Here is a 144,179-nt window from a genome sequence, read left to right as displayed (position 1 = left end):
GACAGATATAACAGACCAACCATTTGAACTTGCCAGAATCATAGAAAAATCCTATGAAGAACTAGGAAGAGATAGTTTGGGTAGGAAACCGATAAAACCCCAACTAACTGAAAATCCTGAAAAAACATTTATTAAAAATAATCTAAACACTCCAAAAAAGAGTTGGGATGGTAATAAGCAATCCACTCCCAAGGAAACACGATTCCAGTCCAGATGAAGGTCTCCTCAATGGAGAGAAAGATCTCCTGGCTGCGGAGGCAAGTCTCCCCAAAGGAAACCCTCTGAGAAAACAACCTTAGAGATAGGGATAAATTGAGAAAACCTGATAGATATCAAGATATTGATGCACATCCCTCTCGATCTTTTCAGACTTCCTCACAGAAATCGGAAAGAAGAGGACGGTCAGAACACAAAGAAGAGCACGTAAAGTCCAAAGACCAGGAACCTGCTCATCAAAGTAAAAAATTACATTATCCAAAGAAGAAGGTAGCCAGTATTAAAATTAAACATGCCGAGGATTCTGAGGACACAACTGAAAAATGGAGAGTGGGCCCAGACAATGCTAGACAGCGCAGCAGAAGTGACCATAGCTCGCAAGATCCTGATGAATCTTCTGGAGACAGTGGACACGAATGAATACATTCAGGTGGAAACTACAGACACGCGAGTTAGCGTGCCCCATAAACTATATGAAGTAACATTACGTATAGAGGGAGATAAAACTAGGAAAATAAAAGGTCTCTTTTGGGAGAATCTATCTAAAGGCTATGACATCCTGTTAGCTGAAAAAGACTGGCCACCAGAGTTTGTCAGGGAGTGCCCTCATGGCGAAGAAAGGATTATGCCTGCCTTCTCAAATCATATTCCAATTCATAAAAAATTCACATTCGCAAGAAAATGGGCAGTGGCCCAAGCCCCTGCATTATACAAAAATCATGTAGGATGGGATGAGGACTCTCCTCCCCACAAAATCCAGTTAAAAAATCAACCCACTGCACAAAGGCAGTGCCCAGTTAAACAAGAAGCTAAAAAGCAAGTCAGGGATATCTTAGATCAACTTGAATATCAAGGGGTGATTGAAACATGCACCTCAGAAATGAACAATCCTTTGTTTCCTGTCTCCAAGCCAGATGATTCATATTGTCTAGTTTTGGACTACAGACATTTAAACTCCTGCTGCAAAACTTTTGCAGTACAAAACTCACGCAGTGCAGCACTAATGAACAACATTGTGCGCAAAAAATATAAAATGACATTAGATATCTCTAATGGATTCTTCTGTCAAAACATAGCACCTGAAAGCAGGTATTTGACCGCTTTCTCAATAATGGGGTCTCAAAAACAATTTTGTCGACTCCCACTGGGATTCAAGAATAGCCCAGGATTATTCTCAGCAAGGGTAACAGAGTTACTACAAATATATGATGATGAGGCATTATCCTATGTCGATGACATCTATCTTACAGACGATGACCGGGAGACTCACTTAAAAAGAGTGAACACCATAATACTTGTGTTTGCATTAGAGGGTTACAAATTCAACTTTAAAAAAGGCAAGAATTGCCCATCTAACAGTCCTATTGTTAGGATATGAATTATCAAGTGAAGGCAAAAGCCTGGCATACAACTTCCTAGAGAAGTGTGCAGTACTCCAAGCACCAAAAACGCTGAAAAATTAACAATCAATACTAGGCTTCCTGAATTTCGGTAGAACATACATTCTAAATTATGCAGTGAGGGTTAAACCTCTCTATGAATTAATAAAACCTGATTTCAAACCAAATAATTGGACTCAGAAACACACAGAAATTTTAAGATCATTACAAACAGACATGTTAGCTAAAACAAAATTGTAAACTCGCGAAAAAGTACGCAACCTTGTAATCCGAGTCATTCCAGGAAGATGAGGATTCACGTACCTGACCTCTAATGAAGGGGAAACGGTACCAATAGCTTACAAATCACACTTGTACACACAAGCTGAAATGAAATTCAGTTCAACTGAATTTTTTTTTACTGCGGTTCAAACTGCTGTAGCAAAAGAAAGAGCCCTAGCCCAAGGCAAAAGAATATCTGTTTTTACAGCAGAATCAGCCCTTGAGGCATTAACAAGTCCACGCAATCTGAACGCAGTGGCATTAGAACCAAAATGGATACAATGGGAAAATTCTCTTGCTGCAGAAGACGTGAAATACTATTTTGACCCGAAAATGAAAAAACTAAACGATCTAGAATACGAACAAGAATATCCTCTGCCAATCGAAATTCTACCTCTCGAACAATATACCTGTGTAATCTATATGGACAGATTTGCACACCATTACGATGTAGAGAAAAAATCCTACAATGCAGCATGCGCAATTGTTAAAGGTCGCTGGCGCTCTGGTAAATTCGGACTGATGATTACCAAAACTGAATGTCAGATCTTTAAAGATGTCGCTTGAAAATGCAGATCGCGAATTCCCCACACTGATAGTGTGCGATTCGCATTTTGTGTCAAGTCATACAATAGTGACATGCAGACATGGAGCAAAAACGGTTACAAAGATGACACAGGTGCCACAATAATGCATAAAACGCTTTGGGAACAAGTAGTTCTTTTGCAGAAAGAACTACAAAAGACTCACGTGATACATACACTGAGTCATCAACGTGATGGCGTTCACGTTGCAGGGAATTCATTGGCTAACAGAGCCACAGCGGCAGCGGTTCAACCGGCTTCCGTAGCCTCAAAAAAGCGTTCTAAAAAACACATAGATGGAGAAACCATGCTGGCGGTAAAAGCGTTGTTAAAAGGCAATTATGCAGCATTACCTCTCAACTATCCACTCAGTAATACATACATAATTGATGCAAACTCCGTTCCTTTTGCTCAAATCCCTGGAGTGGGGGAGAGAGTAATTTCAAACACGAACCTGAGAATCTTCTTGATACAAGAAGCACACATGGGATTGGGTGTAAGGCACCAAGAGATCTTGAAATCTCTAATAGAATTACAATCAGAATACTGGTGGCCGTGGATGAGCTTGCAAATTTACAAATTTGCAATGGATTGTTCAGACAGAGATCGCAGTTGTGAACCGGACCAGACTATTGCCAGGACACCTTTATTAGAAAGCATCAGGCGATCTATACGCAGAAATCCAGCCGGAGAAATGCGTCCCCATAATTATTAGGACTAGATTCACTTAAAAATGTGGCCCCAGAGCTCGGCTGACGCCAGAACTGTTATAAAAGATTTGCGAGTCTTTATCGGCACATACGCAATTGGCATGCTACATTCTGACCAGGGTCCTGCGTTTAGCTCTCGAGCTTACAAAGAGGCCATGACCAGCATGGGCATTGCATTGCGGTACTCTTCTCCCTTCCATCCTGAGGGGAATGCGGTAGTGGAAAGAAAAAACTGTGACATAAAGCAATCTATAACAGCGAGGGCTTTAGGTTCGGGTGACGGGTGGGTCAAACATCTAATAAGTGTCCAACGTAGTCTTAATAACATGACAAGAAATTGTCTAGGAGGTATCAGTTCGTATGAACTTTTGTTTGGTACTAGAATGATTATCCAGGATTTGGATCGTCAAACTTCAGTGGTAGAAGAAAAAACTTTTGATATCAAAGATCATTTGGCTGTTTTACAGGACTTGAATGAAACAAGAAAGAGTCTAAGTAGCATAAAGTTTAAGCCAACAACCACCAAAAAACCACCTGTCCCAGCAAGACCTGTCTGGATTCCAAAGATTGGTGATCTGGTCAGAGAAAAATTCGCGGTGAAGAAGGAATTTGGGGCTTCTTACAGAAAAGCAGTACCTGTCTTAGCTGTCAGTGGAACAAGATCAGTAGTACTACCCCCACTTGCTGGTAAAAAGGAAAACAGAATTGTTTCCATCGACCTGGTGAAATCACAAACATGTGGCCGATAATAAATAGCAGGCCCAGTGGACTCCCAAGAAATAGCAGAAGACCAAACTTTGCTACAATCCAAGAGGTTCAAACTATGAGACTAATCACATTTGATAAACCTGCAGTAAATAACAAGCATTTACAATGCAATGGTCTCGGCAATATTATAGGTAGAGCTATTGGCATTGCTCATTATTATTTTTTTTTGTATCCCTATATAAATGGCATTGTCATTTATATTGGCAATAGCTTAATTGCTTGCATATGCGAGACCTATTGCATTAGCAGAGAGAGAGTGAGGTAGTGAAGTAGAGAGAGAGTGAGGTAGTGAGAGAGAGAGTGAGGTAGATAGAGAGTGAGGTAGTGAGAGACCGAGAGAGTGAGGTAGTGAAAGAGTGAGGTAGTGAGGGAGAGGGATTTTCTGAGGTAGTGAGATAGAAACAGAGAGTGAGGTTGTGATGTAGTGAGATAGAGAGTGAGGTAGTGAAAGAGAGTGAAAGTGAGTTAGTGAGATAGAAAGAGAGAGAGTGAGGTAGTGAGATAGAGCAAGACTGAGGTAGTGAGTTAGAGAGAGAGAGTGAAGTTGTGAGGTAGAGAGTGATAGTGTGCTTTGCAAAAAATGTCTTAAAAGAAATCCACCATCATTCGCACGCAAAAGGAGCAGAAAAAGATTTTTTTGTTAATAAAAAAAATGGTAGTCACAAATAGAAATCCACAGACTGCTCAGCGAGTAGAATAGCTTTTTTGTGCAAAGCTTCTCTTTTTATAGCTTTTTTCCTCGCTGTGCTGCTGGTTTCCTTGGGCGTCGTCTGACTGCTCCGCCTGACGGAATTGTCAGGTTATCTTTTATTCACGGGAAGATGAAGGGGAGAAAGCACACCGGGCTGTTTAAATCAAGCCAGGCAGGGGGTCAGGCCTGCCTTTCTCACAGGCAGCGGGAATGCCAGAAATTAGAGACATCAAAAACATGCAACAGAAGGAATGAGAAAGTAAAAGAGGGAAAACAGTGAAAATGGAGAAAAAAGAACGTGCACGAGCGAGATATTAAGGCACAAGTGTATGGGGATGAATAAAAAAAGCATGAGGTTGAATCGATACTATGTAGTCTGCCTTCTTCGTATTCGGCCCCTCTGATATTCGTAGCTCTTGCCGTGGCCTTCTGAGTCAAACTTAGAGCTCTGACACTGATTGTTTTACAAATCGGGCACTGAGATGCAGCAAAACATCAACATGGGGAGACACCTTCTTTGAGAGACCAAGACACGGGAGATACAAACACGGAGAAACAAATAACACAGGGAGACGCTGACATGGGAATACACTGACAAGACAGGGAACGCTCTGGGGAACCTCAGAAAAGACCCAGTACAACACTAGCAGACATAGTGAGACTCAAAACAGCACTGGGGATACTTCGAGAGGACATGGGGGCGTCATGAGATGAAAGCACTGGAGAGAAACACAAGATGTCACCAAGTACCAGATTACGTGCAGGTGTAGCGGTATTTCTGGGTGAAATACACACAACCCGATCACGATAGGCCTTGAGCTTCTACATCCAGATGTTCCAGGTGAGGGGACACCGGACATATTTTACTGGTTTGAAAATCCCTCTTGTAAAATGATGTGGATTTGGATGCACGCGGAGCCAGGCCTGGATGCCGGGTCCCGTCTGACCCCTTCCTATAGCTTGACGAGGGAGCATGGAATGCCCCCCTGCCCGCCCACCACTGCCTGCTGTGCCCGTGGACATCGTCCGCATCGCCCACCCTGCACTACATTCACGGCTCCCAGTTACCACCTGTAACAAGCGAGTGGTAAACGTGAGCAGTAATACTCATGGGATTAGGGATTGCCTGACACAATTTCACCTGGAAAATCATGGTCCTCACTTTTAATTCCCAATCCACGGGGATTCACTTGTAATTAGTGCCGTGTTACAGCACAGCGCTGGTGAGGTGTTACCACACAGTACCGGTGTTTACAGGAAACTAGTTTGTACTCTAGGGTCATTTTCATCCTCATGTTATCAGGTCAAATGTAGACATGGACACTGGGAAACTAAAGGGACCAGGGATACTGGAAGACTGGGACGAGGCAAACACAGACCAAGGGAGATATATACGAAGGAACACATGGGGGACACCGAGCATGCAGTGAGACACGGGCTTGGGAGGACACTGAAGAGACGTGGAATACAGAGGAGACTAAGACATGGGGTGCCATGGACTCTAGGAGAGACTGCAAATCAAAAGTCCGTCCCGAGCACACTGTGTGCTCGGGGCAGACTTTTGTTTTCTTTTGTTACCCTCTTGAAGAGATCGCACAGGTAACCAATAGTTCTTCCCCTAAGAGCACTGAAAATAATAAGGATAATTTAGTTACTTTTACCCAGAATTAGAGTAGAGCGCCTCGTAGTATACCTGGTTACCTAGAGTTAGACTTTGTTTAGGCGAGACTGCAAGGCTGGGGAGACGCGGCCACTGGGAGACATGCACTAGAAGACACTCACACTGGGATACAGGGAAAGGCACTGGAAGAGCTCACAAAAACCATACGCCACAGCCCAAAAGCACAGCTTAACCGAATATAAAGTCATTGTAACTGTATTTATATAGCGCTTACTACCCCGACGAGGCGCTGAAATGTAGGAGTACGCCGTGACAGCATAGCATAACATAGCACTGCACAATAAGCTGTCAGAGAAGCCCATAGCCTTAGGCGACTCTCAAAACATCTAAATACCTGTAGCAAGCAATAGCATATCTCCGTTCTTCCAGCCTGCTGCTAGCCAGCATCCCCCGAATTAAAAAGTCTAGATCTGGGGGTAAGGCTCTCTCTAGCCTTGGACCTGCCCTCTGGAACAACATGCACCTCCACCTGGGAAACATTGAAACTAAACCTCTGTTCCGGAAAAAAACTGAAAAGTTGGCTCTATCCTTGCCCGTAACCCTTCTTCTCACTGCTACCCTTCAGCTTTTAGCGCCAGGACACTCCTTGGAGTAATAGAGCGCTCTATAAATACCCCACATAGACATATAACATAACACAGAATGTCATAGATGCAAAATGTAGTATGACAATTCACGACGAACCTAATAGAGGTGATGCAAAAATATCATAGCTCAGCATAAAATCGACATAAGTGACATGCTGCTTTCTTTAATCTCCTGTTAAAAAGGTTGCCAGCGCCTCGTATCCTCGTAAGGATGGCAGAGGCGCTGTAAGTTGATCTCCATGCTAGATATTACAAAGTCATTGAAAAGTGAGCACATTATCCTTCCAGCAAAAGGTAGAATAGAGCCATCAGAAAGATGATGCGGGGTCAGTTCCTTCACAGCCACCTTGGAAACCCTCCTGCGATCTCACGTGTTTCCAGAAACAGCCAAGGTATTAAAACATTGATGTGAGGTATTGTTTTACTACAGCTCAGACCCGGGGGTATCTTCACACCCGGAGTCCCCCGGGGGTACAGCGGTGTAAGTGAGAGCCTTTGGGGCACGTTCCTGTTGTGGACGGGTAGTATTTAAACAAAAAAACAAGGGCAGAAGAGAAGGACATCTTTAGGTATAAAGCACATCGCCCTCATAGCTCAGTATTGTAGAGTCACGCGCATATGAATGTCATGCACATACTGGTCAGTAGAATATTTTCAGCCAACGAAAATTAAAGTTAATGAATTTTGGCAACCCGAATATGACAATGAAATAATCATTAATACAATACTTTAAACACATCACAATACAATACATTTACCAAGTTCAAGTCCTTTCCTCTGTTTTTAATTTGAATTCTGGAGTCTGTCACACATGGAATACTTCTATGCACTGTCTTGATTTGGCTTTTAAAGACAGTTACAGAGGCATAGATCTGGGCTGGCATCAGGCTTACCTGGTTAGCGCCTTGTTTGGGGGCCGGTGGGCGCCTCTCGCGCTGCTCGCCTTCCCTGCTGCTATTTCCCCCTCATGCTGCGGCCAGCGACAGCTCCATTCCCTCCCCAGACTCGGTGGTGGACGAAAGCCCGCACTGCTGGTGCTTCCGACCGCTGCCTCTAGGGGAGGGACGGGGCTGAGGCACGTGTAAGTGAGGCGTTGGGCTGTGAGAGGGAGCGGGAGAGCGAGAGACAGGCAGAGAGCGACAGGAGCACGGAAAGAAGGCAGTAAGACCGGTCAGGAAGGGAACAGATCTGTGAGGCAGAGGGGGCTAGGAGGTGAGACGTAGACTGAGACCCGGAGAAAGAAAAGGAACGGGGGCTCTGGAAAAAGTGGGAAAGTGGCCGAGGAGGAGGCTCTGAGTATCTTGGATACAAGAGGCACACTGCAGTCTTCTGGCAGGCGGCGGGGATGCAAGGGCCAGACGCGATCGGGCAACAATGGCGGCCTCAAGCTTCCAAACTTTTTCGGATTAGGGGACGTGTTTTGCTGTCCTGAGTGACGGATGACGTAACGAGCTAAAGAACAGCAAAACTTACGTCCCCAAGTCCGAAAAAGACGGGGCTAAATTGGAGGGACGGCTCTCTCCTCCAATGGCTGGCTTCCGTTTAGGAAGCCAGCCAATGGAGGAGAGACGAGGAGGGAGGCGGATTTAAGCTGCCACACTAAGTAACAATAAATCTCCGGACTTCCGGTCTTGGCCTACGGCCAGGCCTACAGTCCCTTGACCTAAAAAGGACTATGCAACAAAGCCATGGAACTTGTGCCTCTTGAAACCCAAATTGCTACAATTCATGATGATACACCAATCTACAACGATGTAGCCTCAGACTATACAAATGTAACAAAAGAAAATGCAAAGATCAATGGAAATCCGGAAGCAATCCCACCAATTGACAGAACTGCATCTGGCTACTTTATCAACTTTGATGACTTTTCCGATGATCCAAGTGAACATGGAGACAAGCCAGCAACAAAAACTTTCAAAGAAAAAATAACCAAGCTTTTTCACCAACTAAAAGAAACATATCTGATTTCACCATGGATTGAATTTTGGACTGTGTTAGGTGTACTTTTCCTCCTTCTTTGGCTCATAATGGTTTTATGCTTGGGTAAATTCTTTGATGGAAAATATAGTACAATGGACACATCGAGAAAAGAGAACTATCATCAGTGAACATCACAGCCAATCCAATACCCGGAGGTATAGCATGGGACAGAACTGACTATGAAATCTATGGTCCGATTGAGCTCTTGAAGTATCCACACCAGTTTAAAGTTTCCTTAAGTGACTTTGTGATACCAAGTTCTTTCTCTGATGATTGGGATTTTGAAAATAATAATAATATGATGTCAGATTTAGTAATGTCAGCTAAATTCACAGAAAATGATTATTTGCAGGGTTCATCAAATTATGAAGCATTATACTGTTACAATCACTATGGTCATCACTATTTGCATAAATCTGCTCAACCTAGAAATGTTTTTACTTATAATCAATGGGAACATTGTCCAACTCCACCGAAAGGAAGTTCAAAGACATTTTATGAGAAATGTCCATACTTCTCAGGGTTTAACAACAGTGATTCAGAAACGTTTTATTTTAAAATGTTAAATAAGACAGGAATGAAACAATGTTGACAAATACTAAATTGATTTATTCTGAAAAATTTTATGACAAAATGTCAACATTTGGTTTTGAATTTTGGAAAAACAACATTGAAACAAAAACCATCTGGGGAACAAAAGACTGGCAGGTACAAGGTCTAGAATCATTATTTAGAGCCTGCATAATCCCAGAACAAATAATATTCCTGAATGATACCATTCAACAAACTACTTGTCTTGGTTTAGCTAAGATAAAAGACTTAAATAAACCGTCTATTCCGAAGCCCATACCTGATAGCAATAGTACTATGGATGTGGAAACAGGCGTATCCCATATTTTTCACCAAAACAGAACAAATCCTGATTGGAAAAAATGGTTGATCTGGCCCACAGACACAAATAAATGTCAAGATAGATTCCTGAACAAAAGACAGGGGTTCAAACTGACCAGGCCAGACCCAAGATATTCCCAGAGACAACATCCAGGGATAGTTACAACATACAGTGTAGGGAAATTATGCCTTTTTTGACGCAAACAGCGTCAAAAACTTTTCATAGCGGACGGTATATACGCTGCATACAACGAAGCTTGGAAAGTAATGCAAATTGAAACAGCAGAAAAATTACGAGAAATTGATCATATAAATTTGGAAAAATCACTTTCTGTATTGGACAATGGGTTAACGACTCTGTCCTCCAGAATATATTCACTGGACAGCATTGTATCATCTGCCTTTGATATAATAGAGCAAGACTTGCTAATGTTACAACATGGTCAGTCCCAATTGCGTTCTATTGTACAGCTAGGCTGGACGTTGCAAAACCTACATTCAGGCTACGTGCCATGGCGCCTAATCAACATAACGTCATTATTTTCTATCTTTAACCTTACTGATAAACAAATCAGTTTTGCACAAAAAGGAGCAGACTATACGATTCTGAGCATTGAAAAACTTGAGAGATTACCATTGTCAATGTCAGAGAGACCTGTCATTGAATGGATAATACACGGAACAATTACAATTCCAATAACAACTTTCCAGTTTAAATATTGCCAAGAGTATATACCAGCAGGCCAGTATGAAAGGTTGGGTAAAGGATACATTAAATCAACCTGGGATTTACCTTACACACATAAATGTTATAGTGAAGGGAAAAAGGAGGTGTTCCTTAGTGGTAATAATTGTAAAAATTCACTAAGCGGTACATTTCTGTGTCAAGGTATTAACTTGCATGGAGCCTGCGAAGGGTCTTCAAATAACCTTTCATGTCACCTGCAAGGCACTCCTGCAACTCAAATAGAGCCATTCTTCAGACAGCTATCCAATGGCAGCTACATTCTAATAAATGACCACAGCTGTTGTGGAATGGTGCCAGGAGAATGCTATCTCGTAACTGTTACTTCCAGGGTCATTTGCTGTATGCAAGTATTGTATCCAAACAGCAATCCAGATTTGGAGGCGGCAATATGGCCTTATGTGAATATCTCTTCTATTCGAATTGATACTTTAAGCAGAATGAAGTCTATTCTTTTACAGACTACTGTGCCTTTGACCTCGTCCAAAGAAACGTATGATCTGCAAGTTGCAAGGACAGCGGCAGAGATACATACCCATTTATCGACAAATTGCCCGTGCATTTCGTAGAAATGTTAAGTCAAATTTTAAACATGTCTGATACCAGTGGCATCGCACATGTATTTAAGACAATTGTTTCGGGACTGTTAACACCATTTGAAACAGTTCTGGGCATCTTCCCGAATTTTGTCCATTCTGTCTTTGGCGGCCTACCTTTAATTTTGGGACTCGTAGCAGGAATTTCATTTTTGTTCCTTCTGCTCCGATATGGCAAGCCAAGCCACAGACAAGACTCCAGCAACGATGGAAGAGACGATCCTAGCAATACGCTACAGAGACAAAATCACTAAGGTCCTCGGATTAGCACGGCTAAGAGATCTGAGTACAACTTGGTTTCTTTCATTCAGGCCAATCTGGCAGGATTGCATCTTACCTGTGCTTCGATGTCTGCTATGCAGAGAAGAATGTGTGTTGGATGTCTGTCTTACACTACCATCAGCAGTACCAATGGATATCGATACTTTGCTTTGTCCAGTAACGACTCATGCAACGTGTTGTCCCCAGCGGCTGCCTATTCTGATGACGGCATTCGTTGAGACTTCACCATTACGAGTAGGTGGCGGTGAAGTACGTGAGGAAAGCAGCACCAAACAGGTGCAACCTTCTGTGAGCATTACTGATCCACACATCGATGATAGCAATCATGCTTACAACTGCACAGTTACAGCATTTTCAAACTTGGTCGAACTTTCACCTGCTGTTATAGACCATTTTTTGCAAGCCTGTCTGATATAATGTTCTCCCTGAACAACGAGAATAATTATATAAAAAAAACTGAAAGCGAAATTATTTTTCTTTCACATCAAAAATATTTACAATTTTTTCCGGCACATGGTACTCTGCTTAAAGTAGAACTATTCTTAGAGAACAGAGCTTCTATTTTTAGAGCATTAGAGACAATATTTTACCTCAGCCTCTAGCACATGTACAGTATCGTATAAATATGTGATGAAATGGTCTCGACCTTCTTTTCTGTATACAGAGCCATTTCATGTGTAATTTTCGCAATTCATTCAGCTGATATATATATGCAATGAACTGAATGATAATCCTGCATGAAAAAAACGTACAGTACCAATACTCATTTTCGTGTATAAACCATACACCATTTCAAAAGCAATTTATGTATTTTGGGGTGGGTTGGAAAACACACATGCATCCTATATTTAATATTGCTTATTATTTTTTTAGGTCTCGCGTAAGTAACCGCGCTTAAGCGCGGTCTCGCAGAGACCTATAGTCAGCGACACAGCTTTCCAGGGAACAGGAGCTGGCCACGTGCATTTCCTCTGCCAGAAGGCGATTTGTGCGTGCCACGCGCACGTGAACGTGCTCGCTGTGGCCAGCTCCTGTCTACTGGAAAGCCGTAACACACAGCCACACCTCCCCCTGCATGCATGCGCACACACAGAGACACACACACGAGCGCACCTACACACACGCACGCACACACATATACAGAGACCCCCGCCGCACACATACACACACACACGCGTACACACACACAAGCGCACCACCCTCCCCCCTACAACTAAGCCCCACTTACCGCCACTCCGGACTTTCTTTGGATCGCCGAAAAAAAAACACGTTGAAGTCATTGGCAAACAACAGGGCTAATTTGTCTGATGGGGCAGCCTCAGTCACCGGTCTGCTCTTGGTCTTAGTGCAGAAGGCGGCTTCCTCTCCTTTCCTGCCCCACTGAAAGATGCACTCTCAGCGCTGCCATCTTAGCTTCATTTTCTTTTCCTGCTCGCCCTGTCTATCTCCTTTCGCACACACATACACGGCAGAGCTGGGCATGCTAGGAAAAAGGCTTCAACACTGCACAGTAGTTGGCCCCGGAGAAAGCTCACCGAGCTTCCTGCACTGCAACAGGAAATGCAGCTACGGTCAATTGCGGCTATCAATCAACGTGTACAGTTCACGTCTGTTTCGAGACTTGAACGCTGTCAGTGAACCTCGCTCTCAACAAAGCGTTATTACCAGCGCCTTTGGCAAAAAAACATAGCGTCGCTATACATCTCGGTATTTTAGTTCTGGCTTTATAGAGCGTGGCAACACTAACTGCAGAATGATTTCCCACATGTCCGGTTTCTTTTTGAGATTGTCAGGTGTATCATCCACTGCTATAACAACATCTTGTTTTTATATAATGTTCGTGATTTTGTAAATAACGGGTGTTACTATTACCCAATTACCAGTTCTGTGGGATGGAAAACAACGTTGGACATCTTTGGATTCGAACGGGATTATAACAAGGTAGACTTCTAGCTCTATCGCCGCCCAACCACTAGCAGCACTACAGACAGCTTTGCAATACAAAGACTTCCAAATGCAACCTGCTGCTTCTAGAATGCGCGCATAGAAGCAATTAGTTCTGCAGCGTTAGCTGTACAAAACTATGGTAGTGTTAGCAATGTTGTAATTTGTATTTGCTTAGCTGAATATTTCTCAACGATGATAACAATTCTTACAGGGAGAGAGGCAGGTGATGTGGCATGGAATGTATCTAGAGATGCCATTGAAGGGCTAAGTAAACAACATTCAGATGAACCAAATATATTTGAAAGGCACAGTTGTTTCAAGCGTAAACAGTTCACAGAGTAAAGCAGTGGAAGAATATTTATCAGTGCTAAGAGTTCTGACTACAACCTGTGGTTTTGGTACGAATGTTGACACGTCCATAATCAATTCGTCTTTAATTGTTACTCAAGAAAGATTCAAGATTACTTAGTTGTAGGCACCCAACATTTTTGAAAGTCACTGATCTAACTAGCCAAAACCATAGAGAGATCAATGGTCTTCTCTAAAGCTTTAAATCTTGGAGACTCCATCAGTACAGTATGCACATCTGATTGCGAACAAGTAGGTAAGACACTGTCTTATGTTAATGCATGTGGAAAAGAAAACAGCATCACTGCTAAGGGGCCCACGTATGTCTGTTTTAGAAATGGATCCAAGTCTCACCTTAGCAACGATGTGTTTAGCTGCAGGAAAACGTTGCCTACTATGCAAAAAAACCTGGTTATTTTTAAATCGTACGTAAAAGCAGTAGGCCGCTGTGCTCTCTACCATTCCTATGTGACTCTTAGAGTATATCCAGTAATATCCCTTCCCTATGTATATAGAGATAACTCTAATTACTAGTATATGCAGTAGACCGCTGTGCTCTCTACCATTCCTATGTGACTCTTAGAGTATATCCATTTGTATCCCTTCCCTATGTATATAGAGATAACTCTAATCACTAGTATATGCAGTAGACCGTTGTGCTCTCTACCATTCCTATGTGACTCTTAGAGTATATCCATTTGTATCCCTTCCCTATGTATATAGAGATAACTCTAATCACTAGTATATGCAGTAGACCGCTGTGCTCTCTACCATTCCTATGTGACTCTTAGAGTAGATCCAGTCATATCCCTTCCCCATGTATATAGAGATAACTCTAATCACTAGTATATGCAGTAGACCGTTGTGCTCTCTACCATTCCTATGTGACTTTTAGAGTATATCCATTTGTATCCCTTCCCTATGTATATAGAGATAACTCTAATCAATAGTATATGCAGTAGACCTTTGTACTATCTACCATTCCTATGTGACACTTAGAGTATATCCATTTGTATCTCCTTGTGTGACTTTACATCTTGTACATTTGCAATTTTTTTCTGTTTGTATCCTTTATGTAACGCATGTAATCCTAAGTCCTTATGTTCTTCAACTGGTCCTTATGTAAAGCGCTCTGCCACATTTGGGTAAAGTTCGCGCTATATAAAATCGCATAAATAAAAAATACGCGGGGCTCTCCCTCGGGCATGGGAGCCCAGCGTCACCAGCACTGCTTCTCTGGCCATTCCGAAGACGGAAGTCCCGCCCCACGGCAGGTTTCGGTTTCGTCCTTCGTCCTGAGTGCTTATGAAGTCCAGTTCATAACTTCTTCCAAATATCACATTGAAAAGCGGTCGGTCGGTGGGTGTCTGTCTGTTATCTTGATTAGTTGTCAAAATCCTACCCGACACTGCAAGATTCCATTTGTACAGATTTTTTCGGTGTTTGCTGATGATGGTAAACAAAGTGCGTTTTCTCTTGATTTCAAGTACACATCTTACTAACTTATGATTATTGACAACAAGGCAGCTTTCAGCAGACTTCGTCATTTAAATTAGAAAAGCTGTTTTGTTGCAATAGGTTCTGTCCGATTTGGGCTGTGGCATCACCTTGAATTTTATTAATATAGATCCAAGAGTTGTATCCATTGTTAAGTCTGAAATTGTAGCGTTGAGGACTTGGTACCCACTGTGTGAAGATTTCAGTGAAAATGTCTGTGGTATTAATATTTGCTTAAAATACAATTGGTATGGAACAGGTCCACGTGTCATCTTAATATATCCTGAGAGGTCGGTGCCTCAGAATCCTGGTACGGATGGGTGAGCGCCATGTCAGACTCAGGCAAGATCTTTACTAGCCCCTGAAGAACCTAAGGCTCTTGAGAAATGGTCACTTTTTTGACAGTACACGGGTCTGTGTTTTTTAAATGCCAGTGGGCTGGGTCCGTGTCAACGCACATGTGTGAATAATAACAGCTGTGAGCCCGTGCGTGAGGTGCATCATCAAAGCTGTGTGAATAATAACAGCTGTGAGCCCCGTGCTGAAGTGCATCATCAGAGCTGTGTGAATAATAACAGCTGTGAGCCCGTGCGTGAGGTGCATCATCAAAGCTGTGTGAATAATAACTGCGTCAGCCCGGTGCGTGAGGTGCATCATCAGAGCTGTGTGAATAATAACAGCTGTGAGCCCATGCATGAGGTGCATCATCAGAGCTGTGTGCATAATAACAGCTGTGAGCCCCGTGCCTGAGGTGCATCTTCAGAGCTGTGTGAATAATAACTGTGTCAGCCCCGTGCCTGAGGTGCATCATCAGAGCTGTGTGAATAATAACAGCTGTGAGCCCGTGCCTGAGGTGCATCATCAGAGCTGTGTGAATAATAACTGTGTCAGCCCCGTGCCTGAGGTGCATCATCAGAGCTGTGTGAATAATAACAGCTGTGAGCCCGTGCGTGAGGTGCATCATCAGAGCTGTGTGAATAATAACAGCTGTGAGCCCCGTGCCTGAGGTGCATCATCAGAGCTGTGTGAATAATAACTGCGCCAGCCCCGTGCGTGAGGTGCATCATCAGAGCTGTGTGAATAATAACTGCGGAATCGCACTTTTTTAAACCACTGCGCCGATTTGATTTTACAAAATTGCACGTAGTGAATGCTAATTGTGGAAATTGATTATGTAAATACCTTGTAAACAGAAAGAACTATTAGGGTCCCCTGTAGCCCCGGTCCTCCGCAAGCGCTAGGCTTGATTGTGGGGAGGGTGCAGGGAGGTACCTTCTTCCGGCTTCCTGGCTGGGGCAGGCACCGATTGGGCAAACTGAGTTTGAGAGGCGGAGCTGAACAAAAGCCCGGCCTCTTCAAAAGCCCATCAACACTCTGAGTCTTCCTAATGACAAACTGATGAATGAAGGTAACGCTGTTATACCGGCACATACTGCAATCGCTGAACTAGAGCTGCGTGACTGATTGATAGTCACTCTGCACGCTAATCTCTTAAAATCTACCTCATTTGACAACACAGAACGTCGAACGCATGTTCGAGCGGATCGCAATTTTTTAAACCACTGCGCCGATTTGATTTTACAAAATTGCACGTAGTGAATGCTAATTGTGGAAATTGATTGTGTAAATACCTTGTAAACAGAAAGAACTATTAGGGTCCCCTGTAGCCCCGGTCCTCCGCAAGCGCTAGGCTTGATTGTGGGGAGGGTGCAGGGAGGTACCTTCTTCCGGCTTCCTGGCTGGGGCAGGCACCGATTGGGCAAACTGAGTTTGAGAGGCGGAGCTGAACAAAAGCCCGGCCTCTTCAAAACCCAGGCACACTGTATGACGCGCAGCGAAGACGCGCAGCAGCCGCGCCAAAGCTGCGCCAAAGACTAGCCTAAGACATGCCCGTCTGGGCCCGTCCGGGACAGGACAGGGCATGGTGCACAGAATGCTCCACAGACAAGCTTCCAGGTATGAGCTCTTCGCAACTCACAGCCTTGCGTCCCGCCCCACACCACGATTGTATTGTACTTTCTCCTCTGGGCGCCTCACACTGCCCAAATTGTAATGTCCAACTTACTAATATCCAACCTTATCCGGACACTGAGAGCCATACCCATCCTCGATTCAAACGTTCCAAACACTTGAGAGGTGACTACTCTTTTTTCTCGGTAAACTGCAGATCCCTGCCCCAGTACAAACTGGATATTTTCACCCTTCTAGCAGAAGAAGCACCTAGTGCTCTTTTCCTCACAGAAACTTGGCTACATGACAGCTCCGGTCCGGATGTAGCAACAGCTCTCCCAGCCAACTATGCCATAGCAAGGAATGACCGACAAGGCCAAGTGGGCAGGGGTATTGCGATCATATATTGCAAAGATTTTATTTGCAACATGCTCCCAGTGAACATCCCAGACTGTGAAGCTGCCTCCTTTCAAATTACTCTGAACCCAAACTTTACGCTCTCCGGCCTCCTAATATACAGACCTCCTGGGAACGCTACTACCTGGACAGCCTGCCTAGCAAACTACATCTCGCCATTTCTATTAGACTACAAAAACTTTACTCTCCTAGGGGACCTAAATTTGCATCTTGAGGACCCTTCTAACCTGGCCTGTTGCAGTCTAATAGATGATCTAAATGCCTTAAATCTATCACTTCTCAACTCCGGTCCCACGCACAAGGCAGGACATTTACTAGACCCCATAATTTCAAATCTCCCAGAATTAAAATGGACTCTAACCAGTCCTATATGCTGGTTAGATCATTACCTTATCAGCTTTCGCCTACTCAGTACTCCCCCCCCCCCCAGTAATACTACTCGGCTTTCAAACCCCATGAGAAACTGGAAACTACTAGACATCAATAAACTGAACCAAGCGCTAACTACTAGTACACCCCACCAGGATTAAAACGTGGAAAATTTCGCTGTAGCCACAAACCAGTGGCTGGCATCCGCAGTCAATCAATGCCTCCCCTTACTAAAGGCAAATAAAATTTTCCACCACCCCCCAGCTCCATGGTTTAACGAACTTCTCAAGATAGAAAAATCCAATTGTAAAGCACTTGAAAGAAAATGGCGCAAAGATTACAACCCGGAAAAAAAGATCACATACAATAAGGCGAGAAATGCATATCACTCCTCTTGAACCAAAGCACGTGCCCTATACGTGGCAAACTCCATCAACAATGCCTCAAACAAAGCTAAGACTCTATTTAACACAGTAAAGGACCTAGCTGGGGCCCAAACAACTGCTACTGCCCACCCCCTAACTAAAAAACAATGTCAGGACCTTGCGACATTTTTTAATGATAAAATTGAGAATATAATCATTAATATCGCGACCAGGCCCCTTAGCAATTGCTTACACCAGGACCTTCCTATGGCCTCAGACAAAGTAAACACCCTGGAAAACTGGCCCCTGGTAACTAGGGACTCCCTACAAACCTCCCTAAAATCCATCACATCAGGTTCTCCTTGCGACCCTCTCCCTGTGAGTGTTTTAAAACAGCTCGAACCTACCCCCCGGACTGTCATAACAGACATGCTTAATGCTTCCCTTCAAACCTCCACGTCCCATCAAGCTGGAAGCATGCAGTGGTGACCCCACTACTGAAGAAACCGTCATCCGACCCCACAGTTCTCTCTAATTACCGACCTATCTCTCTGCTCCCTGCCTTTTCCAAACTCATGGAAAGGCACATACACTCCGCCCTCACCTCTTTCTCAGAAGACAACAATCTCCTTCACCCCTCACAGTCAGGCTTCAGAGCAGGTTACTCCACAGAAACTGCTCTACTGGGTGTGACAGAAAAAATTCGACAACTCCTGGACACAGGTCAAACGGTCGCACTCATTATTTTAGATCTGAGTGCGGCGTTTGACACCATATCACACAAAATTCTTTTGGCTACCCTAGAGAAAAATGGCATTCGCAATGACGCCTTACAATGGATCAAGTCCTTTCTTTCCGAAAGAACCTTCCAGATCAAATCCAATATCTCAAGCTCAGACATCTTCCCCGCTCCACATGGAGTTCCACAAGGTTCCATTCTGAGCCCACTGTTTTTCAATTTGTACCTCAGACCACTGGCAGACCTGGCCGATAGCGTAGGCCTGACTTTAATGACCTACGCCGACGACTCCCAAATTATTTTTTCCCTTTCCGAGTCAAACCCGTTAGCCCCCTCCCTACTGAAATACGGACTCCAAGAGATTTTCAACAGGATGACCACCAACCAGTTGAAGCTAAATGGGGATAAAACGGAGTTTCTTCTACTGGGTAGAAACAAGGAACTGTGGAACCCCTCCCACTGGCCGCCTGAGCTGGGTAACATTCCCCCGCCAGCTACTCAGGTGAGAAACCTAGGGGTTATTTTAGACAATACCCTTTCTATGAAACAGCAGGCAAATAAAGTCGCGGGACTCTGTTTCACCATAATAAAATGGTTAAAAAAATCATTTGGATGCTGCCCCTTGACACGCAAAAAACCGTAGTCAACGCATTAGTAACTTCGCGTATTGACTACGGAAATGTTCTCTACTTTGGTTCCAACTTAGCAGTGATCAAGCGACTCCAAATGATTCAAAACTCTGCTGCAAGACTCTTGTGTAGGATTCAAAAGTCCGAAAGCGTATCAAAACACCTGAACGAATTACACTGGCTCAGGGTTGAACATCGGATCAGCTTTAAAACACTGAGCTACATGTTTAAGATTAAAAACAAAACGGCTCCCTCCTACCTACAATCCTTAGCCTTTCCCTACCTGCCAACAAGAAGCCTTCGCTCTCAAACGGCCTCGAACTTCGCCGTCCCTAGATTCAAACTACAAAGAACTGGAGGGAAATCCTTTTCTGTCAGAGGACCAATTTTATGAAATTCACTCCCCCTTCATATCCGGAAGGAGGACAGCTACACTAAATTCCGAAAATACGTAAAAACCTGGCTGTTTCAGAAACAATTGTGCTAAACTACCTACTCAGCATTTTCCTTTAATCATCTGAATGTCATAGGCGCCAGGAAACCCTTGTTGGGTAGCTGAGCACCATACAAATATATAAAAATAAATAAATAAATAAACTGCGTCAGCCCCGTGCCTGAGGTGCATCATCAGAGCTGTGTGAATAATACCAGCTGTGAGCCCGTGCCTGAGGTGCATCATCAGAGCTGTGTGAATAATAACAGCTGTGAGCCCTGTGCCTGAGGTGCATTATCAGAGCTGTGTGAATAATACCTGCGTCAGCCCCGTGCCTGAGGTGCATCATCAGAGCTGTGTGAATAATAACAGCTGTGAGCCCCTTGCCTGAGGTGCATCATGAGAGCTGTGTGAATAATAACTGCGTCAGCCCCGTGCGTGAGGTGCATCATCAGAGTTGTGTGAATAATAACAGCTGTGAGCCCGTACCTTACTTGCATCATCAGAGCTGTGTGAATAATAACTGCGTCAGCCCCGTGCATGAGGTGCGTCATCAGAGCTGTGTGAATAATAACAGCTGTGAGCCCGTGCCTGAGGTGCATCATCAGAGCTGTGTGAATAATAACTGCGTCAGCCCAGTGCGTGAGGTGCATCATCAGAGTTGTGTGAATAATAACAGCTGTGAGCCCGTGCCTGAGGTGCATCTTCAGAGCTGTGTGAATAATACCTGCGTCAGCCCCGTGCCTGAGGTGCATCATCAGAGCTGTGTGAATAATACCAGCTGTGAGCCCGTGCCTGAGGTGCATCATCAGAGCTGTGTGAATAATAACAGCTGTGAGCCCCGTGCCTGAGGTGCATCATCAGAGCTGTGTGAATAATAACTGTGTCAGCCCTGTGCCTGAGGTGCATCATCAGAGCTGTGTGAATAATAACAGCTGTGAGCCCCTTGCCTGAGGTGCATCATCAGAGCTGTGTGAATAATAACCGTGTCAGCCCCGTGCCTGAGGTGCATCATCAGAGCTGTGTGAATAATAACAGCTGTGAGCCCGTGCCTGAGGTGCATCATCAGAGCTGTGTGAATAATACCTGCGTCAGCCCCGTGTGTGAGGTGCATCATCAGAGCTGTGTGAATAATAACAGCTGTGAACCCGTGCCTGAGGTGCATCATGAGAGCTGTGTGAATAATAACTGCGTCAGCCCCGTGCGTGAGGTGCATCATCAGAGTTGTGTGAATAATAACAGCTGTGAGCCCGTACCTTACTTGCATCATCAGAGCTGTGTGAATAATAACTGCGTCAGCCCCGTGCATGAGGTGCGTCATCAGAGCTGTGTGAATAATAACAGCTGTGAGCCCGTGCCTGAGGTGCATCATCAGAGCTGTGTGAATAATAACTGCGTCAGCCCAGTGCGTGAGGTGCATCATCAGAGTTGTGTGAATAATAACAGCTGTGAGCCCGTGCCTGAGGTGCATCTTCAGAGCTGTGTGAATAATAACTGCATCAGCCCCGTGCCTGAGGTGCATCATCAGAGCTGTGTGAATAATAACAGCTGTGAGCCCGTGCCTGAGGTGCATCATCAGAGCTGTGTGAATAATAACTGTGTCAGCCCCGTGCGTGAGGTGCATCATCAGAGCTGTGTGAATAACAACTGTGAGCCCGTACGTGAGGTGCATCATCAGAGCTGTGTGAATAATAACAGCTGTGAGCCCGTGCCTAAGGTGCATCATCAGAGCTGTGTGAATAATAACTGTGTCAGCCCCATGCGTGAGTTGCATCATCCACATTGCTCAAATTCCTGCACTCTCTACCACACTGCTTTCAAGAACAGCATACTCTTGCACACACTCTCACTGCTCACCAATTCAAAGTTTTCTAAACATTTTATGCAACGCATTGTCATACACAATGCCAATAACTCAAACTTTAATGCTGCGAGACCTATTGCATTGTAAATGCTTGTAGTAATGATTGACATTAATACGTGGAGTGGATGTTGTATTTCTATCTAGGACCCTAATTCGATATTCCCGATTCATGCCCTTATGTGGTTATAACAAATAATATGCTTATAAAGGCATAGGAATCATATCCATATTTAGTTAGCCCATGCAGTCCAAAACACGGCAAGGCTACTCCCATAGACTCCTAGAAAGCACAACGCGTTCTTTAAACAAACCAAGCCTCCAGCAGCCCGGGAATTCCCCCGACTTTTGTTTTGATTTGCACAAGAACTCCTGGAGTCCAGAAAGAACTGTTAGTTCTAAGTGACGTCTTATGTCTAACCTAACGTCAAACCCGGCACCTTTCAGGTATAAATATACCAACGTTGCCTTAAGAAAACACACGGTGGTTGGGAGCAGAGCGGCTTTCTACTTGCCCGGGAGCCCAGCTGTTGCTAGAGCCAAAGGAAAACGCCCCTCCCTTTGACGCACTGAGAGAGACGCTGTCTTTTTCTCCAGCCGACAAAATCCAGCTCCGGTGTTCCCAAGTCACCCTCGCAGGTTGCTGGGAGATCGAGTCCTGAGAAGCGAGATACAAGACCTCCTTCATTCTATAACCAAGGTACGGAGCTGATTAAACCCTTAGAGAGAATTCTTAATTCCGATTCTTGGCAAAAACCTAACTTGACTTAAAACTGCAACATACATACTCCTCCCCACGTATTAGGCTTAGGTCAGGTACACCGGGGTAGGCGTATCTTAGAAGCACCAGTTGAGTTTGTTAGTCAATGTTTTTATGTATGTATATATTTTATCCATTTTAAAGTATCATATGGCTAAGAAATCATATCAATGCTTTTACAGTATTATTTCATAATACTACTTTTACTGTACGCACTTTACTTCATAATAAGTATTACAATTGCAATTGTGGCAATTCATTTCTCTTGCATGAGAAAGAAGACTGCTCAATAAAATAACACCTTTTATTGAAAAGGCCGTCTCTCTATTTCTCTGCACTCTGGTGAAATTAAGCATGCAGGATTGACTGAGTGAAACAGTTGTCTATTGTTTTCACACGACTCTAGAGATATACTCATTATTCTGAGAGAGCAAAGTGTCATGTTTATGCGGTTGTCAGAAACTAATCCCTTCTTGTCTAAATCAGGAAGGTTACCCCTTTCCTGAACATTCGAGAAAGTTTCTAGTGACCTCTGAGCTAGCTGGCAAAAACTAATTACGTCTATCATAGTCAGTAGAGACCTAGATGACCTCAGTCCTACGTCTACACTGCTGCTTATGTTATTCCAATGCGCAGAGCCTATTGGGAATATAGGAACTACACTACAGGAAGACACTTGCAAGATCTAACACACAAACTTATCGGGGCAATCGACTTAGCTATTAATGAAAATCTTCCCCTATCCATAATCATCTTCGACGCAGCCAAAGCGTTTGATAGGGTTAATTGGGCATATTTAAATGAAGTCTTAGAAAAATGTAATCTGGGTGAAAATTTCCAGGGGATGGTCAAAAGGATTTACAGCTCTCCCAGGGCCAAAATTGTAATCAATGGAAAACTTACAGAAAATATACAAATAAAGAGAGGAACAAGACAGGGGTGCTCCCTTTCCCCCCTACTTTTCAATTTATATATCGAACCTGTGGCAGATAGACTTAGAAATCATCCCTCTATATCTCCTTTCTCATACCAAGGTTGGCACAAAAAGGTCGATTTGTATGTAGACGACCTTATGATCTTTACTAGGGACCTGAATGGATCCATCAGTGCAATAGAAGACACACTGCGCAATTTTGGGAAAATTTCCAGCTACCAAATTAATCAGTCTAAAACAGAAATCGTGAGCTGGAATGAGCAGTCCCTATAACAAGGAGAAAATTAGATATTCAGGTATTGATCTTGTCAAAGACCTAGACAAAGTGGCACAAATAAATATCCACAGAATTGAAGGGGAAGTAAGAAAGTTGCTAAAGGTATGGGGGGGCCTACCGCTGACGCTTCTTGGAAAGTCTAATATAGTTAAAATGTGAATCATCCCCAAATTTACTTTTGCCTTCAGCGCCATTCCGCTAGAATTTAAGAGAGATACAATGAAGAAAATCCAGGGGGAACTTGCAAGTTTTATCTGGTCTTCGAAAGGACCTAGAATCGCGTGGAGCAAACTAAGAAGGAGAAAAGAGCAGGTGGGGGGATTGCCAGTCCTGATCTCCTAGAGTATTACAGAGCCTTCCAACTTAAATTCAGTAGGCCACTTTTGAACACGCTTGATAATTACCCGCAATATCTCCAAGCAATGACCAGAGGAACCAGTCACTTCCTTTATAAATTCGGTCATCCGAAATACTTCAAAAAAGTGAAGCTAAAGACTCTAAAAACCGCTGCAAAATTATGGTACCACACAAGGAACACTCTGGATATACCATATTTCAGCGAGCTAGCCCCAATATGGGAGTCACCAGGTACGCCAGACTGCCTTAAAGACAGTCTTGCACTCCCCTTGAAAACAGCTGGGATAGAGGAGTGGGGTCAATTAATGTCGCAGAACAAAATAACAGATTGGGAGCAATTATCATTAACAACAAATGCATCTTTAGCAAAATTCAAATTTTACCAACTTTCAAGCTGGGCAAAATCACTGAAAGAAAACAAAAAGGGAAATCTAACTCGAGAGACTGAGATGAGGAAGAAGGAACCCTTTCATAAAGAAATGTCCCACTGGTACTGGGCCCTCATATCAGCAGGGGAGGAGGACTTCCAGATTCCGGAGAGAACCTGGGGGCAAGAACTGCCGACGTTGGATATAAAAAAAAACTGGCAAGTATCTATGGATAAATGTTGGACTATTGTAACACCTGCTGCCCTAAAAAGGGATCATTTATTCACGACTCACAGAGCCTACTGGACGACGAAGAGCCTTTCCAAGTTCAACAGGGCTAAAGTGAAGAACTGCCCAAAATGCGGACAGGAAAAAGCAAATGATCTACACATGTTTCGGCAGTGCCCTCAGCTCGATAGTTTCTGAAACGAAGTTGGTAAGACATTAAACAAGGCACTAGGAAGACACCTGACTGTAAGTATTGATCTAGTTATTTTCGGGGTAGTGGGTCTTAATTTCTCTGAAAAACTATCAAGAAAGCAAGAGAATCTGCTCTTCTTATTGATTTTATTGGTACGAAGAGATATCTGTATTAAGTGGGTAAGCCCGGTCCCACCTCTACATGGAGAGTGGCTTGCCTCGATATTAAGAATATATAATCTGGAGAGGAAAAGGGTACCTAGTAAAAAGTATAATTTTGGGGAGATATGGGAAGACTATCAAGCTAGCTAACACTCTCAAGCCTTTTGAATACTATAATCTACTGGTAATGGTTTGCTCTCTAATTCAATGTCCAATGATTATGCGATGGCAATAATAGACCAGGCGAAAGCCTGTTTGAGTAGCCAGGATGGCTAGCTCAACCCCCTCGGTGAAAGTTATTGAAATAGTAATGGAAATAAGGGGATTCCATCTGCTCTTAACCCATAGGGAAACTGCCCAGACAAAGTACGTGAAATAGGGGCAGTGAAGGACCAGGACAAAGAGAGTAGGGGCCCAACAACTCCTTACTAACACTATTGTACAATGAGGATATATATATATTTTTTAAAAAGATAGCATAACAATATTATAACAAACTGTTGCAGATTCCCAGGAAAAAGTAGAAGGGTTGATTTGGTAAATGAAGATGCAGGGTAGCCAGTCGTAAGGTTATAATAGGATCGGGTTTATTCACAAGGTAAGAGTCTTAGGATACATGTAGTAGATGATAATAAGGAATCCCCACTGGGAGCAGCATCCTTGCTGCTCAGCCCACACACTCCACTGACCTTCTCTCAATCAGGCACACCTCAGCATTCTAATTACATCTCAGTCATTCCAGCTGAGCAGCAGGGGGCAAAACACTAAGAGGAGAATGCCTGGCATTGATGAAGATACCACAGATGATATTATTATTATTATTGAAAACTTGTATATCGTGACAGCTACCCACACAAGGTTTCCCGGCACTAGGAGATGAATGTCAGCTACCCACACAGGGTTTCCCGGTTCTTGGAGATGAATATGTGCATTGCAGGCCTGTTGACTCAAAACATCCAGGTTTTCAACTACTTTCAAAAAGTGGTCAGAGGGGTGCAGCTTTGCAAAGATAACAGAAGATCGTTCCACAACTTAGGGCCCGGTTAGGCAAAAGACTAGCCTCCCATATGTGACTGCTTGACTCGAGGGGCTGAGCATTAGACAAGATCACCGGAGCATAGGGTGCAAGCTGGCTGATAAGGTCTCACCATTTCAAGGAGATAGCAGAGGCCAGCTTCAGATCTAGCTCTGTGCACAAAGCACTGGACTTTAAAATGGATCCTTTTTTCCACCTTGAGCCAGTTCAACTCCAGCTGAAGCGAAGAGACTGTTGCACTTTTTGGGAGTCTAGAAAACTGCCTAGCCACTGAGTTTTGAACCACCTGCATCCTTCTCATGGAGGCTTTGCTCATCCTCAAATAGAGGACATTGCCATAATCCAATCTAGAGAGGATGAGTGCCTGAATAATTGTCTTTTGGGCTGAGAATGGAAAAATCCAAAGACTTTTCAGCAGGCATCTCAGGACGGCGAAGCAGGTAGCTGCCACCGTCGCTACCTAGGGCTTCATGGACAACTTTTGATCTAGCCTGAAGCACAAGTTCTTCACCTTATGGGCCAGAACAGAAAGAGCGCCCAGATGTTCAGGCCAGTGTTGAGGGCTGTATAGGGACAGATTGTTTCTGAGCACCAATACCTCTGTTTTATCACAGTTACGTTTCAGTGAGTTGTGCTCATCCATGAGGTGACCTCAGTCAAACAGTAGTTCAAATCCTCCAAGTTATGGGCCTGCACAGATGAAAAAGAGAAGATAATTTGTGTGTCATCCACAAATGAAAACAAAGTCAGGCCAAAGCTTTCCATCTACCCAGCCAAGGGGCGAACATCGATGTTAAATAAGACTGGACTTAGGGGTGAGCCTTGGGGAACCCCTGAATTAAGGAGGAGACATGAGGAGGAGGCATTTGCTGAGGAGACCTGAAAAGATTTGTCGCTCAGGAATGATGCCATCCAAGATAGGGCCAAATCCTGTATACCTAGTTGGGCCAGTCACTCCAGTAGCGTGGCATGCAACACAGTATCGAACGCAGTGCTGAGGGTATGTAAAATCAGCGCTGCAGCCTTGCAATCATCCAGGAGCCGTCTGAGATGCGGCCAGTACTGAAGCCTGACAGTGAGGTTTGGAGCAGTTTATGGATCTCCAAAAAGCGGCAAGTTACCTAGCGACATGCATTTCAAGGAATTTGGACATAATGGGAAGCATGGTGATTGGTCTATAATTGGACCAATTAGACAGTTCAAAATTGGGTTTCTTCATGAGGGGGAGAACTATGGCATGTTTCCACGGCTGAGGAATAAACCCTGCCTGTAAGGAGAAATTGAGGAACCCCACCATCAGCCTCAAAATGTCAGGATCCAGATTATTAAGCATTGCAGGTGGAAGGGGATCTAAGGGGGAATCTGATCGTATGGATTGAACTAATTATTTGGTTAGCGGGAGGTCTATCGTACCCCAAGTGTTAAGCTACTGAGTAGCTGAGATATCAGACAAAGAAGAAAAGGTTATGGCTGGGAGGATGGAAACCCCCGTAGTAGGGTGGGACGCGTTGATGCTGCACAGAGGTACAGCCAGCCCACCTTCATTTGATGTTTAATGTCCTGCACCTTTTTTTATAAAGAAGTCGGCCAGTTTTTCGCACTGGTCCTGGGACACACTTGGATGGGGTGAAGCAGTCTTAGGGTTGGTGAGTTCCTGCACTACCCTAAAAAGCATTTTGGGACAGTTTTGGCAGAAGTGATTTGATTAGAATAGAAGGTGTCTCATGCAGTTCTGCAGAGCCTGTGGTTGGTTTTCAGTGACTGCTTATATTTAAATGTAGAAGCTTCCTCACACATAGCCCTCCAGACTCTCTCTAGAGCCTTACATCTGTTTTTCCCAGCATAAAGTGCCTCCATAAACCAGGGACCAGGAGCATATGTCCTGACTGAGCAGGTAGGCTTCTGAGGCAGAATATGATCCCAGGAGACCTGCAGCTTCGTCTCAACCCTAGGCTGATCAACCTCTACCACTTGAGCTAGGTTGGGCATTGCATTCCTCAGTTGGTGGTTAGGAGCTGAGGTATCCAGCCTTGACCAGGCCCTGATCTTGCTCTGTAATCTGCACTTCTCACTACATGGAACAAGGGTATAACATGATGATCTGACCACAATAAAGGCACCGTCGGATCAGTAGTAAGAGTTTGTAGAATTGAACAGACTGGATTCAAAAGATAGCCTTCTTTATGAGTTGGAGTTAAGTTAATAAGGTTCAGGTTCAGGGCTTTGTGGTCCGCAATCAAAGTCTGACCTAGGCTGCAGTGACTAGCCTCTAAATGGAGGTTCAAGTGTCCTAAAAGAGGGAAATTAGCAGACTTGAGAATAAGAGGGGCTAGTAGATCTGGAAATAAGGAACACCAGTTTCCAGCATTCCCCGGAGGGCGGTACATTAGGGCACCAGAAATAGTGAGTTTAGGGGTAAGTTATTGTGCAAATGAGAAGGTTTCCCAAGCTGATATGGATATTTCCTGAAGTTGACACTTATAGATGTTTTTAAACCCGATGGCAATCCCCCCTCCCAGTTTATTAGGTCTGTCCCTCGTCAGTATAGGGTAGTCTTGAGGCAGGGCCGCTAACACATGGAGCCAAGTCTCGATAAGAAACATGCAGGGCTCAAGTCGGGGTACTACGCAGGTGGAAGGCGTCCCCCACTTATTTTACCGGGAGCTCGATAACTGGAGCAAATGAAGCCACACATTCACTCTTTGGCCTCTCTGGGGCGAGATCGGAGCTCATTCAGAACGCTGCTCACACGCTGGCTTCTCTGATGCAATCACATCTAAGGGGTGAGCGAGGGGAGGCAATGAGTCTGATGGTGCAAGCCACCTTTCATGACGTCACTTCCTGTTTTGATGTCAGCGTCCCCCCACTTCTCTTTTTAGGACTTGTACCCTGGAAACATGGCATCCGTGGCATGATCTGTAACAAAATCAATAAAGTGTTGCTGATGGCTGGGTAGTGATTGGACGTTAAGGCTATAAATGCTAAACTGTAATTGGACCCCGACCTGGATGAGGGAGCCTCACTGCTCCTAGACCTGTCTACCAGGGGAACAGCATCTTTAGTAACAAACATCTGATTGTCCTGAGAATGAAGAGAGAAGTTGCAAGGGTGCATGTTTGGACACTCCTAGAGGGATCTTGTGAGGTTCTTAAAGATTCTGAACAAATAGCCTGGAGTGCTCTCAGATAATCTAAAGAGAAGATCCTTAAGTCTAACCCTGAATGGTCAGGGTCCCTGACTCCAAGACCAGTTCGGGCGCAGATGGGCTTGTCTTCGGCACGCCGGCAGTACACTCACTTTGCTTCCGTGCTACGGCCATGATATTGTTACAATCCTAAACCACATTTTTTTAAAAAAATCGCCCAACTCAGTTGAGCTACTCCACGATAACCCCCATGCATTGCACAAAGCTTCACACGTCAGTGATTACATCACCTTTGACATCATTGATGACATCCCTGATAGCACAAATGAACGTTCTTTTACTCCTGTGGTTGCTGACAGTGCATGTACAGCTGTGTTACTGTAAGAATATACTGCCAGCCATATAAAGGTGCTATCAATAAAATTAAAAAAACTCAGAGCAAACCGAACTGCCAAAAACGGGTTGAATTGAGACAAATGAGCGTAGCCATGTTTAGACATACTGCTTTTCTCAAGCTTCAAAGGTGTATTGATATATTAAGTGTCCCATGCAAATGGGAAAACGATTCTCTGACAGCCATCCAGAATTGAGACTACACCTCTCCAGTAGCAATGTACTTTCACATGGAATACCAACAATTCTGAAACTAAGACTCTATGCTCTCAACTATGTGAAATCACACCATTAAGGAGGAGAGTGCTCTAAAAAACTGAACAATAGCAGTAGACCTTTTTCATTGAACTCTGACAAATGCTCCATTTTGGATGAATCTCAATGAGGAATTATATGTATTTTTAGATTAAGAGCACTTCATACATACCCGTATTTCCAATAGTCATTTTCATGAACGTACCTCTTGGGCCATGATTATTATTTGCCTGTTCTTCTATTTAGGGTTATAGTTTGTAGGTTAAATATGGCTGCAGAGGAGGCAGGACAGGCAGCTGACAGCTATAATCTTCCTTCCCAAGGGGACTAAACAATGCTGTGCAACGCCTTGTTTAAACCATAGAAGAAGGAAACAATAAGCACTGGCAAATCCACTAGGTCTCTTTTTTTCCAAAAATGCAAAGACAGAAGCCAATTAGTTTCTATTTGTTTAGGACAAGTGTTTGGTAATATTTTTCATCTGTCCTAGAAGGAAAATAATGTGATAAAGTACCCTCTTGGGCTACAGCAATATCAGAGCTGGGAGTAAGGCCCTTTTTTGAACAGGCTGTACTTTCAGAGTTAAGATTTAACCTCAAAGAAGAGTGTTATAAATAGGAATATAACAAAGGGGGGGATCAGGGACGCTTGAAGGTCCTTCATAAGAGCCCCATACTACATGACATGAGGGAAAGAGGTATGCAGTTCCTGTTGAGGAGGAGGGAAAGGAAGGGGAAAGGAGGCTGGGTCAGTCAACACCCGCACACTTAGGTGGAGACTGGGTGTCTCCCAATTTGGGAAATGGGACCCTCACACTCCCATTTGGGTGTCATGCTTCATCATAGGGCTTGCTCCTCGTCAGGTCGGTGCTGCAATGCCTGACAGGCACCTTATGAGGGTCTCTTTGTTGGAGATCGTCTTCCCAAAGCCGTTTGGTGAAGTGCGGGTGTCGTGCCTTGTAGTGTAGATGTGGGTGCAATGTGTGGAAGATAAAATGAGGCGCAGTGGTACTCCAAACTGAATTTCATCTGCAAGCTCACTGGTCTCAATGAAAAACATCTAAGGTGTCACCGCTGATATAATGGTCAGAGGTGGCTAACTATGAGTGGTCGACATGTTTCTCGCCTAGTGTGTAGAAAATCATGTGGTGATTCTTCAGGACCAAAATTTCTACACTATCTACACAGTGGTTGGTTACTGTAGGTGAACCAAGCCCTCTGAAAGCTAACAATGAGGTACCTTTGATGTACAAAATGGACCGATCCGAACTGGTGTACTGTCAGGCTCCATCGAGAAAAAAAAGCAAAAGAAATAATTAATTAAACTTACCTACCTTTCTTCGCCGCGCGGCGTCCTCCTCCCTTCGGCATCTTCTGTAAGCCCAAGAGCAGGACACTACACTACCCAATCCTGGCACTGCTTTCACAGCATGAAAGCAGTGCCAGGATTAGATAGAGTGGCCTCTCTCAACGCTCCTAAAAGCAATGGAGGCGTGCACTCTCTATAATCCAGCTGTCTGAGATAGCTGGGTTAGAGAACTTTAAAACGTGCATGTCTGGCTGGCCGGCCCAAGACGAATTTTAAATTGCATAGCTCTCTGCAGCTGCCACTCAGCAGCGTTGGCCCCGCCCCATCCTGACACCTAGTTCAGGACAGGTTGCTGAAAAATAAAACGGTAATAAATAAACTTTATTACCATTTTATTGTTCAGCACTGGGGCTTGTGTGGCTACACTCCTCCACTCAAGTGGAGAAGCCTCCTTGATTCCAAGTTGCACAGTAGTGGTGGCACAGTGAAATCACATGCTCATTTTCAGTTAATGCTAGGTAAATCTGCCCCAGTACCAAGCAATTACAAGTTAAACCCCATAAAATGGGGAATTACTGTCTTGGACTTGTTTTTCTTAATTCGTGAAACAATACGGAATTCTCAGTTCTGTGTGGCTTAAAGCACACATTTACCACTTGCTCTGGCCATGTGATAAATGTATACAGGTACCTCTGAGTGAGGCAGGGGGTAAAGGGTAGGGGTGGGGTGTGGCAGAATGGAAGGGGAAGCATTTTCTAGCAGGGGGAACTATGAATGCTGCCCTCCCCAGATTCCCCCCCCTCCCCTCAGAAAGAATGCAGAATGAGGCCTGGCTGCGTCTGCAACCAAAGTCTTATGCATCTTACTGTGCAAAATTACAGCACTGTAAAATCGGTTCTGGTACTCCCATACCCAGAAAAAACAGGGGTGGAAAATTCTCACTCTGCCTGGCGTGTAATGTGGGTTTTGGTGGGTGTAAAGCATGGATAATGCATTATTTCATCTGTGGATAATGTCAGCTTCATTTATAGATCAGAAGCCATGGTCTTGAACACAAAGCAAAAACGACACCTAACCAAGTCACTTTTCATAGGAGTTCAACCAAATTACAAAAACATATAGCTTCAAAATCTGAGGGCAACACCTGATGCCATTCTCAGCTGGAAGCTCCACTTTGAAGAGGTGTCTTTTATAAAGCAGACGGCATGGCAAAAAGTATCCTTCTTTTCACAGCTGTGATGAGGAATCCCAACCATAGCAACTTAAACCACATTTTACAGGTTAAAGTAGGATGCAATATGCTACAGAGGTTAGATATGGGGGCTGATGCACTGTCACCGCTCCAACCATAAGATTCAAACACCATTTCTGGAAGAATTTCCTAAACCTCCAGCAATCTACCACTGCCTGGTTTAAGAGGCAATCCTTCTCTATACTTCGAATCAGGATTTTTTTTATTGCTCCTCCTGTTTCCAAAGAAGGGAGAAAATATAGTGAGCCAAATCACCAGAATGTAACATGGAAATAGACACAGACTCTTTTAGAGAGATCTAGGTTTATGAAAAATCTAGAAAAAGAGCAGGAGACCTTTAAAATACAAGTAAAACTTGGTAGGTCTTTTAATCACAGCACGTGCATGGCTTCAATGAAACCTCTTCAAAAAACTCCTAAACGAAAGAAGCATCAAAAAATCCTAGGAATGATCAGGAGTCAAGAAAAGGATAACTTTGTTGGAGATACACATTTGAAATAATAATTCCACACTATACATGGAGTTAGCATTGTGTGCCATTGTCTTTCTCAGGCACTCCGTAACAATTTATGGGGAAATGAGATACTAAAGAGCATGCACAGTCAGCTTCACCTAAGTGTCCTTGCTGCTGTTCCAGTAGCAAATCACTGAGTCAATGATGGGACACCCTTTTCGAAGCCATGATAGATACAAGAACAGCTTGCGGCCTGGGATGTAGCTTTGTCCTTCCACGCCAAAAGGATGAAACGGGTACATGGGACCTAATCATACAGAAGTCAAACTCCAATTAGAAGATTCACAGGGTCAATATATTATGGCCCATTTTGGCTCAATACATTATAAGTGTGGGTGTAGAATTGTCTGGCCAGCCAGCAGGCTTATTGTGGTATCTGGTTCTCAGTGCCATACATACATCTTTCCTGATTCTCTGCCTTGCTGCTCAGCCAGAGTGGATGTGCTTTGGAATGCTGGTGAATTTTGGGGATGCCTGGTGGATGAGTGTCAGTTGGGAGTATGGGCTGAGCAGGCAGGGGAGCTGCTCCTGGGGGGGGGGCTCATTACATCTACTTATCTACATCTAGAACTTCATCAATAAACCTTCATCATCTATATACGCCTCAGCTACTGAACTTATTTACCCGTACAACATTTGGCGACTATCTATAAAGAATCGACAAGTGCAACCTGATGAACTACTGACACTTCAAACCTGAAGTATCTCCAAGGTATGAACTGATTAATTTACAACTATGGATTGAAAAGCATATTGGCACCCCTGAGACCCCACCAGTGAACACTCCATTGGTCGCCCTCAACCTTAATGTGCCAGGGACTGACACATTATTGTAAATTATAGTATGGTATTTCCATAAGTGGGGTTGCATTTCAATACATCAACACGATCTTTGTGTGAAAAAAATCTAAAAATATCAAATAAGCAGTAAGGGAGCTGCTGCTGGTGGGGCTTTATTACATCTACTATCTACATCTAGAACTTCATCAATAAACCTTCATCATCTATATACACCTCGGCTACTGGACTTATTCACCCTTACAACATTTATGTCAAGCATTTAAGTTGAGACAGTGCCGTAGACCAGGTGGTCCAACCTGTGTACAATCTCCCGTGTTTAACACAGATCCTAATTTATTCCTCATTAACTCAATGTAAGCAATCAAAGAGAACGGTGCAATACTTTGTAGGTATTACAACCGTTTTGTTTCTTTTTTAATAGAATAGAATAGCTTCATTCAATTTTTCAGGAAAATCATAAAAGCACACAATGTAGCAGATAATAAAAACACCTGTCAGCGAAATACAACAATTCAAATGCTTAAAAACCATCTATAAATCACAAAATACATTAAGAAAAACATTGGAAATCTGCATAAGAATGAATAACAGACTAATTATACACAAAATAAAACACCAGGGTCACAATAAAATCATTGCCCCTGAATGACCCAGATAAAAAACGAGTAAATTAAAAATAAATAGTGGGGTAATTTAACAACTACAGGAAAAGAAAGGCAGGCCTGACTTGTGTCAAGTTCATAGGTAGGAGGAGTGAGCGAATAAATCTATGCCTAAAATGGATCAAAATTGGACAAATCATGACAATATGAAATGTGTCAGGAATGGAGATATCAGCACCGGTAGTTCTGAAATTTTGCACCAAGATCCTTTGGGCAACCAGAGCTGATGAAAAAGATTACATCTATACTACTATAATAAAAGAAGAACTTTCAGCCTTTGAGGCAGGTAAACTCGGGAACTACAGCGCCAATCCACACACCCGATACACCGTTGGAATCGTCAGGGTGTGTAGATGGCTATAGGCTATATAAATAAATAAAAAAATGTTATTTAAAAAATGTACATAAAAAAAAGTAGTCCCTCCGAAGTAGCGCCCTCCGCGACGTGCGTACTCACGTCAGGAGCGCGGGGAGGAGCGGCATCCAGGAGCGCGACGAGGAGCGGCGGACATGGCGCGGGGGAGGAGCGGTGACGTGAGGAGCAGCGGACAGGCCAGCGGCGGTGAGAGCAGTGGACAGGCTGGAGGAGCGGCGGCTGAGGTAAGGGAGCGGCGGACATGGCACGGGGAGGAGCGGTGACGTGAGGAGCAGCGGACAGGTCAGCGGCGGTGCGAGCAGCGGACAGGCGGGAAGAGCGGCGGCTGAGGTAAGGGGACCCATGGCGGGGCAGGCGGGGGACGGGCTGGGCGGAGGACGGGTTGGGCGGGGGCCCGGGCTGCAGGAGAAAAGAGAATGATCCCATGTTTTTATGGTGAAACAGCAATCATTAACACACCTCTAGGCCAAAAAGATTAGCTATGATGTAAGCTTTCCCAGCCAATGTACACTCTGTAGAACGGATTGGTCAGCTGTACACCTCTGCAAAGAAGAACAGACATATTTAAAGCAGTATATCAGCAGCAGACAGGCGGGAAGAGCGGCGGCTGGGGTAAGGGGACCCATGTCGGGGCAGGCGGGGGTCGGGGCAGGCGGGGGACGGGCCGGGCGGGGGCCGGGCTGCTGGACAATTTCGGGGCGGGCGGGGGCGGGGAAGCCTGTTGCTCCCAGACAAAGTCGGGACGGGCTGCTAGTCTAAAATAAGTTAATCATCTGCAATGAGAGTTAGACATCGCCAAAGTTAGATAAGGTTTCCCTCCAGGAGCCGATTTTATCATTACAAAATTACAAACAGAATGTTTTAAGAGGGCCCTAGCCTCTTGGTCCGCAGCAACCATGTCATGGAAAGCCTGTTTAAGCCATGGTATGTTCCTCCTAAATATAGCTTCCGGGTGCGTAAACAACTCACAGCGACCCCCATGACATAAAGATAGGCCTAACATTGGCAAACCAGGGGATGCTGAGCCTACCATCCAGGGCCAAGCAGTCTTGTATAATGATCCTATTCATAGATAGGTCCTCCTTGAGCCAAATTGACAACCAAAGTAGCAAAGGGCGAATGAAATCTGAGGTATACCCCATGCCCACTTCCTCATGCAAAATCTTAGAAGCCGTGCTAGCTGATACTTTGAGCAAGCTTCTAAGAAATTAATTTCAACCCCCTGAAGCTCGTATGTGGGACCATGGCCCCAAATTTCACACCCATAACATACCAACGGTACACACTTTGCTCTAAAGGCTTTAATCATAGCTTCCACTTTAGTGTGGCCCAAATGTTACGCCAAGTCGCCAACCCCAATGACTGGTTTGAATCTGGAAACAATTTTCATTAGAAGGGGTTTGCCAGGAAAGTCTGGAATCAAAAAGTATCCCCAGATAAGAACAATGATCAGCCCTTGTGATAAAATGGCTCTTCACTATGAAATTTTGATTTCTGATGTTCCTAGGGCCCACCACCATAACGCTTGACTTGGCATAAGTGGTCGTGAGATCAGGGCCATCCATGTATGTAACAAAAAGATCCTATAAATGCTGTAGGCAATTGACTGTATAGGCTATAAGGATGGCGTCATCTGCATATAAAAGAACAGGCAGACGACGACCGCCCACAGATGGCTCGTCAGCCCCCAAATTCAACAGGGCCAAATCTAGACCATTGATATCCAAAGTAAAAAAGAATGTTGTCAGGATGCATTCCTGATGCATCCCTCTCTTCAACTCCAGGGGCAGGGCACATTCGCCTTCTAGCCCATATCTAAAGGAGGCATATAATCCCTCATGGATAAAAACCAAGAAGGAAAGGAGAGGTGGATCGATCCCCATTGACCCAAGCATGGCCAAAAGCTTAGATCTACTAACTCTGTCCAAGGCCGAGCTTAGGTCCAGCAAAATGGACTGCCCCCTCCCTTGCCCTAGTGTACTTGGAGCTCAACAGATACAAATTCAGTGTCTGGTCCACTGTGCCTCTCCCTACCCTAAATCCTATTGGACTTCGGAGAGAATGTTCTTATCAAATGCCCAAGTGGACGATCCAGCAAGACCGTGCCTAGCACTTTTACCTCGATAGTCTTCAATGAAATGGGGTGATAACAAGCGGGGTCAGCTCTAATACTCCTTTTAAAAACCAGTACTATAACAGTATATTTCCAACTGGCAAGGAATCCCCTCTTATAACTGCATTACAATGCAGAGCCAGCAGGGGCCCCAACGATCTACCTGTGTCTTAAATAAGTCACCCGGAATGCCATCACACGCTGGGCCCTTGCACTCTGACAGGGACAGGATAACTTTCTTAACTTCCTCGAGGTGCAGGCAAAGGCCTGCAGTCTTCCAAACCCCAGATCCATCCTGAGGACCAGAATCTAATTCATAGATTGACCCAAAGTGTTCAGACCATAGTCAGAGCCTGCACACTCACCGGGTCAGAAGAGAAAATAGGGTGATTAACTACCCTCCAAAACTCTGTGCTGTTATGCAGGGCACAGGCCTCCAGTAACCTATCCCACAGCTCGACCTATTAAGACCTTTCACAACGGGCAGCACGATATGCAGCCCAAGCTCTCTTAATTTCCTCTCCATTCCGTTGTTGTCTGTTTAATGCGGCCATAAGGAGACTATGACATTTTGTTTATTCTATTAGTGAGTTCAGTAGTCACTGACAGGATTGTAATCACAACACCAGTTTATGAAATTCTTCTGTTCTTTCTGTCAGGTTTTGGCGGAGGAGCTCGCTTGTCTGCATCAGTGCCCTTCATCAAATGGGAGTTCCGGCTGCCACCAATGGAGTTCTCTAAGAATTTCCCCTTTCACCCCTCAAGAGAAACACAATCAGCATTGGTAAGGAGAAAACACATACAGACTCATTTAAAACCTGTGAGTGTCTTATGGTAGATACTTTTCAAACCATTAGAGTCCTGATAAGTGTCCCTCTCGTACCCCTATTTAGCATGTCACCATTTTAAGAATATCTGGCAAGTGTCCCTATCAAGCCCCTCTCAAATTAACCCCTTTTCCTTGGGTAAATTCAGGTAAAGTGTTGCTCATATAAGGTCTTTCTTAAATAGAACCTTTGCCATCATGATAAATCTTTGCCCCTTCCTAACTATGTGCCTTTTCCCTGGCTCAAATCTAAGTCCTCTCAAATAGGTAAATTCAGGTAGAGAAGTAGGAAAGTGCCGCTCTCAGGTGTGCCCTTCATATGCCTCCCCAGTCATTTTCCATCTGCCCAGTTCTTGCTTAGGTCTGCGATCTATCCTCTGCCCATGGGAGAAGGAGGCGGAGCCTGTTTGCATGCGGTAGTTCGGTGGCCCGGTCATTTGCTTCTGAGCTACTGTCTTCTGGTAGTTTCTGTTGAGCCATCTTCATTCTGTTGGATTCTCCTGCTCCAGCGGCTACTTCTGCATTAGGCCCCTATTTCCTGCAGTACTGTCTACAACCAAGTGAGGGCTTTGTCCCACTTGCCTTGGCAGGTGGCCTTTTTCCTGGTGCTGTCAGATCCTACTTTTCTTATGGGCCAACGTCATCTGCTGGAGTTCGCTCTCGTGTCCACCTCATAGGTCATAGTGGTTGCTCCTTCCTTGGGCACTTTTAACCCTTTCTTCTCCACCTCCCTTTCTTCAAATCTTTCTTAAGCTTCAAAGGCTCTGCTTTTAAATATGTGAATTATATGCAGAGAGTCTTAAGGCATGGGCATAGTGGACTCTGGCCGAGGGCCTCAGCCTTTCATGGGGCTCCCTGATAGAGCCAGCTCGGTTCTGCAGAGTTTTGCCCTGATGACCATGAATAATTCTTAAACAGATTGCTTTCAATGTCGTTTTCCTTTAACTTATTTTTAATGTGGGTGATGTGTGACAGTCTATTAGAGACATTTTGCAGATAAATGTTATATTTTGTTTCAGGCACCATCCATAAACAAGCATTTGCAATACAATTGGTCTCGCCTTAGGGATCATATATATTTAGTTATGCAGCACATTAGCCTGGGTGCTGAAACAGCTACTGTTCTTTATCATGGATGGAAAATAAGCACCAAACTGCGTGACACCAGGTATGGGAACACATGGAGAGAAATATTGCTTTTCAGCAGGAAATGGTAAAGTCTGAAGCTCTGTTTTTAATATAAAAGTAGGGCCTTTGGTGGTCATATCACTGAAAATACAAGATTATAACAATTTTATTGTCTACGGGTGCTCATGGAAGACAATTTCTATGAACTGGAATCTAGAGAATGCTAAAGAGATTCTGGTATTTTACTGACCTCTGCTGGTCGTTTTCTATAAAGAAAGTTAAATAGAGCCAGATGCCAGAAAATGTTAAAAAAGAAAGTACCTCAGCAGAAAGCAATTCTGGTATTTTACTGACCTCTGCTGGTCATGTTCTATAAATACAATTAAGTAGAGGCAGTTGAACAGAAAAAAAAGTACCTAAACCGAAGCAGATAAGTCCTAGGGCTGATCTCCAGAGCCCACAAAGTACAAACACATATAAGTATGTACTAAAGTATATGTACTAAAGTACATGCAAGAGGTCTTGAATGCTCAACCTAAAAAGGATCTTTTAGATCAAAACAGGGCCCCACATTTGAGAAATGGAAGGGTGTAACAGAGATTATGTGCAGTAATATTAGTGAGTTGCTGTTGTTACAATGTTGAAAAAGCATGTCACTATCGCTCAATATTAGATGTAAACACTATTTGAATTTGGACAAATGTGCCTGTGCACTGTCAGTGACCTGGCCAAAGAAGGTATGAAAGAGCCGAGACTGGACCATGAATGTAAAGCTAATCAGACCAGGGGCCCCCAAAATACGTTTGGCCAAGGGCCTCCAAAATCCTTAAGATGTCCCTGATTATATGTTGTCGTGAAAAGGTCAAACGTGATAATAAATTTAGAATTTTAATTAGCTGGTTTGCTTTATCATCACAGATGGACCACATAGAAAATCTTCTTGTTGATAATTATATTGTCCTTTCCTCTATGAATGTATATGAAGCTTGACTCTTGACAAGGATAAGAATTATGTATAACTTAATCACGACAGTTGCATGACTAGTGCTTTATGGCTGGGACCCCTCTGGAAACGTTTCCAGATTCATCTCCAAGATGGACCAAGTCCAGCTCTTTCTTCATGAGCCACGCGCTGCTCGTCAAATTCATGGCTCGGTATAAGCAAATAGTTATAACAAGACCTCTTGTAATAGGAACTGTATCAGTGTGTTGCCAATGATGACTGAATGCCAACCCTGGAAGAGAAAGAGAGTTCTTGACTGAATGTCCCCAGGCATACAGTACATACCAGCACAGTTAACAACACTGCTCTTGGCTGCCTATTAGGAAGGCATACAGAACATAGCAACACATATAGCCTTTGATTTTGGATGAATGCTGAGAAGGCATACACAACATAGCAACACATATACGATCCTCTGATGTTGGCTGAATGCTGAAATGGCGTGCATAACATAGCAACACATATAGCCTCTGATGTTGGCTGAATGCTGAGAAGGCGTACACAACATAGCAACATATATGAGAACCTCTGATGTTGGATGAATGCTGAGAAGGCGTACATAACATAGCAACACATATAGCCTTTGATGGCTGAATGTTGAGAAGGCGTACATAACATAGCAACACATATGAGAACCTCTGATGTTGGATGAATGCTGAGAAGGCGTACATAACATAGCAATACATATGAGAACCTTTAATGTTGGCTGAATGCTGAGAAGGCGTACACAACATAGCAACACATATGAGAACCTCCGATGTTGGCTGCCAGCCGAGAGGGCATATAGTACAGACCCTGTGAGAGGAGGTGAACCTGGCTCAACACTACCAAGGCAACCCGTGCCCTGTTAATCCTGACTTGCCCTAGTGCATGCAATATATTTACCTGTATATTATGTCATGTTGTGAACAATACTTAGAACCCTAGTGGCATCCCATTGCAACAGAACTATTAAAGAAGCACCACACAACAGTAATGTTTGGATATGTTTACTTATAGGCAGAATTGAACTGTAGACATGACAATTACTGTGTGTGCTGCCACTTGCAAAGAAACACACTTTACAACCATGGACGATAAAGCGGATCCAGACTGTACTGCTGTCTTTTTTTTGCAGTTTTATATAGCGCGAACCTGACCCGAAGGTATCAGAGCACTTTACATGAGCACCAGTTGCATTACAAAGGGACACAGCTAGTAAAACCGGGTCGGATGCTCCTGCACCCTGGAACCAGACCCCTTATAATTTTGAGGAGAAGAATTCCACACATGAATTCTCCTCTGCAGAGGTCATAATAGGGGGATCAGTGAGGTGGTATAAAATCTTCATTTCTTTCATGAAACGAGATGGGCCGCTGCACAGCAGGGCGTTTAACCCCTTCCCTGCTCATGACGGCACCACGCTATCATGAGCCACGGGCGGCGTGGTTTCGTCTTGCTGGGGCCACTCCGCCCACGTGGCACTGATTCCCCACCTGTGCGGGCGAATTAGTGAGTGGGCGGAGTTGTGACAGAACCACACCGTCATAAGCACAGCCCGCCCGTTGCTCATGACGGCGTGGTTCCGTCACGAGCATGGCAGCGCCGCGCTACCCTGCCTCCCACCCCAGCGCTACGGCGGAATTACCGCCGCGGCCAAAGGGTTAAGACATATTTTGGATTTCTTTTGCAGAGTGAGTTAAAGTAACTAACTATAATCGATATTTGGATTAAGTTCACACAACAGTCTTTCTGTCTGCCCAGTGATGTGTAGAAGAAATGATTTAAACATCCTGGGCCTGTATTAGATAAAGAGCTCCTGTGACACTTTGGTATTACAGAAGGGGCCACAATGAGTTGCGTGGTACAACAGACAGCGCAAGCGCATATGTAGCACCAGCGCTATCCAGAAGTGGCTTTCCCTTAATTGCATGGTGGCAATACCTATGCAAATGAGGCAAACAGTTTGACTCTGCACAAGTGGCCATAACATGGCAGAGAAGCCGCCAGGAGGTGCACTCCCTGTGCTCCACAAAGAGGTGGCACATAGTGTGCCCACTGTGAGTGCCCTCTGAAAGGGGAGACCAGCATATCCCTGCAGGCGGAGGCCTCCTCCCCAAACCAATATTATTCTAGGACCCCATTCCCCCAGGCTTTTCCTTTTTTAAAGGGGAGATGGTGCACGGCCCTCCTCCCTGAGCAGCATTCAAGTCATGAGGGGTCCCATCCTCAGGGGCCTTCTTTTTTAATAAAGGGGAGGGGAGCACGCAGCCCCCCTCACGAGCCAGTATTGGCCCCAAGGACCCCATCCCTTGGGCCTTCATTTTTAAAAAAGAAGAGGCATGCAGACTCCCTCCCCAAGTTTCTGGTGTTCCCAGGAACTCTATCTCCGAGGCCTAATCTGTAATAAATGGGCCCTGGTGCCTACCCAGAACACACAAAAACCTAATATTGGACGCCGCAGGTGGAGCTCCAGAGCCCTGTAGCCCTAGATAGTTTCCTTCACAGGTGCCCACATTGCTCATGCCTGGTGGGAGCAGCTGTTTGTTCATGGTCTTGCCAGGTTGGAGCTGTCGGAGTTCTCCTGCCTGCAAGAGTGCGGACTGGTAAACAATTTCCAGGTGGGACCAGGCAAGCCCCTGCCCCTGCTCCTGTGGGTAGTGAAACTGCATCCCGGTAGTGAGCTTCTCAGGACACAACTAGTGGCGCTGATACCAGGGGGATGGGGTTCTCAGGGCATCGGTTGGCTTGGGGAGGGTGGGCCACAAGCGCCCCTACCCGTAATAAATGTATTAGTCCCTGGGGAATGGGGTCTGCAATGTGCTTGAGAGGGGCGTTGTATGCCCCCCTTAAATTGAGGTACCTGGCCAGGGGATGGGGCTCTTGGCATTTAGAGGCTTGTGGTGTGGGGCCTACTCATGCTTCCCTCCCCAAATAATTCCTTCAACTTGATGGCAGCCAATCTGAGAACTCACTCCCACAGGAGCGTGTGCCCAGTGGGATCGAATTGACCCAAGAGAAATAAAGACCCTGGTTCAATCAGAATACTCTATTTTTTATATATTTTTTAAACTTGGGTTGGAGGGATTCTTGCTAGAGTCTTTCAAACCCAACTGTCCAGATATATAAGTATTTTTGAGACTTAATATCTCAAAAACTAATGAACAGATTTACATCAAAATACTAAAAGCATGCTGTCAGGACCGAGATCAGCTTCCTGCTAAATTTGGTGTAATTCTGTGCAGCAGTTTTCACAGTAGTGCTTCTTAAAGCGTCAAGGGAAATAAATAAGGATTTCACACTTTAGGGACCCCCTTTTTCTTGGCCCCCCTCTTCACAGGTCATCCCAAAACATTCCATGCACAGATTAGGCAAAATAGAGCACTTGTTTGGAAAGTTTTTGGGAGTTTTGTCAAACAGTGTCAAAGGTATCCCATATATTCACTGGATCCTATCTATTCACTGAAAATATAGGTTAAAGTGATGTTATAGTTAGGTAAACCTGTCAGATAAACCAAGCCATTTTAAACATGAAAGACCACTGAAATTAACCAGTTAGAGTGATCTCAAGTAACTATAACTTGTACCCTAAGTTAACTATAACTCGCACACAAACCAAGCACAGTTTTGTCATCAATTATATAATCGCAAATGTTGCAGTGATATTATCAATGATGTCATAGAACATCATGAGTGATGTTATATGTGAGATAATTAGCAGTGCATTTTGGGGGTGTGAGTTATAGTTACCTTAGGGAATGAGTTATAGTTACTTGAGATAACAATGGACCAGATGTATCAAAAAAGCATTTTTCTGATTGTGAAAGAGCAATTTTTACTAATTCGCTTTTTGGTAATCGCAAAATGCAATGTATCAAAAAATGTACTAAAAGATACAGATCTGGTAAAATTTGCATTTGCAAATACAGAGTCCCAATTTGCGATTCTCAAATAGCAAATTTGCAAATTAAAGAGTCGCAAAATTGCGAATCTACTAATCCGATGCAGCATGATGACCTCACAACCAGTAAGTGAGGTTCCCCATTCTGTTCCTGAGTGCCTGAGGCTGTATAGGAGGCTGAGAGTAGGAGCACACAACTCAGGAGAACATCCAGAGTGCAGAGGCAGGCACAAATAGCCAGCATGGCATCACAGGAGAAGGCAAAGGAGGCTGTAGGATGCCAGAGAAAAATAATACTCAGTGAAAAAGAATTGGAAGTCTTAATTGAGGAAATGGTAAAGACCCGTAAACAATTATTTAGCAAAAAATCCCTCGATATTCCGAAGTCAGAGAAAAGGAAAATGTGACTGGACATAAAAGCAAAACTCAACGCTGTAGGGGTCACACAGCACTGAATTGAAGATTTACACAAGTGCTGGTACGACTTGTGGCCAAGGGCAAAGGAGATGGTGGCAAGCATGATTTCAGGTGGCAAGCAGGCTTGCAGTTGCCAAGAAGACCGGTGGAGGACCATCTACTCAGCCAGGGTCTACGCCCCTTGAGGACTTGGTGGGGTCGATCCAACAGCCTGAGGCTATCAGTGGTGTTACGGACATGGACAGCTCAGCCGCCGTACCACCAGCCAAAGTAGGATGCATGCTAAAATACACTTGCCCTATAACTCACAAAATGCACTCTTAGTAAGTTGAGAACATTTATTGTAAAATCCCACTCCAGTCCACTTCTTGGCTACCACCCAGCAATGCATGATGGGGGATATAGTCAGGCACACAAGATAGAAAAAAAATAATTTGTAGCAGAATAGGCGGAGTATAGAACACCTGCACATAACCAATGAACACACCATATTTTGGTAGATTAAATCAATTTTCATTTAAGTTAAAAATTTCATGAAGCTGTACACACATAATACTGAAGTAGTTCTTTTACATTCACAGATACCCCTGTGCCATAGGGCGACAACACAGCAACAGATGAGCCAGATGAGACCAAAGAACAGGCAGGGGAAGAAGAGAAAGTCACCACAATACCAACAACACCTGCACCAAGAACATACATGTACACTGTGGCTCCACTACAGGAGTTTGAGGTAGAAGTTGAAGATACCCAGGAAGAGCTGCAGTCGAGGCCAGTTGAGCAGGCACAGGCCCAAAGTGACAAGTCCCACTAGCAGCATCACACCAATCGCAGGAGACACAGAGCAAGAGCACATGGTGCTGCTGAGGAAGGAGAGGGGTTCTCTGTCTTTGCTGGGCTAGAGGTTACCATGGCGAAGGTGCAGCACCTGCAATAGAAAAATATACAGTTAATATAGCCCCAGCTGGTGTGTCTAGAGAACAACATGGTGGACATTAAGGACAGCATCATGAAGTTGACAACATATTGGCAGAGGGCATAGGGCAAATGCTGAAAGTCTCAGGGACATGTTAGAAGCCATTAGAGACCTCTGTAACACCATGCAGATGGAGCATACCTCCAAATGCAGACAAAGACACCACCTATTTGGCCACTTGGATGGTTACACCAAGACAATAAACTGTACAAGCAATGCCAAAGCTGTCCTGTCCAGACGCAATGTGGCCATGTAGGTGGAAATGACCCACTGCAGTTCTGATGTAGCCAGAGGATTGGTGCAGGTCACCACTGCTGTAGAACAGTTATAGACAGCTACTATAGCTGGGACAAGTATACTGGGTGCAGGGGACAGTGAGGAGGCCTTCAGCCTCAGCAACATCACTGCCCCGGTGACTGAGACCAGACGGTGGAATGCAGGGTCAGGTACATCATCCAAGGCCTCATCAAGGGAGGCCAGTGTACACAATGACCGTTCCAATGCTGTGCATGCCCATAAAAAGTAGTTAGCGATGCCAAGGGGTGGGGTAACCTGTTGCATGTGATGATCAGTGCAGAATCTTGTACATGTTTATTTTAATTCCTATGTTGTCCTACAAATTTACACACATGTAAGATGATGATGGCTGTGTGCATACAGTTTACCTGAGATTAAGGTGAATAAAACACAGTAGAAAATAAGTCATGAAGTGCATTGTCTCGTCATTACTCACTTAAAAAAGTCTGTGTTATTTCCTCACGTCTCTGGCTGCCATCTTCTGCCCTTGCACCATCTGCTACTCTGCGAGGTTGACATGGTTCATCCTCAATCTGTCAGGTCCAAAGGTATGCCATTGGTTGTCGCAAGGTTGTGCAACATGGCGCAAGTGGCCACAGTTTTACAACATATCTCCGGCCTATACTGCAGTGCACCTCCACTTTTGTGTAGGTAGCAGAACCTACTCTTCAGTAGGCCAAAGGTCTGCTCTATCACATTGTGTGTCGACTTATGCGCAGCATATTTCTTTTCACTTTGAGTTGCTGTATTCAGGTATGTGGTGAGTATGGAGGAGCGCACAGCATATGCGCTCTCACCTGCAGGGTAAAAGGCAAAAGATTAGTCACTGAACTGTTTCACCATATCCAGAGAGTCTACCAGACTGTGTTACATGCATTTATCTAGCAGGTATCCTTTGCCAAATTCACTCCCAAGGAGACATCTTTATATACCACTGTGTCTGAAAATGAATGAATCAGGAGTGCTGCCCTGGAATTTTGCTGCTATGTCAGCTATTATGTGTGAGGCATTACAAACCTGGCTGTTCATTGAATGAAAAGATTTCCTGTTCCTGAACACGTACTCTTACATGAGGGGGGAATATGGCTACATGTGTAACATCAATGCACCCAATTACATGGGGGAATTCGGCTATCTGGCAGAAATCTAATTTGGTCTGCTGTAATTCCTGTGGTGTAGAGGGGAATCTAATGTAATGGTGTATCCTCCGGACCATTGTGTCCAAGAAGGCTTTGAAAAAGCGTGACCCCTCCTCCTGCTGCTATCACCCCCTACTAAATAACAATAAAGGGTATGGCTCATGAGCAGTAAGGCTGAGCACAACTACATGAACAACCGTAAGGAAATGCCAATACTGCTTCTTGTTTGAAACTTAATTCTATCTACAAAATGTGTGGACATGCCATCAAACCATTTTTAAGCTTAATAATCGCTTTTTATTAAAAAAAAAAAAATTCAAAAAGTTTTCAATCACATTAGCAAATATCTAATACACTTTTTTTCTGTACATAACACAACAGAATTGAAATCACATTTACAACCTCAATTTTCTCGCCATATGACATTCAAATCAACCACTCTGAAAAAAAAAATAAACATCCACCATTCATACTCATACTTCTCATACTAAACAAAATTGCACTGAATAATGAATCATTTTATATCCTATACAATTTTCCATTCTTATTCATCCTATTGAACATTTTTGCTTATTTACATACAACCCAAATTGGTTATTTTAAAGCCAGTTGTTATGAGCAAGTGTTTGGTAGTTCCACGGTCTACGCGTTTCAAACCCCTTTTAAATCCGGGTTCTCATCAGGACCAACCTCACTGTAAAAACCAATAAAAGAAAACCTCAACCTTAATACCTGTTTGCCCCTCTCTATGCCACCGCTTTTGTCTACACCTTCTTACCTTTATTCCGAAAAAGCATTGCATCATGTATTTTCTTAATTCTGTGTGATGAAAACAAGACCAATCTGCTCACCATCAACGTACAGGAAGATAGGATAAAGAACAAAGGATCAAATTAGCATAACCTGTCCTGTGTGTACTTATTGTGAATCGTCTTCATTTAGCTGGTTGACTTACTCAAGAAGTCTTTATGTGGGAGCAGAGCTTACCTTCTATATTGGGTTTAAGGTCCCCGTGGGAAGACGGTCCCAGTGTGCCAACTCCGCGGGTGCTAAATCAAAGAAAACAAAACAAAAACGTGAGCCGTCCGGTTTGTTTTCCGCGGTTAATTTCTGGGCGGTTTGTCGAATTTGGGGATATTGGGCGTGAGATCACTCAGCACTCACCCTGTACGAAAGATTACTCTCATTCGCCGGCGGCTAATCAGTTCCTGAAGTTCTTCATGAGATCCCAAGCATTTCCTGCTGGAGAAAATCCAATCAAGACAAGTGCCCCGTAGACCTGCAGTTCTGACATGGTCCATCAGAAGCGCATGATCTACATTGAAAGCCGCATAAAGGTCAAGGTCTGAACTGGGGTGGTGAAGTGAGCTAAAGAACGATGATGGATTTAACCCAGATCTGTGACTGGGAGTCAGTGTCTGAAAAGTTTCAGTGATCCGTCCATCATCTGCTTGTGTTTGCTTTCTTCGCGCTAAGTTGGCAGGGTATGCCCACTTGCTCAGTTTGCCACTGGATTCAAGCCGGTCCCAGGATGCTTGTTTCTGGTCCAGGGAAGACATGGCTTGGCAGTTCGGGCTGGACTGTTCCCATGAGGCACAGGGTCAAGACTGATTTGCATATAGCTGTGTCTGAACTAGGGGGGCGAAGTGAGCTAAAGAACGATGATGGATTCAACCCAGATCTGTGACTGGGGGTGAGTGTCTGAAAAGTTTCAGCGCTCCAGCCATCATCTCCTTGTCTTTGCGTTGTTTGCACTAAGTTGGCAGGGTATGCCCAGACGTGGGTCCCTTGCTCACTTTACCACTGGATTCAAGCCAGCCTGGCTGATGAGGGCTGTTAGCCCGAAACCAGTCGCCGGATGCTTGTTTCTGGTCCAGGGAAGACATGGCTTGGCAGTGCGGGCTGGACTGTGCACATGAGGCACAGGGTCAAGACTGATTTGCATATAGCTGTGTCTGAACTAGGGGGGCGAAGTGAGCTAAAGAACAATGATGGATTCAACCCAGATCTGTGACTGGGGGTGAGTGTCTGAAAAGTTTCAGCGATCCGTCCATCATCTCCTTGTGTTTGCTTTCTTCGCCCTAAATTGGCAGGGTACGTCCACTTGCTCACTTTGCCACTGGATTCAAGCCAGCCTGTTTGATGAGGGCTGTTAGCCTGAAACCGGTCCCAGGATTCTTGTTTGCGATCCAGGGAGGACATGGCTTGGCAGTTCGGGTTAGGCTGTTCCCATGAGGCACAGCGTCAAGAATGATTTGCATATAGCTGTGTCTGAACTGGGGTGGCGAAGTGAGCTAAAGAACGATGATGGATTTAACCAAGATCCATGACTGGGGGCGAGTGAGCATAAAGGTCAAGGAGCACCAGCGCCTGAGTGGTACCCCCATCAACATCTTCCCTCATATCATCCACAACCGAGAGGATCACAGCTTTGGTGGAATGGGCTGGCCAAAATCCCACTTAGTGGGGGATAGAAATGGTGTTTTCTTGAGAAAAGAGCATAAACTACTACCAACATATGCTTCCAAAACCTTTGCTAAATAGGGAAGCAAAGAAACAGGGCAGTAGTTCTTCAGAATATATGGATCATAACCAACCTTTTTTAAAAATGAAACCACTATCGCCTCCTTAATAGAGCTAGGAACCAGGCCTTGGCTTAGAAAATCATTAAGTAGGGCTAGAGCCGGGTCAGGAAGTGAGAAAAAACGTATTTTAGCACTTTCGGTGGGCAGGTGTCAGAAGGGGTACCCAATTTCACTTTTGTCTGCAGGTCTATGAGGCGCACCTTGCTCATAATGGGCAGCTCAGACAGTAAATTTGGATTCTTATCAATGGTGGGTGTTTTACCTGGGGGAGGGCTTGGAGATATGCTGTCTTTGATTAAGATTGGGTAGGAGGAATTGTTGCAGTCACTCTGTCGGGATTTGATAATTCATACAAGAATACAAAGTTATCCTTTAACTTATTTGTTGAATTTATGATTTTTCCAGAGAAAAAAGCAGATTAAACTTGTATAATAGATTTTTTATATTGTCTAATCTGGGAAAGGGAGACTTCCATTTTACCAGCTGAATAACTCTTTCACTAGTTTTGTCCGGTTCGGCGAAGTTCAAGTTTAGCAAGTTTTAAATCTTTAGAAAACCATTTTGGTGCATCATGACACATAGCCAACCTGACTTTGCAAAGAGGGGCATATGTATTACTGACTTCTGTTAGCCAGGCTTGATATTTTCTTCTTGTAGATTAATATGGACTTGTTTGTTAGGTAGGGTTGTTGCCAATGATTTACAAAAGGAGTCAATACCAGCGTGGGTCCAGTTTCTAGCTGGTGTCCCTGTGCTAAGCAGGCATTTGGGAAGAGCCAAATCAGCAAGAGTTATTCGAGTAAGAAGTGATTTGACCAGACTCAAGCCATAACCATAAGGTTAGCCACCGAATGATTGGTAGTCCATACCTGAGCTAAGGTATGGCCCTTGAGGGTAGGAGAGGTCACGTGCTGTTTAAACTTCAGGCTGCTTAATAAGTCAGTTAATTCCAAATATTCTTGCTCACCCGTTTCCTCATTAGCCCAGTAATTGAAATCCCCAATTAACAGGAGTTTTGCATGATCAGTTACTATGGGAGAGATGTGTTCTGCCAGAGAATGTGGAAAATGAGGCATATGACCCGGAGGTCTATATATCAACATAGTATTTAAGGAAGTGGATATAGAATTACGTTTAATGAAGAGATTGTCAACTGCTGTAATATTGAAAGCAGCCAGAGTGGTAAACTGCAAGTTCTTATAGATTATAGTTGCTACTTGTCCTATTTTGCCTGTAGATTGTATGCCAGGAAGTAGGTAAACATTTTCTGGGAGTGCAGCTGAGATGTCAGGGGATGATTAAGACGATAACCAAGTTTCAGTTACTAGTTGAATGTCTGGCTTTTCAGAGTCTAGCAATTGGAATACTTCTATTTGGTGTTTAACCATTGGTTGGCGGGGCTATCTGTTCTCATAGGGGTACTGACCAGGGGGCTGATTGACATACCAAGTTGAATGGTGGAGCTGTTTTTATTTAGTAGTCCTAAGTTAGATAGATAAGAGATAATTAAGGTTTCAATTGATATCCTGCTGAGTATAATTGTTTAAGTTCGTAGGGAGTGTAAGTATTATTTCGGGCATAATAACCACCAGGCGGGCAACTAGGGCCATATTTCGGGGGGGGGGGGCTGAAAAATATTTCGGGACGGGGCTAGGTCTTCCAACCATAGACAGAGTAACTGAAATAAGGGGTGAAAAGACAACAAACACCTAATCTACAAGTAAATGGTTAAGTACTTGGGTGCGGCTGCAATTAGTTTCTCGCCAGCCCGCGAAGCTGTCTCCGCCCGGGCTGACACACACGACGGGGGGGGGGTTGGGTGCTGAAGCCCCGTTAGCCCAATGGGTGTTGCGCGCCTGATAACCACCCCCTAACCCCAGCTAGCTAAGGACTGGCATAGGAGAGCTTGCCTTTGGCGCACCTGTTGTGGGCATTCGCGCCACTGCCAGCATTTAAATGGCCGCAAGTTCTAACAGGCTCCACCCCCTTGAATATGATTGGTTCTCCCAAAGAAGTCAGTTACCCAATAGGACGCGACTAGCATTCACGAGCAGCAAAGTACTTTGCAAATGGGCCGAAAGTGCAAGTTTGTTGAAAGCTAAAATTCCCCACACATTCAAAACATAAAAAGATTAAGTGCAAGAGCATTTCCTTTGCTTCCAATGCTCAATGCACCAAATGACGTTACCAGGAAATACTATACTATTTTCCCCTGCTAAATTCCGTCAGGTTTTATTTATCGTAATTAGCAACTGGTAAGAGATATTTAACGCTTGCGTTAACAGGGGTTTGCAAAGGCGTCAGAAACACTGACCAACTCAGAGACATAGTGACTTAGAAAACTTTGATTTATATAATATCTATCAAAAACCAAATAAATATATTTCCACACTTTGGGCCTAACTAAAATATGCGTTTGCACAGGGATCGTTATTCCATGTAATGCAATAAACACTGCACCTGCACCATTTTGCCCAGGATGAATCTGGCAAAATTTGTCAGGTGAAAATGTATGATGTACTCCAATACAGTCAGAAATCAGTAAGGCAAACATCGATTCTGCTTGTAAAACATAATTCTCCTTTAGAAAACTTGGAATTGGATATATTTACAACAAAAGGTAAATACAGCACCCCAGAGTGTCAGTGTTCTCCAGGTGCAGTAACTACCTCACTCTTCACAAGCCAATTAATGATCAGGACTTTTGACAATCATATAATCAATAAAATACATGCATGAGTTAAAAATTTGCAACTATTTATTCGTATATTAGTCTTTTCAGAAATTTTGAGGTACTGTTGAGAGCACTCAGATGCTACTAAAAGCTTACAATACTACATTTCTCTTTTCATGCTTGTGGGATATGATAGCCTATCAATGACATGTTTAGTCTATGGGGTGAGAGGTTTCTAGCTGGACATTAAGTGAGTTTATTTTTGAAAAGGTGCATAAGTAAGTGAAATTTCTCACTTTGTAACTGCAGCTGTTGAACTAACCCATGCACATTCTAAGGGGGCCTTAGGGGAGACAACAGTGGGAGGTCTCCCCCTGGGTGGTTCGGCCAGGGACCGGGAAGATAAGGGATTGGCAGGGGGTTGTTCGGGTTGGGGTTAGAGGAGGTTTAAGGCAGTGTCGCAGTCCAAGGCACCCCTTTTTTTGTCTACTGTAAGTACAGGGTGCATCTCTGGGAGCTGATGGTTGGCTTAGCTTGGTGTAGTTATCTAGCCAGCTAGCTGGGGTTTTTGATTGAGTTAGTGGCGAGATTTGGAAAGTGTAATGGCTAAAGGCCAGCATGGACAGTGAACGGGTGAAAGCGATGGTTTAGGCCCTATTGCTTCTGAAGGAGGGCGAGAAGGAAGACATACTGGTGCCCATCTTCCTGGAGCAGGCTTGGGTTCCAAAGAGAAGCCACCCTGCTAGGAGGTCTGAAGAAGGGGTCCTCAGCAGCAGTGCTGGTATGCTCCCCTCCAAAACGCAATGTATAGAAAGTGGTGAAGGGAGCAGAGTGGAAGGACATTTTTGGGTGAACAATGGTCAGTGTGATGTGGGACGAAAGACCACTCCGGGAAGCGAGATTCGCAGAGAGGGAGGAAGGGCAGCATTGGGGAAAGTTGCACAATTAACTGATGTGCATGATGCAGAAGAAGCCACAGTAGAGGCTTCTATTGATTCAGCTGAGGCCACAGCCGCTGGTGATGGTGGTGGTGGCTCTGACCCTTAAGGGGGTGCACGTGCGGGCAACCTTTGCCTCTAAGGTTCATTGGGAAGCCATGGGCACCCTGGGTGTTGCTGTGCATTATTTCACCCTCTATCATCCTGAGGGAAACGCGCTAGTGGACCAGAAGGACCATGGCTTAAAGCAGTCCTTAACAGCTAGGGTATTAGGTTCAGGTTTTATCCATCATCTGTATTGAGTCCACAGACCATTAAACAATCCGGCTAGTAAATCATTGGGTGGTTGGACTCCCTATGAAGTCCTCTTTGGGGTCCAGATGTATGTTTTGTTTCAAATCTTGATAACCCTGGCACAGTAGCAGCAGATGTGCCCTTTGTCATCAATGTTTTGCTGTCTTACAGGAATTTAAAGACTTCCGAGATAAGCGCTCAAATTTAACTTCTAAAAGGTCTGCCACTGATGAGATGAAGGAACAACCAGTAACTTCTGGGTAGATTCCTAAAGTGGTAGATCTAGTATAGGAGACGATTTGAGAGAAGAAAGAGTTTGGCTCATCCTATCGTGTGCCAGTGCCTGACCTGTTGTCCAAAGTATTCAAACTGTGATTTTTACCAATGCTTGCTGGTTGCAAACAGAAACAACAAGTTTCCATTGTTTTGGTCAAGTTACTTCATGTGGCCAATTCCCCCACAGTAGGCCACAAGGGTATCTGGGTAGTTCCTGGTCTCCTCTCCATATCCTGTAAGAGATCCCTCCACATCTACTAAATAGTCCTATTTTAACTTATACCCGGCTGGGGATTTCTGACGTTGAACTTTCACTTGTGCCTGTCACTAATGCTATTAACAGGATTCGTCTCTGATGTGAGTTTACAGTTTTATACTGCTGGTCTTGGCAACTAAGCTGGTTATTATCAACCTCCTTTGGATTTGACTATTTGCTCTCCTTTGCCTAATAAGGTCCCTGTTTTTACTCAGACTGCTTCTTGTTACTTACTCGACATTGATGATGATTTTTTCTCAAGTTCTTTGCATACCTCCTTGTATGGTGCTTGTGCACTGTTCTTTTGGCTGAAACAACCTTACCTGATTCTTCCATGGTCCTACCTCTGGATTTTTCTTTCATTGTTTTTTCTCTTCATTTGGATTGGATTTGTTAAAAAAACAATTCCTGCTGTTGAATGGACATTCTCTTCCAGATTGCTCTTTTCTAGAACTAGTAGCTGAGGTGCTTACACCGCATTCACCTTCACATAAGGTGCAAAGAGACGTGTCGCTTGTGAACATTACTGCATTTCCTGTCCTTGATGTATTGTTTGGGATAAGGTCTTTAGGACATTTTTGGTCCTACAGAGACTTTGTAAATTCCATATGTCTTTAAAATTGTTATGGATGATGTTATCACACCAGGTTCTATTTCCGAAGAATCAGGTGCTGTGACTGTATCTAATATGCTATCTGAATTAGAGTCTTATACAGTATTTAAAAATGAGGATTTGTATTTGAGTTCTGTAAAATATGATGAAACGTTTTGCTACCATCACTGTGCACCACATTATTTACACAGAGATAGTACTCCACATGCTCTTATAACTATACACAGTGGGAACAGTTCTTGACACCACCTCTGGGTAGTTCCACAATATATTTAAAGAAGTTCCCTTCTTGTCATGTCCCTATAGACCTAATTTCATTCATTTTATTATAGACTTTACTATGCCTTCGCCACCTGAGAAAAATATGCTAACCAAATGAAATTGATTTATTGAGACTACTTTATTGCCCAGCTATCCCTAAAAGGTTATGAGTATTGGAAAACGAGCATTGATCTAAAATCAGTTTGGGGTATGCGACACTAGTGGGTCCAGGGAATTGATGTTTTTTTTAGGGCTTGTCTGATAACTAGATAAATGATCATTTTAAACCAAAAAGTCCAACAGACTACGGGGCATATTATCAAGACAGGCGATAAAATTATCGCCGCTTTAGCAGCAGAAAACTGCCGCTAAAACGGCGATAATGGGCTTGATAATATGCTCTATGGAATTCCAATTGAAGCCCATGTTAGATGTGAGGGACATCTAACATGGGCTTCAATTTATACGTGTCTTGGTCTTGCTAATGTTAAAAATGTAAACAAGCCTAGTCTTCCCACTGTTGCATAGATTGACAATGGTACATTAACTTCACTGAAGAACAGATTAATGATATGATACATAATGGTACATACAACTCTTAACTTTCTGGTTCAGATGGGTGGTTAGTGTGGACCGTAGACACAATCAATTTGATTCCCATTTTTTAAAAAAACTCTACTACTGGGTTTAAATAGTTCAGACCAGGCCCCCGATATATTCAATCTCAACACACGAATGTTGTTACTACCTATAGCGCAGGAAAGTTATGCCAGCATTGGTTAGAACATTCCACCTTGTCCACAGTAAAAGAACCCCTATCTCTCCTTTTGTATCAAATGGATTTACACAATTTCTTGTTGGGTCCCAGATCTTTTTGTTCTAAATGCTTTATATATGCCACTTACAATGATATTTGAAAAATTTCCTAACAGGAAGATGCTGAATGGTTTAGCTAAACTGATAAGGAACATTTTGAGAAAGCTTTGGTTGTTGTCAATATTGGCATTACTACATTATCTACTTGTATTTTTTCACTGAATAATATTTTTTCATCTGTATTCGATATACAAAATGACATGTCTATACTTCAACATGGTCAGAGTGAGTTAAGATCAATTTTGCAATTGAGTTGGACACTGCAGATTTTAAAATCAAATACAGTGCTATGGAAATATTCAAATGCCACTAAATTGTTTTTGTCTTATAATTTTTCATGCATACAAAAATTAATAGTGAAAGAAGATGTGACCTATACCATGCTTAATATAGAAAGATTAGAAAAACTGCCATTCACTGTAGCTGAAACACCATCTACTGTTTGGCTCATTCATGGTTTCATTTCTTTACCAATTTCTTCGTTTCATTTCACTTCATATCAGAAACATTTTTAAGTAGGCAGATACGAAAGGATGGGTGAATTTTGTTTACATGAGACTTGGTTCCTTTCCTTCGATTACAGGTGTGTGTGGGGGGGGGACAAACAGGTTTTTATTCGTGGAAATGAATGTGGAATTTCACGTGACCATTCATTAGTCTGTAAAGAGATAGCACTTCATGGAGTTGGTAATGCATCCATGACTAAGTTAGAGTGTAATTTGAAGGGAGGTGTCGTAACTTTGATTGGGTCAATATTTTTGTTACTTACTAATGGAAGATACTTGATTTTAAATGATTATGGTTGAGCGGAATAAAGCCAGGTATCCCTTATGTATTTACAGTTTCCAAGGTCGTAATTTGCTGTATGAATATCTTATATGCACACACAGATGGGGAAGTTACCTTGTGGCCATCAGTCCCTATTTCTAAAATTAACTCTGAAAGCCTTTTTGTTTCCAAAAGATGTGACATTAACATCTGCCATGGAAACTTTTGACATCCAAGTTGCTTGATCTTCCTCAGAAGTGCTATCACTTTTGCACACTAACTTGCCACAGTGTATCGGTAAGCTTGTACACTGTATTTTTAATGCTACTAACACCGCTACAGTGGCACTCTTTTTTAAAGTGATTGGGTCTGGATTTTTTCTGTATTTCAGACTGTCCTTGCAGTGATCCTGTCTTTTATACATTCCTTGATTTCAAGCGTTTTTGGAGGCATTCCACTTGTGTTATTCCTGTTGATTGCTAGTTTGGTTCTATTTTTTGTTGCTCCGCAATGTATGTTCCACAACGAGGCCTAGTAGTGATGGAATTACCACATGTGTTTCTGTGTCTGGAACATAGGATACAGTACTTTTCAAATGGCTTTGTTACTGTAACTGAACAAGAACTGTTTTTTGTCCTTCCGGCCCATGTGGTTTCAGAGTGTACAGCCTGTTTTTCACTGTTTATGGTGCTCTTTCGAGTGTGCACTAGACTTATGCCTTGTTGGGAAATTGTTGCAATCTATGGATTTGAATCTGCTTGTGCGTCCTTAGCAGGTGCACCAACAGTGTTGTCCTGTAATGCTCCCTTTGCTGCAAGATGCTTATTATGAGCTGCTTTTTGCTCCAGGTTCTATGGCGTCTGGCTCCTCCCTGGAGGCTGCACTCCTGGCACTGATGGCTTCAGCTTCTGCTGAATGAGCTAGTACTGACCATGTTTATTCCTTGCATCTTGCTTCCAGGTGTCTGTAGTTCTGTCATTTGCTGATGCGGGTTCCTTCCTGGACCCTAACGACTATAGGGACCTGGTGAACATTTCAGGGATTCTGTACTGCAATTGAGGTGCCTCCTACACTTTTTAATTTGGCTTTTTGATGTTTTAAATGTATTTTTGTTATTTTTCATTAGTTGCATGATTTGTAATTTGGCATTTTTTTATGGCTTTCATGGTCTGCTTATGCTATTAACCTCTTCCATGCTCATGATGGCCCCGGCCGTAATGAGTCACGTTGGGCATGTGCTCATGACGGCTGGGGGTTGTCATGACCACTCCCGCGATCGGAATGTCCAGCACTGCGGCTGAATTTGCGCTGAAGTGAAAAGGTTAAAGTGTTATTTGGTATATTGTTAGATGTTTTATATATTTTAATGCTCCTGTTTTTAATAGAGTAGTCTCCTTTCCAACCAAGAGGAGTGTGTTGTTAGGTCCATTTATAGTCTCCATTTTAGATTCCATTTTCCAATTGACCTCTATTTCCAATCGTTACTTTTTTACATGTTTTGACTAAAGCGAGATTGTGCTGCATATGCATTTATTCTTGGTAAACATTGTAGCCCTGTAGTCTGCACCTTTACTTCCAGGGTCGTACAATCAGAAATTGATGCCTTTTTGTTTAATTTCTCTGCATGCTTGTAGGAGACAACTCTTTCTCTAAATACACCAACGAGATGTTCTGCACGTCTGCCACAGTGAGATAAAGACAGCATTTTATTATATAAACAATGTCCATGCTAGGGTCGGCAAGAGGAGCACTTCATTCTGAGCTCGTCATGGAACCATTGTGAACTAAGGCTGAGATGCAGCCCTGCTGACTCTACCTTCATCCTGCGGAGGACCGGACACTTAGACTGGCTTCCTGACACATATTATCCATGTACGGGGGTTAGACCATCACAAAAGATCTGGCAGGGGGTCCTCCCGCTATGTTCTCTTTAGTGGATAGGTATTAGTGGCAGAAAGGAGTAAGGTAACATTAGTAACAATGAACATGATTAAATTGTTTATATTTTTCACAATTCCAACAATGTTTAATATATTGATGTCTTCTCATCTGCACATTTTCTTCAAAAGAATGTGATTATTTCAATAAATGTTTTGAAAATGTCTTTTCGTATCTTTCTTGTTTATACCTTGGACATTTAAAAGTAAGGAACAAAAGAGTTTGATCTGTTTCCACTAATTGCTTGGGAATTAGAGTAGTCATGTTTGAGGTTACCAGTAATCATCTATTAGCCTGGTCAGGTTAGGGGTTTAGATGTGGTACTATGAGCTAGCCAAGACAAACCATTCGCTGATGATATAAGTAGACAAAGGGCCTTATTATGAGTATGGCGGTCCCGTGGTCCACCGTATTGGTGGTGGCGGTCTGAGCGCGGTGAGCTCAGCGGCCCAACTGCTGCATTATGAGTTGGGTGGATTGGCCTGCAAAAACCACAGCTGGACCACCTAGACTGCCAGCATACTGCTGGATTTACGGTCTAGGAAAGGCAGCCGCCATAAGGTGGTGCAGGGATGCTGGACCGCCATCCTTATTACGAGTTGCCTGATACATAAGTCGACTGCGGCGGTCTAACCGCCTGCTTCAAGGTGTCGGTGATAAAGGATTTGGGGTTCGTTCTCACCCCTTTCTTCTTCTTCTAGGCAGATTCCGACATGGATACCTTTTTCCAGGTCCCGCCTTCACAGCAGGATCCTCACCACGAGGAATACAACGCTGTGTGTATCGATATACAGTGGAGTGTTTTTTTGTACCATATTCCCATTGCCAGGACTGCCGACATATGGGCTGACCCTGGAAATGGGTATATGGTATTTTCCCACATATATCATGCATATGTGTTCATCCGTCACATGTGCAGTCAAAATGCACACACAGGCATCAATATATTTGAGAAAAATACTCACCACCACTGTAAGATCCCCACCTCTACATTGCCGGCCCTGTGGTCAACTCATAATATTACGGTCTTTGGACTGCCAGCACCGTGGGCTGCTGGCGGGGGCAAATGCAGTCCAACAGTGTTGGATCGCCAAACTCGTAATAAGGCCCTAAGGCTTTATATTGTGAAGTTCTTGTTGACATAATGCACAGTCTTACTAAACTCGTAGGAACCGTACTACAAAACACAAGTCTAAATCTCACCATTGAACTCCAAAGTTGGAAAATGGGCTACTGTTTAAGGGGGTTGAAACCCCACTGAAGCAGCAACCACAATCTCTGTCAGGGTAAAACACAAGCAAACCTGAAATCAACCTGTTCTTAACCCTCTGGTAGCTTCGTACAAAAGCAGTCAGGCTTAACTTAGAGGCAATGTGTAAAGTATTGATACATTTTAAACAGTGATAACGTGACAATACAACATAAGAAAATTCCCACACCAATTTTGAAAATAGAATAAAATGTAAAAAAAAATGTTGGCCAAAACTACAAAAATCCAGTTACTAGACCTGGAGATATGCAATTTTAAAGATTTAGGTAAACAGGGAGCCTAAAAGCACAAAGTGCTCTCTGTGATTACTTGGTCACACCAGACTGAGGCAAAGTCACAAGTTCCGGCCGCCTATGATGAGGTAAGGGTGGAATACAAGAACCACAGAACAGAGAACCTTAAATCCTGGTTGTAGAGCGATGCGTCATACAGAAGCAGTGATGCAATGCCTTGCATCGGAAATGCTTTGTGTAGCGATGAGTCCAAAGAGCTGCGATACGGGGTCCTCCAGGCAGATGTGTCACACAGCACCAGTTCCAAGGTTCTGCGGTCTGCATTGTGAGGTTCTGCATCATGCTGCAATGGTGACAATGAGCTGTGAGGCTGCGATGCAAAGTCCTGCATCTGAGATGCATTGCACAGCGTTTCCGATGCAAAATCTTGTGAGGCAATTCGTCACACTGCGTTAGTTGTGCTAGGACCAGAGCTGGACTGACAGATTACCTTCAGACCCACTTCCAAGGGTCCAGGACTGGGGTGGCACCACTTGAGAAGGTAGGACTCACTCCAGGTCCTGGGTTTAAGGTGGTTGGAGCCTTTTCTGTCCCTGATGCTCTGAGTGCCATTCGGGTGGTCCTGGGTAAGCATGGGCGGAAAATCCGTTCCGCTCGCGGATTTTCGGTAAATTCGCAATCCGCAAACGCTCGCGAATTTACTGAAAATCCGCAAATTCGCACGCAGCGCATTTTTTTTCTTGGTGATACAATTTTGCGGCGCGCGGCGTTCACTTACCGTCATTCAGCGTTTGCCGAGTTGTTTTTCTCGATATTTTGCGAGTGCTGCGCCATTTTGGATCTTGCTGCGAGATCCAGCGGGAGTTTGGCGACCGCGATTACGTCATCGCACTCGCCACCTTGCACAGCGAGAGTTTGTCAACGCGAGTACGTCGTGATCACGTATCGCGGGAGTTCGCAATTGCAAACCCGTACATGCGGCGGGCAGCAACAATCTCGCACTCGCGAAAATAAAAAATTTGCAATTCTGCACAAGAAATCCACCAGCAAGCAGCATAAACCTTCTGAAAATGATGATTTTTATCAGAATAACTCCTCAAGTTGACATTTGCCTGCACTTTTTTTTGCAAGGAGTCCCTTTTTGGGAGGGGGGGGTGGGAGGAAGGAAGTGCCCCACAGTCTCCAACTTCCTGTTCCTGTCCAGCAGGCTCCTCCCAGTGCTTTCTTCATGTGCTGGTCACTTTCATTCGGATTCTTCACCTGGTAGGATTACTTTTTGTGGATGCTGCTGGATATTTGGATTTGAGGCCTTTTTGACTTTCTTTGGATCACTTTTGGATTAGAAATTTCACAAGTAAGTTCTTTGGGGCATTACAGTTGCTGCAACTACAATTTTGTAATTTTCGATTTTTGGGCTGTTGTTGGGGCCTTTTGCCCAGGGGTACTCAGTGGTGGGTGGACTGAGTCTTTCTGTGGGGTCTCTTTAATAAAAACATCATGGAGGGCCTGGATGGCTTGGGATTGGGCTGATTTTTCTGTGATTTTCGTTTTTTTGGGCTGTTTTGTGGCCTTTTCACCAGGGGTATTGAGTGGTGCATGTGCCTAGTCTTTCTGTGGGGTATCTTGAATTTAAACATCAAGGAGGGCCTGGATGGCATGGGATTGTGCTGATTTTTCTGTGTTTTTTGATTTTTTGGGGTGTTCATGGGGACAGGCCATGTGGGTGGGGGCCATTTTGAGTGCTGCTACATGCCCTGGCCATGTGCTGGGAGGGAGGGGGCCATTTTGAATGCAGGCAGTGTTCTTAGGTCTGCAACCATTTTGCCTAGCTTTCAACCTTTATGCCCAGGGGTACTGAGTGGTGCATAGGCCTAGTCTTTCTGTGGGGTGTCTTGAATTTAAACATCATGGAGGGCTTGGGATTGTGCTGATTTTTCTGTGATTTTCGTTTTTTTGGGCTGTTTTGTGGCCTTTTCACCAGGGGTATTGAGTGGTGCAAGTGCCTAGTCTTTCTGTGGGGTGTCTTGAATTTAAACATCATGGAGGGCCTGGATGGCATGGGATTGTGCTGATTTTTCTGTGTTTTTTGATTTTTTGGGTTGTTCATGGGGACAGGCCATGTGGGTGGGGGCCATTTTGAGTGCTGCTACAGGCCCTGGCCATGTGCTGGGAGGGAGGGGGCCATTTTGAATGCAGGCAGTGTTCTTAGGTCTGCAACCATTTTGCCTAGCTTTCAACCTTTATGCCCAGGGGTACTGAGTGGTGCATAGGCCTAGTCTTTCTGTGGGGTGTCTTGAATTTAAACATCATGGAGGGCTTGGGATTGTGCTGATTTTTCTGTGATTTTCGTTTTTTTGGGCTGTTGTTGTGGCCTTTTCACCAGGGATAGTGAGTGGTGCATATGCCTAGTCTTTCTGTGGGGTGTCTTGAATTTAAACATCATGGAGGGCCTGGATGGCATGGGATTGTGCTGATTTTTCTGTGTTTTTCGATTTTTTGGGGTGTTCATGGGGACAGGCCATGTGGGTGGGGGCCATTTTGAGTGCTGCTACAGGCCCTGGCCATGTGATGGGAGGGAGGGGGCCATTTTGAATGCAGGCAGTGTTCTTAGGTCTGCAACCATTTTGCCTAGCTTTCAACCTTTATGCCCAGGGGTACTGAGTGGTGCATAGGCCTAGTCTTTCTGTGGGGTGTCTTGAATTTAAACATCATGGAGGGCTTGGGATTGTGCTGATTTTTCTGTGATTTTCGTTTTTTTGGGCTGTTGTTGTGGCCTTTTCACCAGGGGTAGTGAGTGGTGCATGTGCCTAGTGTTTCTGTGGGGTGTCTTGAATTTAAACATCATGGAGGGCCTGGATGGCATGGGATTGTGTTGATTTTTCTGTGTTTTTCGATTTTCTGGGGTGTTCGTGGGGACAGGCCATGTGGGTGGGGGCCATTTTAAGTGTTGCTACAGGCCCTGGCCATGTGCTGGGAGGGAGGGGGCCATTTTGAATGCAGGCAGTGTTCTTAGGTCTGCAACCATTTTGCCTAGCTTTCAACCTTTATGCCCAGGGGTACTGAGTGGTGCATGTGCCTAGTCTTTCTGTGGGGTGTCTTGAATTTAAACATCATGGAGGGCCTGGATGGCATGGGATTGTGCTGATTTTTCTGTGTTTTTCGATTTTTTGGGGTGTTCATGGGGACAGGCCATGTGGGTGGGGGCCATTTTGAGTGCTGCTACAGGCCCTGGCCATGTGCTGGGAGGGAGGGGGCCATTTTGAATGCAGGCAGTGTTCTTAGGTCTGCAACCATTTTGCCTAGCTTTCAACCTTCATGCCCAGGGGTACTGAGTGGTGCATAGGCCTAGTCTTTCTGTGGGGTGTCTTGAATTTAAACATCATGGAGGGCTTGGGATTGTGCTGATTTTTCTGTGATTTTCGTTTTTTTGGGCTGTTGTTGTGGCCTTTTCACCAGGGGTAGTGAGTGGTGCATGTGCCTAGTCTTTCTGTGGGGTGTCTTGAATTTAAACATCATGGAGGGCATTGGATTGTGCTGATTTTTCTGTGTTTTTTCGATTTTTTTGGGGTGTATAACTGAACTGATGTTCCTCTGTCTTCCATTGCTTTTAGGTGCACAAGACTCAAGAGAACCACCAGTGCCAGGAAGAAGTCCTGCAGCGGTGTGTGTGTGCAGCATAACGGCACGCGACGTCACGTCTGGCCACAGACAACTCTGCAACTCGTGCAACTGCGGCCTGCTGTTCTGACCTGCTCTGAAGAAGATGGCCCCAAAAAAAGTTCCCCGTAGCTCCTCTAGTAAGAAAGTTGCCAGTAAGGAGCAGAAGAAGCAAGTTACCAAGGAGACTGGTGTGCCGCCCGCCACGTTTTTTGGGAGTAAAAAAAAAAGTACGCCTGCAGCAGCAGCAGGATCTGCTGGGGACCAAGCTGGGAGCAGCACCCCCGCTCCATTGGGCTCAGTGCCACCACCACGCCAACTTAAGTCCAAGCCCTTGAGTGCTGCAGAGGCACTTAGTCTAGTTGTTCAGTCACCATCAACCAGTGATGTTGGCTCATCGCAAGAAAGTAGCAGCAATGTCCCTGAATCAACACAGGTTGTTGTAACTCATCTGACGAGTGTTGAACAACCAATGCCGCAACAACAACCACATGTACAAGTACAAGCCCAAGTACATGTGGAAGGAGAGGCAGCGCAAGGAGATGCGCAAGCAGAGGTGCATGGAGGGTCACAAGTGCCCACAATAGTTGTTCCTCCCGAAGTAGGAGCACATCAGGAAATCGACAATCAAGGCGAGGTATCATTTGAGGAAGCCACTCCTCCTGATGATCATTCATTGTCTTACACACCCCTAGCAAGGAAAAGATCAAGGGTGAGGTCTATATCTTCTTCAAGCACACCTCCTTCTGATGACACGGATCACAATTGGGAACCAGCACCACTGCCGTCTGAGAGTGAGGCACACCATGATCTGACAAAGGTACTTAAGCGTAAAAGGAAGGTCGTCGAAAAACTCATAGTTCTGGAGTGTGATGAGGCTCAACAAGAAGTGGCGGATACTGCTGCTGATGAAGGCTCTCACGACGACAACCTAGTCATCATAAAGGTCACTGCAGCCCCAGCGGGCATGCAGCAAACAGACATTTTTACCCTAGCCCGAGAAGCTGCTGAGCGTGATGATGTTGTCGGCGAGGAGGCAATGGAAGAAACACCACAATCATTGTAGTTAACTAGTACACCAACACCTACCTTCATATTTCTTACTCGCCAGAAGGGACCTCCATCCACCTCGACCTCAATTAGTGGTGGTGAAAGTGCAAAACGTACTGAAGTTCGGCAATCCACATGCTCCACTTCATCTGACATTAGCAGCAGGACCACCACCACCAGTATCGCCGCCTCCTCCGGCCCCCAAAGACATTTCAAGTCCGCAGTTTGGGACTTCTTTAGTGTTTGCCCAAAAAAGGAAAACCTCGCCATTTGTAGCATTTGTAAGTTTGCAGTTAGTCGTGGTAAGTTTGGTTCCAACTATGGTACCGGAGGCCAGAGAGGTCATCTTGAAAGAAAGCACGCTGTCAAATGGTTTGCGCACCTACAGGCGATCAAGGAAGCCCGAATTGCACGTAATGAAAACGTTGATGTTTCATCTGATGATGACGAGGAGGAAGAAGACGTGTCAAACACTTCACTTACACCCAGTACCCCTGTCAGCAGCACACCCCATGTGAGCCACACTAAGAGTGTGGGAGAGAGTGAGACACCAATGCGAAAAAGTTCATCAGCGAGCGTAACTGGGTCGAAGAAATCATCATCATCATCCCGTAAATGCTTGGTCCAGGGCAACATTAAAAATATGTTGTTTACAGAAGCGCAATATGAACGCAACCACCCACTGACGCGGCTGTATAACACTAAGCTGGCTAAAATGCTATCTCTGGACCTTCTCCCTTTTTCTTTTGTAGAAGGGTTGGTTTTCTAGAATTAGTGGCAGCGCTCTGCCCTAAATGGAAGGTTCCTAGCCGGTTCTATTTTGCCAGAGTTGTGGTTCCAGCACTACATGAAGATGTGCTGGAGGTGATTGGGGCAGCTTTGCAGAAGAGTGCTGTTCACACTATACATCTGACAACAGACATGTGGACCAGTGGCGAAGGCGCTGATTACATGTGCATCACTGCACACTGGGTCTCTTTTTCAGGGGTTAAAGCAAAGCTAAATGCATGTGTTGACCCGGACCAAGTTTTTAAAGCTGCTCGGAAACATGCAACACTAGCCATGTTTGGCTTGGAGAAACGTCACACAGCACAAAACATTTTGGATGAGTTTAACACAAAGGTCCTTCACTGGCTGTCCCCAAAAAAACGCCAGATTGGTTATGTTTCCACGGATAATGGCGCCAATGTAGTTAAGGCCATGGAGCTGGGTCACTATTTCAGAGTGCCGTGTTTGGCGCACTGTAAAAACCTGGTTGTTAAAAAATTCTTGAGTGATAAAGACAGTCCAGCGTATGAGGTAGTGGACACCTGCCGAAAAATGTGCAACCATTTCAGCCATTCTTTTAAGGCCCGGAAGCATCTGAGGAGCCTGCTACATGAACGTCGAATGCCAGTGAAAGCACTCATCCAGGAGGTGGCAACACGTTGGAACTCAACCTTCTACATGCTTGAGCGTCTGTATGAGAAGAATACGGTACTCAATCACTATTTCTTAAAACAGGGTACAGCTCACAAGGACCTGAGGATGGATGCGGCGCAATGGGAGCTAGTTAAAAGCCTGACAGACATGCTTCGTCCCTTTGAGTTCTTCACGTGTGCAGTCAGCAAGGAGGACTGTAATTTGGGAAAAGCTATCCCATTGTTGTACATGCTGGAGCACCAACTGAAGGCGGTGTCTTCTGTGTTTCAAAAAAATGAAAAAACCAAGACCATTTTGTTTTGGCGGAGAAATTATTAGAGCGCCTACAAGGTGATGAACGTCTTAAAATGATCCACTCAGAACAGCATTACATTTGTGCTACTATTCTGGATCCACGCTACAAAAAGGAGCTGGCAGGCCGAGCATTCTTTCCTTTTGCTGATGAAGATGTTACAAAGTACAAACGTTGGCTAGCCTTGTCAGCCAAGAGGTTTGAAAGAGAACGGCAGCTCATTGAAGGAAATGGCAGTAGATCAGCATCAGGAGGTCATCCCCAGTCAAAACAATCCACTTCTGCACCTGTGGCTGTGGCACAAGTGACCTCTCAGCCGGTAAAGACACCGGCAACCGGATCATCTGCACCAGACACAACAGTAACATTGGATGCTGAAGAGGATTGGCTAACTCTGCTTGGGTTTGGTTCTCAAAAGGTCACAGCAACAGCTAAGCAAAGTGGAGGAACCTTGGAGAAGGACCTTGAGTCGATGGTGCAGGACTATCTGAATGACTCAACAGAGGTCTATGTTAATGCTGACCCATTGGCGTATTGGCACGGGAAAAAAGAATTGTGGCCACAGCTCTCCAACCTGGCTTTAAACTACTTGTCTTGCCCACTCGCAAGCGTGTCTTCTGAACGTGTTTTCAGTGCTGCTGGAGGCATTGAAACTCCCAAACGGAGCCGCCTCTCGCCCAAAAATGTGGAAAGGTTAACAATGATCAAGATGAATCAGCACCTCATACCACCAGATTACACAGTACGAGAAAGCACGCCGGATGAAGACGAGGTGGACAGCAACGTAGATGAGGGAATTTCTTCTCTGTTAGGTGACACTGAGCTCACCCTGCCTGAATTCGCAGAGTATGATGACGAAGCCTTATTCTTATTCCTGGACCCTGACACCGAGCCCTGAAAATGAGACAATGAATCAATAACTTTCTTTTTCGTCCTTATTCACTTTTATTCCTGTGTGTCTGTCTTTCTTTGTTGTGCACAGTCAATATAATTCAAACTTTAATCACCTAATCACAAAAACAAGCCCATCAGCAGAACTGTCTTCACTTGTTTGCTTATTGATTTGAAGGTGCCGCAGTCTGCATTCCTCAGGTTCACAAGTTCAGAAGAACATGCTCCTCTATCCTCCTCCTCCAGACTCCTATTTCCATCAAAGCAGAGGGCTGTAATACGCCCAATGAAGAAAGACTCAGCACTTGTGGGGGTGTTCTACTTCTTTGCGGGTGAGTTGACGGCTCTGGGGCCATTGCTGGGAAGCTCTAATACAGGATAAAAGTGGTTTGGACCAAATCGGAGGCGGAATTCTTTGTGTGTTTTTGCTGACTTGCTTGCCTTTGAGGTTCTCTTTGGGGGGGTTCCGGGTGTTTGTGGGTGAGTTTTGGGGTCTGGGAGCACTGCTGGGACAGTCTAATCTTGATTGCATTTGCTTTTCAGGAAATCCGTGGTGGAAAACGGGAGTTATGGCCTAGCTGCACAGCGCGTTTGGACCGAAGGCCGAGAAATATTGTAAGTATGAGATTTTTCTTTTTGGCTGTTTGGGGGTGTTGTGCTTTTTGGCGGGTGGGTTGGCGAGTCTTGGGGCATTCCTGGGAAGGTCTAATACCGGATAGAAGTGGTTGGGACAAAATCCATAAGGAAAAGCCTTTTGGCACATTTTGTAACTTAGGGTTCGTTAGGGTTAGCCCTAGCAGCAGGATTGCATGTGTTTCGGGGTGTTCTAGATTTTTGCAACTGAGTTCTGGGATCTTAGAGCACTTGTGAGAATGTGTAATTTTGGTTGCAAGTTATTTGAAGAAAATCCATGGTGGGAAAGGGGGTATTTGGCATAGTTAAAGAAAGCCTTTGCCACTATTCTTAACTTAGGGCTCGTTAGGGTTAGCAGTATTTCTATTGCATGTGTTTGGGTGGGGGGGTTTTTGAGTCTTGGAGCGATGCTGGCTATGGATACTTTTGCTTGCTTGCAAGTGGTTTGAATACAATCCACGGTGGGTAAAGGGGTATTTGGGCCTACTTTTACTTTCAAAGTACGTTTTGTCACCAGTTTTTTGCTAGGCCTCGTTTTTTGAGATCTGATTGGGGGTTTTCTACATTTTTGCGACGATTTAAGGGTCTGGGTGGGAGCACTGCTAGGAAGGTCTAATTTTGTTCTAAAACACAGTTTACAGTACACCTAGCTTGAGGGGAAAGATCCGCTAAATTAATTTGCCCATACTTATTTATCCTTCAAAGGTTGACTCAGACAGAGTACGCACTTTCAAAAATATTGTACTGTCTATTAGGAAAATCAAAGTGTGCCTTTTTGCACTACACAGCGTACATACCTTATATTTATTTATCAGTGGTGTTGTAATATTATATCACTTCCTGTTTTTCGTTCAATAATTACAGGCCGGGTTTCAGTCTGTGCAATGGGGAAAAAAGGATGGAGTCAGGCTTCACATTAGTGAGCCGCAATTCAGCATCCGCCAGGCAGGCAGTGGACAGGGTGTCTTCTGGTCACCAACATTGATGGACGAAGCGTCAGCTGGAATGGAGGAGTGCCGCTAATAAGAGGAATTGTTTGCTGCATGCAACTTACTTACCAAATTCAACAGGACAACTACAACAACATACAGATACAGTATCCATTGTTTTCTTCTATGAGTGTGACTGCATTTCTTGGATCTCTCTCTGCTTCTAAATTGATCCCTACAGCCATTCTATAGGTTTTACTTCGGCTATTTTTTAAACCTAATTTAATGTAGCCCTGTACTGTCGCATTCTGTCATTCACGGTTGTCGAAAGTACTACTTACTTTTCAGTAACAATGCATTCAGTAGTGCATGCACTTCCTGTAGCTTTATACCCAAAAATGTCTTTATGTTCAATTATTGTTTGTCCATGCTGTGCTTTTTTTTTTTCTCTCAACAAAACCTACCCAAAAAGAAACCCCCATTCCCATCCGTTTTACAAACCCTAATCCTCCTCCCCTTGGGCTGTGTGGTTTTGCTTGATGTGTGACTAAATGACATCAATAATTCCACACACTTGCTGGGGAGGATAAGGTCATAGCAACAGGCTGGTGAAGGAATCCGAGGATAAATTCTAGACTTACTCAGCTTCAGTACTATTTCTTGCAGTAGTAGCCAATGTCAAAGAAATCCAACACAAGTACAAGTTATACTATCAATACTTTACCATTTGTTAGGCTACATTGTGGCACTGTTCTAGTGTACTGTCACCTGCTATATTCTCTATCGTACCATTGTAATGCTACAGTAAGGACAAACCAGGTTTCATTTTCTTTTTTTCCATAGGCATGCAACTGCCACTGTGTCACACCACTAGTACCACCGCAATGAGGAGGAAATTTCATCCGCCCTGGATTGCCAACCTTAATCGCCATTTCCCGTGGAGCCAGCCCTGGGCCTAGCCCTACTTTCAAATACAAATTACAGGTAAGATAAGCGTTCGGTAGGAGGTAGTATAATGGAGTATTAGGAGAGACGAGAGATTGACTGTAGTACTACTAAAGTCCTAGGACTATTCAGGAAAACAAACTTACTGTTAAACCCCCACCCACCGGACTCAAAAGCAGTAAAAAACAGGTATGGTCAGATAACGTTTCAAAAAGTATATTTTTATAGCCCTAACAAAATAATCTCCAGCAAGACCCTCCCTAACCCCAACGATTGTCCTTCAAAAGTCCCAAAAAAAAAACAACTCCCAATTCCTACCCCCCAAAAGTCTCTAAAAAAGGGGCAAGGGACACTACGGCAGGGTGCTGTTGACTTTAGCGGCCAAGGCATCATGCTCCTTGTGGAGGGTGGCGTGGTCGAAGCGGAGGCCCTCCACCAAGTTCTTATAGCTTAGGACCTCCTGCTCCAGGTAGGACACTCTGAGGCATAAGCGACGCTGGCGTGCCTTGCAAATCCTGTGGGGGGCAGCTGCTGTCTTTGCTGCTCGGCGGTGGCGGTTGGCTTTGGTAGCCAGGCTCCGTACCGCTGGAGCACTGCGCCGGCTGGCAGCCCGTGGGGGCACGGAGGAGGATGCAGCTGTCCCAGTGGATGTTGTTGTTGTACCGGTAGACTGAGTCTCCTCCTCCTCCAGGGCCACCAGCCGCCGATATTCGGCGACAGTGGCATCCAGCCTTCGTTGCCGGGCCATTCGAGCCAGCTCCCTCCTCCTTGATGGTCTCTTTGATTTGGAAGGAGCAACTATATGAAGAAATAAAGACATAGTCTGTAACCAATGCTCCTTAAGATTAACACAAAATGATTGAGCAGAAAGTTGTGTCACAGTACAAGTAGCAAATTGAAAGCACAGTACATAACTATTGAGGACAGTATCTACGTAACCAACGACTTCTTCATCCTTGCTCTAACATTAGTGTGAGTTTAAGGAACAAATTCTACGAGCACTATGGACTTCCATTACAGTCGACTATGACAGTACACCAGTCTTATTCTTCTTCTTCTCTCTTGTTTAGGAAAATTGGTACGTTATCTTATGCAAGCCGGCATTCATGGTAGTATTTGGACAAAATTACAACTTCTTTGACTTGCCTTTCCTACACTGGAACGGACGTGCGGGTGCGGTGTTACATGCTCTTCAAAGTAACACTTAGTTCATCCAGTGACCGTCTACTCTCTCTAGATACACATATGCTATCTAAGAGTCAGATAGTACCATGATCCAGGCATCCATCCATTCAAAGTATATGCACACATACAGTTTCTGTTTCACCCACCCAGGCTGTTCTCCTTCCACCCATCCTTGCTTCATCATTCACCCAGCCATGCACCATACCATATTCTTTCCTTCCCAGCCACCTCGGGGACCAAGCAAACACATATCATTCTTCTTTGCCAGTCATCATTACATTTCTCGTCCTTCCACACTTACTTACACCCTTCTTTCGCTTTTCATTCATCCCATCCATCAAGTTCATCTCAGATCTGATTGGGATTCTTCTCGCCAAAAACTTCACAGCTAAGTCGAAGTACATTTAGAGGAGGCTACTACCTGGTTGATTTATAATACACCCGTGCAGAAAGCACACTCTGCAGTCTTCAATCTCAATAAGTAAGGAATATATAGCTTGCCTCTGCCCGCCACCACCATGTTATCCCTCACAGGATTGTCCGGCACTTGCACCGCCTCCTCCCCAGAGTTGTTCCCCTCGTCCAATGCCACCACCTCCGCGCTGGCCCCGCCTCCAGATGTTCCACCTACAAAGTACATTTAATAATGTTAGAATACACCACTCACTACTATATAATATTTGGTCTAGGAGGAAGAAAGAAATGTGAAAAAAACAGAATACATTGTAATAATTTGTGACTGTCTACTCTAAAGTAAAAATGTCCCTTTTTCCAGGGAAGGCTGTTGTCTTGCTGCACTTTTTGGCACAACTGATGAATGCTTGCTTTTTATTTTTAACATGCACCACTTTTTCTCCTAACAGACAGAAGCTTGACTTCTAAGAACACGAGCAGGATCAAGTTCAAACCAGGTGAGAGCTCGGCTCGACCACAAGAAATGTGTCCAATTAATCATCAGCACTAAGCACTTTTCCATTTTCAGTTAAACATTTACTTTTATGACAAACTTGATTTTAATAAATGTGTTTACTTTTAATAAAGCTTTTAAACTTAAATAGACTCTGTGGTTTTTGGTCCTCCAGACTAGAGTGGATGAGCTAAAGGTTTTGGAATTTTTGCAAGCATGAGTCTGTGCCTCTGACATCATTGGGGATCAATCATCTGTGACTTTGGGAGCTAAATGACTCTGCCACACTATCTAGTCAGTAAGGAGATTGGGGGTTCAACTACAAAGTCTGTTATCACTGGCGAATGTTGAAAGTCTAACAGCACCTATTATAATTGATAAGCTAAGCAATGCATTATTTAGTGTCCATAGTTCTGTTTGTGCAGATTTGTCCCTGCAACAGTAGTAGAATGGATTGTCCTACTATCCAAACCAAAAGTAAAGTAGTATCTTATTCTTTCTTGGTGGTCACTCACCTTTTTATTGTTGGCAATTGTCAAAGCATAAACATTTAGAAGACTTGAAAAGACATTATGGACAATCCCAGAGGACTGCACTCAGTGCATAGAGCTGTTGCTGACTAGAATGGGAGTCCAATGGAATTGCCAAATGTGCAATCTTAGTTAGCTACACAGACAGACTAATAAGAATAATCTAGCAATACCACAGGGAGTCATAGTCGAGGCAGGATAAGAATTTAGATCCAGTCTACAAGAAGATCAAAGACGATTTAGAAAAAATCGAATGAGGAACGCTAGGAAAAAATAAGTACTCTATATTAAAATTAAAACTTACTGGGGCCAGGAAAGGAGCCCTCGCCTGCCCGATCCTGGCCTGCATCCTGAACAGCACCCTCCTCCTCCTCCTGTGTCCTCTTGCCCCTGGGGGGAGCTGATGTACAACATGAAAGAAAGAAAAACCAGAAAACATGGATGATATTTGTCAACCAAATCAAACATTTCAAAAGAACAATAACAAAATATTTTGGCGAAATAGCAAATAGACAACTATTCCACGGGATATATTATTGACCGATCTCATGTGGTCTACTACGTTATTAGTATTGCTTGATTTGCGGACCGTCGAATTGGAAACTTCTTATGTAACTCACTAAGCAAAGTACTAAAAAGGTTTGCCTAGGATTGGCAGGCAGCAGTCCGCAGCACGCGAAGTGACAGACAAAGTCCATCGTGAATGCAGATCAGCGACAACACTAAAGTTTCCTACTACATTAACCAGTCATTAAAATACTCAAACTATCAATTCATCACCACTATTTCTTCTTATCGCCATGTGTACAAAGGAAGGACTGGACTTGAGTCTGTAGGGGCTGATTTAGAAGCCCCTTGCGGCTCGTTTGCTCCATTGTTGCGTGACTTTTGTGACGCAGCGGCAGAACAAAAGAGGCGCAATGGTGCGGCGTATATTAACAACATGACGCATTTGGGAGATGCATCACGTTGTAAAGCCCTGCGCAATCAGGGGGCGTTCCGGCGCAAGGGAGGGCGTTCCTGCGCAGGAACTCATCCTAAAAGTGGCTGAGGGAAATCTACAAGATTTCAATCACTCACTTTAACGACAATGATGCGTGACTCAAACCCTCGCCTGCTTGAAGCAGACGTATGGCTTGACGCAGCATTGGGGAGATAGGGCACCCCAGAGCATTGATGGAGCTGCGCCATCGTTGCGACGCAACTCCAGCAATGCGCCGCCTTTACGGCACAGATGCGTAACGCTTTGGTGACGTTTTGGGCCCATGGTGCGCCGCATTGTAAGTACGGCGCACCATATGTGGTGGTGGCGTGGCGCACAATTACTGGCGCATCCCTGCTACTTTGCAGGGATGCACCGGTAATTAAAAATCTGAACCTTAGTGTCTAGCATTACGCAGTTCTTTAAACTACACTCATGCATAATTTCACAGGCCAATGAAATGAACACAAAATCGAAAACAAATAAGCATAATAGCAACACTACTGAGAAGGAGAGCAGTGCACCTGAAATGCACAGAAGATTTTGAAATATAATTTACCTACAATGTAATGAGCAGCATTATTGCTCTTGGTAAAAAACAAAAATGTGCAATATAATAACACACAGAGCAGGAGAAAACAGAGTAGTAAAGAAATAGCTACTACTACTCACCAAGCCCGGGGATCTCAAGGCCAAGCAGGTCGAGCAGATCTTGTTCATGGTCCAGGACATCCGTCCTGCGGTGGGTGGCCTGGTTGTAGGTGCGCCGGACCCGAGAGTGGTGGTACATGGCCCGGCACACCTTCTCCCACCGCTTCCGGCGCTTCTGTATCCCGTACCCGACACCGATCCTGCCGCCTGCCATGATGGTCCTGGGGAGGCGGCACTGAACATAAAAAATTAGTGCGGTCACCTCCGCCGGGCTAAAGATCTCCCGGGGTACGACCTGCTCCCCCCTCAAACTCACCGCACGGGAGCCGGGCACGGGGTGCGGGACCCTTCCCCTTCTCGGGATGCTTCCCGGCTCCCTTCACCATGGTCTGGGCAGAAAGGAAGCTAAATAATAAAGAAAATAGAATAGGGAAGAGAAGAAAAGTAAAGAGTTGAAAAAAGTAGTTTAAAATTAACCAAAAGTAGCAGAAAACACAAAAATATAGAGCAAGAAAAATAGAAAGATAGATAATAAGTAAAATAGATTAAAAAAAACTTCAAACAAGCAAAGGATGGCAGAGATACAGAGAGGATACCAAAAGCATGCCCAGAACCATAGCAATGAATGAGAAACAAGATGGCCGCGCCCGTTCACGACCGCGCGGGTAAGTTCGCGCGAGATTTTCCTCGCGAACACCCGCGAAATTGTACTGGCGAGCCGCACACTTTGCGAGATTACACTTCGCGCCCGGAAATGGAAATACGTCATGCAAACAAGATGGCCGTGCCCTTGAACGACCGCGAGGGTAACTCCGCGCCTTGCGCTACAAGCGGCTCGTGAAAACGCACAAAACCTTGCGAACTAACACGCCGCAAAAAAACAAATCTCATATTCGCACGAATTTGCCGCTTCCGAATCCGATCTCGCGCAACTAGCAACTGAACCAGAGTTCAGTTGCTAGTTGCAACAATTGTATGACCCTGCTCTGACCCTCACAGCAGGCTCATAGAATAGCTACAAGCAGGCCACAAAGGTCCTGGAAAAAAAAATTGCACTGCAACAGAAAGCAAATTACTGATAAGGAAGCAGGTGCCAGACCTGAAATTTTAAAACAGTGACACATTAATAAACTAACCCCAAATTAATTCATGTCAGTTGAAGCAGGGCAGGTGTGCTTGCTTTTCCCCCCAGAATCTACAGTGATGATTAACCAGAGGGTGGCATTGATGTAACAGAGGGTGGCATGGGTGAAACAGAGGGTGGCAGTGGTGAAACAGAGGGTGCTGGGAACCTGTGATGATGAACCAGACGTAGAAACAACATAGTCGCGACCGTTGCGAGCCGACAAGTAAGTTCGCAATTGCGAACTGGTACCAAAGCCTCGCGAACTGGCAGAAACCCTTGCGAACACAAAAAAAAAATCTGCAAATTTGCGAGAATACGCGGATTTTGCGGATTGCGAGTTCGCAAATTCGCAAAATTCCCGAACGCCAGATTCGCAAAATTCGCCCATGCTTAGTCCTGGGTTCAAGATGCAGGTGCAGTCCTCCACTCAGGAAGCAGGGCAGCAGGATAACAGAGTAGCAGTCCTTTTCGCAGAGCAGCACAGCAGTCCTTCTAAGTCTTCTACGGGTCCAGATGTGAAGAAGTGTAAATTATATGTTAGCATGAGCGGCAGCCATTTTGACTGTTGCATCCATTTCGTTTCTGTTGTATTCATTTTGTTCTCTGTTGTTCACCTTTTCACCCAGCCTGTGTCCTCAACCTTAGCTGACCTCTCTGACATGGTCAATCTGATGTACTTGCTGAGGGGCTGAAGCTGCTGGTGCACCTGGTCTCAGATGTTATCAAATTATTGCTTATTGCCTCCATAAAAATTCTTACTCCCCCTCCTCATCTGCTGACCACCTGGTCACCCATCTGCCCTTGTTTGCCTATAGCTATTTCCAAGCTTAAACTTGTTTCTTCCAGTTTCCCTTCCCATGCGATTACACTGCAACAACAGTATATAAGGATGATGGTTTTTGTGTTCAAGGTACTTCCTCCCACAACACTTCACAATATAAAGCCTTAGGGTTTTGCTCAGACGTGTTCCCACTCATGAGTGATTAATAAACTTGGTTTGTTTTACTTCACTCCAGTGCCGATCTCTCCTTTGTTAGTCTTCGGACCCGTGGACGAGAGGGTGACCCTGCACCAGTGTTCCCACATGGGGGTACATTTCCACACAGAGGTATACTGAAAAGTTGAGTCTGAGTGAACAATATGTATATGTGGTGCCCACTTTGAAGTAGAAGAAGGTTGAAGAAAATTCCCTTTGAAGTCCCTTGAGGATTCCTGCCTCACCTATCCTGGCTCCAGGCTGTCTACAGGAACTATGCAGTTATAACAAGTCCTTTGTGTGAAGGCAGGGCACACCCTACTCAATTGCAATTGAGGCTGTCCCGAACTCTGTCCCCTCAACCATCCTGCCAGTTTATGGCCCATCTAGGCACACCTAATTCCTCTATTGTGTGGCTAACTGGAAGGAATAAACAAAGTCCAACTGAGAACTACACCCAGTCATGTGACCCAGAAACAGGCTGCAGGCACCAAATGGTCATGGCAGGAAAAAACAGCATTCTAAAAGTGCCATTTTCAAAGTTTAAACTTAAAACCTGACTTGACCATTAAAGAGGATTTTTAATTACAATTCATCAGACCCCATCAGAAAAGGTTTTCCTGTTTCAAATCAAAAGTTAACATTGATTAAATGTTACAAGTCACCCCAATGTTATCCTATGGGAGAGGTAGGCTTTCCAGTAGTGAAAAATGAATTTAGGAGTTTTTCACTACTAAATGTACAACTTTTTAAATAAACTGTACCATGCACTCTGGATTGTATAAGGCCAACCCTAGGGGTGAATTATCTGTATTTTAAAGGAAGGTTTAGGCCTGGCAAAAGGTTTGTTTTGCCAGGCCGAAATGGCAGTTTAAAACTGCACACACCGGCTGCACAGGCAGGCCTGAGACATGTTTAAAAGGGCTACCTAAGTAGGTGGCACAATAAATACTTCAGGCACACTTGTAGTTTTTAATTTATCGTCCCTGGGTACATGTAGCACCACCTCACCAGGGACTAACAGGTAAATTAAATGTGGCCATTGGGTGTAAACCAAGTTTACCATGTTTAGATGAGGGGGCACACACACTTTAGCACTAGGTAGCAGTGCTAAAGTGTGCAGAGTCTTGAGTCCAACAATAGCAAGATCAGCAAAAATGGAGGAGGAAGGTAAAAGGTTTGGGGAAGACCACCTTAAAGCTGACAGGTCAAACAAGATAAAATTCTAATTTCATTGAGGGGTCACTTGTGTGGTTCCTTCAAGGTTCTCTCAAATTTAACTAAATAAATAATGAAAATGAGTAGGAAAAAATAGCATTGGAGATAAAGTTTTCATCTGTAATTGTTTTTGTCAAAAGGTGCTGTTTCACAAAATCAATATACAGGATTTACGATAGACCTTTGGTGGTTGAGGGGTATAGAGGGTTTGAGGTTCTCCAAAAACAAACAATACCCATGCCAACAACTGAGCAGCAGCTTGTAATGATTTTTCATTATGTACCAACCATATAGCAATTCATATGGTAAAATATAATGAATGAAAAATTAATGTGAAGTAGACCTGTGTATTTCTGAAATGATCACATGATATTGAGTGCAGGAACAGTGGTTATTTGTACTCCTCTGAATTTGGAGTGACACATGCTATCATGTGATTCAGACAGCGTTTTGCAAAATGTTTCCTTTCTTGTACACTGGCTTATATTTGGAAGCCAAAAATGTATTGAAATCAAATTAGCAATAACAAATGTTATACTATTCTGTGTTTCCACTCATCTCCTGATAAAAATGGTACCCAATTGTGTGGCTGGGTCTAGAGTCCACAACACACTCAAAACACGATCTGAAAACATTACATTTCACCCAGCAAAATTAACGCTTTTATAAATGTGAGTAACTGCAGACTTTGGGCACTAGTTTTTCCACCACCCTGGAAGCCTACCAAAACCAGAAATGTATTAAAACTAGACACCCAGAAAAGTCTAGGACAGTGTGACTTGTCTGGACATTCCTTACCTCGAAGGCTTTGCAAACCTCAAACCTTGGTTAAAACACCTATGTCCTCACATTTCTATGACTGAAAGTTACGGAAGCTGCCGAGATCCACAAATTTCATCCATTGAGAGCTCCAACACTTCTCCTGATGAAATGGTATCACACTTGTAGGCTTAGGCTTAGTGCCCATGATGCTACAACTTTCCAAAATGCAATGTGGAGACATCAAAAAATTAGAGAGCAAAATAACCTGGTTTGGAGAAATGGGTAACTGGGGATTTTGATCCCTGACTCACCCTACCAAACCTAGACATTTCTGTAAACTAGACACCCTGGTGGTATGACTGTCTACAGGCAGGAAATAAGAGAGGGTACTCTAAGTCCCAGAAGTCCACCCAAAGAAGATGAGTAAACATGGGTGGTCAGTGTAACCCTAGGGGAAGGTTATCCATAGAATAAGAGGATGCAACATGCCCTACTATCCCTTAATTGGAAGGTGGACCCAGAAGGTAAACGTGTGATCCAGGAGAGTAGTAGCCTTCACTTTCAAGAGGTCACAGTGAATGAGTGCCTGCACCCTAGTCTATAGGATTTCTGTACAATGATGGTAGCACAGCTGGTTTATGCAGAACAGTATTTGGACAGGTCTATAGGGTAACCAAGGTCCATGGGCAGGACGTTTTGTACCCTTTTACCATGGTATCCTTAGACTGAAAGGGGTACTTGCCCAGAGGAGGGTCACTGCCAGTCCCCAGATGTCCTTTGGCTACATTATTGGCAATGGGCTCCCACAAGCAAGAACACTGCCAAGAGTTGTGGCTTCCCAGTGAACCTCAAATAAAGATTCCTGGTGTAGTGTTCCTATATGGAAGGTGTGATGGCTCAGACACTGGACAGGGTTAGTGGCTAGTGAAGAAGGTGGCAGAGGGGTATGAGTAGGTTCAGACGGGCATAGGAAGAGACAAGTGCCACTGTAAAGGCAAAAATTGTCCACGTTCTATTGCCTGAGCAGGGATGCTCATCACAGCATTGATTAGTCAACACTAGCTCTTGGTTGGGGGTTGTCTACATAGCCACCTCATAGTTTTGCCTTTTGCTGGACCTACATTTTTGCTGGTGACCTCTGTGCACTTTCACTCTGCTACCCAGTGGTAAAGTGATTGTGTGTGGCTTTTAAGATTGAATTGGTCTATTTCTTATTGGCATATTTAATTTACATAAGTAACTAGTTTATGGTACAAACTTTACAGATGTCCTGTAAGTTAAATGTCACTAGTGGACTTCAGCACCTATTGTGCCATCCATTACAGTGTATTGCTCTCCAATATCATGTTTGATCCCTTCAGATGACCTTTACATTAGATTGTAGTGTAGGTTGTAGGTGGATAGGTTATTTGCTACCCAAGCACCAGTTGTGATATAAAAAATGTAGTCACTCACAGTGTAAGAGAATCAATGACTGTAGTGGGCTAACCCATTGCCCCTGTTGTGTGTGAGTGTGGGGAGGATCAAAATGTGATAGTGGAACAGACCAATTGCAGAAGAGGTCTGACCCAAAGCCTCTCAATGCATTATTTATTGTTTATTCATTAATTCTAGTCCAGACCTAGAGACAGCTTTAACTGCCTACCAAGCCTTGGGTTTTAAAAAAAATTCTAACAAATGTAAATACATATATAAATACTTACAGGGGCTATCAGTCAGCCCTCTTCAGCCATTGGGTCTGCCAATGTCTCATTCACCTTTTGCTTGAGCCCACCACATCATACAACTGGTGCAAAGGATCAGTTCAGTTTAGCATCTGGCTCTCGTCACTTGAGTGACATTTTTTTTTTGCAATCATCTGCATACCGCCTTTTGTCTGCAGTATGTTTTGCTTTTGATTACATTCCAACCTATACCTCATTTTGCATAATTGCAAATGCCGATTTTTTTTTATTGCATGAGACTAACATGCAATCCAAAGCGGTTTCTGGGTCAGAGCTAAAAACGAAGAAAGCATTGTCTCTGGTGGACTGTAGATTTTGTGATTAAAGGGTCTCTCCTAGAAATATGCATGTGTCAGGGTGCATCAAAGATCCGCGCCACAAAAGCAGCAGAATCCTTTCTTGACAAAATATAGCTCTTGCTGCTGCTCGCTTCCCACATTCGACTGTCGGATCAGCTGTGGGGCAAACGTCCGGCGCCGAAGCCATGTTTTTCTATCTAACAATAACAGCGATTCTGCTTAAACATGCAAGAATTTGGTACAGGCTGGACGTAACCAGATCTGCGCTGGAACCCTTCCATCCTACGGACATATGAGAATCCCCCAAGCGCACCCGTTCATTTCAGGAAATCAATGGCATTCCTGGCGGCTGGAGATGGAACAATGTGTTCATCTCTGTACACGACTCTCCTGGGAAGGCTCACGCGCCTAGTGCACTTACACATTCCGCCGAATCCATCACAAAAGTGTTGCTGAAGGATTATTTTATATGTCTCAGTTCTTTATCACGATTAGCTTTTCTGTTTCCTAACAAAAGTGTGAACATTGTAAATGAATTCATTGTCGTGTGTGCCACGGTCAGCCATTCCTAGCTTTTTATCCAACATGTTGCGTTCTGTGACTTTTAGCCCTTGGGTTCTATCAGTAAAATGAAATCTACCAGAGAATGGAATGTGCTGTTGGTGAAAAACTCAGTTCTGGATGAAGGTGTCCTATGTGGAATCAGAAAACTGGAATGTGAAGAACTTCACTGAAGGCAATAGAGTGGCTGAGGGCCAATAACGGCTGATGTAGACTTTCTGCACCAACCTTCTAATGTTTGTCTGTCTCCCTTCTTAATATAGAATATTCCACCCTCAGTGGGTAGAACGCTCTAATAGCATTATAGACCTTTCTGGCTCGGACTATACAGTTGCTAAAGGCCTCATTTCTAATTATAGGCCCTCACCTATGGCCCAGGCCTATAACTTGCCTTGAGGCCTTTAACAACTGATATTGACCCCTGCAGCAGGCTATAATGCTATATTAAATCATTGACAGATGAGGATAGGATGGTTTGGGTTATCTAAAGGTTAGTAATCGAGGGGTGTAAGGCAGGAATGTGAGGCAAAATGATGGGACCACTTGTAAAATATTTTGTCTGTCCCCTGCCTTTCTCACCATGCATGGTCCTGCAGGCTCCAATACGAACAAAAAAAAGTCCACATACTGGCCCTTTCAAGTTTGCCCATCTGGCAATGCTAGAAAGTCAGAGTGCAAGACTGCCGAATAGGCAAGTCCAATACTTTGAGAAAATTGCTCAACAGAATTTGGGAACACTTCGAACCGGTATCAGAACATTGGAATGTTGAGAGCTCCATTGAAGACAATGGAGCAGCAGTGGCCTATATGAACTGGTATAGGCCTGCTGCTCTCAACCTTTTAATATCCTAATGCAGAGCCTCTGCCTTTCTCTTTCCCCTGCCTCTCGAAAATATTTTATTTAGGCAGAGGAAAGAGAAAGGCAGAGGCCATGCAGGAGGATACACGCAACCTTTACCGTTCCCTACTCCTGTTGCTTGGTGTCACTAGGGCTTCAGAAGGAGTGAGGGGTGAATGTTGCTCAGCTCCTGGGTCTCCCTGGCTTGGCGGAACTACAAAAAATAGTTCAGCCAAGTCGGGGAAAACAAGGGGCTGACTTCAGCCCCCTTTCACAGCTTTTGCTGAGAATGTTCAAAATCTAACAGCTGTGACCCTGCGCGTGGCTGTTAACTGTTGAACTTTCATAGCAACAGCTGTGTGAACAAAGACATCGGAGCCAAGGGGGATTTCAACCCCTTCGTCTCCGATCCTTTTGTTTTTCTAATTAGAACTTTCTGGCCTCATGGGGTGGAATGTTCTAATAGCTGTATAGCCCACCATAGCTGGGCTATACTGGCCATTAGAGGCCCTCCCCCTTGTTAAAGATTGTTGCCTTTGACTCAAGCCTTTAACACTAGAGCAGACCTTTTTGTTTTTTGTTTAACATTTTCTATTAGAATTAAAGCACAGATTCATCAATACAATAGCATATTCAAGTATCAAAGTATTTTTATTTGCATAATTAATTAAAATCATTGCAATTTGTACAGACAATAGTTGTGATTAAAAGAAAAGAGAAAAGAGAAAACTGTAAGAATATAAAAGAAGGGGGTGATAATTTTGGGGATTAAAGTTCATTCTTGGGATAATACATTTTTGATTCCTAACTTAAATTTTACAAAGCGAGTGGCCATCTGAGGTGAGTCGCCCCTTAAACACAGTTCTAGTGCTTCATGACATGTCCTAATGTTGAAAGGGAGCCAAATCGGACGAAGCCAGAAGACTCGTAGGGCAATCAAAGGTCTACAAATGCACATTATGTGGATTAAATTTTCTTCCTCTAGATTGCAAAAACGGCATTTTGTAGAGATTCCTTTTTTGTATCCTTGTCCGTATTTGTAAGCCGTTAGCGGAATTAGGCCAAACCGGAACCGCATTAATTGGTGCTTGATGTATGCATATTCAAGTGTGATTTACGTATATCATAGCGCCACTTTATACATTACTCACAATTATTCGAGAAGTTGGAGGTTCTACTGTCACAATGGTCACTCACTACCAGACCTTTTGCGAGAAAGGTTTAGAAGTTCCCACAGGTGCTATTCAATATTCATAAACGACAAACAGTTAAAAATTCGGCAAATCTCCATTTCCAGTGTTCCTCATCGCCATGTCTTCTGATGGAGAGGTACGGATTTCCCCTCTGTAAGTGTTCCAGCTACCCCATTTCCTATCCCACTTTTTGGGGCAGACCCCTCTATTTGTGGATCTCTTTTTCTGCAATCATGCAACGCCCCATGTCCGCCACCCACCCCACCGTTAGTGGCCGTGTGATGGATCCCCTATGCATTGGGATAGCTCGCTTCACCAGTAGGTATTTCAGTGCCACCCATTGTTGCTCTAGATCTGTCAGTTCGGTGGCCTCCCATATATTTAGAATCCCCATTTGTGGTGACAGCTGAAGGAGTTTACTCAGTGTGTCTTTTATCTTATTAGTGGCACCGTCCCATTAGGGGCTTATGATGGGACAGTCCCATAGGATATGATAAAAGGTACTGTCTTGGCCGCATCCTGTAAAGCATAAAGCATCTTTTCGGTTTCCAATTTTGGCCAGGAGTACCCCGGAAAGATAGGATCTGTGAAGTATTTTCAATTGTATGAGGCAAAAGCGATGATTTATTGCAGTTCCTTTGGGGACATTAATGTAGTTTTCCACTCTTCATCGTCTAGGGGCCTTAAGTCTGATTGCCAGTGCTCTCGGAGAGCTTGGAAAGAGTCAGGCAAATTATTAGAGTTTGCAATAGGTACAGGAAACAGCCTTCTTTAAGAGCAGTTCCGAGAGCAGGCGGTCCTCCAAGGGGGAGGATTCCAGCAAAGAAGACAGGTCCGGAACGCAAATGAGAAGGGCGTGTCTGATCTGCAGGTATCGGAAGACCTCACCTGGTGCTAGGTCATATATAGTCTGTAGGTCTTTAAATGTGAGGAGCTTTCCCTCACTGATCAAGTCCCCTATGCTAGCTATGCCAATGGTGTCCTATTTATCGATCCCTGTATAGTTACACAGCGATCCTAACCATTGAGAAGACCATAGCGGCGTAGCTTTTGTGAACTTATTCGCCCATCCCAGGCACCTAGACCTTATGCCAAATGGCAACCGTTTGTGACATGGGTCCCAAATAGCGATCTCTTCGGACCATACTGTATAAAGCACCCAAATAGCCCTCCTGCCCTGTTTGGTATTGCCGGGTTCGGCGGAGACCCATGAATCCAGTGGTGAACAGTCACCTGTTGCGAGGCCCAATAGTGGAGATGTAGGTTTGGTAGGGCAACCCCTCCGTCATACCACCCCTTTGTTAAATTCCGGAGGGCGATACGAAACGCTTTTCCGTCTCATAGTAATGTATTGAGTTCTCCTTCAATAGTGGAATAATACGTATCAGCGAGGGGAAATGGGCAGTTTTGAAGTATTTTCAAGAATCTCGGAAGTGCTAATATTGTAAATAAGGCCGCTCTCCTCAAAAGAGATAGGGGCAACGACCTCCAGTGTTTAACATCGTCTTGCAAGCCTTTGAGGGGGCCTTGTAGATTATGATCGTAGAACTTTTTGGGATCTGGTGTAATATAAATGCCCAGGTACTTAAAACCATTGGTGGCCAATGCTATGGTATAGTTGCGAGGTAGTCGAGGTGGGGGGCCATGTAAAATATATAATACAGATTTGGACCAATTGATGGTATATCCTGCATATTTGCCAAAATTGGTAATAACATTAAACTGTTAATCGAGGCTCGAGGAGATGCTAAATATATCAGGATATCGTCAGCGTGTAACGATATTTTGTCATCTTTATCGTCGCTCCATCGCACTCCCCTTATTGAGACATCCCGCCTTATCCAGTGTGCCAGGGGCTCCAAGGTTGGTGCAAAGAGAAGGGGGCATCCCTGCCTGGTCCCCCTCCGTAAGGCAAATACATGTGATGTGTGATTGTTAGCATGGACTTGGCCCAGTAGTTCGGTGTAGAGCAATGCCACCCATTGTTGGAATCGTGGCCCGAAACCGAATCTTGTCAATACTTCAAACAGGTAAGGCCATTCTATTGAATCGAACTCCATTGTAGCTTCTAATGATAGTATAACCAAGTTTTCTTGTAGGTATGGCTGTCTGCCCAGGACGTTGTGAACCCGTCGAAAATGTAAGGCTGTGTTGCAGCCTGGTACAAACCCTGATTGGTCTTCGTGGACTAGGGATGGAAGAACCACGATTAGGGATTTAATGGCTGACATAAACTGCTGAGGCAGGCTATAAAACTATATTGACAATGACAACAGGTCTGGCTTTAAAGGAATGCTGTATGGTAATGTGAAGCATTGCAAGTAGATAGCATGGTAAAATATATGTATTTGTGTGGAAGCAAAGAACTATAGAATAATATTGATGTAGGTTAAAAGGTCTGGGGACAGTTGCACTATAAAAGCCAGACCTATAAATCGATGTAGGTTGATAACTGCCCTCCTCCCATCTGTATTGCTGCCAGACAAAAACAACATAAATGATCTAGTTATCTAAGCTACTTTAATAGTGTTGCAATGTTGTGTGCTCCTGAAAATGTCTTATATATGTATTTGTGGTATAATGCTAGTATTTACCAGTGGATGTATTGTTATGTGATATTTGGCACAGCTTAACTAGCTAAAACATGACAGACATCAAAGTAGGAGTGCGAGTCTGTCAGTTAAATGAATATGGAAAAGTATAGTTTTACACCTTCATTTATACGCAAAACACCAAATAAATATGGATAAATACAGATAAAATGGCCAAAAAATAAATATGGATAAATACAGACGGAAATTTTCCAAAAATAAATACCATAACACCGGGAGCCCTATATATAGCCCTATATATAACTGAATAAGTCCAATCTGCTGTTGGGAAGCAGGAGAAGTGGGTTGAAATAAGACTAGGCCACCATTCCTAATCATCCTGCTGGCGCGTCACTACTGTAGGGCTTATTACGATGTTGGTCGGAGTTGCCTCCGACCGACACTGTCTGGGATTTGGGACCGACCGACCAAAGGTCATTGGTTGTGACTGGCCGATTACTATGAGACTGAACACTGTTCAGTCGAAACTCCACTGTTCTCTATGGGAGCTTGTGATACGGCCGTAACCAGCTGTAATACAGGCTCCTATAGAGAACTGGGTGTGTGTGTAAAATCATGCACCCTGCGGCAGGCATCCCAATCCTGACGGAAATGCTGTCCACAGGGGATTGCGGTCCTGTATCGACCAACAGGAGTATTCTGAGAGCCGGTCGGAACTGAGTCTGAATGACCAGACGGTTTACATTCCGACCGCCGACATCGTAATTGGTCGGAAAGCCTCCGATGCGATCGGAGAGAATCCTACAAGCTGTCGAAGGCTTTCTGACTGCCATCGTAATCGGCCACTATGTGTATTACATTTTCTTTGCAATTGCAATGTGATAGATAATGTGTACATGGAGATTGATATATGAAAAATATGTATGGATTCCATTTTTGAAGAGCTTGATTGATGAAGCATTTCTTATGGCAGACTATGGTATGCCTCTAGTTATGCACATTATGTAATGTTTCTTCACAGCCATCTAGGGACAGTATAGGACAAAAAAAGTGGAACGAGTTAACAACATGTTTAAGTGGAAAGAGCCAAGAGAGAGAGGCCTAGTCTTGGTATCTCTTTACCAAGATTGTATCCTCATGAGGAACAGAGATTGTACAGCCAGCCCCTGGATAAGGGGGCAGATCTTCTGTTTGGCACAGCGCCTCTCTTTATGTCCCTGTATTACGTAAATTCAATTAATTTAACTCAATATTTCTCCGAGTTCGAGCTTCATTTTCACAAAACTGAAAGTTTTTCTATTTTTGGTTCTGGTATGTTCTGTCACAAATATTGCACTAACTTTGAGAAATATTGGGTTAAATGAATTAACTTTACACACTGAAGGCACATAAAAACGTTGACTATGCTCTGTGATGAGCCAGTGAATACCATAATAATGTGACCAATGGGGCTGATTCTGTAAAGTGGGTAAGGGTTGTGGCACATGACAAGGCTTAGTAGCTGGGGCACATCTGACAACAAGCGCCACATATCATGCTCCGTCCAGAGTGATGACACTTGCTCCATCCAGTCCACTCTATTCCCTCTCTTGTTGGCACATCCAGTCCTCAAGAGCCCATAGAAGCTTTTTTATCAAGCACACAAAAGGTGATGAGAGGATTACTTACAATAAGCCTAACCATTGGCAATCGATCAGAATAGTATTCCAATGCATCAGTCTTTTGCCCACCTTGCCACCTCAGTTTGAACGCAGCCATATTCAAATTTGACTTGACCCAGCTCCAGTAGGAACAGTCCAGCCGAACTCTCAGGCCAGGTTCTTCCATGAACTGGAACCCAGACAAACCAAGACTTATTTCACTCTGATTGGGGATTTTCAGTTGGATGTAACTTGGTTCCAGTGGCATAGCAGGCACGGGACCTATGCCTGGGCATTTCCTGGCCACTTTGGGGATTACATCAAACACAAAGGGGATAGGAGGAATACTTGCAAAAAGTCTAACCACTGGCAATCACTCAGGGTAGTTTCCAGCCCATTGTTTTTCCAACCATACCACCTCTGTTTGGACCTAGCCATATGCAAATCATTCGTAATCCTGCTCCAATAGGATCAGTCCAGCCCGAACTGCCAAGCCAGGTCCTCCCAGAGCAGGAACCTGAGCAACAAAAGATTATTTTCACCCTGATTGGGGCTCTTCAGTCAGGTGTAGCTTGGTTCCAGTGGCACAGTGAACATGGGCCCACATCATCTGATCTAATGATGGGTGAGGCAACTGCTGCTAGTTCTGCCAAGGCTAGCAGAAGATTTTCGATTGTATATCCAGGTAGGAGGATCTGTTGCAGGACAGCAACAGTACCTAACTAGCACCTGCACTCATTCTGAGGGGGCAGAAATAGATATTGTAGAAACCCGTCAAACTCACAGTTAAGTATATTTATTGACACAAGGGAAAACCAATTACAGAAAACAGACTTTAAGGAATACAGTGATACAAGAGTTTGAGTAGAAAAGCACAATCATGATCTATCCACTCGTATGGCCTTCCCACACAAAAACAATCTTGCATGCAACACAGGGACCCTGGCACCACAGGGCAAGGGTGCCTAAGTTGGCGCTAGGCCGCCAAAACAGCACCAGCGCAGGGACAAGGACAGGAATGCCCTGCATTCTTTTAAATATGGTGCATTCCTGCCCTTTCCCTGTGATGCAGCACAGCAAGGTGACGCTTGCCCGCGCCATATCCTCATAAATATGCCCCTAAGCATCAATGACTTCAGGGAGAGACCAAAGGCCCTTTTCTACACCCACTATCCACAAACAGAGTTGTGACATGTTACTTTAGAGCAGTGTTGTCTCACTGGATAGAAACCCCAGCACCCCCCTTTTTCACCCAAGGCACTAGTGGTGTACTGGCCGGCCCTATAGACATGGCTCCTACCTTATGCATAGGCACTTCCAAAGGATTCTGCCCCTTCCATCAAAGGGTTTTACACCAACATCTGGAGTATGATAAACATAAACACATGCAAAGGGCGCCAAATAATTATATGGAATCTAATTGTTTTGATATGAAAGCGATGAAGAAATAAATTGAGCGTCTGATGCTCTGAGAGGATTTATTGATGGCTGTGAGCCCGTTTTCGGGGAATTGTCCCCAGATTGGGCTACGGGCGGTCCTAAGTTTCACAGCCAAATGGTGATAGGCCACGGGCCTGATCTGGAAAGGGGTCACAGTCTGGTTCAGGCTTGGCATTTGAGAGCGGTTATTCCAGCCAGAGAACGCTTCCTTGTTGCGCACACGGGACAAGGCCTGGGATAATGAAACACGAGCCTCTGGCAGCTGTTCGTGGGGCACTGTGTGAGACGTCACTGGAGTTGCAGTTCATGGCAGGGGGGGAGGGGGGAGCATTGAGTAGCTTGGGGTATCGCCCTGCAGTGGAGAAGTGACAGGTGGCTGCAATACAAACAAAACTGTCCTCCTCCACATACAAACAAGCATTTCCAAAGCAATAGGTCTCACATTTGCGAGTGTTTTATTGGCATTGAAAATGACAATGCCTTTTATTTATGTGTTTTTAAAAGGAACAAATATATAAAAGGTCTGTGGTATTTAATGCCAAGAGCTCAAACTCTCACAAATATGAGACCACTATAATGGTGTCCACGCTTTTTTTTTTAGACTCTGCTTGCATATTCAGGTTACTGTGAGCAGCATCTAAACAAAGGAGCGCAACCAACAGTCAGTCAGTCAAAATTTCTTTATTCGATTAATTAAAATCATAAAAGAAGAATGAGCAATACACGGTAACATTTCATCATGACACATAGTAATACATATCGAAGAATTTATAAAAAACCCTAAAAACACATTATACAAGAATACAATTTTACCATAATCTTACAAAATGTAAAAATCAATAAAATATAGAAGGTAATCGTTAATCAGGGACAGAGTGCCTAGTGCTAAAACGATGCTTATTTATACGTGCACCTGCAACCAAAAAACTAGCAACATGAAATGCCACTTTTAAATTGGGTAAAAGTTGCAGGAATAGCATAGCTGGTTTTACCTGTATAAAACCCATATTGCACAGTATAGGCAACAAGAATTTTTTTCTACTCTCTTTGTAATGACCACAGAACAGGATAAAATGCGTCGTGTTTTGAATAGAAAAATGGTCACAATCACAAGGATCAGCATTTTCAGGTCTAGACCACTTTTTAAAATTGCCCAAAATAAAAGGAATTAAATCAAGGCGAAATCTTGTTAGGAGGAAACGATGGTATGGTTTGTGTACCGAAAAAAGATATGATTCCATACCTACAACAGTTATTATCGTACAATATTTCCTAACCGTGTGTTTGTTCAACTCTGTGGCTTCCCTCTCCAGGACATAGTACTCAGTCAAAAGATTTTTGACTGTCTTTACGTCTTCTAGATTTATCAAATGTGGAGAGGAAAAAAGTTCAGATCGGCCAACTAGAGTTAACTGCATCTTGACATATTTTAACCAAGGGATGTTATAAACATTGTCCAGGGCTAAACAATCTTTAAGAATATGATGGTTTAGAGTGAGCTCCTGATTGAGCCACACTTTCAACCAACCAATGACTGGGGCTGCCTTCAAAATATCGGTAATGTAGCCCAGGCCGAGCTCTGTGTGTGTTATATATGTAGAAATTGACTGGGGGACAGAAAGCAGGGTTCTCAGGAATTTATTTTCTACTTTCTGAATTTTATCATACTCATGATTTGTGTACCCCCAGATGACAGAGCCGTATTGGGCAACCGATAAACATTTGGATTTATAGACCTTTATAATGCTTTCCATGGGGCGAGCACCAAGCTTTTTAGCAAAGCCAAGCAGCCCAGCAGCCGCTCTTGCTACTGCGTTGCTTTTGGCCAAAAGCTGGGGGCCCCACTTGCCTTTTTCGTCAAAGATCACGCCTAGGTAGGGAAAAGATGGGACTCTCCTAACCTCCTTCCCTGAACAAAAGAAAGTTTTAGTCTTTCTTTTCCTGCCTGCGGCTCCTGCTATCACTACGTGGATTTTTCTACATTAGTTTTCATGTCCAATGAGGACATGAAATCCCCAAAAGCGGAGAGTAGTTTGTTCAGTGCCACTCCAGAGCGTGCTAAAAGGACGGCGTCGTCCGCGTACAGGAGGACAGGTATCTTTATTTCTCCTGCACGCGGAATATCCGTGTGGGACGCAGCCAAAACTGCCTCAAGACCATTTATGTAAAGTGTAAAGAGAAGGGGTGCAAGGATACATCCCTGCCTAACCCCTCTCCCTGATTCGAAGTGGCAGGTACATCTTCCTTCCCTGGTCACTCTGACCGACGTCTTGAGGTCTCTATGTAATTCTGCCAAGTATCCCACCAGTGGGGCATCAAAGCCCATGGCCAAAAGGACCCCCCACAGCTTAGCCCTGTTGACCAGGTCAAAAGCTGAGGAGAGGTCCATAAAGGCCATGTACAGAGAGCCCCCCTTGGCAGCCACATATTTACTTATGATCAGTTCTAAATTCAAACACTGATCTAAAGTTCCCCTTTTAGCTCTGAAGCCATATTGTGCATTCGATAAAATGCCCTTTCCTTCTAAGAGCTGAGTCAGTCTTCCTAAGAGGACTCTTCCCAAAATCTTGACACTCGAATCGATTAGGGAGATTGACCTATAACAGGCTGGGTCTGTTCTTTGTCCCTTTTTAAAAATAGGTATAATGGTAGACTTCGACCAGCTAATAGGAAAAACTAAATCTCTTGTGGCATTAAAAATGTTGGTAAGAATTTTGGTGCTTAATTCAGGGGCACTCTTAAAAAAGTCAGCGGGAACCCCGTCGGGGCCCGGAGCCTTTTGAGAATGTGTGTCGCTGATAGCTTTTTTTACCTCTTCTATGCTAAAAGGGGAAATGGGAGGGGCTGCTTGTGTGGATAATAATCCACAGCCTGAGATATTATCAGGACAACTGTAGATATTACTGAAGTGTGTGACCCACTGATCATCCGGTATGGTGCAATCTGCTCTCTGTTTATCTAGATCGACAAAAAAGGGATGATTTATTATCGCCCAAAATTTTGAGCTATCTCTCTGTATGTCGGGCGACAGCAAGTCGTTCCAGGCCTCAAGTTTAATCTCTGATTTTCTCTTTCTGATAGCGTCATTATAGTTTTTCCTTAGCAGCGCTATCTGTGGTTTATCTCTTGGCTCAGCTTTTAAAGCCTTTAGGAGAGTTGAGTGGGCCTTTGAACAGTCTGTGTTAAACCATTTTTTGCCTCTACATGTCCGGGCCTTATTCCTTACAGTCAGATCCAGATCAACCTGGGTACAGATAGTGTTAAATGCCTCTATCAAGATAATAGATGGATTTTTATTATCCAGGCAGATTGCAACCTCACTCTCAACTTTGGACAGAGTGTCCTGTATGAAGGTGATCGGGGTAACTTGATCCCACTTCAGCCTACGGTTCTGATCTCCCAGGACTAAGTTAGTCGCGCATAAGGCTGCAGCCTCTCTCTTTCCAAAAACACCCTGAGATAAAATCTCTAAAGTTACTGGGTTGTGATCACTAAAGACTGAGGTTACTACCTTATAGGTTGAAACCTCAGACAAAATACTAGACGACAAAAAGATATAATCTACTATTGTGCCAGAGTTGTTACCCACAAATGTCGGTAACCTCAAGTCACTGTTGCTACTAGAAAATTCATAAAGATTAAAAGTTGCCAAGAGTGATTCCAATGCCTCCCCACGCGATGAGTGTTCAAAGTGCGGAATACAGAGATAAGGGGGAAAATCTTCATATTCCTCACGGCAATCCATGTCGCATGGGTGGATGTTATAATCTCCCATGAGAATCACATCAAAGCCGTGGGCACTATTCTCGCTGTGGGTAGACAAGAAATCCTCTAAGGTTACCAAATGCTCGTTGAGCAATTGACTGACAGGAGAATTATAAAAATTAACTAATAAAATGGGCTGTGAGTTAAATGTAGTTAATTCAACCGCTAGTATGTTTGTTGAGTTAGAGTTAATTTGTCTTGGCTTTCCCTGAACATTCAAGGAAATATATATAGCCAAGCCTCCCTTTGCCCTTCCAGATGTGCTAGAAACAGCAGGTACAGAGAACTGGGAAAAGCCGTCTAGAGCAAATCCGTCGGACGTCTCCCAAGTCTCCTGAAATACAAGAATGTCATATGATCTAACCATTTCCAGCCAGTTCTTATTACTAATTTTGGAACTAATACCAGCGACATTCCAGCTCAAGATACTACACACCCTGTTACTGTTAATTTTTAGATCTGAAAGTACATGGACAGAAAATGAAGTAGGTAAAAAACCCTCATTGTTGGTATCTTCTATAGGAGCGAGTCAGTCATTCTGGTCCATGAAGGACAATGGGGCATAGCGATTAAATAACTGAAGAGGTTCAACAAAAGAGTTATGCTGTGGTAAAAGGGGATGTTGAGCTACAGAGTTATGCCTTATATCCTGCCCCCGTCTGGGGTTAAAATCCCAGGGTCTATCCCACCCCAAAGCTGGAGTCCTTGGATACGTGACATTTTGTTGCTCCCCATAAAAAAACTTCAAAGTTAGAGGAACAACAGTGCCTTTTCTGCGTTGGGGGGGGAATAGATTGGCCAGTATGTCAGGAAGAACATCTTGATTCGAGAGGGTCACTGCCACACAGTCCCCCTTAAACTTTTTCGGGCGGTTTCCCAGCCAAGGGACCCTGGTCGCAGACTTAATGACATTTGCCAGATGATGTTTCCCCCCTGGGGCTAACCGCATGTTGTTGGTTAGCCAGTGCAGAGCCTTGCTTGTAAGGGAGGTAGGGCTTTCAACTGTTCCCCCTTCCAAGAGGGGTACGTTTGCAAGCACCAGGACCACTGGAGTGGCCTCAACTAAAAATTGGAAGGGGACCGTAGTATGGGTAGTTGCTGGGGGTGGTCCGGCAGAAGGGAGATCATCTGTTGGAATGGTAACTAAAAGAGGGCCCTCTGTGGTGGAAGACAAAGGTATTAAAGGCTGGGGCAATACATTGTCAACAGGTAACTGAGTCCCTTCCTTATCACAAAAGACTTTGTTAATCACATCTCCCCCTATGTTATTGGGCAGATTAGTGACTATCTTGGTGATATTTTCCACCCCATCTGCTACCTTAGTACTTAAACCACCCAACCTCTTAACCTCTGCATGCAATTTGTCTAATTTAGATATTAAGGGTTTAACAATGGCATTGATTTTTTGTTCAAGAAAGTCAGAGATCCTTTCGTAAAAAGCATCCTCGGAGATATGACTCTGATTGTCCTCCACGACGTTTACTTGTTTGATCTTTGGAGTGGTGACCCTTTTCTTTCTTGCCCCTATACGCGGGCCACTCAACTTTGGAGGATTCTTGGTGCATAAGCGTCTTGGCCTTGTTACACGCCCTTTTGGTGTCATCTCCTTGGGTGCAGCTTGTGCGTGTCTCTCTTGGTCAGAGTCAGTGTCAATATCAATACCACCCTCGGCCTGTATGTTAGAGGTCTCAATAGCCATAACTGCATTATCCGGTGCACTACTTAAATCTAGGAGAATGGGGCCGCCAGTTACATTCTCCTGACTAGTTTCCTGTAGAATAGTGTCATCAATCATAGTGGAAGCAGTAGGTGACAAACAGCGAAGGTCTGGGGATTGACTTAACCCAAGAGAGTCTCTCCTTTGCATATTGATTTTCCTAACTGTCTGGACGAGATAATTATCAAGGGTGTTCTGTGGGGCTTCCTTCGTTTTCGCGGGCATACTTTCCAATGTACTCACAGGCAACGTTGTTAAAACTTTAGATACTTAATTTATATATTTTATTCAACAATATAGCTTACTTGAGTGTAAGTCCTGTAGAGTTTCTGGCCCTGCCCTGCCTCCTCGTGCCGATGAGGGCCGTAGAGGGCCCGCCCTTTGCCCGGGCTTCGCCCGGCTAGTCCCGAGCGCGTCCCGCGATGCGCGGGTCCGGTGTGGATTATATGCACCTGGTCTGCTGGGCGTGGCGGGTGGTTAACGCAACGCCCCACTGCCTTGTGGGCGGCGTAGTCCTGTGCCGGCTTGACCCCTTGATGTTTCCTGGAGCAAGCGTTTCCCGCGGTGCGGGAAACGCGAGGAGTGGGTTAAAAGGTCCGTAGGGCAGGGAGTTCTCCGTTCAGCTCCTGCCACTCACTGCTGTCTCCCAAACTCGTCCGCACTCCGAAAGGACAAATGTTTCCCCAACCAACAGTAAAGTGAAAGTGCGTATGGCGCTTTCACCCAAAGTCGAAAAAAATGATATTCAAAAGGTTCTGTAGCATGACTGCTAAAGCGAAAGCGGCCAACGCTGGTAATTAAATAATGAAATAAGAGCAGCTGATAAAGTGAAAAGCGGGCTGTGCTGGGTATTATTAAATCATTAAATAGGCGCAGCAGCTAAATTGAAAGCAGACAGCACCGTGTAATAAATCATTAAATAAGCACGGCGACTATAAAGCGGACCGCAATGTAATTTGAATAAAAATACATTACTATTAAACTAAAAGCGGGCAGGTGCTGCAATGTCGTGGGTAGAATTGGGGAAAAGCATTAAAGAAAATAGTGCTCACCAACTTATAAAGCAGACCGTGTAACAACCGAAGTAAAAGGGCCTGTCCTCATGGGAGGTTACAAATGAAGACAAGGCGATACCAAGGAGGGACTAACAAGCCTATGTACGAATCAGAAGCCAGCATTTATGAAGGGCAATCACATAAGCCAATGACAAATATGGGCGGAGAGTGGGCGGGGCTTAACTGCATACTCCAATACAGCATTTCGCAGAGCAGCGCATGCACTGCCCAGGCTCGACCTAAAAACTGCCCATGGGGAATATTACACATTGTGTGTATATTCTAAACAGAATTGTTATCACAGAATCGGATTCGGATTGCTTCTTTGCCACTTCTGTGAAGTAGTATCTTCATGGAAACATTCTCTCCCTAACCTGCATGTTGGTTTGCTCTCAACTATGTGGGAGAAGCCAGTAAGTACAGCAGTTCTCTTTCATGGGAAACAGTGACCTGTGGCTTTGGGGTTCCTTCAGGTTACTTTGTGTGGTAACTTTGTTTCCTCATTTCATTAGGGATCACCTTCACTGTGAGCTTGGCCACAAGCTAATTTTCTCATATTTTCAGTCAATCAATCAGGGAATTATAAGCGCACTACTCACCCATGAGGGTCTCAAGGCGCTAAGGGGGGATGGGGGGTTCTGCAGATCTGTTTAGTCGAAGCGTCAGGTCTTGAGGGTCTTCCTGAAGGTGTTCATGGAGGGGGCGCGTCAGGTGTCTGCCGGTAGCTCGTTCCAGTTCTTGGCTGTAATGTGAGAGAAGGTTCTTCTGCCTGCTCTGGCTCTGTGGATGCGGGGGGTTCAGCCACTGCAAGGTTTTAAGCGTTTACATTTTTTGTGACCTTTAGTTTAGTTTTCTTTTTGTCCAGAGGATGTCGCTTTTTCTCTGGAGCCTTGAATGACTTCAAGACTAGAGTGACCTTCTCAGCTTTCTGATACTAAACAAATGGAGGGTACTCGGTGCTTTATTTCTAAAAGAATACGTGTCGGTACCCAAAGTTGAGTGCATTAGCTCACAGTGGGTGCTACTGAATGTAAGAGGGCTTTACACCAAGGCTGCGTAGTTTGAATTCCACCTCATGCCTTTTTCATCAACCACAAGGTACCTCCTGTCCTGTTCTTTTTATCCATGCTGTCTTTCTTGTCACTGTTTTCCTGTCTTTCTCTTTGTTCTTCTTTCCCCTTTTGTATTCTGTCTCTTGTACTGCGTTAAAATATGATGAGGAAATATAAGTGGCGATCCCCATAAATGACTGCGGTGGGGCCCTGCCTACAACCATTGGTTCAAATTAGGCACTGGGTACACTGCTTCCTTAAACAACTAATCTGAAAGTGACAACATTAGTTAATTTTGGGGTAGAATTGTTACAAGGCCAGCTCTTAGTCAGCTACAGTAGGAGTTTTCAGGTGTCCACCTATTCCAAAAGATGTAGTGAGCACTCTGACCCCAGTAATACTTTTACAGGAGCCAAAACAGTAATACTTTTGTTATCGCAATTTGTAATGTTATGAAAGAGAATGTCGTGACATATAAAACATGTTATAAACGTGCATCTGAAAAGTGCATGCAACAAACAGGGTATAGTATATAAAATGCATTAAATCCTATAAAAGTCTTTAGAACAATGCAAGCAAAATGCAGATATTCTGCAAGTCTCGTAGTAAAACATTAACTTTCAGTCCCATTAAAGAAGGCATGCTGCTGTTGTTACTGATTACTGGAATTGTCAAATGCCGGATCTATTTCTAGCACATCTTATTTGGAGAAATAGCAGGCACGGATGGATGAACTTTTGTGAACCGATGCCGCCGAGGTGCTGTTGTTTGAATAAAACTATTAGATTGACTTGTGAGCTGCAATTCTTTGACAAAGCTTTATCCGTTGTGAGAGAAAGTTAACTGATTACAGCCTAGCAGAAACACAGCCCACCACTGATCCGGCTCACTGTTCCATCCCTTCTCTTTAGAAAGGACCTGAAAACTTAACTTTTTCGGGAGCTCCTCACTGGCCCCTGATAACTTGACTCCTGGCTCCTTGTCCCTTCAGTGCCAAGCCCTGGAGAGGACGCCCCCGCCCACCTCTCAGCGCCTTGAGACCCTACGGGTATGTAGCGCGCTCTATAAGTGTGATTGATTGATTGATTGATTGTCCACCGCCTCGTTTCAGTAAAAGATCTCCAAATTCAATTCAATAAATTTATATAGCGCTCTACATACCCAGAGGGTCTCAATGCGCTTGAAGAAGGGTGGGGAATTACATGTCGAATATCCAGGTTTTAAGTTGCTTTCTGAATGCTAGGTGGTTCTGAGTGAGGCAAAGGTGAATGGGAAGTGAGTTCCAGGTTTTAGCCGCCAGGTAGGAGAAGGATCTTCCTCCCATGGTGGTTTTGTTGATGCGAGGTACAGCAGCGAGGGCTTGGTTGGAAGAGCGTAGCTGGTGGGAGGGGGTATAGAAGGAAAGTCGTGTGTTGAGGCATTCGGGTCCAAGTTCGTAAAGTGCTTTGTGTGCGTGGGTTAGGAGGCGGAATGTTATACTCTTATTGACGGGGAGCCAGTGGAGTTTTTTTAGGTGACCAGAAATGTGGTCTTTACGCGGGATGTCTAGTATGAGTCTGGCTGATGCGTTCTGGATGTGTTGGAGTTTTTTCTGAAGTTATGCGGTGGTACCGGCGTATAGGGTGTTTCCGTAGTCCAGGCGGCTTGTAACCAGTGCGTGGGTGACCGATTTTCTAGTTTCGGTGGGGATCCAGCGAAATGTTTTTTTGAGCATGCGAAGAATGTTGAAGCAAGATGATAAAACGGCGTTGACTTGTCTGGTCATCGAGAGTGAGGAGTCCAGGATGACGCCCAGGTTCCGTGCGTGGTCCGTCGGGATGGGTGCTTTTCCAAGGGCCTCTGGCCACCAGGAGTCGTCCCAGGCGGAGGGGGAGGCACCTAAGATAAGGACTTCTGTTTTGTCTGAATTCAGTTTCAGACGGCTGTGCTTCATCCACTCAGCTACTTCTTTCATTCCTTCATGTAGGTTGGTTTTGGCGGTCTTAGGGTCTTTGGTGAGTGAGAGGATCAGTTGAGTGTCATCAGCGTAGGAGATGATGTTGAGGTTGTGTTGGCGTGCGATGGCCGCGAGGGGGCTCATGTATATGTTGAAGAGGGTGGGGCTGAGTGAAGATCCTTGTGGCACGCCGCAAATGACTACAGTGGCCTCTGACTTGAATGGTGGTAGGCGGACTCTCTGAGTTCTTCCGGTAAGGAAAGAGGTGATCCATTCCAGTGCTTTTCCTTGGATTCCGATGTTGTTGAGGCGTTGTAACAGGGTGCTATGACAGACTGTGTCGAAGGCTGCGGAGAGGTCGAGGAGGATGAGGGCGACTGTGTCTCCATTGTCCAGTAGAGTTCGAATGTCGTCTGTTGCTGCGATGAGTGCGGTCTCAAAGCTGTGTTTGGCTCGGAAGCCGGACTGTGAGGAGTCGAGGGATTTGTTGGTTTCGAGGAAGGCGGCGAGCTGGTTGTTGACAGCTTTCTCGATGACTTTGGCCGGGAATGGGAGGAGCGAGATGGGGCGGTAGTTTTTGAGTTCGGTGGGGTCAGCTGTGGGTTTCTTCAGGAGGGCGCTGACTTCGGCGTGTTTCCAGCTTTTCGGGAATGTGGCGGAGTTGAGGGAGCAGTTGATGATGTCTCGGAGGTGTGGTGCTATGATGGAGTCTGCTTTGTTGATGATGTGGTGAGGGTCTGTTGGAGATCCTGAGTGGATGGAGTTCATCAGGCGGATGGTGTCCTCAGTGGAGATAGGGTTCCAGTCATTAAGGATGTTCAAGGGGGGTGAAGGTACGGCAGAAGGTTGGGTGGGTTGGTCTCCGGGTTGGTTGTCGAAGCTGTTGTGGATGTCTGCGATTTTGTCGTGGAAGAACGAAGCTAGGGAGTCGCAAAGGGTTTGAGAGGGAGTGATGTCGTTGGAGTTGGCAGTAGAGTTGGTAAACTCTTTGATGATGTTGAATAATTCCTTGCTGTTGTGGGCGTTGTTGTCTAGTCGGTCTTTGAATGCGGCTTTCTTGGCAGTCCGGATCAGTTGGTGGTGTATGCGGGTGGCGTTTTTGAAAGCGTCCCTGGTGCTAGTGTTTGGGTCTTTTTTCCAGGCCTTCTCAAGGGAGCAACAGAGTTTCTTGGATCTCTTAAGATCATCGTTGAACCAGGGGGCGTTTTTGCTGCCTAGTTTGATTTGATGTTTTTTCAGAGGTGCTAGGTTGTCGGCGCTGTTGGTTAGCCATTGAGTGAGGTTAATGGTTGCTTGGTTGGGGTTCGAAGAGTGGGCAGGGGGGTTTTGAAGAAGCGATGAGGAGATCTGGTCAAAGGTGATTTTGTTCCAGTTTCTTCGCAGAGTAGGTTGAGGATGGTTGTGGGTTGTGGTCTTTTTGTAGACAAAGTGAACGCAGCTGTGGTCCGTCCAATGGAGAACTGTGGTGTGACTGAAGGAGATATGTTTGCTGGAGGTGAAGATAGGGTCGAGTGTGTGACCTGCGTAGTGAGTGGGGGTATTAACAAGTTTTTTGAGTCTGAGGTTGGCGAGATTGTCCAGAAGGGTGGTGGCGTCGCTGTTGTTGCTCTTTTCCAGGTGGAAATTGAGGTCTCCCAATAGAATGTAGTCCTCGGAGGGGAGGGCGTGTGGGGTGATAATGTCAGTGATGTCTTCATTGAATTGTGCACGGGGTCCTGGTGGCCTGTAGAGGAGGGTGCCTCTGAGTGTGGTCTTGGGGTCGGTGTGGATCTGGAAGTGAAGGTGTTCGGCGCTAGCGAGGTTGACGTCTGAGCTGGTTGAGATGCGGATGGAGTTCTTATGGACGATAGCAATGCCTCCTCCTGTTTGGTAGGTGCGGTCTTTTCGGATGATCTTGTAGCCTTCCGGGATGGCAATGGTGATGTCTGGGGCTGAGGAGGTGTTCATCCATGTTTCTGTTAGGAACGCGACGTCCGGAGAGAAGGTGTCTAGTAGATTCCAAAGGTCGATGGCGTGTCTGTGGACCGAGCGTGTGTTGAGCAGGATGCATTTTAGGTGGTTGGTGTCAGATCTCTGTTTGGTGTTAGTGGATGAGGAGTTGGTCTTGGTGCCGTCATACTTGCAGGAGTTGCATGTGAAGGGTCCATGGGTGTGTCCAGGAGCGGCTTAGGCGCAGTTGGGGAGTCGACCGGGGTTTAGGGCTAAGAGGGTGGAGGCGTCGTATGTAATGCTGGTGGGGTGGGTGGGACGGGGGCCAGGGGGTCTGGCGCTGGGCGCGGTCCAGGTGCGGACGGGCGTAGACGGGCTTACCTTTGGCGCACCTTCGGTGCGCATGGGGCGCGAACGCTGCGGGTAAACGCTGCGCGGGAAAGCCTCTGTCATATATGGATGGTGGAGGGGGCGGGGGCGAGGGAGGATCAATCTGGGAGGCGGGGCGGGGTGGGGAGGCTGGCTGCAGGCACAACAAACAAAATGGCAACGATACCCCTAGTGAAACTGGCCGAGATTGGGGCACAGAGGTGGAATGTGCTAACGTCTCGGTGCAATCAGGCCAAATTAAATAAGTTGCGTTCCCAAAAGCAGACACATCCTAAACATGCAAGTTGTGCAAAGCGATCTCGGAATACAGTACAAAGCGCTACAATATCTAGGCACAAAGCAGGCAATGGGGGGAGCGCTACGATACCAGAGGCAGTCAGTAATCAGGCAGGCAGTGTGAGCAGCAATGCGGGGCGAGCAGGGAGCGACCGCTTCTCACGGTGCAGCGAGAGAGGTCACAGCGCTATTTCCGGCGAAGCAGGGCTTTAAAGTCCGTGGGAGGGAGGATCAATCTGGGAGGCGGGGGCGGGGTGGGGAGGCTGGCTGCAGGCACAACAAACAAAATGGCAACGATACCCCTAGTGAAACTGGCCGAGATTGGGGCACAAAGGTGGAATGTGCTAACGTCTCGGTGCAATCAGGCCAAATTAAATAAGTTGCGTTCCCACGTTCCCAAAAGCAGACACACCCTAAACATGCAAGTTGTGCAAAGCGATCTCGGAATACAGTACAAAGCGCTACAATATCTAGGCACAAAGCAGGCAATGGGGGGAGCGCTACGATACCAGAGGCAGTCAGTAATCAGGCAGGCAGTGTGAGCAGCAATGCGGGGCGAGCAGGGAGCGATCGCTTCTCACGGTGCAGCGAGAGAAGGGGTGCCAAGTTAACCAGGTGAATGCCTCTTGTCGATGTTATGGTATGTTACGTTATGTTATGTAATTAATATTGGCTTAAGATTTTACAGATGGTAATCTAGACAAAAAAACACATGTTATGGACTTAAACTAAACAGTTATCAGAGTTTCAAACGAGGGGTGGTTAACAGAACAGGTGGAATACCATAATGGCAACATCTTTGTATGGGCTACAACTAGAAAGGGCAAGACTTGGAACACTCAATTTTAGACAGGAGGGAACAAGTAAAAAGTGAGCTTCGATAAAGCGTAAAGAGCGAAACATGTATTGCCCTCACTATGGTGAATATGATTGACTTCATCAGTATACATACAGCCAATAAGGGCAGTGCCCTCACTTTTTGTATGTTCAGCATCAGTACCTACACAACCAATCATGACAGCGTACTTTGTCTTCTAGATTTGTCATCAGTGCATATGCAACCAATCAGGACAGAGCTCTCATTCCTCTTCTGTCATCATCAATATATACAAACAACCAATCAGGGCAAGGTTTTCAGTTTTCTTGCTTCAACTTTATATATGTACAACCAATCATCGCAGTGCCCCGGGCCTTCTAGGGCCAATTCCAGGTTGTGGCTACACTAATCTTTAGGAATGTAAAAGTATATTGCTGGTGCACATAGCAACTGGCATTGTGTTCCTGCATGAATGAAAGGCCAACGCATACGTACCACTTTATTGGTACGGTTTGCAGTGATACCTACACCTAAAAGTGAAAACTCATTATTTTGTCCATCTCAGATGTATCCTTTATATCTATCGAATGCATGTTACAACATGCTATTTTTTACGGGTGCTAAAGCCTTCCCTTGTGAGATCCTTCAGTATTTCTACTAAACAGTTCAAACAAACTCAGTTCTGGGGCCATATCATGATGGGCTGCGCTAGCTCAGAGCAGAACCAAGCACATGTTTTTTATGCACCTGTGTATTCATTTAACCCAATAGTTTTCCTAGTTAATGCTTTATTTTAGAGAGCACAGCTCAGGACCAGAATGAATGAGGCAAACCCTGGGGCACTGTTTCCGAGCTGTGCTGTCTGAAATTAAGCCTTAACTTGGAGAAATATCGAGTTATATGAGTTCAATTTACACACTGAAGACGCATAAAAATAGGCACCCGTCTCTGCGCTGGACCCACCTTAGTGCAGACTATGAAAACTCTTTCACTTCTAGGCTATTTGCTGGTGTCCTCCCCTATGCAGACCCCACTCGCTGAATGCTTGAGCAAAGGTATAGAAACCACTGTGGGAAGGCAGACCTCTAAATTATGCCATTTGTCAATATATGTCATATAAAACAGGCCCTCCGCCTCTAATATCTAACATCTGTTCTGCTCCCATTGGTAGAGAAGAGCCCCTGTGCACCCTTCTCCTGCAAACCTTCTCTGCTAACTTTAACCTTGGCAAGAATCACACCTCCGCAGGCCAAGAATCCAGCCAAGCTTGTGCAAAGGGATATTTTCAGACCTATCCAACATGTCGGATCACAGCCAATCATTATTGAAGAAGTAAAAGAAACAAAGGGGCAGATGTACAAGCCCCTTGCGCCACTTTTGCGTCACTTTTAACATGGGAAAAGGGACGCAAAAGTGGTGCAAGGGGCTTGTAAATCTGCCCCAAAGCAGCCACAGTAAAAAAAAAGAAAAAACCTAACCAAGCGCCAGTTTGGCACAGGTGTTGCCTATGTTTGGCAGATGACCCGAGCCTATTTTAAAGGAGAATCAAATACATACTTCGGGAAGGATAATAATAATACCTTCTTTGAGACACCCCAATGCATTTTTGGGGGAGTATCAGATGCTCGTTTTGGCATCTGAAATATCCATTGTCATTTAAGGTGGACAGCTGTTGCTCTCGCATTTGCGTGCTTCCTCTTTTAGAACACAGGCTTGGTATTATGATAGTGTTTCCTCAGTGTAGAGATTTGTTTTTTGTGGAGTGCGGGAAGAGGAGTTCTTCTTCGTCGTCTGTTTCATCCTATCCCTTAACTTGGAATAAATGGGCACAAAGATGTAGGGCCCGATTCACAAAGGTAAACTTACACTTTTGTATAAGTTTACTACTTTTTGGTATTCACAAAGCTAAACTTAGACCAAAGGTCTAACTTTACTACTTTTCGGCATTCACAAAGGTAAGTTACTACTAGTAAAGTTAGACTTTTGATCCAAGTTTACCTTTGTGAATACCAAAAAGTTGTAAACTTACACAAACGTGCAAATTTACCTTTGTGAATTTGGCCTGTACATTTTTAGGTCTCGCAGACGTAAAAAGCAGGCGTAAGCCTGCTGTCTGCAAGACATCTTTTGTTGGCGTTTTAGAAGGAATCTGAGACGGAGCTCACGCACGAGCGTCGCCGTCTCAGATTCCTCCGCGAGGGCGCGCACGGCACCACACACACGCATGCGCATACACAGACTCAATCACACACAGTCACGCATGCGCTCACACATTCCCACACGCACACACTCACCCCCCACCCCCTCAGGCATACACACAGGCAGGCAGGCACGCACGCGCACACACACACACACGCACCCCCCTCCCCCACCACCACCACCACTCCTCACGGGGCTCACACACACGCACGCGCGCGCACACACACATTAACACATATCCCCCCTCCACTCACCGTGCTCGAGTCGCCTCGCTGAATCGCCTCGCTGAGCTCCTTTTCTCCACACGCGGGGCACTTCTGTGGTTCTTCACGCTACCTCGGCGCTCTCCCTCCATGATGGGAGCCCGCATCAACGCGCAACACCGGCCTCTTCCGGCCGCGTCACAGGCCCCGCCCATGTCACGGGCAAGGATGCCTGACTTCCCTTTTTCTTAATTGGACTGGTGTGCACGGCGATTTGTCAATGTCGGGTCAGGACTCACAGCTCCCCTTGCCCGAGCGCCGTCCACTTAATCCCAGAAGAAAACAGATTAACATGCAAATCAGCGCGAGTAAACAAAGGGTTTAAAAAATCCGGACAGAGACATCGGCACCATCAACATAAGGCTGCCTCTGCGGGTTTGTGTTTCTAGCAAATTAGCGACAGTTCATTTGTCTCCGGCAGTGTTGTCACTTGACAGGGGTCTCAGAAGGCCACTGATTGCAGTTTGTCTGCTCTGCTGTTATCACTCAACCTTCCCGCCCCTCGGTCTGTACCAGTTATCTAATCTCCCATCTCTGCAGATAGGGTCACTTACTTTTCGAATAGGAGGGCGCCCCTTGTTCCCAGCAACTCTGGGAATGGAGTCTCCGCCAGGGCAGGTCTCGTAATGGAAAGTTAGATTAAGTCAACATATGCGGCTGCCAGACGTCCTGGCACACACAGAGATACAGTACTTAACTGAGTAGCCATCAAACACTTAATATGTGCGATGTGGTCTAAAGGCCGGAGCTGTCAACCAGGCTCGAGCCTCGGTGTCGGCTCAGCATTATGTAATTTTGGGCAAATCACTAAATCTCCCCGTGCCTACCAAAAATTAATGTGTCCTTGTGTAACGTAACTGGTGCTCATGTAAAGCGCTCCAGTACCTCCGGGTCGAGTTCGCCTTATATTAAAACTGCAAAAAAAGAAGTATATATTGGTTCAGTCCCGGCGCTGGCTCAACATCCTGTGATTCTGGGCAAATCACTTCATATCTCAGTGTTTAAAAAAAACATGAATCTGACCTCGTATAATGTAATCTGGTGCTCACGTAAAGCGCTCAAATGCCACAACGGCAAATAACATAATAAAATAAATACTCTTGGTTTCTTCCTATTGCTCCGGCGATAGGGAGGCCGTCCTGCAGAAACGTTCACATTTATATGTATGCAGCTTAGTAAATACTTGTTTACAACACATCAAATGCGCGTCTTTTGACATTTTGGGGAGGAGTTTTGATCTAAACCAAAGCAATATTCACGGTGCTAAACACGATTCTGTTTTTTATCAAGCAGGAACTTAAAACTTCCAAACTGTGATTGAATCTGACTCATCTTTTTAGTCCTGGAATGCAACTGACTCGTTCACCTAACTGCACAAAGCTTATTTGGACGTGTAGTTAACCTTTTTTCCCATTATAAGTAAGAGCTACCTCCTGTACTATGCTTAACGCTGTTCCCTGAGAGAACAAGACACGCTGAAAGCTGCGGCTTCCATCCTCCATCATCCTATGGTGCCATGTGACACCTCTACATTTCAGTTGCAACTTTAGAACAAAGTAAAAGAATGTATATCCTGAGATAACACATATTCAACATAGGTCTAAACATAAATTACAAGCTCACGTTTATTTCTACTACATCAGTTTTTTTTTTATTTGCAGATTTATATAGAGCAAACGTGGCCTGAAGGTATTGGAGCGCCTTACATGACCACCAGGTACATTACACAAGGACACATTCAATTGCGGTACTTTAAAAACTTGGCCCAGATCCAGATTTACAAAGCCCTTGCTTTGCCATTGGGTCCCGCAAGGTGGCGCAGTGCATGGCAAGGGCTTCAGTGAAATTTACTAAGCCACAAAGCCTCCTTGTATGACTCTGTGTGACTTAGCCAATCTAGAGTAAGGCAAGGCAACACAAGTAGCTTTCTTGTGTTACTCTACATTGGAAGGCGTGTTATGGGTGGAGTGTGGGTGGTCTCCAGCATCCTCCCATGGTTTTTTGGCACATTCCCAGATTTATTAAGAACAGGAAATCTGGGAATGCATCCACATGGTAAGCCTTCTGTGGGACTTGGCCCTTTTTGTTGACTAAAGATCCCTAAACTTTTTGCTTTTCCTCTAGACCTTTTTTAGGGCGAGCTGACGTAGCTTGCAATGCGAAGCATTGCAAGCTGTCAGCGAAGACAACTAATGTTGCCCGTATTTGGGAGAGTGGACACGAGAGGGGCACGAGCGCAGACGCGGATTTCACCTCGTGGGCGCGCACGTCGCCTTGCCCCTCTCGTGTCTCATTCCCTTGCGCAAACACACTCCACAGTCACGCATGCGCACATACCCAGCCACACACAATGCATACACACACTGCATACACACACTGCATACACACACGCAGACCCACGCGCACACACACAGACACATTCGAACAGACACACACGCGTACACCCCCTCCCCTCCCACTCACCGGGCTCTTTCGGCGTGTTCCGTGTCTCCTCTGCAGCGCTGGTCGGAGTCAGCCGGCTTCACTGCTTCCTCGGCGGCGGCGGGCGGAACTTCCTGCTGTATTGCAGGCCCCGCCCCCGTCTCGGCCAAAAGTGCCTGACTTCCGGTTTTCACGGAGCAGGGCTGCGGCGGTGATTTCTTTTGGGGGCAACAGCGGTAGGCACCCTCAAATTCGCAATGCAATATTAGTTTTGGCAAAAATGTGTAACGAGTCGCCACAATAATAGTATTTATTTAAAACGTAACCTACCTGCATCTCAGAAGGGTTGTGTTCTTTTCCCTTTGCCTGTCTGTGCATGGTCAAGAAGTCTCTTTTGATCTATCTCACTGGCAGGAAGGAGCCTGGGCTCAAGGGCCGGATTGTGATTGCGTAACATGAAGTTGATAAACAACAAGCAAGTTTCTAGGGGGGGGTGAGGGCTCGCCTCATGGTTTGGACCCTATGCAACACACACATAATTACACTGCACTCAATGCAACATACACTCCAAACAATACCACTCAGTGCCACATAATTGCACGCCACACAATTACACTCTACTGAATACATCATACACTCCACATAATTACACGCCACATAATTACACTGCACTCAACGCAACATACACTCCAAATACCACTGTGTCACATAATTACACGCCACATAATTATACTCTACTGAATGCAACACACTCCACACAATACCACTCAGTGCCACATAATTATGCTTCATAACTACATTGCACTCAACGCAACATACACTCCAAATACCACTCAGTGCCACATAATTACACTGCACTCAATGCAACATACACTCCAAATACCACTCAGTGCCACATAATTACATGCCACATAGTTACATTGCACTCAATGCAAAATACACTCCAAATACCACTCAGTGCCACATAATTACCCGCCACATAATTACACTCTACTGATTAGACTGCGCTCAATGCAACATACACTCCAAATACCACTCAGTGCCACATAATTACACGCCACATAATTACACTCTACTGATTAGACTGCGCTCAATGCAACATACAATACACTCCAAATACCACTCAGTGCCACATAATCACACGCCACATAATTACACTCTACTGATTAGACTGCGCTCAATGCAACATACACTCCAAATACCACTCAGTGCCACATAATTACACGCCACATGATTACACTCTACTGATTAGACTGCGCTCAATGCAACATACACTCCAAATACAGTTCAGTGCCACATAATTACACACCACATAATTACACTGCACTCAATGCAACATACACTCCAAATACAACTCAGTGCCACATAATTACACACCACATAATTACACTGCACTCAATGCAACATACACTCCAAATACAACTCAGTGCCACATAATTACACGCCACATAATTACACTGCACTCAACATCTAAGTCACGTAAATACAACACATATTGCATTACAAATGCTATAGGTGTCACATTTGCGAAAGTTAAAACTATTGGCATTGTAAATGACAAAGCTATTAATTTTGGTATTTTCAAAACTAACAGATAAATATAAAATTTGTCATTTACAATACCAACAGCTCAAACTTTCCTAGTGCGAGACCTATTGCATTGCAAATGCTTGTTAGTGTTGTATTAGTTCAGCGGCAGACATAGGCGCTGGAAGTAGAAGTGCTGGGAGTGCTGCAGCACCTCCAGAAAGAGCCATGCTGGAGTTCGGAAGGGTAATGAGTAATAAGGATGCCTTTAAATATTGTATTTATCTTGTCTCATTTGCTTCAAAGTCACAGATCAAACATCGGCTATGTCTTCTGACAAGTTGCTGCTTATTTGGAAACTGGAATGTACTTTTATTTCTCTGACTGCTAAGTGAGAGGATTTTGTAAAAGTCACCTTGTTGACAGTCCTGCTGGAGTACAGGAAAAGAATCGACAGTTTGTAGTTTGTCGTTTTTTTCTCACATACAGCAACATGTAAATAGTGGGAAATTAACTATACACATATTTCAAATGATATCAGCATTTGGGAAAGCACAAATGAAGCACTTGTTTGTAATTCTGAAGTGTGATGGAAACAAGATTTTAATAGGATCAAAACAATTCAAGACACTTTACTTGGTGATGCACAAATGATAAATATTCAATGAAACCCCATTTCCACACATTATCGTTTTGGTGTCATACAGTTTTAGCAGTAAAACTGTATGTCTCTGCAAATCTAGTGGCCATTTCAACAGAAAATGTGCTATAAATGACAGTGCCCTACATCACAATTGCTCCAACATGCACCACACCCTTACCACTCTCCTCCTGAATGGATGTGGCACATTTACTACTGGTTATTGGATTTTTCAAAGTCCCTATGACGTTAGGGATATAATATTAATGGCAGCACCCCACTCAATTCAATTCAATTCATTTTGACTTTATTTGGGTTAAAAGAATAATAACCATAAAAGTACATAAAAACTGTTCATTATAATACAGTGTCAAACTCAATACATAATACAAACAGGAAGAAAAATACAGGTTAAGCATGGATTAAATTTAAGTGCAAATTGATTTACGTAATCTAAAAACATTGCTAAAAAATTCCGAAATGCAGGCAACATTAAAAATAACATCTAATTTCTGAAGTTCCTGGAAGGCAACCTGTTGGACCCGGCCCTTTGGGCAGGTTTACCCCTAGACTTTTTGCTTTTTCCTAGCCTGTTTCTGGAACCTGGTGTTGGTGATTCTAGGCCTCTGCGCACTTTTTTCACTGTGGTACAGTGTAAAGTGCTTGAGCTCTCTGTATGAAGAGTGAGTGACCTGCCCTCCCATAGGAATGAATGGGGAATATGTATGCCCATGGTAGTTCCTTTTGTATGGGGAGTGCAGGGGTCGAGTTTGATATGTGTGAACTCGTGAGAATGAATGCTGCAAAATGATGTATGCAGCTTGTTTGTGCCTAGTCTGGAAGTACTACTTTTGGAAGTTGGTATATTTGTGTAAGTTGGTGCTAGCGTGTGATTGGCTGGTGAGTCTGCCCAGGAGTGCCTGGACCTGCTGGTGGATGGACTGTCCGGTTTGAGTAGGACAGGGTCTGCAGGGTCTGCAAGGCCCCAGAGGAGGGGGTCTGAGTCAGCCGTGGATGAAAGGCCCCTCTGCTGTCAGGGATGGGAGGAAAGAGCGTCTGGTGGTGCCGGGCCGTGCCTGTCGGCCACCCTGCTAGCTCTCCATCCTGACGGCCCACTGTCACCTCTGGCCCTGAAGCTGTCAGGAAAGACGTAAACCAGAAACATTCCAGTACTCGGGGTCCCTTGCACGAAGTTCTTCAAAGGCATTCCTGAGTATAAGAAGGGGATGAGTCTCCTTCCAACTGGTTCTTGTTCTAGCTCTTGTGGCTGACTTGGATCTACCAGGGGTGGGCGCTGCCCAGCCCCTGGGTGCCTGGATTCCTGGACTCCTGGGGGACCCTTCTGCCCTGCCTGGGCTGAAGGGGGGACTTGGCTGTGCCCCTGGGGAAGCTCTGGGACCTTGGCAGCATGGAGAAGCTGCCTTTTCCTGGGGAGAGCGCTGGAGTGGATTTCTAGCGCCTGGAGGCGCTGTGCTTCCCCTTGAGCGCCTGGGAGCGCTCTGCCTGCTGTCTGGAGCTCTGGGGCGCTTGATTTCGCCCCACGCGCTTGAGAGCGCCTTCTCTGGACTTTGTAGCGCTTAGGAGCGCTTTTCCTGCTCCATAGCGCTGTGGATCGTGTTTGGCGCTTTGGAGCGCTTTATCTGGCCCAAGCGCTTAGTAGCGCTTTTATGCTGCATTTAATGGAGGCCGGTGCCCACCCGGCATTGCCCCGTGTTGTCACCGCTGCCGCCCGGGGGCCTGAAGGCGATCAGGAGCCGAGGAGAGGAGAACGAAGGGGCCGCGACCGGATTGGTCGAGACCCGAGGAGAGGAGCGCCCGGATTGGCCGCTGGCCCGGAGAGTCGCGCTTCGGTTGGTGGAGACGCCTGCAGAGGCTCTGGCGTCATTGGGGGCTCGCCGAAGGAGCCGCGATGGGATTGGCCCATCGCTCGTGACCCAGGAAGAGGAGGAAGGCGCGCAGAGAAGGCGGCCGGTTAACAGGGCTCCCGTGTGCCGAGGGAGCCCTGCAACGGGAGAAGAGACTGCCCGGGAGCCTGGCTGGCTCCACTCTGCGTCCCGGTCCCGAGACGGGGGACCGGGCCAAGCGAGGAGAGTCTGCGAGGAGCAGGAGCTCCTCCGTTGCCGCCGAGCCCCGCCCCCGCCGCGCAGGAGACCCGGTGAGTCTGGGCGGAGGGCTGGGCAGAGTGGGAAAGCTCCGTGCGGTGCCGGTCAAGGCGCCGAGTAAGGGCGGCCCCGTTGGCAGTGGGTCGCCCCCACGCATTGCAAAGCCTTCAAGGGCGGCCCCAGTTGGCAGTGGGTCGCCCCAACGCGCGTGAGCCCAGAGAGGCTCAGAGGGGGCGCATTATGTTTACAAGCCCGTTTGGCTCCAGAGAGGGCCATATTCGAGGGGGGGACTTCGGGGCATATTGTCGGTGCTCGTCCCTTCCTGCCCCTGAGTGTGAGGGCTAGAGTCCGGTGAGGCTCATGGGGGCCCCATTGCTTTAAGAGCCTCTGTGGCTCCAACGTCTGGGGGCATGTGCTATGCCCAGAGCCTGTGTGGCTCCAGCAGTGGCGCAGTTGGCGCCTAAGGGCCAGTGAGGGCCCTGGCGCAGTTTTATTGTTCTCCAGGTGCCCAGCACTTAGTGGGCACCTGCCACGTTTAGGCTTTTTGAACTTCGAGACTGGCGCTGCATGGCAGCGCACCCTGACACTGAGACTCAGGGCGTCTGAGCCCCAACAAGGCCATTGGCCTAGGGACTGCCACAGGTGGTGGCCTATGTGAGTTTATGCGCAGTTGTATGGTTATTGCACCTCTGAATGTTTTGCATCATGTGTTATTCCTGCACCTCTGAAGGTTTTTAGGCCTCATGTGATATTTGCGCTATGGTATTACCCTTGACACCTCTGAATGTCTTATGCATTATGTGTCTTTCTTTTCATGCGCTGCACCTCTGAATGTTTAGTCATCATGTGTCTTCTTGCGCTGCACCCCTGAATGTATTTTTTTTGCATCATGTGCTCTGTTCCTTAACACCGCTGAATGTGTAGGTCTATACATCATGTGTTTTCTTTCTTTACTACTCCTCTGAATGTATATTCATGCATCATGGGTAGTGTGTCCTGATTTATACCCCTAAGTGGATTTCATCCTTAGGTGGTTGTTCTTTCTAGTACAGGTGGTCCTAGTGAGGTCCTGGGTACCTGCGTGACATGCTCCTAAGGTGTTTAGGGTTGCGTAGTGTGTACTTACCTGTTCCCAGTAGTTACTGGATGTGATTAATAACTGTTACTTTGTGCTACAGTGATTTTATATACTCTTTTAGTCTAAGTTCTGATAGTATTTCATTACTACTAAAGTGTTGATTGTGACAGTGGCCCTTGTGGCCCTGTCTTGTGAATAATCCCATGTGAATATTGCCCGTGCCAATTGGCACCATGTATATGTGTGATGTTATCTGATATGCTTTTACAATACAAAAGGTATTTTTATAATAACCTTGTGTGGAGTCTCTTTTGTGGTGTATCTAGTATGTTGTTGCTATTGTGCGCTGACGCAAATGCTTTACACATTGCCTCCGAGTTTAGCCTAGACTGCTCGTGCCAAGCTACCAAGGGGGTGAGCAGGGGTTAGCTGGGCGTGTGACTTCCTTGCCCTGACTAGATTGGTGGTTTCTGCCTGGCTTTGGCGTCCGCCTTAGCCTACCAGAAATAGCCAGTTCTAACATTGGTGGCAGCGGTGGGATCTGGACATGTGTTTGCACAGTGCCATAGCGACAACTGGCTACATTACAAAACTCTGCAATTGTGTTTTTTTCAGATAGTCACATGTTTGGGATTATTGTTTTTGATTTTTTTCCTCGAGTGTCATTTTCAAATGTGTTTCTGCGCTTTATGTTTAGCGGCAGATGAGAGAAAGTGACAGGGCGGGACGCCAGTAGAGGGGGAGGTTCCCATAGATTAGGAATCCCTTGCTGGGTCCAGTGTCCAATCCCAAATCCTATCCCCATGTGTGTGTGGGGGTAGATAGGAGAGAGAAGGAGTGTGAGGAGAAAAGACTAGCTCAGGGGGGTGGTTGTTCCCCGAGTGTAGTGTGTGTGTCTGGATTCCCCAGTGTGGTAGGATCCAGTGGTGGCAGCTTTAATGTGTCCAGTGTGTTAATTCCCATTCCCCGCTCCCAGAGTTTGGTACCTGTGTCACGTGTGGTCAGGTTGAGTGATCAGGGGTGGTAAAAACTGCCTTACCAGTCCGAGGGGGGGGAGTGTGCGCATGAGTTATGTGCTGAACTGGAGGAGTTGGTGTGAGTTTTCTTTTTGTTAAAGAGCTTGCATGAGAGGTGTACCTCTGGTGGTGTGCAGGAGGTCCTGCAGAGGAACTGGACAAGAAGGTGGATGTCTGGCGGTGTGCTAGATGTCTTGCAGTGGCATTAGGGAGTGATTCTAAAAGCAGTGGCTTGTGTATCTGATGATCCTGTGTAGGTGAAGAGGTTCATGTGTAGCCCAGCTAGATCCCAGTAGGACGGTAGGGGTGTAGGGGCTCACGTCCTGTCTCAGTGGAGGCGGAGTGAGTGTGGGACGGTGTGTCCCACGTTGGCCTGAAACCTTATCTCAGGGCCCGGAGGGTTCCTTAAGGGAGCGCCAGGTCAGGGGCCTAGGCTGTATATACAGGTCATTTGAGGAGGATCTTCCTGTGTCTAGAGGACGGGGAGTGTCTGTAACCAGAACTCCGGCGGTCCTGGTGTGGGGCAGCACCATTCCTAAGTGGAGGGTGCAGAAGTCCTAGCTCGCTGAGCATTTGACCGTCTAGAGTGCTTGACCCTTTGTGGGGCCTCTGGAGGTTGTTCCCCGAGGAGGGGTGAAAGCCGGGTTGGGGTTGTGGCCTGACCTGGGAGGAGTACTGGAGGAAAGTGTGTCACTGATACGCCGCTGGCGTGTGCTCTGTCTAGCCTCGGACATACTGAGAATCACCCTGTGATAGGGAGTACTGAAGGAAAGTGTGTCACGGATACGCCGCTGGCGTGTGCTCTGTCTAGCCTGGGACATACTGAGAATCACCCTGTGATAGGGAGTACTGGAGGAGAGTGTGTCGCTGATACGCCGCTGGCGTGTGCTCTGTCTAGCCTGAGACATACTGGGCCTGTAGTCATGGAACTGGAAGGGGGTGCAGAGGGACGGTGTCCTTACTTCTGACCCCGGTGCAACCTAAGGGTTTAGATCTTAGGTTGGGAGATTAGGAAACTTCTAGGTCAAGAGGAATCTCTGCCCAAGTGGATCAGCTGAAGAGACTGAGGGGGCTGCCCTTGCTGTGTGTACTGGGTACTGGGGCTCCCCTGCAGTTTGTTGTTTCCACTAAGGTAGAGGAAAGGGGGCTTTGCGGTGTGCTGTGTCCCCCCACCTGCTTGAAGAGGAACTGTGCTGTGTGCTTTGTACCTCAGAAGTGAAATAGTTTCCAGGTGGTAGACCAGTGATGGAGTGAGGTCCTGATCTGGTAGGAGACTTGTGTTCTGGTGAATGCTTCTCTGTGAGGGTGCGGAAACCCAGAAGTAGAGGTAGGTTGGGGCATTCTTGCCTGAGACCTCTGGTCAGCTTGGGGGGTGTGGACCCTAGGTTGTTGGATCAGTGGTAGTTGTAGCTACACTGAGAGAGAGAGTGGAGAATGGCTATTGTGGGCCAGGGGTTATGGCCCCCCGCTCTGTGGATTAGTTAAGACCTGTGATTTGGATGGTCTTAGCTGTGGATGACTAGTGAGTACCAGAGGGGTATCCTAGTTGTGCCAGAGAGTTATTGTTTAGAGGTAACCAGGTAGGTTCAGAGTGGCGAAAAACCAGAGGGTTGTCCCTGCCGGGCAGGTCCGTGTCCGTGGTTTTTGTCGCCCAAAGCAGTGAAGCCCATCAGTGGAGTGATTGGTCTACCCTGCGTTTTGGCTGGAAGGGGGCTGTGTTGGACCCGGCCCTTTGGGCAGGTTTACCCCTAGACTTTTTGCTTTTTCCTAGCCTGTTTCTGGAACCTGGTGTTGGTGATTCTAGGCCTCTGCGCACTTTTTTCACTGTGGTACAGTGTAAAGTGCTTGAGCTCTCTGTATGAAGAGTGAGTGACCTGCCCTCCCATAGGAATGAATGGGGAATATGTATGCCCATGGTAGTTCCTTTTGTATGGGGAGTGCAGGGGTCGAGTTTGATATGTGTGAACTCGTGAGAATGAATGCTGCAAAATGATGTATGCAGCTTGTTTGTGCCTAGTCTGGAAGTACTACTTTTGGAAGTTGGTATATTTGTGTAAGTTGGTGCTAGCGTGTGATTGGCTGGTGAGTCTGCCCAGGAGTGCCTGGACCTGCTGGTGGATGGACTGTCCGGTTTGAGTAGGACAGGGTCTGCAGGGTCTGCAAGGCCCCAGAGGAGGGGGTCTGAGTCAGCCGTGGATGAAAGGCCCCTCTGCTGTCAGGGATGGGAGGAAAGAGCGTCTGGTGGTGCCGGGCCGTGCCTGTCGGCCACCCTGCTAGCTCTCCATCCTGACGGCCCACTGTCACCTCTGGCCCTGAAGCTGTCAGGAAAGACGTAAACCAGAAACATTCCAGTACTCGGGGTCCCTTGCACGAAGTTCTTCAAAGGCATTCCTGAGTATAAGAAGGGGATGAGTCTCCTTCCAACTGGTTCTTGTTCTAGCTCTTGTGGCTGACTTGGATCTACCAGGGGTGGGCGCTGCCCAGCCCCTGGGTGCCTGGATTCCTGGACTCCTGGGGGACCCTTCTGCCCTGCCTGGGCTGAAGGGGGGACTTGGCTGTGCCCCTGGGGAAGCTCTGGGACCTTGGCAGCATGGAGAAGCTGCCTTTTCCTGGGGAGAGCGCTGGAGTGGATTTCTAGCGCCTGGAGGCGCTGTGCTTCCCCTTGAGCGCCTGGGAGCGCTCTGCCTGCTGTCTGGAGCTCTGGGGCGCTTGATTTCGCCCCACGCGCTTGAGAGCGCCTTCTCTGGACTTTGTAGCGCTTAGGAGCGCTTTTCCTGCTCCATAGCGCTGTGGATCGTGTTTGGCGCTTTGGAGCGCTTTATCTGGCCCAAGCGCTTAGTAGCGCTTTTATGCTGCATTTAATGGAGGCCGGTGCCCACCCGGCATTGCCCCGTGTTGTCACCGCTGCCGCCCGGGGGCCTGAAGGCGATCAGGAGCCGAGGAGAGGAGAACGAAGGGGCCGCGACCGGATTGGTCGAGACCCGAGGAGAGGAGCGCCCGGATTGGCCGCTGGCCCGGAGAGTCGCGCTTCGGTTGGTGGAGACGCCTGCAGAGGCTCTGGCGTCATTGGGGGCTCGCCGAAGGAGCCGCGATGGGATTGGCCCATCGCTCGTGACCCAGGAAGAGGAGGAAGGCGCGCAGAGAAGGCGGCCGGTTAACAGGGCTCCCGTGTGCCGAGGGAGCCCTGCAACGGGAGAAGAGACTGCCAGGGAGCCTGGCTGGCTCCACTCTGCGTCCCGGTCCCGAGACGGGGGACCGGGCCAAGCGAGGAGAGTCTGCGAGGAGCAGGAGCTCCTCCGTTGCCGCCGAGCCCCGCCCCCGCCGCGCAGGAGACCCGGTGAGTCTGGGCGGAGGGCTGGGCAGAGTGGGAAAGCTCCGTGCGGTGCCGGTCAAGGCGCCGAGTAAGGGCGGCCCCGTTGGCAGTGGGTCGCCCCCACGCATTGCAAAGCCTTCAAGGGCGGCCCCAGTTGGCAGTGGGTCGCCCCAACGCGCGTGAGCCCAGAGAGGCTCAGAGGGGGCGCATTATGTTTACAAGCCCGTTTGGCTCCAGAGAGGGCCATATTCGAGGGGGGGACTTCGGGGCATATTGTCGGTGCTCGTCCCTTCCTGCCCCTGAGTGTGAGGGCTAGAGTCCGGTGAGGCTCATGGGGGCCCCATTGCTTTAAGAGCCTCTGTGGCTCCAACGTCTGGGGGCATGTGCTATGCCCAGAGCCTGTGTGGCTCCAGCAGTGGCGCAGTTGGCGCCTAAGGGCCAGTGAGGGCCCTGGCGCAGTTTTATTGTTCTCCAGGTGCCCAGCACTTAGTGGGCACCTGCCACGTTTAGGCTTTTTGAACTTCGAGACTGGCGCTGCATGGCAGCGCACCCTGACACTGAGACTCAGGGCGTCTGAGCCCCAACAAGGCCATTGGCCTAGGGACTGCCACAGGTGGTGGCCTATGTGAGTTTATGCGCAGTTGTATGGTTATTGCACCTCTGAATGTTTTGCATCATGTGTTATTCCTGCACCTCTGAAGGTTTTTAGGCCTCATGTGATATTTGCGCTATGGTATTACCCTTGACACCTCTGAATGTCTTATGCATTATGTGTCTTTCTTTTCATGCGCTGCACCTCTGAATGTTTAGTCATCATGTGTCTTCTTGCGCTGCACCCCTGAATGTATTTTTTTTGCATCATGTGCTCTGTTCCTTAACACCGCTGAATGTGTAGGTCTATACATCATGTGTTTTCTTTCTTTACTACTCCTCTGAATGTATATTCATGCATCATGGGTAGTGTGTCCTGATTTATACCCCTAAGTGGATTTCATCCTTAGGTGGTTGTTCTTTCTAGTACAGGTGGTCCTAGTGAGGTCCTGGGTACCTGCGTGACATGCTCCTAAGGTGTTTAGGGTTGCGTAGTGTGTACTTACCTGTTCCCAGTAGTTACTGGATGTGATTAATAACTGTTACTTTGTGCTACAGTGATTTTATATACTCTTTTAGTCTAAGTTCTGATAGTATTTCATTACTACTAAAGTGTTGATTGTGACAGTGGCCCTTGTGGCCCTGTCTTGTGAATAATCCCATGTGAATATTGCCCGTGCCAATTGGCACCATGTATATGTGTGATGTTATCTGATATGCTTTTACAATACAAAAGGTATTTTTATAATAACCTTGTGTGGAGTCTCTTTTGTGGTGTATCTAGTATGTTGTTGCTATTGTGCGCTGACGCAAATGCTTTACACATTGCCTCCGAGTTTAGCCTAGACTGCTCGTGCCAAGCTACCAAGGGGGTGAGCAGGGGTTAGCTGGGCGTGTGACTTCCTTGCCCTGACTAGATTGGTGGTTTCTGCCTGGCTTTGGCGTCCGCCTTAGCCTACCAGAAATAGCCAGTTCTAACACAACCCTACAACGTCTCACACCCATTTCCCTTAGAATTGGAATAATCAATCTTTTCCTGGGTAACGTATAATATTTACAGAAAAAAGTGATATGGATGTCAGACTGTTCCGATTGGTCATCACATGGGCATTTAGTGAGATTACAGGACCAACAATTCATTGCGGGGAAGCTTAGGGCCCTGAAGAGGATGCCTAACCTAAATCGGGTAAAAATGAACCGCAAAAATTCTGTCAAAGAAAAGGTTAAGTATGGTTGGATTTTCCCTTGTGTTGATACAGGTAGATGGGCTAAGACAGTTTTCTTCTCATGTTCCACTGTCATTCTACGTTCTTCCAGGTGTTTCATACATTTTGTTTTTAGTGCCTTTCTCGTGATGTTACACATGGACAAAGGATTGTCATAATAGCCCATACAGCCAACACCTCCAAGGAAGTCCCTAATGTATGTAAACCACCTTATCCTCCCAGCATAATCCAAACTTAGTCCATCAATTAGGATAGCACGGTTCAGTACACATCCATCACTAGTCCAGGCCCTATGCCACAGCAGTATTGGTTGGATTCTAATTATGTCTTCAATATAACATTGGCCCAGTTCCGTATGACAGATGTAACTAGAGGCACTCTCAGGTACGGCTAAGATGTGTCTCAGGAATTTGTTTTCGGCCACTTGTATAGATTTGACATTTTCATACCCCCACAATCCCGCACCATAGACCGCAATAGCAACACAGGTGGCATTCTGTAACGGGGTGACCCCGACCGGGCTCCCCGTTCAGGGATCTGTTCACGTACCCATGCCAGAGACTACGCCGAGTACTGCCATTAATTCCTCTTATGTCCCTCAGCAGACGGACTATCGAGGGTCAGGAGACGAGATGACAGCGACCCAGGGGAGAGACTGTGACTGGCCCTTTAATTGCCAAGGAGTGGACGAGTGGGAGGAGCTACGGAGTGACGGAACACCGACAAAAGCGGAGGTCCGGGACGAGGAGGTGGGCTTGTACACCTGGAGTGGAGAGGAGGAGAGGGAACGGCGAAGGAGTGAGCAAAGCGAGACGGAGGAGACGTATCGGGAAGGACGAGGAGCCCCGACTGCCGAGGATACGCCTGGAGGCCAACGATTCCACGAGCCGCCCAGCCACTCACCCGGGGGAGGTGCGTGGCTTGCTCAGGTGCATAATCGTCTCAGGGGCTGGGTGGGACGAAAGGGCGGTCCGGTAGCACATTAGCGGAAACCCTAGTTCCACGTTACCCATATCCAGAGCACAACCCCCCCCTCACGACCCCGTCACTGAGATAGGAAGACAGGAGCACGTGTGGGTTTGCTTCCTCACTCCCTTTCCCGAAGACCGCTGTCCAAGAAGGACAACCCTCTCACGAGTGCCTTTTGTTTGTTTTCCCTCCGGTCCTGGGGACGAGCTGGTGGCAAGACGGACCCCGACGACAGCACAACCCGATGGAGCCAGACCGGCTATCGGAGGACTCAATACTTAGATCATCGTCGACGACGAAGGTCCCGGAGCCGATCTCCCCGTAGAACCCCTGTACTAAGACAGACCTGTTCAGATCACCTACTCCGGTCATTAAAACCTGTTATAACGAAAACCCGCTTGTTGCCCTTCTCTGTTAGCACCAGGAGCTTGGAAAAGGTTACAGTGGTGGAGAATGCAGGCATAAAACCCATCTGCTCACAGAAGATGGAAACGGTTATCGAACAGCTAGCAAAAGGACAAGAACGACTCGAATGGGTGGCTGAGCAGCAGCTCAACGCAGCACAAGCCAATAGGGATTTATTGAAGGAGGCCCTGGCCACACGGGACCCTGCCCCGTGGGTGGATCCTGTCTAACCCGGAAGCGGCCCAGAGAGAATGATCCCCCATGGTTCGGCCGCCAGAGCCTTACAGAAGTACCAGCCGGGGGAGGATCCAGACGCGTTCCTCCTGAATTTTGAACGCGCCGCCCGGGCTTGTGGATGGCCGGTGGTGAAATGGCCGTTTTTCCTGGCCCCCCTCTTGGTGGGTGAAGCCCAGGCCGCTTATCAGGTGGCAAACCCCACTGGGGATACCCCTTATCAGGACGTGAAGAAAGTCATTTTGGATCATCTGGGGCTGGATGCGGAGGCATATCGGCTACGATCTCAAAAAGAAAGGGGGGCCCCTGGGGAGAATCCTAAAACACTGTTCGTGCGACTGCGAATGGCGGCTGATAAATGGTTAACCCCCTCCGTGAGCACGAAGGAGGAAATAATGGACCGCATCTATCTAGAGCAATACTTGGAAGCTATCCCCTATCCCACTCAAAGGTGGCTACGGCAGCATCACAATCACACTGCCGCTCAGGCCATCGAAATGCCTCCTCGTTTGCAAGGGCACAGCCTCGGAATCCGGGATGGGAACACGAGAAGACACCCCGGCCAACCCTCAAACCCGAGAAGAAAACGCTCCGTCCAGGAGACCCACCTAAACCACGGTCCTGGCAACCCATGAGCCCGGGGGCAGTCGGTCCTCAATGCTTTGACTGCGGGAATTGGGGGCACATTGCCAGACACTGCCCAAAGAGACGACCCCAGGATGAACCAATGGAAGTAGGATACCTTCCAAAATCCGTACTCTTCTCAGCAGAGATGGGAGGCACGTACAGGGTAAGTGTCAGGGTAAACGGTACCTCCATTCCTGCCTTACTAGATTCAGGGTGCAGACAGTCCGTAATTCAGACCAAACATGTCACCCTGTCCCAATATATTCCCCGACAAATGGTGAGCATTCGGTGTGTACATGGGGATGTACGACCCTACCCCGTAGCCAACATTCCCATTCACCTCAGAAATGGGGATACCCAGACAGTGAGGGTGGGAGTGTTAGCATCCTTGCCCGAGGACCTTATAATAGGTACAGACAACCCCAGGTTTCTATCCATGTTTAAGACCAGTACAGAAAGCCCAGATAGAACACCACACCCGGATAAGGGTTCCTGTGCCCCCTGTCCCGCAATGCTCACCCCTGAACCTTGGCTATTAGACAGGAGCTTCCGTTATGCCCAGTCAAACGACCCACTCTTTTTAACGCCTGGGAGCAGGCTCATCAAGGTCAGGGGCATAATCCAGACAGGTTTCCCCGATTTCTCATTAAACAGGATTTATTATACCGGGAAGGGAGCCCCAATGAGGAAGCACAGCTATTAGTACCAGTGTCTTTCCGGAGTCAGCTACTCTTCTTTGCCCATAGTCACTTATTAGCGGGTCACACGGGAGGAGAAAAGACTACCCAAAACATTCTCCGACACTTTTACTGGCCAGGTATATATAAAGACACAGCCGTGTACTGCAAGGAGTGTTGCATTTGTCAGAAAAAGAACATGAAAAAAAAAACTCAAATCCCTCTACAACCCCTTCCCATCATAGGGAAGCCGTTCGAAAGAGTCGGCATGGACCTTATAGGCCCCCTCCCGAAGACACGAAAAGGGTTCCAACATGTGTTGGTGTTGGTCGATTACGCGACCCGATTCCCGTAGGCCTTTCCACTGACAGCGGCCACCACTAAACAAGTGGCCGAACGGATGATTGAGGTATTCAGCCGAGTGGGGTTCCCAAAAGAAATACTTACGGACCAAGGTACCCCATTCGTATCCAAACTAATGGGGGAAGTATGTAAAAACCTAGACATACATCAGATCCGTACTTCTGTGTACCATCCGCAAACGGATGGCCTTTTGGAGAGGTATAACAGGACCCTCAAAACAACTCTTCGTAAGATGTTGGAGGTCAGCGGGGCTGAATGGGATCACCTCCTGCCGCTAGCTCTTTACGTGATCCGAGGACCACGGCAGAGCAGCTTAGGCATGTCTTCCTTTGAACTTTTATATGGGAGGCAACCTCGGTCACTGATGGAGATGACAAAGGACGCCTGGGAGAACGAGTTACCCGAAGAGACAGCTTCCACCCTTGAATATGCCCAAAGTCTGAAGTCCAGATTGGGAAAACTGCGAGATCTAGCATATACCCACCTGGAAACGCAACAGAGACGGCAAAAGATCTCCTATGACAAAGGGAAAAGATGGAGACGGCTGAAAGTGAACGACTGGGCTCTGATTCTCCTTCCTTCCTCCACCCAGAAGTTTCGGGCGAAGTGGGTGGGACCCCACAAAGTAGTCGGAACCATCGGCAACACCAGTTACAGACTCCAGACAGGGCCCCACAAAACTCAAGTGTACCATATAAATCTGCCGAAGAAGTGGTTGGGTCCCGCACCATCCGAAGCCCATTTAGCCCCCCCCCTGAGTCTACGCCATCTACCCGAGAAGAGCTGCAGATCAATGAAGAGCTTACGTCGAGCCAGAAAGAGGAACTAACCCACCTCTTATTGCAGCATGACAACCTCTTCTCTAACCTACTAGGCAAAACCTCTATGGCCGAACATTGCATCGAGACGGCTCCAGGGAAGACGGTAAAAATCAAACCATACCGAGTACCGGAATCCAGGAGAAGGGCGATACAGCAGGAAGTGGAGGACATGTTAAAACTGGGAGTCATCACGCCCTCAAAAAGCAATTGGTCCAGTCCCATTGTCATGATCCCCAAACCCGACGGATCACGTAGGTTTTGTATGGACTTCAGGGCGCTCAATGAGATCTCCTGCTTCGATGCCTATCCCCTCCCGAGAGTGGACGAATTAATAGAGCGGTTGGGGGATGCCCAGTATATCACGACTCTCGACCTCACCAAAGGATACTGGCAGGTGCCCTTAAAGGAAGAAGATCGACGGAAAACCGCCTTCAGCACCCATGAGGGACATTACGAATTCACGATCCTTCCCTTCGGCCTGCATGGAGCCCCTGCCACCTTCCAGCGACTCATGAACTCCGTACTGAAAGACGTATCCCAGTTCGCCTCAGCTTATCTCGACGACATAGTTATACACAGCCCTTCCTGGTCAACCCATTTGAAACATATACATGAGGTCTTCCTAGCCCTAGAACGAGCTGGTCTAAAGATAAATGCAAACAAATCGAGGGTGGCCTATCAAAAGGTGAAATATCTGGGGTATGTCCTGGGTCACGGGCTCATTGAGCCCCAGGTAGAGAAGATCAGGGCGATAGCGGAAACCCCTTTCCCAACCAACCGAAAACAGTTAAGGGCCTTCCTAGGGTTGGTTGGGTATTACCGACGTTTCATTCCCCAGTTCTCTCACATAGCCGCGCCCCTTTCAGATGCTTTACGACATCCAGGCAAATCCTCCACGTCCCTACATCCCACAGAGGCCATGCTATCTGCATTTACCCACCTCAAGCATATCATCACCTCCACCCCGGTTTTGACATCCCCTGATTTCTCTAAACCTTTCATCCTGCACACTGATGCGTCAGAGTATGGTATAGGGGCTGTGCTGTCTCAGATAGGACAGGACGGTAGAGATCATCCCATCCTCTTTGTCAGCAGGAAACTATTTCCACGGGAGTTGCGCTATGCCACCTTTGAGAAAGATTGTTTGGCAGTTAAGTGGGCTGTGGAAAAGCTATCTTACTACTTAGAGGGGCATCCGTTTACCCTGTTCACTGACCATGCCCCCCTCCTCTGGATGGCCCGAAACAAGTCTAACAATGCGCGCGTAATGCGCAGGTTTTTGTCTCTCCAGCCGTACTCCTTCACTGTGCGGCACCGAAAAGGGATTGACAATGTGGGTGCCGATTTTCTGTCCCGCCATCCGCTCCCCGAACGTGAGCATCCTAGGGGGGAGGTCTGTAACGGGGTGACCCCGACCGGGCTCCCCGTTCCGGGATCTGTTCACGTACCCATGCCAAAGACTACGCCGAGTACTGCCATTAATTCCTCTTATGTCCCTCAGCAGACGGACTATCGAGGGTCAGGAGACGAGATGACAGCGACCCAGGGGAGAGACTGTGACTGGCCCTTTAATTGCCAAGGAGTGGACGAGTGGGAGGAGCTACGGAGTGACGGAACACCGACAAAAGCGGAAGTCCGGGACGAGGAGGTGGGCTTGTACACCTGGAGTGGAGAGGAGGAGAAGGAACGGCGAAGGAGTGAGCAGAGCGAGACGGAGAAGACATATCGGGAAAGACGAGGAGCCCCGACTGCCGAGGATACGCCTGGAGGCCAACGATTCCACGAGCCGCCCAGCCACTCACCCGGGGGAGGTGCATGGCTTGCTCAGGTGCGTAATCGTCTCAGGGGCTGGGTGGGACGAAAGGGCGGTCCGGTAGCACATTAGCGGAAACCCTACTTCCACGTTACCCATATCCAGAGCACAACCCCCCCCTCACGACCCCGTCACTGAGATAGGAAGACAGGAGCACGTGTGGGTTTGCTTCCTCACTCCCTTTCCCGAAGACCACTGTCCAAGAAGGACAACCCTCTCACGAGTGCCTTTTGTTTGTTTTCCCTCCGGTCCTGGGGACGAGCTGGTGGCAAGACGGACCCCGACGACAGCACAACCCGACGGAGCCAGACCGGCTATCGAAGGACTCAATACTTAGATAATCGTCGACGACGAAGGTCCCGGAGCCGATCTCCCCGTAGAACCCCTGTACTAAGACAGACCTGTTCAGATCACCTACTCCGGTCATTAAAACCTGTTATAACGAAAACCCGCTTGTTGCCCTTCTCTGTTAGCACCAGGAGCTTGGAAAAGGTAACACATTGTACATTTTCAAAAGTTCTACAATTGGTTTTTTCCCCATCTTTTTTGCGAAATTTTTAAGGGCAGTGATAGATTTGCAGAACAGGGTTTTCCTTACTTTTATCGCTTGTATCCAGTTCCCTGCTTCGTGAAATAAAATACCATGGTAAGAAAAGGTGGCAGTATAGTCTATAGGGGTTGCATTAATAAACATCCGCCTCCTTCTTCTGCTAGCTCCAGGGCCACAGTTCATAGAGAATGTCTTGGAGCAGTTGATTTTCAAATCCAGATTAGTCATGAATGCATTAAAAGATGTTACAAGACATTGCAGAGCCACCGGGGTGCCAGCCATTAAGACCGCATCGTCTGCGTATAGTAACGCAGGAATTGGTCTTTTAGCTACCCTAGGCATATCACAAGTTGTTTCCACTAGGGCGTTCTCTATTCCATTTATATATACCAGGAATAGGTAAGGTGCTAAAACGCAACCCTGGCGTACCCCACGTCCAATATCAAAAGATCTAGTGCATTCACCTTTTTTACCATAACGCACTGTTGCGATGGCACCCGAATACAAGTCCTTAAGAAAGGCGATTATATTTCCTTCTACACCAAGAGATTCCATAATGTCCCATAATTTGCTGTGTGAGACACAGTCAAACGCTGACGTCAAGTCAACGAAAGTGAAATAAATGGGCTCACGTCGTGCCTTGGTATATTTCTGCTGGAGGATAAATAAGTTTAGGCCCTGATCTACTGTCCCCTGCCCCTTTTGGAACCCGTATTGAAGGTCACTGATTATAGAGTTGTCTTCCGACCATTTTTGTAGCCTACCTAGTATTACTCTTCCTAATATCTTTACAGTGCTGTCCAATAGGGAGATGGGGCGACAGCACATAGGGTTTTGCCTGTCCCCTTTTTTAAAAATTGGGACAATAACAGACATAAACCATGATGGGAGTAGGCTCATCTTTAAGGATGCATTAAAAAGTTGCACTAAGAGTGGGCCCCATAGGTCGATATTATTTTTAAACAGGTCTTGGGGTATGCCATCTGGACCTGGGGCTTTACCGCCCGTGTTGCTTTGAGGCTCTCAGTTATTTCTTTTAGGGTAAATTTTAATTCCAAGCCATTCGCTCTCATTTCCCCCTGATTAAGTATTGGTAATTGCAAAGGAGGAATCTGCTCGTCAGTTGAGGTACTATACAGGCTGGAATAATGGACCACCCAAGAGTCCTCGGTAATGGCAATTTCAATACGTGCTTTTCCTGAATCAAAGAAGGGGGCATTTACTGCTTTCCAAAAAGCACAAACATCCTTACTCAATGAGGCCTCACAGAGCTTCTCCCAGGCTTCAGTTTTAATTGCCAACTTCCTTCTTTTCAATGCATTCCGATAAGATTTCCGCGCCACCCTAACCCTTAAAGGATTACGGGGGACAGCATGTAAAGCTCTCTTAAGCTCAGAGTGGGCCTTTGTACACGTGTGATCAAACCATTTTCTCGTCTTTTCCTTACTTGATTTAGAAGCCACCCAGAGGTTACCCTTAATTTGAGAAGCAATAACCTCAAACTGTTTAAGGATCTCCTGACTAGTCGCACTTTCATCCAGAATGGTCAAGAAGCTAGGCAAGCATTCGGTTACCAGGTTACGCAGAAAATCACTTGGGACCACCCTGTCCCACTTTAATGCGTAGCCATTTTGTTTTGCCATACTAATATCAGAGATGTTCTGCACAGGTCTCCCCTCTATAGCCACTGCCTGAAAGGGATTTATGATCTCCATGAATATCGGGTAGTGATCGCTAAGCGGGGTATCAAGGGTCCAACACTTTTTGACCATATGTCTGTGCCTAACAGAAGTTATTACAAAATCTATTATAGACAAAACACCCCTGCCATTAAACGTAGGGACAAAGGGGAGCTCTATTTGACCAATTTCATTTGCGTACCCTAGATCTTCAGAGTGAAGAATCTCATTTAATAGGTCTCCACAGATGGAATGTTTAAAGTGTGTTAAGTCAGTATCCGGGTCCAACATAAGCCCACATACTCCTTTCTGGCTTTTTTTACATATGGTACAGTTAAAATCACCCCCCCAAACGACCCAAACATCCCTAGCATTTTTATCTGTTTCTTTACCTAGATCATTACCTAGCATCTTAAGAGTCGGTTCCAGGTCAGCAGGAGGGATATTGTTATAAAAATTTATAATTAAAAGACACAGGGCCCGATGTAGGTAAATTGCTTTTTCCGATTTCAAAATACCGAGGCGCACCGAATCGGTATTCTGAAATCGGAAAACGAGATGTAGGAAAAAAAAAACTAAAAAATACCGATTCGTTCGTCATCGGTATTGTGATTCGATACGTACCGAATCGGCATGGACCAAATCGGAATGTACCGAATCGGCTACCACCGAATCGGAAATAGCCAAATCGGCAAATACCGATTCGGCAATTACCGAATCGGATGTCGAAATACACCCCCATGGCCAAAATGCCCATAGGAATGCATTGAACAATCCGAATCGGCAAAATCCGAATCGGTAGAATCCGATTCGGTAAAATCCGAATCGGTAAAATCCGAAACAGCCAATGAGGTGGATCCACCCTCCCCCACCCTAGCAGGGAGTGGCTACCCAGGCAGGTGCAGCTCATTAAGAACTTTCTGGAGAGGCAGCCTGAGCTGAACAATCACAGTGAGCAGCAGTGGAAGCAGGAGCCAGAGCACTGTGATAGAAAGATGGCAAGCAGCAGTGAGAGCCAGAAGGCTGGCCACAAGAGAAAGCCCAAGTTTAGTACCATGGAGCTGCAGGTGTTGGTGGAGGAGGTGGTGAGGGTGCACAGGCAGCTCTATGGGAGGCTGTCCCTCACTGTACCGGACAGCACGAAGAGGAGGCTCTGGAGCGAGATTGGTGAGAAGGTCAACTCAGTTGGTGTCACCCCCAGGACCCTTGATGACCTAAAAAAAAGATTTTATGACATCCGCAGCCTAACGAAACGCAAAATGGCTGAGCTGCAGAGGCAAGCTGCACTGACTGGTGGAGGCAGGAACCCGGCGCCACCCCTAACTGAGCTGGAGGAACTGGTGTCCAGCATCATCGAGAGGGAGAGTGTGACTGGAATCGGGACCCTGGATAGCTCAGCCAGAGCTACAGCTACAGGTAAGAAGCTGCGCATCATGACACACCCTACCAGACACCTCCCCTTTAGACACAATGCACAGCCAAACCCCAGCCCAGTACTGTAACCAACATACAAGAGAAAAGCATCATGGTAAATGTAGTCAGCAGAAGTAGGCAAAATATGGCAGTGCAGAACCACAATATAGAAAACAGTGGAACACATTCAAAGTATATGCAAGGACATGTGCAATGCTTTAATTGTAGTGACTGTAATACATCGGCACTCAATTCACAAATGCTTCTTTATACCTAGGGGCACCATCAGGCGGAGGAGCACAAGCTACTGAGGCACCAGCACCAGCACCAACTTCCAGTGCGGTGGCAGGGCCTAGCACAAGTCAGGCTGCCCTGGAGGAGGAGGAGGAGGAGGAGAAGGACAACACCATTGGCCAGGGAAATGAGGGAGACCTGGGACTTGACTACGCATTTCTTCACTCTCCACAAATGTCTGGCACACCCCCATTGCTGTTCTCCCCTGAGAACTCTCCAACTACGGCCCACCCTGCACCTACCACATCTCCTGCCAGGAGTATGGTTGTGGCTCCACTCAACCCTATCCAGGGAGCAGCGGGTCAGGCCCCAGCCACCACCACAACAACACCAGTGGCACCCCAGCCCACACAGCAGGGCGGCAGCAGCAGTTCCCGGAGGCGTGCCATTTCCAGCACTGCACCTCCGGCACGGGAGGGCAGCGTCTTCCAGGGGCTTGAAGGCAGCATGGTCAAGATCCAGCGCATGCAGGCAAAGTCCATCATGGCCTGCCAGCGCCAGCTTCGCCAGCACAACCTGCAGATGGGCGAGATGGTGCAAGGGTTTAAGGCTTTTGTTGACACAAATAAGGACGTTGCTGCAGGTCTTGGCAGGCTGACCACAGCCATCACACAGCTATGTGGCAGACTTGATGAGCACGAGCACTCGCGCAGGCGGGATGCCCGCATGCACAACAGATCTATTAGCCGCCTTGCTGCTGCTACCGCGCAACTGTGCCAACGTGGGGCTAATATGGAGGCAAGCTTGACACAGAACACCGCTGAGGTCACCAGGGGAATGGCCCGCATAACAACAGCCATGGAGGCAATGATCATTTCCAACACTGCGGCCAATCCAGCCCTGGACCTGGGGGAGGCTGGGGACAGCAGCAGCCGCAGCAGCCCGGCCAGCGCTGTGTCGGAGCCGCGCCGGAGCACCAGGCGCTCTGCAGAAGCCGCTGGACATGCGGAAGGGGGTGAGGCACACCCCAGTGGGGCTGCTAAGCGCAGCAAAAAGTAGGCTTGCCAGGGCGGGTGAGGCAACCCGGACCTTTGACATTTATTTTCTTTACATTGACATTTTCTTTTGTTGCACATCAGTGCAGTAACGGTGTTGCAACATTATTAAAATTTGCTTTTCCTCACAACCATTTACCTGTCTGTGCATCTGTACTCACTCAGAAATAGTTTTCTGTAATCTCCTCACGTCTGTATCTGCCATCACTTGGCGTAGACACCCCAGCAGGTTGTGTTTGTGGCACAGCAACGTCGTCGTCATGGTCCTCGTAGTCAGACAACTCCACCTCAGTGCCCTTCTTCACCGCCACGTTGTGCAACATTGCACAGACAGCTATGATCTTGCAGCAGGTGATGGGGGTATACTGCCTTGCACCTCCACTCTTGTGCAGGCATCTGAATCTACTTTTCCAGATGCCAAAGGTCCGTTCAACTACATTCCTTGTGCTTTTGTGGGCCCGGTTATACCTCCTTTGGCTGGGTGTGGAGGGGTTGAGGTAGGGGGTGAGTATGAATGAGCGGAGGGCATATGCACTGTCGCCTAGAAGGAAAAGGGGTAACATTACTCACATGCATACATGTATTACACTTAGCTACTTTGTGTTATGGGGGTCTGATGATGTGTCTCACCTAGGAGGTATCCTTCACCAAATTCGCCAGCCATCAGCCGTGCATAGATGCCGCTCTGTTGAAAAATGTAGGAGTCGTGGGTACTCCCTGGGAATTTTGCTACCAGGTCTGTGATCGTGCACTTCGCATTGCAGATCACCTGAACGTTGATGGTGTGCGTAGACTTCCGATTGCGGTATATGTATTCTGTGTCAGCTGGGGGGCAAATCGGAATGTGCGTGCCATCTATGCAGCCAATGATTTGGGGAAATTGTGCCATCTGGTAGAAGTCAGCTTTAGTTTGTACCAGTTCTGCGTGGGTTGCAGGGAAAGAGATGTATTGGTCCATCCTGTGTATCATGGCGTCAAGGAATGTGTGGAAGAACCTTGACAGGCTGCTCTGTGTCACCCCTCCTACCGCTGCAACTCCACTTTGATAGCTGCTAGACGCAAGCAGGTGTAAGCTGCATAGCACCTGGACGTGCGCTGGGATGGCGTGTGCCCTTGGGGTGGGGTGGTCCAACAGTGGTTTGAGGTCCCCGATGAGCTCCAGAATGGTGTCTGAGTCCAGCCTGTACCTCTGTAGGATCTCTGCCTCTGTGAGCATGAACAGGGTGATCCTCTGTCTGTAGACCTGTTCCTCTCTTTGCCATTCCCTCTGTCCTTCCTGCTGTAGCCGTAGCCGCCTTGCAATGACATAAAAAGCTGCCATCCTGCAAGTTGCAATGCATTTTGGGTCTATTTTTATGGGTTGGAGTTGGTTACCACCTGATTGTAATCCATGGTAAATACCGAGTGAGAAATACCGATTTAGAGCCAAAATCGGTATTTCTGTGCTTCCCTACATCTCCCTATCTGTCCGAATCGGGGATTTTCCCATTCGGTGATTCTACCGATTCGGTAGGTTATCTGAATCGGCTTATTTCCGATTCGCTGTCTCTACCGAATCGATACATGGACCGAATCGGAATTTTTCCGATTCGATGTCACTACCGATTCGGTACATGGTCCGAATCGGATAATTTCCGATTCGGTGTCACTACCGATTCGGTACATGGACCGATTCGGTCTTTTTATCCGATTCGCTATGTTACCGATTCGTTACATTTCCGATTCAGGGTATTTCCGAACCGGATTATTTTCGATTCGGTAGTCATTCCGATTCGGTATTTGTACCGATTTGGACCTTTTTCTTTGCCCTACATCTCGATGGCTGTATACCGATCGGTAAGGGCCCAAAATCGGTATTTTCGGCCGTTACCGATCGGTAACGGCCTACCTACATCGGGCCCACAGTTCCTTACTTGCATCAATCCGCACTAGCTGATAATATGGGTTGTGGGAAGAAAGGTGGATCTTCTTGCAGTTTAAGAAGTTAGATATAAACGTCGTCAGTCCCCCTTTAGCCCTACCGTGGTGAACCTCTACTGCAGATGTAAACAGTGTTTTATAGCCTGGAAGATGGAGGGGTTCTAAGGTCCAAGTTTCCTGTAGACAAAGAATCCCAATCTCTTCTATTGTTTTTAACCAGATGGGATTCAATCATTTGGACCTGAGCCCTGCCACATTCCAGAACATTATGCTAACAGTTTCCCTGTTTAGTGAATTAACTGCTAAGCATTTGCCCATATCTACAACTGGGTTATTAATAATAATGGTTCCCATTCCCTGGGAGGATGGGTACACCGGAGCAACAGTGGGGGGGGGGGGGGGGGGTTACAAGAGTGGGAATAAGGGGAGAACTGATGCCAGATGTTACACCAAGACCATTGTCAGAAGTGACTGGGTTTGAATCAGATGTTACACCAAGACCATTGTCAAAAATGACTGGGTTTGAATCAAGGGCTGAGGGCAATCAATCAACCCCGTCCAGTCCATTGAGACAATTAAATCGGTTGTAGTCATAAAAAGGTGTCTCCGGAGGTCGGTAAACCGGTCGTGCAGCATACCCCCGATATCTAGCTCTCCGTTCAACCCACGTCCAATTGCCTTGTGCTAAATCATGGTGCATATGGGTAGGGGGGAAGAAAAAGGACACTGTCAAGGTCTGTATGGTAGAGTCAGGAGATCTATTTGACCCAGCACATATGTGTGAAACAGTCCTAGGATCTCGAAAACTCACCATGATACAGTCCCCTATTATTGATTTTCTAGTTTTCCCCAGCCAGGGTACCCTTCTCACCATGATAATTTCATTGTTGAGATGGGCCGGAAGGGGTCTGTTCCAGTTCAACCATTTGATAATTTTTCTTTTAAGTGAGTGGAAGTTCTCACCTTCGCCCACTTCAAGAGGAGGAGCATCCGCCATAACTACCGTAAAGCTATTAGCCTCAGGCGGCAAGTCAGGTCTCCGTGGTCTGGGGGCAGGCTTCTCAGGGAGTGGGGGAGCAATGCTATCATTAGGTATAGCCCCAAAGGTAATCACAGGGGGAACTGGGCCTACTGGTTGTAGAGATGGAATATTGGGTTTGCTAAATGGTGTTAGGGCTAAGTTAGCCATGAGAGGTTGCGGAAGGGGGGCAGCAGCAATAACCAAGGGAGGTCCCACATTAACTGAAAGGTTTTGAGTGTTGGGGGGACATTTAGGAAGGGGGTTAGACTCAAGGGGTCTGCCCTGTTTAATAGCCGAGGTTTTCAGGCTACTTATAGTGGCCTCCAAGATAGTGAGTCTGATCTCCACTTTCTTCAAGCTCTCACTGATGGGCAGAAGCAGTGATCTAAGTAAGAATTCTATATTCCCCATAGAGGTAACAGGGGGTGATATATTAGGTGGATTATCCCCTGGGACGCTAACAGGATCAGTGGTATTAGTACCCTTAACAGGAGAAGCTTTATGCACATCCAATATTATCCCATCAGAAATGGAAGGGAGCTTAGGGGCTTTTCCAAAGTCGGAATGGGGGATTTTGGTCTTGCCCTGCCCTCCCCTCAACTTCCTTCTACGTTTGTTTGGTGGTGGGCCATGCACCTCTGCCACAACTATTTCCTTCGGCTTAGTTTTCCTTATTTTGACTACAGAGGGCGTTTGAGTGACTAAGTCAACAGCCATACTGCTGGGACTGGGGGGGGGGGGGGGGGTGACACCAGAGGTCTGCTCAGTGGATAAGCAAAGGTTAGGAATACCATCCCCGCAGTAGAAGAGGGACGCCTTCTTGGGATAATAGATCCTGGGTAATGTTAAAGGAGCCTCCCTCTTGGGAAATAGGATAAGGAATGATATCACTAAGAGGCCTATTTTTCATATTCTCAATAGAGCGGCTGCGCTCCGCCCTGCGCTCCGCCAAGGAGGTTTCTTTATCCCCATCACTGTGCCCGTGTAAAGTAGTTATCCAGAGTCCAATTTCTAGCTCCCCCCACCTTCGCTGGTGTTCCATTCATAGCCGGTGATGGCATGTCCAATACCTATATCAAAGTCCATGAAAAATCAAAGGAATGCAGGCGAAAGAGAGTAGGCCCAGCCCGGCCTACTCTGGCCCTCGACGGCCACAGACGGTCCCGCCCTCGTCCCGGGCTTCTCCCGGTCGCTCCCGGGCTGCGGGGCACGGCTGTTGAAGATATACAGTCAGAGTAAAAAGGGGAGGAGCCTGCAGGGAGAGCGTCCCAGGTGGTGGCAATTGGGGGTTGCGGGCGCTCCTGGGACTTGTAGTCCTGCGCCCACAACAACACGCTCGCAGCCCTGCTCCCACTAGCAATGTCCCAGCAATGAGAGGCTGACTCCTTGAAAAGCTGTTTCCTCAGCCGCGCTAACAGCCCCACACGAAGCGGGACCCGCGCAGCGGGTTCCGCGAGCAGTTGACAAAAATGCGGGGAGAAGATCTGCAGCACACACAGTCCCGGCGTGGAGATAGAGCAAGATTAAGGAGATCCACCAGGGAAACAGCGATGACGGCTTTTACCGTGGGGCTGATGGGGAGGAGCCTGCAGGGAGAGAGTCCCAGGTGGTGGCAATTGGGGGTTGCGGGCACTCCTGGGACTTGTAGTCCTGCGCCCACAACAACACGCTCGCAGCCCTGCTCCCACTAGCAATGTCCCAGCAATGAGAGGCTGACTCCTTGAAAAGCTGTCTCCTCAGCTGCACTGACAACCCCACACGAAGCGGGACCCGCGCAGCGGGTTCCGCGAGCAGTTGACAAAAATGCGGGGAGAAGATCTGCAGCACACACAGTCCCGGCGTGGAGATAGAGCAAGATTAAGGTGATCCACCAGGGAATTAGCGATGACAGCTTTTACCGTGGGGCTGATGGGGAGGAGCCTGCAGGGAGAGCGTCCCAGGTGGTGGCAATTGGGGGTTGCGGGTGCTCCTGGGACTTGTAGTCCTGCGCCCACAACAACACGCTTGCAGCCCTGCTCCCACTAGCAATGTCCCAGCAATGAGAGGCTGACTCCTTGAAAAGCTGTCTCCTCAGCCGCGCTGACAGCCCCACACGAAGCGGGACCCGCGCAGCGGGTTCAGCGAGCAGTTGACAAAAATGCGGGGAGAAGATCTGCAGCACACACAGTCCCGGCGTGGAGATAGAGCAAGATTAAGGTGATCCACCAGGGAAACAGCAATGACGGCTTTTACCGTGGGGCTGAAGGGGAGGAGCCTGCAGGGAGAGCGTCCCAGGTGGTGACAATTGGTGGTTGCGGGCGCACCCCACTCTAAAATTGTTCCAGCACCACTGGCGGGAGAATGACAATGTAGATTAGACTTATTTTGAAAAGTATTGCCCTTAAACTGTCTTTTTAGTGTTACCCCCAATTATACCGAATTTTGGCATTTTATTGGGCGGATTCCCAGCAAATAATGTGGTTTTTCTCAGTCACAAAAAATGTGGAAGTTGAGACAGTGTGGGTAAATTGGCACACTGACTCACAGGACTCAAGCTATACCTTGCGGACGAACCCAGTCTGCAGTTGCTTGTGCTCCCCATCAATTGGGACCTGGCTTGGTAGTTTGGGCTGTGCTAGGTTGATTTGCAAATTGCTATCTCTTCCTGGAGTGATATAGTGGATGAAAAACAAAGGACTGGGGTGCAAAATCCAAGCAATTGCCACTTGCTGAGATGAGACTATTTGCAAGCACTGCATCCAACACTGTTGTGTTTTGCTCACATAGGTGCCATTCTCTTCTCACAGCAGCTTGTCCACTATTAGCTAATATGCTAAGGTGAGATCCTGGATTATTAGCTGGGAGGACAGCAATTTATGAACTTCTACAAAGATAATAAACCAGAACTTTGTTGGTTAATGTATTTCAATCAGTAAGCCAAGGTAGCTATTAGAAATTGGGTTTCTGGTTGGCAGAGGTATGCACACTTTCCTTGCAGGAAACACAATCCTAGTCATGGGTAGGTGTAGTTCACACTAAAGGTTTACCTGTGCTCACCTGCTGGTAACTAGGCACAGAGCAGTCAGGCAAGCCAAAGAGGCAATGTGTAAAGTATTTGTGCACACGTACACATAAACACAATGAAAACACCATAAAAGCACTCCACAGCAGTTTAGAAAAACAGCCAATATTCTTCTGAATAAAACAAGACCAAAACGACAAACATCCAATTTACACAAGTCAAGATACTGCCCAGTCTTGGAAGTCATGGAAGCTGGGGTGGTGCCAACCCAGAACCATGTAACTTCAACAGCCAACAGAATATATTCTCGGGTGGGGCTTTGGGCCAGCAACCGGCCCATCTGCCGTCAGACACCCAGGGTGGTCTCCTGTCGCAAACCTCTCCGACGAGCCCATTGAAAACACAGACTGGTTCCACAACAAAAACCCAGAAACAATGTACTTTGGTAACCTCCCAAGGAGAAGAAGACTCTCCCTCCGCAACAGAAGATTTGCCGGACCCACACCGGAAGATAATCTGTGCTCAAATCCACGCCCAAAGCACCGCACTGAGCAATAGTTCTGCTCAAATCCCTCACCTAATTAGTATCCCTACCGCTCAATTGACGGAGCCAAGCCAATGCCCATCGCCCACAGTTCTGCATTCATTTGCTCCATACGAACTAACTATGCCCCCGTCTCAAAAGACCCCTACTAAAATCGATCCAAGTGACCAGCCCCTAGCAGATCTGTCCTATCTTTTTAAAGATACCCAAAACCCTGCAAATGACTCTCCTACCGTCTTAAACTCCAATCATGATGTTCAAACAATTTCCAGCGTTTGGCCCCAACTTTTGCAGACATTTCAACAAACAGTCAACGCCCTACACTACCATTCGGACAAACTGGACGTACAGGTTGATCTCCTAAACACGCTAGCCGTATTCACGGCAGGGATAGATAATAAATTAGACCAACTGAACAATCTAATTATGGGTGCCCAAGCCTCGACAAAACTAATTCAGTCGGTATGCTGCTGCTCCCCAATAATCGATTCTCTATCATCGCTCCCTGACTTCCTGGCCAGTGTTCTACAGGAGGTAAGGAAGTTGAGGGGCAGCAGCACAGGCACCACACCGGGAGCTCCAACTCAAAAGTCATCATATTGGACCCAGGACCATGCCACTTCCCAGCCAGTTGCCAAAGAAGGCACTAAGCCAACCGAGGTCATAGACTCTCACTTAAACCAGGCAAGGGGCCAACCAACCCCAGGTCACACACAACCTGGCCAGGCAGAAGCTGAGCAGGGAAAGACGGGGTCGCCAAATAGAGGTACCACCAGTTCGGTTAACTCTCCGAAGGGCCCACTGGCCAGTCCCCAGTGTTTGACACTCACCACCCAGGACGATCAGTCAGGGTTTGAGCCCCAGCTAAGCAAAAGAGAACGCAAGCGCCAACGTAAACAAAGAAATAAGGCCAAGGCACCAAGAACTGCTGCCAACCCGGGATACTACCCGCTTTTTTCAACGGCATCAAGCAAACAAGCACCAAGCGCGACAGACGCTCCACCTTTGCCAGGAAACCTTGCTGCGCCCAAGACAAAAGAGGACCTACCTGTTACTAACATCCATCCCATAATGGGGAGTCCCCAGGAAATAAGTGATCCCTCAACACGAGTAGCCAAAAAAGAGTCTGGCCCGGCTTCAATAAACAAGGACTCGACAAAAGACGAAAAAGGGATATCCAGTATCAAAGAAACCCAAGTGTCTCCAAAAACAGGGTACGTCACACCCCCTGTTCAGGGTGACGTTGCAATGACGGGTCAGAATCTGACTAAAACGTTTCACATTCAGAGACCAGATCATCCCACAAATCATCGCTGGTCGCCAAAGACCAAGACCAACTCGATAGCACAGGAGATCAAGCAAAATGAAGGATCGAGACCTAATAAAAACATAATGTGCCACCATCAAACTGAGACTGCCAATGCTACATCATACTCTTGCATCATACTAGCCCCAGAATATAAATCAAAGGGCCGCCATGACATCCTCAACAGAGCAAACATACTCAAACTGATAGAGGGGATCCCTGGATTCATGGGCTTAGTATCGGATGAAATCGAGGCTATCGAGTTCCTCCCACCAAGAGGAACACAACCATCGGAGGTAACTCTGGTGACATTCAAGGAGGCAAAGTGGGCCTCCACGTTTTTGAACAACAAACCAACCTTAAGGGAATGGGGTATTCGAGTCTACCCACACTCTTTGCCGGGCTACCCAATCACACTCCTCAACCAACTACCATCACCTAAAAAAACTAGGACAACAAGGCAGAACGGTCAAGAAAAAACCTACTCAATTCTAAAAAATGCCTTAGGGCCAGAAGAAGACTGCAACATCCAATTCAGAGATGTAGCCACCAAAGACATTGGCCAAAGATGGGACTGGCTCCCAGCAATTTTATCAAATAAAAGCCACGAATGACCAGCTAATCCTATGATCATGCCAATCGGCACAAAAATTCCAGCTCAGCCACCACAGTCAGGAGCAGCATCCAACTCATCATCAGAACAAATTACCCTACTATGCTCCTGGAACATAAGCGGCTTACACCAAAAAATTGGGGACCCAGACACGCAATCTTTCTTGGGGAACCACTCAGTAATAGCACTACAGGAAACCTGGGCCTTACAGGGGTGTCCAGTGCTCGGGTTCACTGAGACATGGAATCCAGCAACCAGGGACAGTCGCTTTGGCCACTCGAAAGGCGGGCTGGCAACTTATGTATCAAACTCTATAAAAGCCCGAATAACACGATGGCCCCTTAAGGAAGACTGGATCCTAGGGGTCAAGATCGATCCCTGGCGGAAACACCGTCCCCTCTTTCTCTTAAATGTGTACATTAACCCCAGTACACGCACAAAAAAGGTCCATCTGGCTCGTCTAACTGAGATTATGAACGATTTAGCCACGGACCAACCCAATTCAGACTGCATAGTTACTGGGGACTTCAACACCTACCTATTTCAGGGGAACGTAGCAGATAATGATGGCCCCCCTCTAATACAAATCATCGAGGCCACAAAGCAAACTAAACCGCTCATACAAACCCAAACTAATCTAGGCGACCTATGCGTGAGCCAATTTTACAGTGCAGGTTATCTTGTTATCAACGGCAGAACACCCGGGGACACTCCACCAAAGTGGACATGGACAAACGGCTCAAAGCAATCGCATCTGGATTACACAATCTGCACCGCACCCCTGTTAACTTGTATCATTGACTTTAGAATACACCCAAGAATTGAAAGTGATCACAGGCCCCAGGTCACAGTCTTCAACATAAACCCAGAGTATCACAAAAAGGCACCATCGACACTTCAGGGAACTTACACAGAAAACTTAAAGCGCCTAAAGTGGACTGAAGAAATCAGCTCGAATATTCTTCAGGCAAGCTCGGACATAATAAGACTGGGCCAGGAGCATGAGGCCAGTCCAACTGAACAATGGTCCATGTTATGCTCCCATCTGATTCATCTGTTCCCTGCAAGGCATCAAGCCCAAAGGGCAACCTCGACGCATCAATTTACATTATCTCAGACAACAAAGTCACTAAAGAAAGCGAGAAATAAGGCCCTGCGGGCACTGGCCAAATTCCCAGGAAACAGTGATTGCATATCCAATTATCAAACCTCACAAAAATCACTCATGCGAGCGATTAAAAAGGACAAATGGGCACACGAAAACCAATTCTGGAGTAAACTGGTGTGGGAAAGTAAGCAAAAAAACTCGAGGAAATTCTGGGCGCTTATTAACCGCACCAGCTTAGGAACAGTGTGTACGGGGTCGGCTAATATCCCGGAATCAGACTGGGCAAATTTCCTGCTCGATCACTTTAAGTCTCCTGATTATCCTAGCCCTATTGGAAACACCACCGTAATTGAGACCAGCCAAGGGCATGGTCCTTCGTGGAGTACAACACATGAAAAGGTCTCGAATCTATTGTCAAAAGCAAGATCTGACGGGGCGCCAGGCCCAAACGGCCTGCCACAAACTTTGTTTAAATCAGATATTACCCTCTGGTCAGGAACATTGGCCAATCTCTTCAATTACGCATTAAGAACAGCCACAATCCCAGAGTCATGGCGGGGAGCCATAATACACCCAATTTATAAATCTGGACCTCATGCACACCCGAGCAATTATAGACTCATTGCCCTCCTGGACATTGAAGCAAAACATTATGCAGGTCCTCTATTAGAGGACCTAAGGTTATGGGTAAAGGACAACAAGCTTTTGCCAATGAACCAGACAGGGTTTGTGGCACACTCAGGAACCTGTACTAACTTGCTAGCAATAACAACTGTAGTCGACAGGGCAGTTGCAACCTCAAGATTAGTTCATTGCTGCTTTGTCGACTTCAAAGCAGCATTCGATAGAGTCCCCAGGGAGGCCCTATGGGCCAAACTAAAGATGTGGGGGATTCCAGAGAAACTACTAGAGGGAATAATCCAGCTCCACACTAGGACGTGGGTGCGGGTGAAGCTGGGGACCGGCACACATCTCTCACGTAAAATAATGACAACTAGAGGAGTGAAGCAGGGATGTGTGCTGGCCCCTCTCCTTTTTAACTTATTTGTAGCAGATCTGTCAGCGGTCCTAGACGACACTAATAGTCACTCTCCGAAGGTGGGTGGCATGACTCTAAGCAATCTTTTATATGCCAACGACCTGGCTCTCTTTAGTTTAACCAGGGTAGGGTTACAAAGACTCCTCGATAAACTGTTTGATTATACGATCAGCAACCAACTCGAGGTTAACCTAAAGAAAACGCAAGTAGTTACATTCGGTAAGAAACGACACACAGGGGGCGGCTGGTCATTCAATAATGTTAGTTTAGAAATTGGCCAGTCCTATAAATACCTAGGCGTCCACCTGGACTCAAAATGTAGCTACAAAAAACAGCGTAGAGAGATCGGAGTTAAAGCAGTGACCCTAATGGTGTCACTAGGCAAACTTGCAAAAGATCTTTCCGGTCCAACCTTAGCTCCCCTTTTGGAGGTAATGAGAGCAAAGGTTGGCCCCACTTTATCCTACGGTGTTGAGATTTTCAGTGGTAAAATGAACACAACCCTGAACCAACAGACCACTAAAGTTTACAAAGGGGTGCTCCGGTTGCCAAAGACCGCCTCTGCAGCGCAGATCAGGTTGGAGATGGGGCTAATAAACTATGAGGCCTCAGCCACTGGGGCTTACCTTAACCTGTGTCACAAGTTAAGACAAGCTGAGCCAGGTACTTTAGAATCCCTAGTCTGGCAAGAAATCAGCCAGATAAATCCGGGGGGTTTGTACGGACGACTTTTTACAGATGCCATTAACCAAATGTCAGCAAGCGATTTGTGGGCCCTAAACCCAGGCCAGATAGCATTTTAAAAAGCTATAAAAAAATGTGTGAGAATGATTTCTTGTCTCACTGACAAAGCACTTTTTCTGAAACGTAGCCATGCCTGGGTCACTATAAATTCCTACAGACACCCAGTCCCAGCCTGCTATCTGGCCAGCACATATCCATTATACCTGAAACGCGGCTTTATTGCCATCAGACTGGGTGACTGGCGTTTCTTGCAGGACTTACCATCATGGCGACGCACATCGGAAGATCTCTCCTGTAGAGGGTGTGGGGAAACGGCGGAAACCATGTTGCATGTAAGTTGCCTTTGCCCAGCCCTTAACACAGAACGCAGGTCCGGATTAAAATTAGAATGGAATAGGCTGGGGGTTCGGTCCTGCAGGCAAGCCATCATGGCAGCTCTGAACCCGGAAAACACAGTGCTAAACATAAAATTTATAAAATTTATCCAGCGAGCATATCACATCTTCAACCTAAGGAGACCATGCTAAAGTGCTCAATCTTTCTTTTCTCACCGAAAACAGTATTAACTGGCATTATTCTCAGCAACGTTAGACATAATTTGGTTATATCCAATGCAATCTGGCGCCTTGTTTCAATTTTTGTGATTTTAATATACACTATGAGATAAAATCCCTGTTTTTATAATGTTTGTTAATGGATCGTGCCTTTATATCTACACTTGTGTTGTTACTCCTAGAAGTTTTTATTCTAATATTCGGTCAGGCTGTGAATCTGTAAATTCTTTTAAAGATATGTTTTATATCTAAATAAAGATTATTATTATTATCACAAGTCAAGATATGAATTTTGCAAGATTATTAGCAGTCATGCAGATCAGCTGACAGTACCTTGGATGCGTCGAAGCTGGGACACGATGCTTTGAACAAAGGAGGGGATCTTTCAATGTCAAGAGCACTGTGGGTTGTGCCAAGGTGTCTAGGTCGAACTGCAGGGCTGTAAGCGATGCATTGGCATGAAGCCATGCAATGCAGGCAATTTGTTGGGGATGCTGCACTGCAGATGTTGGTGATGTGGTGTCCGAGACTCATGCAGCAGCAATGAATTGCAGGCGCTGCGTCAGCAAAGTCAGGGTTGCATTGTAAGTCGAGGTTGTTGCTTCACGCAGTCAGCGAACGGTGTCCAGGGCTTCGGTGCAGGCAGCAGAGATGCGTCGATATTGCAGAGAATGTGCCGGTTCTGTTAGACGCTTTGGTGTCCATGCATTGGTATCTTGGGTTGCAGCACCAAACACTCACTTCCAAGGGTCCAGGACTGGATTTGGCACCAATTCGCAGAGAAGGACTCGCAGCAGAGGAGCCCAGGTGCTGGTAGCAAGAGGCAGGTGAAGTCTTTGATATCCCTGAGACTCAGAAACAAGCGACAAGCCCAACAAGCCCTCTAGAACCTTTAGAGATGCAGGGTGTAGTGAGTCAAGTCCAGTCATCTCACTTCCAGGCAAGAAGCAGCAGCCAGCAGGCCAATAAAGCAAGCAAGCAGCATAGCGTCCGTCCCTCCTGGCAGCCCAGCAGCTCTTCTTCCTCGTAGAATGTCCTCAGTTCTAGAAGTGTTCTGAGTATATGGTGTCAGAGGTCCAGTACTTACACCCATGTTAGCCTTTGAAGTTTGAAGCCTTCAAAGAAAGGTTTTTGTAGTGCACAAGACCCTGCCTTTGCCTGCACTGACTCCATACACACTAGAAGGGTGTATGCAACTCTTTGTGTGGGAACAGCCACATCCCTATTCAGGTGCAATTGTCAGCTCCTCCCTCTCACTCCAGCTCAGGAAGAACAGCCAGCCTTGTGATGGGCCATGAGGATATGCAGGGCACACCTCAGCTCCCTTTGTGTGTGAGAGTCTAGAGGGAATGCACAAAACCCAGCTGTCACCCAACCTGGACGTGTATACCAGAGACGGGCAGAGGCACAGATTGGTTAAAGTACAAAAATGCTAACTTTCTAAAAGTGGTCAACATGCAGCAAATGATAGAATGCACTCCAATTCTTCAATTGAAATTTCTTTTGACTCCCTCATTATGCTGTGGCGTGCGATCTGAAGGTGGTCTGTCCAAAGAAATGAAATGAAATTAAATAAAATATTTATAATGAGCACGGATACTCACCAAGAGTGTCCCGGCGCTAGTCTCAAAACTGAAGCTTCCTGAAGAATCACCCCACCAGTAGTTATTGTTGGAACAGCCATGTTTTCAGTTGTTTTCTAAATGACAGCAAGTCCTGAGCCTGTCTAAGATGTAAAGGTAATTTGATCCACAAACGGGGCGCTAGAACCTGGAATGACCTTCCTCCTATCAGATTTCGTAAACTTAGGAGTCACCATGAGTGATTGCTTGGAGGATCTAAGGACCCGTTGAGGCTGGTAACACTGGATCCTATTCCTCAGATATACTGCACCTGTATCATGGAAGGCACGATAAGCAAGCACTAAAACCTTAAACTGAACCCTCTTCCTCATCGGGAGCCAGTGTAGGGCCTTCAAGTGGGGTGATATACGTGTTCTGGTGTTTACCATAAGTATAGCTCTGGCAGCAGCGTTCTGCACAACCTGCAGCCGGTTGAGCAAATACTCAGGCAACCCCAGGTACAGGATGTTCACATAGTCAAGCCTAGATGTGATTAAGGCTTGCACAACAATTTTACGGGTTTCCATCGGGAGGAGAGGAATACATTTCTTTACCATTTTTATCAAAGCCAAAACAAGTGCCAGCGACCGCTTGAATTTGGGCCTTCGTTGCCAGGCTTGAGTCCAACTTGACTCCTAGATTTTTCACTGAGGTAACTGGGGCTGAAGGAGGGGACATATCACTGGGCCACCATGCATTCCAGTCCCCATAAGTGGTGCAACCCAAAAAAATAATTTAGGATTTTTCTGAATTGCACTTCAGCTGATTAAGTTGCAACCAAGCAAAGACCTCAGTTAAACAATTCTTTATCTCCCCACCACGAAAACTCGCTCCTTTATCACAAGTGAACAGGAGTTGCGTATCGTCGGCGTAGGAGATAATCTTTGCCCCATACCACTCTGCCAAATGGGCAAGAGGGGCCATATATATATTAAAGAGAGTGGGGCTCAGAATAGAGCCCTGCAGGACCCCCACTTGCATTGGGGTAATAGTGGCTGAAAAAGGCGGAGACCAGATTTCCTGCTGTCGCTCCGAAAGAAAGGAAGCAAACTAATTGTACACCGTGCCCCCGACACCACAGTATGCACTATGCAAAAGCCGATCATGGGGCACGGTGTCAAAGGCCGCAGAGAGATCCAGCGATATTAGAACAGCACTACCCCCTTTGTCCATTTGAACTTTATTAGTTTCAGAGACCTCCAGTAAGGCTGTTTCTGTACTGAGGGTAGCTCTGAAACCCGACTGGCTGTCATGCAGCACATGGTTTCCTTCTATATGGTCTCTTAGCACAGAGTTAACATAGTTCTCCAAGACCTTAGAAAAAAAGGCAACAGGGAGATGGGCCTGTAGTTGGATGCGATCATAGGATCGGCTGTGGGTTTTTTCAGGAGGGGGATAATTTTGGCCCTCTTCCAACAACTCCGTACTGGTCTATGTTCAAGTGATGAATTAAGAACTAAATTGACTACAGGATTTAGAGGTTTCCGCAATCTTCTTCAGAATGCTAGCTGGGCAGAGGTCGGACGGAGATCCCGACTTCAAGGAGGTCATGATGTCCAAGGATTTTTCTAAAGAGATGGGAGGGAATTGGGAGAGTGCACAGCTCAATCCCGGTAGCCAATCACCCGATATTATATCCATTCCGGGTGTGCCAGTAAGGGCAAATGATTGTTGGATCCGGTGGATTTTGTCGTGGAAAAAACAAGACATATGATGGGCCCAACTAGAGGTGGGAATAAAAACCTTACTAACAACACTGGGAGGTGTGAAGTCTTTAACAATTTTAAAGATTTCTTTACGTTTATTCGCAGCCCCTTTTATTTTTGAGGTGACCACTTGTTATAGAATATAAAGCGAGTAATGTGGCACTAACACTTGTGCCACTCAGTCGCACTGCCTATGATTAGCAGACATGATTTTGAATGTGAAGAAGGAAGGAATGGCGGACAGTACGATTGTTGAGGAGGTGATGGCATTGTTTGTAATGACCCAAAAGGTAATGCTTTACTGGTTTATACTACCGGTTATGGGGCGAAGCAGTTGATAGAAGGCATGAGTTGTGAGGGGGTAGAAATAAGGGAGGTTGTTGATGTCGATATAATTTGTGAGTTTGATGGTTTCCGTATTTGCGCAGGGTGGTGGCTTTAGGCATCAATATTGTGTAGTCATAATCGGTTAAAGGTCTCTTTGTCACAATTGATTATTAGTTTTGTAAACAAGTGGTATTATCAAACAACGTGTTCATTTGTTTGTCAATGGCATGCTTTTGTTTTATGTGTTTCACTACCGGAGATATTGGACAGTTGAACATCTCTTGTTCTTGTATGTTTCACAGGTTACCCAAAAGCTGATTTCTAAATGAGGCCATGGATAAGAGATGTTACAGGTGTTAACTGCTGGAATCTGGAACCTTCTACAAG

The 144,179-nt window shown here is 46.0% G+C and overlaps 1 long non-coding RNA gene across 1 annotated transcript; it reads right to left on the bottom strand.

The window, feature by feature from the left end:
- Positions 1 to 44,660: 44,660 nt before the first annotated feature.
- LOC147731389 (uncharacterized) lies at positions 44,661 to 103,665 on the bottom strand. The gene is made up of 3 exons (XR_015308630.1): positions 103,525 to 103,665; positions 46,047 to 46,407; positions 44,661 to 45,265 (listed from the first exon to the last, which is right to left on the bottom strand). It is a non-coding gene; the product is annotated as an uncharacterized LOC147731389 (long non-coding RNA).
- Between the last annotated feature and the right edge of the window lie 40,514 nt (positions 103,666 to 144,179).

The sequence above is a fragment of the Lissotriton vulgaris genome, chromosome 2_1, assembly GCF_964263255.1.
Source record: "Lissotriton vulgaris chromosome 2_1, aLisVul1.2, whole genome shotgun sequence".
In the NCBI taxonomy this organism is placed as follows: domain Eukaryota; kingdom Metazoa; phylum Chordata; class Amphibia; order Caudata; family Salamandridae; genus Lissotriton; species Lissotriton vulgaris.
The sequence above is the reverse complement of the archived record's forward strand: the minus strand, read 5'-3'. Positions and strand labels throughout refer to the sequence as shown.